This window comes from Nycticebus coucang, chromosome 11 (genome assembly GCF_027406575.1).
Source record: "Nycticebus coucang isolate mNycCou1 chromosome 11, mNycCou1.pri, whole genome shotgun sequence".
Taxonomy (NCBI): domain Eukaryota; kingdom Metazoa; phylum Chordata; class Mammalia; order Primates; family Lorisidae; genus Nycticebus; species Nycticebus coucang.
Window position 1 is genome coordinate 64238046 of NC_069790.1, and position 144179 is coordinate 64382224.

The 144179-nt window shown below is 39.8% G+C and overlaps 2 protein-coding genes across 11 annotated transcripts; one reads left to right on the top strand and one right to left on the bottom strand.

The window, feature by feature from the left end:
- Positions 1-39298: 39298 nt before the first annotated feature.
- Positions 39299-62639, top strand: TMEM243 (transmembrane protein 243). 5 transcript variants are annotated; one of them, XR_008383625.1, is made up of 7 exons: positions 39299-39515; positions 40090-40372; positions 50929-51063; positions 57607-57657; positions 59094-59198; positions 61067-61262; positions 61768-62639. XR_008383625.1 is itself a non-coding variant. In XM_053608781.1 (6 exons), exons 2-6 carry the CDS (start codon positions 40295-40297, stop codon positions 61187-61189), a joined length of 492 nt encoding a protein of 163 aa, XP_053464756.1. In that variant the 5' UTR covers positions 39299-39515; positions 40090-40294; the 3' UTR covers positions 61190-61651. The 5 variants fall into 5 exon arrangements, 4 of the variants coding, with proteins under 4 accessions (XP_053464756.1, XP_053464758.1, XP_053464759.1 ...); XM_053608781.1 differs by lacking the exon at positions 61768-62639 and having other exon boundaries at positions 61067-61651; XM_053608783.1 differs by lacking the exon at positions 61768-62639 and having other exon boundaries at positions 50932-51063; positions 61067-61651.
- DMTF1 (cyclin D binding myb like transcription factor 1) lies at positions 62618-110605 on the bottom strand. Of its 6 annotated transcripts, none has more exons than XM_053608776.1 (19): positions 110417-110574; positions 108434-108572; positions 99637-99759; positions 97512-97628; positions 95122-95244; positions 91398-91492; positions 86563-86677; positions 84812-84888; positions 79245-79402; positions 77508-77540; positions 76507-76616; positions 74217-74445; positions 72809-72960; positions 70909-71118; positions 67525-67610; positions 64526-64681; positions 63736-64110; positions 62969-63113; positions 62618-62754 (listed from the first exon to the last, which is right to left on the bottom strand). In XM_053608776.1, exons 4-19 carry the CDS (start codon positions 97618-97620, stop codon positions 62645-62647), a joined length of 2283 nt encoding a protein of 760 aa, XP_053464751.1. In that variant the 5' UTR covers positions 97621-97628; positions 99637-99759; positions 108434-108572; positions 110417-110574; the 3' UTR covers positions 62618-62644. The 6 variants fall into 6 exon arrangements, with proteins under 6 accessions (XP_053464751.1, XP_053464752.1, XP_053464754.1 ...); XM_053608777.1 differs by lacking the exon at positions 110417-110574 and adding an exon at positions 110029-110412; XM_053608779.1 differs by lacking the exon at positions 108434-108572 and having other exon boundaries at positions 63736-63954; positions 110417-110605.
- Positions 110606-144179: the final 33574 nt, after the last annotated feature.

Below are 144179 nucleotides of genomic sequence, written 5' to 3' on the forward strand. Positions count from 1 at the left end.
AGGGAGGCCCAGGTCCCTTAAGCCTCTGGAAAAAAAGCAAGCCATTTAAAACTCACACTGAGATCACTTTGTGTGCTTGATGTAGGATATGTTTATTTCTAAATATTATCCTACATCTTCTTTCCCCCAACTCAGAAGAACAAATGTTTGTCTTCCTTTCCCCTCTCCCATTCTGTGGTTCCATTGTCTGTGATTTGCTGAACCTTCTCCTCACCTTCCCACATTCTAGGCCTGCATGGCCACTTCCTCTGGGAATTTTCTGTTGGCTGTTCCCTGCACCCATCCCATGTGGCCATATCTTCTTCTTTATGTCCACTGCCAGTACCCAAAGCTAGACATGAGGCCTTGAATACTATGATAATGTCCCAATCAGTTTTCTTCTTCCACTCTCTTCTTTCTTCAGCTTAATTTGTGTTTCACACAGGTGAGTGGCACTAAGACACTGCTTTGTGTTGACCTTGTTTAAAAACCTTCAAGTCATCCTGGGATCTATGGCTGGAATAATAAATACATTTCACAGAAGAGGCGCTTATGTCTGACCTCTTACTCTTGTCCCAGCACTCACGTGACAGACTGTAGCACTCTTTCTCACTCACCACTCCTGCCACTTCCACCAAGTCAGAGGGGCACCCAGGAGACACTCCTGGCTTCAGGACCTGGGAGCTCCAAGGGTAAACTGTGCCGCCCAGTCAAGCCCCTCCCTGTAATCCTTTAATTCGCTCAATAGATTCTTGCATGAACCCTCTGGTTCTAGCCAAACTGCTCTATTCACAGTCTCTGGAGTGTATGTATCTAGCACCTTCCCACCATGGCATTTGCTATTTGTTCATGCTATCTTCCTAACTTCATTTTTCATGCCATTGTCTCTACCTACTACATTCTCCTTCCCACAAAGCCCAGTTCAGATTCCAACCTCTACAAGTCCCACATCAATTGCTTCAACTGGAGCTGCCTTCTCCCCCAATTTAGACTCTTCTCCATTGACTGTTCCATCTCTCACTGCCCAGCAATGACCATGTAGGATCAGTTTATCTCACTCTCTCTCTCACTCCATCTTTTTATCTCTTATATCTTGTAGCTCACATAATGATGCAGTTGAGAGGATGTTATGTGTATAAACATAATCTCATGTTCTTAATTTTGCAAAGACCCAAAAGCTCAGAAAGGTTAAAGGATTTATCCAAGGTGACACAGTAAGTTAGAGCAGTCCAGGATATAGACTGGATATAGGCTAATATCCAATGTCCTTTCTGCAGTATTCTTCCCTCCCTATGCTACAAAAGGGTAACTTTCTACAGGAAGGGAATGCATTTTACATTCTATGTACATTCCCTCCCCTAACCTTCCCATGCCTGGGATGCAGTAGATGCTTTATTTGCTGCTAATGAAAAGACACTCCTGTTAAGAACTACAATGCTTATATAGTCTCAAATATAAAAATGATTCTTGGGCAGTGCCTGTGGCTCAGTGGATAGGGCACTGGACTCATATACTGAGGGTGGCTGGTTTGAACCTGGCCCCAGCCAAACTGCAACAACAAAAAAATAGCCAGGTGTTGTGGCAGGTACCTATAGTCCCAGCTGCTTTGGAGGCTGAGGCAAGAGAACCACCTAAGCCCAAGAGCTGGAGGTTTTTGTGAACTGTGACACCACACCACTCTACTGAGGGTGACAAAGTGAGACTCAGTCTCAAAAAAAATTTTTTTTTTATTTTAAAAATGATTCTTTTCTGTCTTTGAAAAGGAAACATTTCAACATATACCCATCAGAGAATAGCAGTAAAAATTAAGGAATATATTTAAATGTTGTTGAGTAATCATCTAATTCTCAGAAGTGCTAAGGAAGGATACCTCAAGGCCATTTTGAGACAGTAGAAAGTAGATCAATTTGATGTCTTCCTTTTTTCTGACTGCCAGATAATTCTGCTCAAAATTCATTGCAGTACACCAGTCCTAGATCTTGAGCAAAGGGTTGCTTAATCACTACTCCAGGAGCCCCCATCCCAACTTCACTTTTTCTGCTCATCTAGCTAAATGGTGTAAAGTAGTCATGGGGTGGAATCAGTGGAAAAACTTCCATAACATAAATAGCCAGAGTAGATCAACTTCCCCAAGGAACAATATGGTGGACACAACTGAAGAACCCATTCATAAACAAATGGCTGAGATGTCAGAAATTGAATTCAGGAGAGAGGCGGAGCAAGATGGCAGCCGAGTAACAGCTTCCATGCATCTGGGCACCGTGAGTCTGGGGAGATAGGACTCCAGGCATCTCTGGCTGGTGGGATCTGCCTATCATCACCCCTGAGAGGATACAGGGAGTCAGCGAGAGACTTCTGGACCCCAAGAGGAGGACTAAAACAGTGGAAAACCGGCAAGTGGTCGCATGTGTTCAATCCATCTGAACCCGCCTGCAACTTCCACAGGCATGAGAACTTAAAGATCAAGAGGAAGTGAAAGGAAAATTAGGGTAAGGAAACAGATAAAAGAAATCACTCATGAGGAAGAATCAGCAGAAAACTCCAGGCAACATGAAGAACCAGTCCAGAACAACCCCGCCAAGGGACCATGAGGTAGCTACTGCAGAGGATTCCACCTATACAGAAATGTTAGGAATGACAGAAAGGGAATTTAGAATACACATGTTGAAAACAATGAAAGAAATGATGGAAACAATGAAGGAAACTGCTAATAAAGTGGAAAATAACCAAAAGGAAATTCAAAAACAGAATCAAATAAAAGATGAACGATATGAAGAATATAAAAAGGATATAGCAGAGCTGAAGGAACTGAAACAGTCAATTAGGGAACTTAAAGATGCAATGGAAAGTATCAGCAACAGATTAGACCATGCAGAAGAAAGAATTTCAGAGGTAGAAGACAAAGTTTTTGAGATAACTCAGATAGTAAAAGAGGCAGAAAAGAAGAGAGAGAAAGCAGAACGTTCACTGTCAGAATTATGGGACTTTATGAAGCGTTCCAACATACGAGTTATAGGAATTCCAGAAGTGGAAGAAGAATGCCCCAGAGGAATGGAAGCCATACTAGAGAATATTATCAGAGAAAATTTCCCAAATATCACCAAAGATTCTGACACACTGCTTTCAGAGGGCTATCGGACCCCAGGTCACCTCAACTCTAACCGAGCTTCTCCAAGACACATTGTGATGAACCTGTCCAAAGTCAAGACCAAAGAAAAGCTTCTGCAAGCTGCCAGGAGAAAGCACCAGTTGACCTACAGGGGCAAATCCATCAGAGTGACCGCAGACTTCTCTAATGAAACTTTCCAAGCAAGAAGACAATGGTCATCTACCTTTAATCTACTTAAACAGAACAATTTCCAGCCCAGAATTCTGTACCCTGCTAAGCTAAGCTTCAAAATTGATGGAGAAATCAAATCATTTACGGATATGCAAACATTGAGGAAATTCGCCACAACAAGACCAGCTCTACAGGAAATACTTCAACCTGTTCTGCACACTGACTACCACAATGGATCAACAGCAAAGTAAGAACTCAGAAATCAAAGGACAGAACTTAACCTCCACACTGATGCAAAAGATAAAACTAAGCAATGGACTCTGACAAAATAAGACGAATAGAATACTACCACACTTATCAATTATCTCAATAAATGTTAATGGCTTGAATTCCCCACTGAAGAGACATAGATTGGTTGACTGGATTAAAAAACACAAGCCATCCATTTGCTGTCTGCAAGAAACACACCTGGCTTCAAAAGACAAATTCAAGCTCCGAGTCAAGGGTTGGAAGACAATTTTTCAGGCAAATGGAATTCAGAAGAAAAGAGGAGTTGCAATCTTATTTTCAGATACATGTGGATTTAAAGCAACTAAAGTCAAAAAAGACAAAGATGGTCACTTTATATTGGTCAAGGGAAAAATACAACAAGAAGACATTTCAATTCTAAATATCTATGCACCCAATTTAAATGCTCCCAGATTCTTGAAACAGACCTTACTCAGTCTGAGCAATATGATATCTGATAACACCATAATAACAGGGGACCTTAACACTCATCTTACAGAGCTGGACAGATCCTCTAAACAGAAATTAAACAAGGATATAAGAGACTTAAATAAGACCCTAGAACAACTGTGCTTGATAGACGCATATAGAACACTCCATACCAAAGAGAAAGAATATACATTCTTCTCATCACCCCATGGAACATTCTCCAAAATTGATCATATCCTGGGACACAAAACAAATATCAACAGAATCAAAAGAATTGAAATTTTACCTTGTATCTTCTCAGACCATAAGGAACTAAAGGTGGAACTCAACTCGAACAAAAATGCTCGACCCAACACAAAGGCATGGAAATTAAACAATCTTCTGTTAAATAACAGATGGGTGAAGGAAGAAATAAAACAGGAAATCATTAACTTCCTTGAATATAACAACAATGAAGACACAAGCTACCAAAACCTGTGGGATACTGCAAAAGCAGTTTTGAGAGGAAAATTCATCGCTTTAGAAGCCTACATTTGAAAAACAGAAAGAGAGCACATCACCAATCTCACAAGATATCTTATGGAATTGGAAAAAGAAGAACAATCTAAGCCTAAACTCAGTAGAAGAAAAGAAATATCCAAAATCAAATCAGAGATCAATGAAATTGAAAACAAAAGAATCATTCAGAATATTAATGAAATAAGGAGTTGGTTTTTTGAAAAAATAAATAAAATAGATAAACCATTGGCCAAAATAACGAGGAATAGAAAAGTAAAATCTCTAGTAACCTCAATCAGAAATGATAAAGGGGAAACAACAACTGATCCCACAGAGATACAAGAGATCATCTCTGAATACTACCAGAAACTCTATGCCCAGAAATTTGACAATGTGAAGGAAATGGATCAATATTTGGAATCACACCCTCTCCCTAGACTCAGCCAGGAAGAAACAGAGCTCCTGAACAGACCAATTTCAAGCACTGAGATCAAAAAAAAATAAAAAATCTTCCAACCAAAAAATGCCCTGGTCCAGATGGCTTCACTCCAGAATTCTATCAAACCTTCAAGGAAGAGCTTATTCCTGTACTGCAGAAATTATTCCAAAAAATTGAGGAAGAAGGAATCTTCCCCAACACATTCTATGAAGCAAACATCAACCTGATACCAAAACCAGGAAAAGACCCAAACAAAAAGGAGAATTTCAGACCAATCTCATTCATGAATATAGATGGAAAAATTCTCAACAAAATCCTAGCCAGTAGATTACAGCTTATCATCAAAAAAGCCATTCATCATGATCAAGTAGGCTTCATCCCAGGGATGCAAGGCTGGTTTAACATACGCAAGTCTATAAACGTTATCCACCATATTAACAGAGGCAAAAATAAAGATCACATGATCCTCTCAATACATGCAGAAAAAGCATTTGATAAAATCCAGCATCTTTTTCTAATTAGAACACTGAAGAGTATAGGCATAGGTGGCACATTTCTAAAACTGATTGAAGCTATTTATGACAAACCCACAGCCAATATTTTACTTAATTGAGTAAAACTGAAAGCTTTTCCTCTTAGAACTGGAACCAGACAAGGTTGTCCTCTGTCACCTTTACTATTCAACGTAGTGCTGGAAGTTCTAGCCAATACAATTAGGCAAGACAAGGAAAAAAGGGAATCCAAATGGGAGCAGAGGAGGTCAAACTCTCCCTCTTTGCTGACGACATGATCTTATACTTAGAGAACCCCAAAGACTCAACCACAAGACTCCTAGAAGTCATCAAAAAATACAGTAATGTTTCAGGATATAAAATCAATGTCCACAAGTCAGTAGCCTTTGTGTACACCAATAATAGTCAAGATGAGAAGCTAATTAAGGACACAACTCCCTTCACCATAGTTTCAAAGGAAATGAAATACCTAGGAATATACCTAACGTAGGAGGTGAAGGACCTCTATAAAGAAAACTATGAAATCCTCAGAAAGGAAATAGCAGAGGATATTAACAAATGGAAGAACATACCATGCTCATGGATTGGAGGAATCAACATTGTTAAAATGTCTATACTTCCCAAAGCAATCTACCTATTCAATGCCATTCCTATCAAAATACCAACATCGTACTTTCAAGATTTGGAAAAAATGATTCTGCATTTTGTATGGAACCGGAAAAAACCCTGTATAGCTAAGGCAGTTCTCTGTAACAAAAATAAAGCTGGGGGCATCAGCATACCAGATTTTAGTCTGTACTACAAAGCCATATTGGTCAAGACAGCATGGTACTGGCACAAAAACAGAGACATAGACACTTGGAATCGAATTGAAAACCAAGAAATGAAACTAACATTTTACAACCACCTAATCTTTGATAAACCAAACAAGAACATACCTTGGGGGAAAGACTCCCTATTCAATAAATGGTGTTGGGAGAACTGGATGTCTACATGTAAAAGACTGAAACTGGACCCACACCTTTCCCCACTCACAAAAATTGATTCAAGATGGATAAAGGACTTAAATTTAAGGCATGAAACAATAAAAATCCTCAAAGAAAGCATAGGAAAAACACTGGAAGATATTGGCCTGGGGAAAGACTTCATGAAGAAGACTGCCATGGCAATTGCAACAACAACAAAAAGAAACAAATGGGACTTCATTAAACTGAAAAGCTTCTTTACAGCTAAGGAGACAATAACCAAAGCAAAGAGACAACCTACACAATGGGAAAGGATATTTGCATATTTTCAATCAGACAAAAGCTTGATAACTAGGATCTATAGAGAACTCAAATTAATCCACATGAAAAAAGCCAACAATCCCATATATCGATGGGCAAGAGACATGAATAGAACTTTCTCTAAAGACGACAGACGAATGGCTAACAAACACATGAAAAAAATGTTCATCATCTCTTTATATTAGAGAAATGCAAATCAAAACAACCCTGAGATATCATCTAACCCCAGTGAGAATGGCCCATATCACAAAATCTCAAAACTGCAGATGCTGGTGTGGATGTGGAGAGAAGGGAACACTTTTACACTGCTGGTGGGACTGCAAAGTAGTACAACCTTTCTGGAAGGAAGTATGGAGAAACCTCAAAGCACTCAAGCTAGACCTCCCATTTGATCCTGCAATCCCATTACTGGGCTTCTACCCAGAAGGAAAAAAATCCTTTTATCATAGGGACACTTGTACTAGACTGTTTATTGCAGCTCAATTTACAATCGCCAAAATGTGGAAGCAGCCTAAATGCCCACCAACCCAGGAATGGATTAACAAGCTGTGGTATATGTATACCATGGAATACTATTCAGCCATTAAAAAAAATGGAGACTCTACATCCTTCATATTAACCTGGATGGACGTGGAAGACATTATTCTCAGTAAAGCATCACAAGAATGGAGAAGCATGAATCCTATGTACTCATTTTGATATGAGGACAATTAATGACAACTATGGTTATGGGGTGGGAAACGGAAAGAGGGAAGGAGGGAGGGGGGTGGGGCCTCGATATGTGTCACACTTTGTGGGGGCAAGACATGATTGCAAGAGGGACTTTACCTAACAATTGTAATCAGTGTAACCTGGCTTATTGTACCCTCAATGAATCTCCAACAATAAAAAAAAAAAGAAATTGAATTCAGAATTTGCATTGCAAACAATATTAATAGAATGGAGGTAAAGTTCAAATTAGAAATTCAAGGAGCATTTCAACAGTTGTCTCAAGAATTCAATGAATTCAAAGACAAATTCACCAAAGATTTTGACACATTGAGGCAAGAATTTGCAGCCCTCAATGATCTGAAAAATACAGTAGAATCCCTCAGTAACAGAATGGACCAAGCAGAAGAAAGGATTTCTGACTTTGAAGACAAAGTTTTTGAATGCTCCCAAACTCTCAAAGAGGAAGAGAAATGGAGATCAAAAATGGATTATTCTCTTAGAAAGCTCTGGGATAATTCAAAGAAAACTAATATTCACCTTATAGGAATCCCTGAAGGCAACAAAGTTGCTCTGCAGGGCACAGAGGCTCTTCTTCATGAGAGTATAAAGGAGAATTTTCCAGACACGCCAAGAAATTCTGAAATTCAGATGGCAGACAGTTTCAGAACCCCAGCATGACTCAACCCGAATAAGACATCCCCCAGGCACATCATAATTAACTTCACTAAAGTTAATATGAAGGAGAAAATTCTGAAAGCAGAAAACCATAACCTACAAAGATTAGAATGACTGCAGATCTCTCTGCTGAAACCTTTCAATCTAGAACAGGGTAGTCATTGACTTTTAATCTCCTAAAACAAAATAATTTTCAACCCAGGATCCTGTATCCAGCTAAACTGAGTTTCATTTATGATGGAGAAATTAAATACTTTAATTACATTCACATGTTGAAGAAATTTGCCATAACTAAACCAGCTCTCCAGGATATACTTAGACTACCCTCCATAATGACCAGTACAATCCTCCACCACAGAAGTAAACTCACTCAGAAACTTTTGATCAAAAACCAACTTCCACAGTGGCAAAAGGATTAAAAATGTCCACTGGTGGGTGATGCCTGTGGCTCAGTGAGTAGAGCGCTGGCCCCATATCCTGAGAGTGGTGGGTTCAAACCCAGCCCCAGCCAAGCTGCAACTGCCAGGTGTTGTGGCGGGCACCTATAATCCCAGTTACACAGGAGGCTGAGGCAAGAGAATCACCTAAGCCCCAAAGCTGGAGGTTGCTGTGAGCTGTGATGCTATGGCACTCTACCAAGGGCAACAAAGTGAGATTCTGTCACTAAAGAAAAACAAACAAACAAAACAAACAAACAAACAAAAAACCCACTGGACTTTTAAAAAACTTGATACCCAAAATTCTACCAGGATTATTAATATTCACAATTAATGTGAATGGCTTAAATTTTCCTCTAAAGGGGCACAGGTTGGCTGATTGGATACAAAAACTCAGGCCAGATATCTGCTGCATACAAGAATCTCATCTTACCTTAAGAGATAAATATAGACTCAGGGTGAAGGGATGGTTATCTATATTTCAGGCAAATGGAAATCAGAAAAAAGCAGGTGTTGCAATTTTATTCACAAATACAATAGGCTTTAAACCAACCAAAGTAAGGAAAGATAAAGATGATCACTTCATGTTTGTTAAGAGCAACACTCAACATGATGAGATTTCAATTATTAACATTTATGCACCCAACCAGAATGTTCCTCGATTTATAAGAGAGACTTTAACAGACATGAGCAACTTGATTTCCTCCAGCTCCATAGTAGTCAGAGATTTTAATACTCCTTTGGCAGTGTTGGATAGATCCTCCAGTAAGAAACTAAGCAAAGAAATTTTAGACTTAAACTTAAACATTCAACATTTGGATTTAACAGACATCTGCAGAACATTTCATCCTAACAAAACTGAATACACATTCTTCTCATCAGCCCATGATATATACTCCAAAATTGATCACATCTTAGGTCACAAGTCTAACCTCAACAATTTAACAAGGGTAGCAGGGTCAAACCCAGCCTCAGCTAAACTGCAACCAAAAAATAGCTGGGCATTGTGGCGGGCGCCTATAGTCCCAGCTCCTTGGGAGGCTGAGACAAGAGAATCGCATAAGCCCAAAAGCTGGAGGTTGCTGCGAGCCATGAGACATCATGGCACTCTTCCAAGGGTGGTAAAGTGAGACTCTGTCTCTACAAAAAAAAAAAAAAAAGAAATTATCCCTGGCATCTTCTTGGACCACCATGGAATAAAAGTTAAACTCAGTAACAACAGGAATCTGCATACTCAGTATTCAAAAACATAGAAGTTAAATAACCTTATGCTGAATGATAGCTGGATGATAGATGAAATTAAGAAGGAAATTACCAAATTTTTGGAAAAAAAAGATAATGAAGACATGAATTATCAGAACCTCTGGAATACTGCAAAAAGGAGACCTAAGAGGGAAATTTATAGCACTGCAAGCCTTCCTCAAGAGAACAGAAAGAGGGGAAGTTAACAACTTAATAGAACATCTCAAGCAATGGAAAAGGAAGAACATTCCAATCCAAAACCCAGCAGAAGAAAAGAAATAACCAAAATTAGAGCAGAATTAAATGAAATTGAAAACAAAGGATCATACAACAGATCAATAAATCCAAAAGTTGGTTTTTTGAAAAGGTCAATAAAATAGATAAACCTTTGGCTAACTTAACCAGGAAAAAAAGAGTTAAATGTCTAATTTCATCAATCAGAAATAGTAAAGATGAAATTATAATGGACTCCTCAGAAATTTAAAAAATCCTTAATAAATATTACAAGAAACTTTATTCTCAGAAATATGAAAATCTGAAGGAAATTGACCAATACTTGGAAGCAGGCAACCTTCTAAGACTTAGCCAGAATGAGCTGGAAATGTTGAACAGGCATATATCAAGTTCTGAAATAGCATCAACTATACAAAATCTCCCTAAAAAGAAAAGCCCAGGACCAGATGGCTTCACATCAGAATTCTACTAAACCTTCTAGAGGCAATAGTACCTATATTACTCAACCTTTCCAAAATATAGAAAAAGAAGGAATACTACCCAATACATTCTATGAAGCAAACATCACCTTGATCCCCAAATCAGGAAAAGATCCAACAAGAAAAGAAAATTATAGACCATTATCACTAATGAATATTGATGCAAAAATATTCAACAAAATCCTAACAAACAGAATCAGGCAACACATTAAACGAATTATACACCATGACCAAGTTGATTTTATCCCAGGGTCTAAAGGTTGGTTCAATATACATAAATCTATGAATAGAATTCATGACATAAACAAATTGAAAAAAAAAAAAAGACCATATGATTCTCTCAATTGATGCAGAAAAAGCTTTTGATAATATCCAGCATCCTTTCATCATCAGAACACTTAAGAAAATTGGTATAGAAGGGACATTTCTTAAACTGATAGAGACCATCTACATCAAACCCACAGCCAATATTGTATTGAGTGGAGTTAAATTGAAATCATTTCCACTCAGATAAGGAACCAGGCAAGGTTGCCCATTGTCTCCACTGATCTTTAACATTGTAATGGAAGTTTTAGCCATTGCAATTAGGGAAGAAAAGGCAGTCAAGGGTATCCATATAGGGTCAGAGAGGTCAAATTTTCACTCTTCACAGATGATATGATTGTATATCTGGAAAACACCAGGGATTATACTACAAAACTCTTAGACATGTTCAAGGAATACAGCAGCGTCTCAGGTTACAAAATCAACATTCATAAATCAGTAGCCTTTATACATACCAACAATAGTCAAGCTGAAAAAATAGTCAAGGACTCTATTCCATTCACAGTAGTTCCAAAGAAAATGAAATATTTGGGAGTTTACCTAACAAAGGATGTGAAAGATCTCAATAAAGAGAACTATGAACCTCTAAGAAAACAAATAGTTGAAGTTGTGAACAAATGGAAAAACATACCATGCTCATGGCTGGCAAGAACCAATATTGTTAAAATGTCCATACTACCCAAAGCAATATACGATTTTAATGCAATCCCTATTAAAACTCCACTGTCATACTTTAAAGATCTCGAAAAAATAATACTTCATTTTATATGGAATCAGGAAAACCCTTGAATAGCCAAGACATTACTGAGAAATAAAAACAAAGCAGGAGGAATCATGCTACCAGACCTCAGACTATACTATAAATCGATAGTAATCAAAACAGCATGGTACTGGCACACAAACAGAGATGTAGATGACTGGAACAGAATAGAGAACCAAGAGATGAATCCAGCTACTTACCATTATTTGATCTTTGACAAGCCAGTGAAAAACATTCAGGGGGGAAAAGATTCCCTATTTAACAAATGGTGCTGGGTGAACTGGCTGGCAACCTGTAGAAGACTGACACTGGACCCACACCTTTCACCATTAACTAAGATAGACTCTCACTGGATTAAAGATGTAAACTTAAGACATGAAACTATAAAAATACTCGAAGAAAGTGCAGGGAAAATCCTTGAAGAAATTGGCCTGGGGGAATATTTTATGAGGAGGACCCCCGGGCAATTGAAGCAGTATCAAAAATACTGGGACCTGATCAAACTAAAAAGCTTCTGCATAGCCAAGAACACAGTAAGTAAAGCAAGCAGACAGCCCTCAGAATGGAAAAAGATTATGTCTCTGACACAGGTTTAATAACCAGAATCCACAGAGAACTCAAACGTATTAGCAAGAAAAGAACAAGTGATCCCATCTCAGGCTGGGCAAGGGACTTGAAGAGAAACTTCTCTGAAGAAGACAGGCTTACGGCCTACAGACATATGAAAAAATGCTCATCATCCTTATTCATCAGAGAAATACAAATCAAAACTACTTTGAGATATCATCTAACTCCAGTAAGATTAACCCACATCACAAAATCCCAAAGCTACAGATGTTGGTGTGGATGTGGAGAAAAGGGAATACTTCTACACTGCTGGAGGGAAAGCAAACTAATATGTTCCTTTTGGAAAGATGTTTGGAGAACACTTAGAGATCTAAAAATAGACCTGCCATTCAATCTTACAATTCCTCTACTAGGTATATACCCAGAAGTCCAAAAATAAAAGATATTAAAAAAGAAAGATATTTGTACGAGAATGTTTATTGCAGCCCAGTTCATAATTGCTAAGTAATGGAAGAAGCCCAAGTGCTTACTGATCCACAAATGGATTAATACATTGTGGTATATGTACACCATGGAATATTATGGATGGAGCTAGAACATATTCTTCTTAGCAAAGTATCATAAGAATGGAAGAAAATGTATTCTATGTACTCAGCCCTACTATGAAACGAATTTATAGCTTTCTTATGAAAGCTCTAACCCAATTATAGCCCAAGAAGAAGGAGAAAGGGGAGAGGGAGGGAAGGGGAGGAGGGAGAATGGGTGGAGGAAGGATAATTGGTGGGATCACACCTACGGTGCATCTTACAAGGGTACATGTGAAATTTACTAAGTGTATAACATAAGTGTCTTAACACAATAACTAAGAAAATGCTGTGAAGGCTATATTAACCAGTTTGATGAAAATATTTCAAATTTTATATAAAACCAGCACATTGTACACCATGATTGCATTAATGTACACAGCTATGATTTAATAAAAAAAAATTCATTGCAGTTATCAGACATGGCAACTATGGTACTTGATTCAACTAAGTATTTTGGGATCAATTGTTTGTAGAACTGGGTCCTTGGCCAGAGGCGAAGATTAAAAAATGAGCACCTCATAGGTTAACTGTGAAATAGTTACATATAAAAGTAACTCCACATCAAGACATACTTTCAAGTTGCTCTACTGGAGCATCAAAATGAGTGACAAATAAGCACTTGAAAAATTGTTCTACCCCACTAGTAATCAAAGACAAGCAAAAATTATATAAGTATCATTTATTTCCTGATCAAATTAATAAGGTTTTTTTGTTTTAAATCATAACATCTACTGTTGACTAGAGTTTAGAGGAAAGCATTCCCAAACACTGGTGATGGTACATCTTTCCATGTGGATAATTTAGCAAAATTATTATAACCTTAAAAATATACTTATCATTGCACATTGCAATTGTATTTGCACAAGAAAGCTTAAAACAGTCTGGTTTCCAAAGATTTTTCGACAAAGATGTTCTCTGCATTAGTATTTTTACTTTCATTCCAACTTCACAAACAACCCTATGAGAGAGATACTATTATTATTATCACCCCCATTTTTAGAGACAAGAAACTGAGGCACCAAGATGTTAAGTAACCTGGTTGCACACGCAGTAAATAGAAGACTCAGGAGTTAAGCCCAGCAGTGCAGCTCTAGAGCTCGTGTTTTTGTTTTTTTTTTTTGAGACAGAGTCTCACTTTGTCCCCCCCGGTAGAATGCTGTGGCATCATAGCTCACAACAACCTCAAACTCTTGGGTTTCTCAAACTCAAGCTATTCCCTTGGCTCAGCCTCCTGAGCAGCTGGGACTACAGACGTCCACCACAGAGCCCACTATTTTTAGAGATGGGTTTTACTCTAGCTCAGACTGGTCTCCAACTAGTGAGTGCAGGCGGTCTGCTGGCTTTGACTTCCCAGAGTGCTGGCCTTACAGGCATGAGCCACCATGCCCAGCCCAAGAGCCTGTGTTTTCTTTTTCTTTCTTTCTTTTTTTTTAATTAAATCATAGCTGTGTACATTAATGCGATCATGGGGCACCATACACTGGTTTTATAGACTGTTTGACACATTTTCATCACACTGGTTAACATAGCCTTGCTGGCATTGTCTTTGTTATTGTGTTAAGACATTTACATTCTACATTTACTAAGTTTCACATGTACCCTTGTAAGATGCACCGCAAGTGTGATCCCACAAATCACCCTCCCTCTGCTCACCTCCTCCCTCCCTCCCCTCCCTTTTCCCCTTCCCCTTATTCTTGGGTTATAACTGGGTTATAGCTGTCATGTGAAAGCCATAAATTAGTTTCATAGTAGGACTGAGTACATTGGATACTTTTTCTTCCATTTTTGAGATACTTTACTAAGAAGAATATGTTCCAAGTCCATCCATGTAAACATGAAAGAGGTAAAGTCTCCATCTTTCTTTAAGGCTGCATAATATTTCATGGTGTACATATACCACCATTTATTAATCCATTGGTAAATTGATGGGCACTTGGGCTTTTTCCAAGACTTAGCAATTATGAATTGGGCTGCAATAAACATTTTGGTACAAATATCTTTGTTATGATGTGATTTTTGGTCTCCTGGGTATATGCCCAGTAGAGGAATTTATAGGTTTGAATGGCAGATCTATTTTTAGATCTCTAAGTGTTCTCCAAACATCTTTCCAAAAGGAATGTATTAATCTGCATTCCCACCAGCAGTGTAGAAGTGTTCCCTTTTCTCCACATCCACACCAACATCTCTGGTCTTGGGATGTTGTGATATGGGCTAATCTTACTGGAGTTAGATGATATCTCAAAGTAGTTTTGATTTGCATTTCTCTGATGATTAAAGATGATGAGCATCTTTTCATATGTCTGTAGGCCGTGCGCCTGTCTTCTTCATAGAAGTTTCTCTTCAAGTCCCTTGCCCAGCCTGCGATGGGTGAAACTTCAGAGAAGTTTCTCTTCAAGTCCCTTGCCCAGCCTAATTGTGGTGGCTTAAACTTCCATTACAATGTTAAAGAGCAGTAGAGACAATGGGCAGCCTTGTGTGGTTCTTTATCTGAGTGGAAATGATTTCAATTTAACTCCATTCGATACGATATTGGCTATGGGTTTGCTGTAGATGGCCTCTATCAGTTTACGAAATGTCCCTTCTATACCAATTTTCTTAAGTGTTCTGATCACGAAAGGATGCTGGATATTATCAAAAGCTTTTTCTGCATCAGTTGAGAGAATCATATGGTCTTTGTTTTTTAATTTGTTTATGTGATGAATTATACTTACAGATTCACGGATATTGAACCAGCCTTGAGACCCTGGGATAAAACCAACTTGGTCATGATGTATAATTTGTTTGATGTGTTGCTGGATTCTGTTTGTTAGGATCTTGTTGAATACTTTTGCATCTATATTCATTAGTGATATCAGTCTATAATTTTCTTTTCTTGTTGGGTCTTTTCCTGGTTTGGGGATCACGGTGATGTTTGCTTCATAGAACGTGTTGGGTAGTCTTCCTTCTTTTTCTACCTTTTGGAACAGGTTGAGTAATATAGGTACTAATTCCTCTTTAAAGGTTTGGTAGAACTCTGATGTGAAGCCATCTTGTCCCGGGCTTTTCTTTTTAGGGAGGTTTTGTATGGTTGATGCTATTTCAGAACTTGATGTGGGCCTGTTCAACATTTCCACCTGATTCTGGCTAAGTCTTGGAAGGTGACGTGCTTCCAAGTGTTGGTCTATTTCCTTCAGATTTTCATTTGTTTGAGAATAAATTTTCTTATAATATTCATTAAGGATTTTTTGAATTTCTGAGGAGTCTGTTGTTATTTCGTCTTTGTCATTTCTGATTGATGAGATCAGAGATCTACTCTTTTTTTCCTGGTTAGGTTAGCCAAAGGTTTATCTATTTTATTGACCTTTTCAAAAAACCAACTTTTGGATTTATTGATCTGTTGTATAATTCTTTTGTTTTCAATTTCATTTAATTCTGCTCTAATTTTTGTTATTTCTTTTCTTCTACTGGGTTTGGGGTTGGAATGTTCTTCCTTTTCCACTTGCTTGAGATGTCCCATTAAGTTCTTAACTTCCTCTCTTTCTGTTCTCTTGAGGAAGGCTTGCAGTGCTATAAATTTCCCTCTTAGGACTGCCTTTGCAGTATCCCAGAGGTTCTGATAATTTGTGTCTTCAGTGTCAGTTCCAAAAATTTGGCAATTTCCTTCTTAATCTCATCTCTGACCCAGCTATCATTCAGCATAAGCTTAATTATCTTCCATGTTTTTGTATGAGTATGCAGATTCCTGTTGTTACTGAGCTCAACTTTTATCCCATGGTGGTCTGAGAAGATGCAAGGAATAATTTCTATTCCTTTAAATTTACTGAGGTTAGACTTGTGATCTAAGATGTGATCGATTTTGGAGTATGTTCCGTGGGCTAATGAGAAGTATGTGTATTCAGTTTTGTTGGGATGAAATGTTCTGTAGATGTCTGCTAAATCCAAATGTTGGATGGTCAGGTTTAAATCTAAAATTTCTTTGCTCAGCTTCTTATTGGAGGATCTACCCAACATTGCCAAAGGAGTGTTGAAATCTCCAACTATTATGGAGCTGGAGGAAATCAAGTTGCTCATGTCTGTTACAGTTTCTCTTATAAATTGATGCGCATTCTGGTTGGGTATATAGATATTAATAATTGAAATCTCATCATATTGGGTATTACCCTTAACAAATATGAAGTGACCATTCTTATCCTTCCTTACTTTTGTTGGTTTAAAGCCTATTGTATCTGCAAATAAAATTGCAACACCTGCTTTTTTTCCGATTACCATTTGCCTGAAATATGGATGACCATCCTTTCACCCTGAGTCTACATTTGTCTTTTAAGGTAAGGTGTGACTCTTGTATGCAGCAAATATGTGGCCTGAGTTTTTGCATCCAGTCAGCTAACATGTGCCTCTTTAGAGGACAGTTTAAGCCATTGACATTAATGGAGAATATTGATAAGTCTGGTAAAATTTTGTGTATCGAGTTTTTCAAAAGTCCAGTGGGCATTTTTAATCCTTTCGCCACTGTGGAAGTTGGAGTTTGATCAAAAGTTTCTGAGTGAGTTTACTTTTGTGGTAGAGGATTGTGCTGGTTATTATGGGGGATAGGTCTGAGAATATCCCGAAGAGCTGGTTTGGTTATGGCAAATTTCTTCAACATATGAATGTCATTAAAGTATTTAATTTCTCCATCATAAATGAAACTCAGTTTAGCTGGATACAGGATCTGGGGTTGAAAGTTATTTTGCTTTAGGAGATTAAAAGTCGATGACCACCCTCTTCTGGCTTGAAAAGTTTCAGCAGAGAAGAGCCTGTGTTCTTAACCATTTCATTACCACTCCATCTTTAAACTCTCCAATATAAACAACCAATTAAAATTAGTATCCATGAGTCCAGGTCCAGAAAGCTGTGTCCTGCACATGCTCAAAGTGTGTGTGTGTATGTGCATGAGAGAGAATGAAAGTGTGTATCAGATTGGGGAGAGAAGTGTCATGAGAGTGTTTCCAAATTATGTGGAGCCTGTCTCTCTCTTTTTTTTTGCAATGTATGGCCAGGGCTGGATTTGAACCCACCACCTCTGGCATATGGGGCTGGGGCCCTACTCCTTTGAGCCACAGGTGCCGCCCCTGTGGAGCCTCTCTTACTGGTGGGAATGTACTATACTCCACAGGAATAACAGGAAATAAAGAATTACATGATTTATAGGACATTTATACAAATACTATGGAATTTTTTAAAATTATGGTATATAACTATATTAAGTTGTATTCTAGAAAAGTATCTTTCAAATTCTTTCAACATGACTTAACATGAAAAAAGTAAATATTTTTACATCTCAGCCTTGCCCATCCGTAAAAGATCAAGGATCAGCTTGCTCCCACCAATATAGCCAAACTAATTTTTTACAATGGCCTTCTAGTCCTATGTTATGTCAGTTGTTAAATATTTTGAATATCACATACATTGTTTTTTTGTTTGTTTGTTTTTTTGGTTTGGGGGGGTTGCTTTTTGCTTTTCATATTCATTGATTTCTACTTCATCTTCATTGTTTCCTTTCTTCTGGTTGCTCTGGATTTTTTTGCTTTTCTTTTATATAAACTTTTTTTTGAGACAGAGCCTCAGGCTGTCTCCCTGGGTAGAGTGCTCACAGCAACCCCCAACTCCTGGGCTTAAGAGATTCTCTTGCCTCAGCCTCCCAAGTAGCTAGGACTACAGGCACCTGCCACAACGCCTGGCTATTTTTTGGTTGTAGTTGTCATGGTTGTTTGGCAGGCCCAGGCTGGATTCCAACCTGCCAGCTCTGGTGTATATAGCTGGCACCTTAGCCGGTTGAGCTACAGGCGCTGAGCCACACAGCGCACATTGTTTTAAACACACAGACACATCTGAAACAGAAGTTTCATGAAACAATACTTAGTAAATGTGATACACTCATTTATGTCCAATTCTATTCCATTTTACTCCATTCTTAAAATTCCAGCTATCAACCTCTTTTTGATTTCATCATCCTAAATTAAGGAACCCATAGTTTGAAAACAATCCTAGAAGTCATGGTTCTTGTAATACCTATTATTTCCAGTAGAGGGCACAAGAATTCCAGCCAGACACACAGTATATCAAGAGTTCTCTGGCAGGCAGAGGAGGGCACAGCCCAGTGGACCCAGAGTAAGCACCTGCCCCGAGGGTAGCCAGTCTATTTCTTGACCAATCACTTACCAAAAGGCCTGATATAAAAAGACTTGCCGATACAGAGATTATGAAGGTCCATTAGTCTCAGAGTGAAGAATCTGAAATAGAAAGTGCAGAAAGGTAGGTGATTGACAGAGTAGGCAAAAGGTGAAAATCCATGAGATAAGCAGAGGCCAGAATGGTACAATGAGTCACTGCTAAGCCAAAGGTTTCAATGAGTTGGTGTTATGGGGAAGTAGAAACTATGAATAAGCAAAAGAGGTAAGAGGGAGAAAGATAAGGGGCTGGGAAGCCTGTTGACAGAACAGCTGTACACATTAAAAAGCGTTACTATTCTATTCCATAAATCTATATCTCTATTTTTGTGCTAGTTCCATGCTGTTTTGATCACTGTAGACTTGTAGTAGTAAAGTGATGCATCCAGATTTGTTTTTATTTCATAGAATTGGGGTTTTTTTCTAGTTCCATGCAAAATGAAGTACTATTTTTTTTAAGTTCATTGAAGTATGACCTTAGTGGTTTAATGGAGATTGAATCAAATCTATAGATCCCTTTCAGTGGTATGAACATTTTAATAGTGTTGATCCTTCACAGCCATGAGCACAGTATGTTCTTCCGTTTGTTAATGTCTTCTGCTATTTCTTTTCTTTTCTTCTTCTTCTTTTTTTTTTTTTTTTTTAGATAGAGTCTCACTTTGTCACCCTTGGTAGAGTGCCGTGGAGTCACAGCTCACAGCAATCTCAAACTCTTGGGCTCAAGCTATTCTCTTGTCTCAGCTTCCTGAGTACCTGGGACTATAAGCACCCAGCTATTTTTAGAGATGAGGTCTTGCTCTGGCTCAGGCTGGTCTCAAACTCCTGAGATCAAGCGATCCACCCGCCTCAGCCTCCCAGAGTGCTAGACAGGTGTGAGTCACCATGCCTGGTCTTGCTATTTCTTTTCTCAGGGCTTCATAGTTCTCTCTGTAGAGATCCTTCATGTCCTTTGTTAGGTATATTCCAAGGTATTTCATTTTCTTTGAAGCTACCGTGAAGGGTATTGTGTTTTTGATTTGATTCTCAGCTTGACTGTTACTGGTATACAGGAAGCCTACTAATTTGTGGACATTAATTTTATATCCTGAGATGTTACTGTATGTCTTGATCACTGGAGTTTTCTAAGTATAAGATCGTATATTGGCAAAGAGTGAGCATATGACCTCCTCTGTCCCCATTTGAATACCCTTGATCACATTGGCTAGGACTTCCAGCACTATGTTGAGTAGTAGTGGTAATACTGGACATCCTTGTCTGGTTCCAGTTCTAAGTGGAAAGGCTCTGAGTTTTACTTTATTTAATATGCTGTTGGCTATGGGTTTCTTGCAGATGGCTTCTCTATCAGTTTAAGAAATGTCACACCTGTTCCTATTTTCTCAAGTGTTCTTATCAGAAAAGAATGCTGAATTTTGTCAAGTGTGTTTTCTGTGGCTATTGAGAGGATCATATGGTCTTAGTTTCCCCTTCTGTTGATATGGTGAATTACATTTATGGATATATGTGTGTTGAACCAACCTTACATCCCTGGGATAAAGCCCATCTGATCATGAAGCATGTTTTTAATGTGTAGCTGTATTCTATTTGCTAGGATTTTATTGAATATTTTTACATTAGGTTTTTGTTGTTGTTGGCTCCTTTCCTGGTTTTGGTATCAGGGTGATATTTGCTTCGTACAAGGAATTGGGGAGGTGTGTACCTTCCCCCTCTATGTTCTGTAATAGGTTTTGCAAGATAGGTATGAGCTCCTCTTTGAAGGTTTAGTAGAACTCTGATGTGCAAATCCAGACTTTTCTTTCTTGGAAGCTTTTTTATTGTTGTTGTAATTTTGGTGCTTGATATTTTCTCTGTTCAAAATTTCTAACTCTTTCTAGCTGAGTTTGGGGAGCAAACAATGTAACCTAATCATTTGTACCCTCATATTAATCTGGGGGGAAAAAAGCAATCACAGAAGTAGTAGGAGCCTAGACTTAGGCCTTGGACTCCTGCTGTCAGCATCTTTGGAGTTTCCAGGCTCTGTAAGGCCCAGTCAGACTTGTGTTCTCTCTCTAGATTTTGTATGAATCCCCATATTTCTTAGTTCCCCGGTATCATTATGGTAAATTCTTTCTCTTTTTGCGGACCTACCAACAGTGAATATCTTCTCATTATTCCTCCAAAATGGTGTCACTGGAAAAAAAGAAAGAATGATGTTCCCAGTATATTAAGCTTAAAAGGCATATCACTTTAAAGCTTATTTTGCTTTAAAATGTATAACATATATAAAATCTGGGTGCTATACATCATGATACTAATGATGCTTAGAACTGAATGATGGTATTGTGAGTGTGATATGATATACATATTTGTTTTAATCCATGGTTCCTGGCTCATCACTCCCATAAGCCTTGTTACCATCTTTTGATACAATGGTGCAGTACTTTAGGCCTCAGAAGCAGGCCTCAGCAAACAGAATCTCTCTGTCTTTCTCACTTTCTCTTGCCCTCCTTTCACATGTCCAAGTCAGGATTCTAATCTGACTCTAGGTCATAAGACCCTCATTCCAGGGAGGGTCCTGCCCTATACCCTGGAAAAAGGAATGTTGCACAGAGAGGCCGAGAAGAATCTGAACAAACAGGCCTTGCTGGGTTTCCCTACTCAGTCTACTAGTGTTAGATCATACCCATTTTGTCCAATCACATTTTAAGATGGTTGTCTTTAATCCATAAAAGGCCCAAGAGGACAGGGGCGGGAGAGCTTCTGGATATGGAAGCTGACAGGAAGATGAACAAAAACTCACGCATGGACTGGAAGTGTGGTGTACCCCAACTCCAGAGGGCCAGAAGCTTCTGGCTTGGGACTTTTCTAGACCTCATCCTTTGTATCTCTTTGTCTGGCTGTTTATATGTATCCTTTTAAATATCCTTTATAATAAGCTGGTAAACATCTGAGTTCTGTGAGCTCCTGTACAAATTAATGGACCCCAAAGAGGGGGTCATGGGGCCCCCAACTTGAAGCCAATCAGATATCTGAGGCCCTGAGTTGCTTGTGACTGGCGATAAGGAAGGGGTGGTCTCATGGTACTGAGACCTGTGTTTTCTGAGATTATCTCCAGGTAGGTAGCATCAGAATTGAGTTGAACTGGAAGACCCTATGCTGGCATCTACTGCAGAACTAATTTAATTGTTTTGTTGGTGTGAGGGGGGTATTGACCCCCACATTTGATCACATAGAAGGCTTCTTGGTTGATTATTGTTATGGTTTACAATCAGAAGAAAAAAAACATACAGCAAGCATACTTCTTTCCTTTTTCACAATAAGTATTTTTTAAAATGAGCGTATACTAATTAAACTTTAATATTTTAATGTTTTAAAGAGTTTCATTAAAAAGAGAATAATTTAAAAACCTGAGTCTTTTTAAAGAAACAGCACATATTGCTAAATGTTTTTAGAAAGATCATGTGATTTGGGCTGGGCCTCAGAGGACTTCAAGGTGAACGTGTCCTGGAGGGAATTTTCCCCAAAGAGGCCACCCTGAGTGAAATCTGAGAAGCAAGTGCCTCTCTAGTGAGAGTTGGACTATAGCTGAAGCAGACAGCACTCCATTAAAGGACACAAAAAATTGAATACATTTGGTGGAGATTGTTGGGGATTCTTTTTTTTAAACTTCAAAATTATAAAATATTTGTTTTTAAAAGATGCAATTTTTATACAAAGTTATGAAGCATAATAATAAAACAATAAATTCTGGATGTGGTAACTTGCCTCTGTAATCCCAGCACTTTGGAAGACCAAAGCAGGAGGATGTCTTGAGGCCAGGAGTTTGAGACCAGTTTGGGTAATATAACTTGAATCCTCACAACCATATGGTGATAAAAATGCTATTATTATCAACCCTCCCATTCAGTATATGAGGAAACAGAGAGGTTAAATGACTTTCTCAAATCATAAGTGGTAGTCCATGGTTTCATATTCAGGCAGCCCAGTTCAAGCTGTACCCTTAACCAGTAGCTCTCTCTATATCCTCTAAACAATATAGAGGCTTACCTTATTTTATTGTGCTCTGCAGATATTGCTTTTTTTTTTTTTTTAGACAGAGTCTCACTATGTTACTCTTGGTAAAGTGTTGTGGCATCATAGCTGAGAGCAACTTCAAACTCTTGGGCTTAAGCAATTCTCTTGCCTCAGCCTCCCAAGTAGCTGGGAATACAGGTGTCTGCCATACTGCCTGGCTATTTTTTTTTGTTGCAGTTGTCATTGTTGCTTTACTGGCTGGGGCCAGGTTCGAACCCACCAACCTCGGTGTATGTAGCTGGCATCCTACCCACTGAGCTACAGGTGCCATCTTTTTTGTTTGTTTGTTTGTTTGTTTTGAGACAGAGTCTCCTCTGTTGCTCTGGTTAGAATACCGTGGTGTTGTAGCTCACAGCAATCTCAAATTCCTTAGGCTCAAGCTATTCTCTTGGCTCAGCCTTCTGAGTAGCTGGGACAATAGATGTTCACCACAATGCTTGGCTAGATTTTTTTCTATTTTTATATTTTCTATTCACTCTTGTTGCTCCTGAGCTCAAGGGATCCACCTTTCTCAGCCTCCCAGAGTGCTAGGATTACAAGTGTGAGCCACTGTGCCAGGCCCAGATGTTACATTTTTTACAAATTCAACGTTTGTGATGTTCCTGCATAGAGTAAGTCTATTAGCGCTGTTTCCAGAAGCATGTACTCACTTCATGTCTCAGTCACATTTTGGCAGTTCTCACAATATTTCAGAATTTTTCATTTTTATTGTATCTATTGTGGTGATGTGTGATCTTTGGTGTTGTTATTATAATTGTTTTGGGATGCCACAAACCACACCCATATAAGATAGCAACTCAATCTATAAACATACGTGTTCTGACTGCTCCACTGCCCAGTCATTCCCCCAAGGCTCCCCCTCACCTCAGGCCTCCCTACTCCCTAAAACATAACAATGTTAAAATTAGGCTAATTAATAATGCTACAATGGCTTCTAAGTGTTCAAGTGAAAGGAAGAGTCACATGTCTCTTACTTTTTAAATCAAAAGTTAGAAATGATTAAGCTTAGTGAAAGTGACATGTCAAAAACTAAGATAGGCTGAAATCTAGCCTTCCTACACCAATAGTCAGCCAAGTATAAAAGCAAAGGAAAAGTTCTTGAAGGAAATTACAAATGCTACTTCAGTGAACACACAAATGATTAGAAAGCAAAACAGCATTATTGTCGATTTGGTGAAAGTTTCAATTATCTGGATAGCTTGTCAATGCAGCCACCACATTTCCTTAAGGATTTCCTTTGGCTTAAGCTAAACCCCAATCCAGAGCAAGGCCTTAACTCTTCAATTGTGTGAAGGCTGACAGAGGTAAGGAAGCTGCAGAAGAAAAGTCTGAAGCTAGCAGAGGTTGGGTCATGAGGTTGAAGGAAAGAAGCCATCTATATAACATGAAAGTGCAAAGTAAAAATAGCAAGGGCTGATGTAAAAGCTGCCACAAGTGGCTTGGTGCCTGTGGCTCAAGCGGCTAAGGCACCAGCCACATACACCTGAGCTGGTGGGTTAGAATCCAGCCTGGGCCTGCTAAAAGCTGCCACAAGTTATCCAGAAGATCTAGCTAAGATCATTGTTGAAGATGGCTCCCCTAAACAATGTATTTTCAGGGCAGCGCCTGTGGCTCAGTCGGTAAGGCACCGGCCCCATATACCAAGGGTGGGGGGTTCAAACCCGGCCCTGGCCAAACTGCAATCAAAAAATAGCCGGGCGTTGTGGTGGGTGCCTGTAGTCCCAGCTACTCGGGAGGCTGAGGCAAGAGAATCGCTTAAGCCCAGGAGTTGGAGGTTGCTGTGAGCTGTGTGAGGCCACGGCACTCTGAGACCAAGGGCCATAAAGTGAGACTCTGTCTCTACAAAAAACAAACAAACAAACAAAAAAAACAATGCATTTTCAGTATAGATGACACAGCTTTCTATTGAAAGAGGATGTCATCTAGGACTTTTATAACTAGAGAGGAAAAATCAATTCCTAGCTTCAAAGATTCAAAGGACAGGCTAACTCTCTAGTTAGGGGCTAATGCAGCTGGTGACTTTAAGTTGAAAGCCAATGCTCATTTACCATTCTGAAAATTCTAGGACCCTTAAGAATCGTGTTAAATCTACTCTGAGCTCTATAAATGGAACAGCAAAACCTGGATGGCAGAACATCTGTTTACAATATGGTTTACTAAATATTTTCAGCCTTTTGTTGAGACGTACTACTCAAAAGAAGAAATTCCTTTCAAAATATTACTTTCCGTTATCAAGAGCTCTGATGAGATATATGAGGAAATTAGGGTGGCGCCTGTGGCTCAAGGAGTAGGGCGCCAGTCCCATGTGCCGGAGGTGGCAGGTTCAAACCTAGCCCCGGCCAAAAACCAAAAATAAAAAGGAAATTAATATGTTTTCATGCCTCCTAACACAACATCCATTCTGCAGCTCATAGATAAAGGAATAGTTTTGACTTACAAGCCTTATCACTTAATACATTTTGTAAAGCCACAGCTACCATAGCGAATCCTCTGATGTGTCTGGGCAAAGTAAACTGAAAACCTCCTGGAAAGGCTTCACCATTCTAAGTGCTATTAGAATCATGAATCCATCATTCTAATAGCCAATAGAATCCATGAACATGTACCAATATCAACATTGACAGGAGTTTGGAAGAAGTGGATTCCAACCCATATGGATGACTTTGAAGGGTTTGAAACTTTAGTGGCAGAAGCAATTACAGATGAGGTGAAAATAGCAAGAGATTTAGAAGTACATACAGTGGAGCCTGAAGATGTGTCTGAATTGCTGCAATCTCAGGGTAAAACATGAAAGGACAGGGAGCTGCTTCTTATAGACAAGCAAAGAAGGTGGTTCTTGACATGTAATAGACTCCCGGTGAAGGTACTGTGAAAGTTGTTGAAATGACAACAAAGGATTTAGAATATTACACAAATTTAGTTGATGAAGCAGTAGAAAAGTGTGAGAAGATTGACTCCCATTATGAATGAAGTTCTACTGCGGGTAAAATGCTATGAGATAACATTGCATGCCACAGAGAAATCTTCATGAAAGTAAGAGTCATTCAGTGCTGCAAACTTCATTGTTGTTTCATTTTTAGAAATTTGTACAGCCATCCCAGGCTTCCGCAACTCTGGTCAGTTAGCAGCCACCAAAATCCAGGCAAGACCCTCCACCAGCAAAAAGATTACAATTCGCTCAAGACTTAGATGATTATTAGCATTTTTTAACAATAAAGTACTTTTAAATTAAAGTATGCACAGTTTTTCCTTAAACATATGCTATTGCACACTTATTATACTATAGTATAGCATAAACATAACTTTTATATGTGCTGGAAACCAAAAAATTCTGTGACTCACTTTGTTGCAGTATTCAGGGACTGAAACAAGGCACCCCTGTGTTGCTATTCTACTTACTTTCAAATCACAAACAAATAGAATCACACAGCCTTAGTTTTCACCCAGAGGCACATCCTGAGGTTTGGATTCTAATGCAAATGTTTTATTTGGGAAGTGAGCCACAAAAGTCCAGTAGGGGAGCCTGGAGCTGAGATAGGCAGGGAAAACACAGGTTGTCATCAAAGAAGTTACCTCTGTGAGCAACTGTATCTGGGAACCAGAGAGGACTATACAGGTGAGAGTTATTCCACCTAAGGGGTAAAGGAGCTGGGGTGCTTATGCACACTGCCTGCCCTTCCCTGGCACTCTGGCCTGTCATGTGTGCTGGCAGAGTAGGTTTCAGCAAACAGAGAAACTTCCGTGGCAAAGGGTTGTAGTTTCTGGCACTTGGAGATTTGGACCCACCTATGCTGAAATGTAAGGGCACAAAGGGACACAAGCAGGGCATTGCCAGTGTCTATTACAAACTGCACGAGATTCTGCAGTGTTTTTGTTTGCTTTTTATTTTTCACTGTTGTGGTTGTGTGAGTCATCATTGTTGGTATGTTAATACCTGTGGTTCTTTTATTTTCATTGTATAAGTATGGTTCCCTCTATTTGCCGGGTCTTCTGTTGATGAACAGTTGGGCTATTTCTACCTTTTTGTTATCATGAGCAATACGCCTTAATGTTGTTGCACAAGCGTCAGTGCATTTGTGCAGGAGTTTCTCCTACACACTTAGTTTTAGAATTTTTGAGGTAGGAGATATTCATACCTTAAGCTTTACACCTTAAACTATAGTGACTACAGTAGTTTTTCCAGTTACACCCCCAGCAGCAGAGTATGAAATTTTCTAATATTTTATATCTTCTAAAACATGCTATCACTAAGCTTTTAATCTTTCCTAGTCTGGTATAAAATGATAAATCGTGAAAATTCTTCATCTTTTGGGAATATATATATATTTAAAATTTTAAAAATTACCTGGGGTCAGTTCACTATTTGTTTCTACCATTGTAAATCGTATAAGAATAAAGATTGGATAATAATACTTGGAGTTTTGACTATGAATTAAAGAAAGTATTTTCCTTGCATTGCAGGTGCATGTGGGAATGCTTAAGGGAAGCGTCGTACCTTGATGTGCTTGCATTACTAGAAATAATGATTTTATAAGCTTAAAACCAATATTCAATTATTAGTTGTAAGTAGATTAGGAATTAGACTAGGAATATGATTACAGAGGATGGACAAAAGGAAAACAAACAAAAAGAGATAAGTGATGCGAGAAGAATCTTAATTTCAGGGTAAAGCACTGTGTAAGACCTGCCCCTTTTAAAATTCTGAAAGCTGTCTTGCTGGAACTTTTCCCTCTGCCTAAAGTGCTCCACTGCCACTGTAGCTGCAAAATGCAGAGGTTTTCTGCTAGGGCAGGGCTGCTCACTCTGGGAGAGTAATTTTGGGGAGTTGGGAATGTAAAATGTTTAAACTTTGTTGAACACAGCAAGAGTTGCTCTAGACCAGATAAGGAGATGAAATATCTCTGTTCTTCTTTCACCTTGGTTTGGCCAGAGGAGTCTTTCTGTCTGGACATAGGCTTTCAAGGTATTAAAAAATCACTTCTGTGGGCTGGCCATCATTCTGGTTGGAATCTGGCCAGGGCCTGATAAACAACAACAAAAATGTACATATATATATAGCTGGTTTTTGTTGTGGGTGCCTGTAATCCCAGCTACTAGGAAGGCTAAGACAAGGGAATTGGCTTGAGCCCGAGAGTTGGAGGTTGCTATGAGCTATGACACCATCACACTCTACCAATGGGGACATGGTGAGACTCTGTCTCAAAAAACAAAAACAAAAACTTATGTGATTTGTGAGCTTAGTCTAATTACGGTATTTATCTGATGTCCTGCTCCTGGACTGTTTCAATATCCAAACTCTGTATAAAGATCATAAATACCTTAAAACAATAAAAGTAGGCAGCGCCCATGTTCAGTGGGTAGGGCGCCAGCCACATACACCGAAGCTGGCCAGTTCGAACCCAGCCTGGGCCAGCTTAAATAACAATGACAATCGCAACAACAAAAAAATAGCTGGGCGTTGTGGTGGGCACCTATAGTCCCAGCTGCTAGGGAGGCTCAGGCAAGAGAATTGCTTAAGCCTAAGCATTTGAGGTTGCTGTGAGCTGTGATGCTACGGCACTCTACCAAGGGCTACATAGTGAGACTCTGTCTCAAAAAAAGGAAAAGAAAACAATTAAAGTAACAAGCAAATCCGTATAATTAAAGTAGTTAAAGAAATGCAAGCTCAGCAACAACCATGACAGGATTATTTGCCTTGCCTTCATGAGATTTATGATTGAAACACTGGTGTATGAAATAAATACAGAGCTAGCCTGGTATTTGGGGCAGCACACTGGAACCCTCATGAATCCCTCACTGCTCTTAAAAACTATTTCTTTGTCTCTTGCCTGTCTATTATTTCCTATTTTCCAATGGCCTCCTGCCCCTCCAAGCTACTAGAAAGGAACCCATAGAGAGTTGGGCCTGGTACCTGACATTGCATAGCTTGCCAACTGGATCTAATGCAAAAGTTAACTTGAAAGTCTTTTACAAATGAAGACTTTCAAAAGTGTGAATGGAAAATGTGAATGAGGTCAGCTGTGGTGGCTCACATCTATAATCCTAGTGCTTTGGGATGCTGAGGCAGGAGGATCAGTGGAGGCCAGGAGTTAGTTGGACACCCACCTGGAGCAACATGGGAAGATCCTGTTTCTATAAAATAAATAAATAAAATAAAAATAATTATTTAGTTGCTGTGATACATGCCTGTAGTCCAGCTACTCAGAGGCTTTGGTGGGAGGATTGCTTGAACCCAGGAATTCAAGGCTACAGTGAGCTGTGACCTATTAGGACACTGTTCTGTAGCCTGAACAACAGAGTAAGACCCTCACTCAAATAAATAAATAAAATAAAATAATTTTTAAAACTGAGTGAATATAGCAACTTGATTTAGGTGTATAAGGATGACATTGAAGTATGGCATTAAAGTTCTGTGCCTATTAAAATTTGAGTGTCTCTATTATGTTGCGTGACCGGAGACACGAACGAGCAGCTTTGCTGTAGGTGTAAACTCGCTCCTCTAATTATTAAGTCAAGAAACAGACTATACTCCGTGGGATGGCATATAGCAAAGTTATTCCAAGTTTAAGTTTTATACTCTTCCAGTCACGTACACACCTAATCCATTATCTATTAGCTGAATTTTAACTTGAAAGGAAATATTTATCATATCAATGTAACCACTTGTGTAGTAAATCCCTTCCTCTAAACAGTGACTAGTTTTCCAAGCAGGGCACAAAGACGAAAGCAGCCATAGGGGAACAGTGTTGATAGAAGAATATCTTCAAGCATTCACTCAGTTTACTCAGTATGAAGTAACGACTGTGTCCTTCCTTCAGGGCAGAGCACCTATAGACCTCTGACAATATGTTGTTAACATATGTCAACCCTCTGGCCCGTATCTCTGAGGAAGGGCGGCATGCCCTTGGATCTCAGACTTCACGGGGTGTACTGCTTCAGAGAAAAGGCCTAAGGAATTTTACAATTCCAAAAAAGCCTAACTCTGCGAGTAACCCAGGGGGATCCAAGCCTCTTAAGCCTCTGGAAGAAAAGCATGTCATTTTAAACACACACTGAATTTACTTTGTGTGCTTGATGTAGGATAAGTTTATTTCTAAATATTATCCTACACTATTATAGGTAGATTTATTTATTTATTTAAAGACAGAGTCTTACTCTGTCACCCTGGGTACAGTGCTGTGGCATCATAGCTCATAGCAACCTCAAATTCCTGGATTCAAGCGATCCTCTTGTCTCAGCCTCCTGAGTAGGTGGGAGTACAGGTGCCCACCACAATGCCTGGCTAGTTTTGCTATTTTTAGTAGAGACAGGTCTCGCTTTTGTTCATGCCAGTCTTGAACTCCTGAGCTCAAGTGATCCACCTACCTTGTCTTCCCAGAGTGCTAAGATTATAGGCGTGAGCCAGGAAGTCCAGCCTATAGGTAGATTTTATACTCTATGGGTAATAGGTTTCCTGCTCTGTACTCTTACGCAAGGGTCCTCTTTGAACCCTTTTCACTTTGGAACAAGTAGTTCTTCTAGGCGGCTTTTCACAGGAGAAAGCTTTGTAAACATTAATAAATTCTTGCAACATCTTTAAGGAAGGAAGAAGCCGTTCCCAGTTTAAGAAGAAGTGTAAGAGTTGTGGAATTTTCTAGGGCAGCTATCACAGATGACCAAAAACTGTGTGTCTTCACACAGCAGACATGTATTCTCTCTCAGTCCTGCAGGCCAGAGTTGAAGTCAAAGCACAGACTTCAGGAAGTTCTGAGGGAGAGTCCCTTCCACGCTCTGCTGGCTGCAGGCAGTCCTCAGTGTTCCTTGGTTGGGACTACACTACTCTGATCTCTGCCTTATCTTCATACGACCTTCTCACATAAGGGCACTAGTCATTGGATTTAGGGCCTACTCCCCCATCCAGGATGATCTCCTCTCAAGATCCTTAACTTAAGTACAGCTATAAAGACCCTTCTTTCCAAATAAGTTCCTTATCTCAGTGAGGTGGGGCTGTTGTAACAAATAACAACAACTAGGCTTAAACAACAAATACGTATTCCTCACAGTTCTGGAGGCTGGAAGTCCACGGGCAGGGTGCCAGCATTGTTTGGTACTGGTGAGAGACCTATTTCTGGCTTGTGGACTCCTGTTTTCTTGCTGTATCCTCACACAGTAGAGAGAGAGATTGATCATCTCTCTCATGTCTCTTACAGGGCACTAATCCATTCATGAGGGCTCTACCCTCAGAATCTAATTTCCTCCTAAAGGCCTCACCTTCAAATACCATTGGGGGTTAGGGGTTCAGCACATAAATTCTGAGAAGAATAAACATTTAGTTCATAGCAGCTGACAAAGATATTTTTTTTTGATTTTTGGCCGGGGCTGGGTTTGAACCCACCACCTCCGGCATATGGGACCGGCACCCTACCACTTGAGCCACAGGCGCCGCCCCAAAGATATTTTGATGACTTAACTGTAGTCAGTCTCTGAACCTTCTCTTAGGCCTATCTGTGTATGTCCTGGTAAAATCCATTTTAGCGAAGAAGCCTGCTAAGTCAGTTCAGCCAGAAACCCTACCCTTAATATCTGATCACCCTCAATATCTGATCAGCGTCCTCATACTTTACCATCCCCCAGGTGATGCCCGGTCACCCTGGCCTGTCTTCAGCAAGAAGGTTGGTGTAGCCAGATCCCTCTCCTCTTCTCTCCTCCTCTCTTTTCTTCTTTTCCTTCCTTTTTTTTGAGCAGACTCTCAAGCTGTTGCCCTGGATAGAGTGCCATAGTGTCATAGCTCACAGCAACCTCCAACTTGGGCTCAAGTAATCCTCTTGCCTCAGTTTTTCTATTTTTAATAGAGACAGGGTCTTGCTTTTGCTCAGGCTGGTCGCGAACTTGTGAGCTGAAGCAATCCACCTGCCTCGGCCTCCTAGAGTGCTAGGATTACAGGCGTGAGCCACTGCGTTCTGCCCAGATGTTTATTTCTGATGTTTCTTCTTAGTAATTTTCCATCCACTGAATCTCATTCTGCTCCTTGCCTATAGATTTCCACCTGTCCATGCTGTGTTTAGAAGTGAGGCCAATTTCTCTCCCTTACTGCAAGACCTTATTGCAGTAGTCCCAAATAAGGTCTTCCTAACTGTGTTTTAACAAACATCACTGAATAATTTGTTCTTTAACACAGTCCCAGGTTGTGGGTGGACATATCTTTTGGGAGTCCACAATTCAACCTACTATATATAGGAGGCAACTGAAAACATGTTGGTGGGAGATGCTAATTACATTATATATTCAGCAGTTCTGGCTATCTCTCTCCTTAGGGGATAAGGTGGAGAAACACCACATAGGATGGTAAAGATGAGATTTCTTCCTTTGTGTGTTCTGAGAATTAATACCTTTTCCCTAACAATAACAGATGTCTGTTCTCACTGCAGGGATTCTTAAGGAACTCAGCCAAGGGGTAGTGGTTCTAATATTTTCACTGAAGAGAATACAAATTAACTCCCTAAGAAGGAAAAATACAGTATGTGTGCTGTTAGATGGACAGATTACAAGAGAATTTCTTTATCCTGACTAATTTGTTTTTATTTGATTTGATTTGATTTGATTTGATTTTTCCTTCCCTATCTTGATGTCTTAAAAATATGTATTTTTAAAGTTCATTTCTACAGAGACTTAGACTTATTCCATAATGTTACATAATCTTTATCTTATCTAAAAAGAAAGTAATAATGACAAAATGTTAACGTTTTCATTCTTGGGTTTTTTTTTCTTTTTATTTGTTTAATTTTTCTGTATTTTTACACTTGAAAAGTTAGCTTAATACATTGCCCATCATTAGAGATACCATAGATCGTTAAGCAACGCCATTTACTTCTTCAGATACTTATTTTTCACTAAAAGCTGGATTTTTAAGCAATGAAACTGTGTTCCTGTCTAGTCTTCCTTTAAAAAATTGCAATGGTACTATTTTAAGAAAAGAAGTGTGTGGTTTGGCACCTGTACCTCAAGCGGCTAAGGCACCAGCCACATACACCAGAGCTGAGGGGTTTGAATCCAGCCTGGTCCTGCGAAACAACAATGACAACTGCAACCAAAGAATAGCTGGGTGTTGTAGAGCTGGGTATTAGGAGGCTGAGGCAAGAGAATTGCTTAAGCCCAGGAGTTGGAGGTTGCTGTGAGCTGTGACACCACGTCACTCTACCTAGGGTGACAGCTTGAGGCTCTGTCTCAAAAGAAAAAAAGAAGTGTGATTACCCCATTCTTATTATCTTTTTAGAGAACAACTTAAATAGTATAGGAAAGTCAGCTACAGAAAGGCTGGCAGGTTTGGGCTTCAGTGTGTGCTGTGCTTCAAATTATCACAGAGAAAATACTTTTGTGAGAAACACTTAAAATCACCCTCCCCTCAACACAAAAGGCAAATAATATCACTATATAAAAAGCTGCTATACGGGCGGCGCCTGTGGCTCAGTGAGTAGGGCGCCGGCCCCATATGCCGAGGGTGGCGGGTTCAAACCCAGCCCCAGCCAAACTGCAACAGAAAAATAGCCGGGCGTTGTGGCGGGCGCCTGTAGTCCCAGCTGCTCGGGAGGCTGAGGCAGGAGAATCGCGTAAGCCCAAGAGTTAGAGGTTGCTGTGAGCCGTGTGACGCCACGGCACTCTACCCGAGGGCGGTACAGTGAGACTCTGTCTCTACAAAAAAAAAAAAAAAAAAGCTGCTATAAAAAAAAGCCAGGATCTAGTGCACACATCTCCTAAAGCAGTGCTGTGGCTCAGTGGGTAGGGCGCCGGCCCCATATATTGAGGGGCCAGGGTTATACCCGGTCCTGGTCAAATAGCAACAACAAAAAAATAGCCAGGTGTTTTGGTGGGCACCTGTAGTCCCAGCTACTCACGAGGCTGAGGCAAGAGAATTACCTAAGCCCAGGAGTTGGAGGTTGCTGTGAGCTGTGACATCATAGCTCTCTACGGAGGAAGATAAAGTGAGACTGTCTCTAAAAAAAAAAAAAAAAAAAAGCTGCTGTAACTACATTGCCCCTGTGAACCAATTTACATTGACTTTGTTTTTTCTTTCTTTTCCCTCTTTAATATTAGGCCTCTCTCTCTTAAAGCTGAAAGTCATATGATTTCAATTAGAGAGTTTTCAAAAGCAATCTATCCCACTGTGCCCATTTTACAAAGAAGAAATGAAAATGCTTAAGAGTAAACGAACAACTGGAGGAAAAAAAGCCAGGATCTAGTGTACACATCTCCTAAAGCTATACCTGAATTTTAAATAATTTAATCAAAATCATTATCATGATTCTAGATCTTGAATGAAATAATAACAAAAGATAATTGGTGTTATTTCTATTTTTTTCTAAGCTTTCTTAAGAAACAGAATTTTAAAATCCGAAAAATGATTTGTTTACCTGTCCTTGAATATTTTGAGATTTCTAACTCATTAATTAGTTTAAAAAAACACACACACGCACAAATGAAAAATCTAAAAGTTATTGTAGGAACTTCAGTGAAATCTTCATCTGTTCAAGAATCTGTTTGCTCATATTTGAGATGAGTGGCTTAACGAACGTACTTGTTTAATCCAATTTCTCTGTGCAAATTTTGTACTTTCAAATTGAGGAGTGTGTGCAGTGATATCTGACTGGCCAGTGCTGCAGATTACATCCCTTTTAGTAGCAGTGCTAAGTCAATTATTAAAATATCTAAAAATTACCTTTTTGCTTATTATGGCTTATTCCAGTGAACAGCAATTAAGAGTGTATAAATCTATTTCACCTACAATATCTCATTTAATTTCCACAACAACTCTGTGAGAGAGTATTTTCCCCTGATTTATTAATGAATATAAAAGAAAGCCTCTGAGATTTGCTCACCATCTCGGTTCTCCCTGCACATCAGCCTTATTTAAAAATAGAGACTCCAAATAAACTCTGTGGTTTAGAAAATAGTATTATACCAATGTCAATTTCTTAATTTTGTTAACTGCATCATGGTTTTATAAGATGTTAATGTCAGGGGAAGCTGGGCAAAGTATATGCCATACACTCTGCTCTATACTGCTTCTTCAACTTTTCTGTATCTAAAACTATTTTAAAAATAGGCCAGGCACAGTGGCTTATGCCTGGAATCCTTGCATACTGGGAGGCCCAGGTGGGTGGATTGCTTGAGCACAGGAGTTCGAGGCCAGCCTGAACAAAAGTGAGACCTGTCTCTACTAAAAATAGAAAAACTAGCCAGGCGTTGTGAAAGGCATCTGTAGTCCCAGCTACTCAGGAGGCTGAGGCAAGAGGATCAGCTTGAGCCCAGGAATTTGCAGTTGCTGTGAGCTCTGTCTCAAAAAAAAAAAAAAAAAAAAAAAATACTCTTTTAAAAGCATAAAAAAAAAATCCTCTAATTATTTCACAATGTGTTAGCATTTTATATCTTTCAGGGTAGAAATAATCTTTCCTCTTAGAGATGAGGAAATTGTATCTGAGCTGACTTTCCCCAGAGTCCCCAGAGACTTGAGTCTCTCAATTACTGATCTGATTTTTCCACAGCACCTGCCTGATTTGCAAGGGGTGTGTAGAAATCTCATCCTATTAGTCAAAAAGTTTTGTCTTAGGCCCATATATCCTATCTACACTTAGAAGTACATACAGATTGATAAGTATGATTTGTTGAAATGCCTAAATTCCTTTTGTCTGTGAAACAATTTTCCCGTCATGCAACTGACTGTTCAGAAGATGTGCACCTGCAGAGGTCACTTCCCTCTAGCTCCTGTGTTCCTGGAAGATACCGTCTCCTTTATTCTAAATCTATTGCTTTTCTTTGGAACCACAGCCCTTATCCCATCTCAGTTTGTTTTTTCCCCTTGCGTTTTTTCTTGAGGTCAGCTGAGTGAGGCTGTGAAGATAATACTCAAAAAAGTTTGAAGACATGTGCTTGTCTGCTTCCTACCCTTTAAGAGACATCCCAGTTCAGCAAGACTCAAGCACAGCTTACCTCATATATGCCTCATTCTTGAGCATGGGGAACAGAAAAGACACATCTTCAAAATTCTGCTCAGAGGGTGACTCCTTATATCCAGCCACTTGATATAATCCCGTGCATCAGTAAGGGTTGCATGTGGCTAATTACTGCCATAATAACCCACCTCACTGACGGGTATTAGATTCTGATTCTCTGCTTCAACTCAGTTCTCACTTCCTGTTCTGATGCTGAAAATTACCTCTTCTCTCACCCTCTCTTGACTTTAGTTTCTGAATATTCTTGCACTTGGCTATTGAAGGATCCTATGTTGCCACTGAACATATATTAAGGGTGAAGAAAAAGAATAAAGGAGCACAAATACATCACTGCCAGTTTTCCTGTCTTCTTACAAAGGTATAGAACTTCAAAAGAAAGACTAATTAAAATAAACTATTTCCATAATTTTCAGGTTCCCTTTCAGTTTAGGTTCATACATAAAAGAAAAAACACCCTGTGGTTTTTTTTTTTCCTTCTCACTCTAATTTTTTTTTTTTTTGAGTCTTGCTCTGTTGCCTCAGGCTAGCATGATGTGGCATCATCATAGTTCACAGCAACCTCAAACTCTTGGACCCAAAACATCCTTCCGCCTCAGCCTCCCGCGTAGCTGGGACTACCAGTGCGTGTCCCAATGCCCAGCTAGTTTTCTATTTTTAGTATAGATGGGGTTTCACTCTTGATCAAGCTGGTCTTGAACTCCTGAGTTAAAAGGATCCTCCCACCTTGGCCTCCCAAAATGCTAGGATTACAGATGTGAGCCACCACACCTGGCCTTCTAATCTCTAATTCTGACACTAACTAAAGAAGAAAAATTAGCCTATTTTTCTCCAGCAACTACTTCACTCCTGACACTACCTACATAGGGTTAGAGCAGACCCACATAGGTTAATGACTCAGTCCCATCAGATTGCCCCTCACTTGTCCCACCAGATTGCTCCCCACTTTAGATGCCAACTGTAACACTCCCAGTTACACTTCTGGTTAATAAATTAGGGCTTGCTACAGCCCCCCAGGTCTGATAATTTGCTATGCTGACTCACAGAAGTCAGTGAAACACTTACATTTACTGGTTCATCATAATGGATATTTTAAAAGCTATAGAAGAATAGCCAGATGAAGAAGTACATAGGGTAAGTTCTGAAAAGGTTCTGAGTACAGGAGCTCCTGGCCCCCTTGTTAGGGACAGATAGCAGGTGCAGGGTGACAGCCTAACAGCCTAACACCTTCGCCATAGAAGGGGAACAAACTTGAGGAGGCCAATGAACATCTGTAAATATTTAGCACTTAACCCACAACAGCAGGAAACTTGAGGTTAGGGACTTTTCCAGGCTTGAAGCAGATGTAGGACTAGGAGCTCACAACCCAAGGTGAACTTTTGCCCCACTTAGCCTCATTAGCACGATAAAAATCACACACCCCAGCACCATGACAGTTTACAATTGCCATGGCAACCCCTGGATGTGACCCTATAAAGCTGAAGATGAGGAGGGCCCTGAGTTCTAAGAAATACCCACCTCTTTCTGAGGAAAATAAAGAATATTTCTCCTACTGCTTAGCATTTTCATTAGCTACAGACATAAGAGTAGAGATGAGTTAACACCCCAGGGTCTTCTCCACTTGTGGAGATAAACCCATCTCTCTTTTGTGATGTACCTTTGCTTTGTTTTCCTGCTTATGCAATAAGGACTGGGTGTGTGAACTGTTGAGTGCTTCTTCTGTGTTTGATCCGTCACCATCTTGGTATTTGGTTCTAGAAACCAAGGACCAGGGAATTCTAAGCCACACCTGACATCATGGAGTTAGGACATGCCACCACCACCCCACCGCCCCCAATATGGGTGTGTTTACCAAGCCATAAACTCTCTGAACCCCCCATCTTTTTTTTTTTTTTTTTTTGAGACAGAGTCTCACTATATCGCCCTTGGTAGAATGTCGTGGTGTCACAGCTCACAGCAACCTCCATCTCTTGGGCTTAAACGATTCTCTTGCGTCAGCCTCCCAAGTAGCTGGGACTACAGGCGCCTGCCACAACGCCCAGCTATTTTTTGTTTTGTTGTCACTGTTGTTTTAGCTGGCCCGGGCATGGTTTGAACCCACCAGCCTTGCTGTAACCACTGTGCTATGGGTGTGGAGCTTGAACCCCATCTTTTATAGATTTTTACAGAGAGTTCATCACGTAGGCATAATCAATTATTAATTTAATCTCTAACACTTCTCTCTCCCCAGAAGACTGGGTGGGAGGGCCTGAAAGTTTCAAGCTTCTAATCATGGCTTAGAGTGACCATGCTCCCTCCTGAAGCTATTTAAGTGTTCAGCAAGAGTTGCCTCATAAGAACAATAGATGTTCCTATTATCCAGGTAATTTGAAGGGATGTAGGAGCTCTGTACCATAAACTGGCGCAAAGACCAATTATGTATTTCTTGTTAGGTGATAATATGCATAGTTATCTCACATACATATAGATTCTACTTTATAGGATGGGTGCAGTGGCTCATGTCTGTAATCTAGCATTCTGGGAGGCCGAGGCAGGCTGATCACCTGAGCTCAGGAGTTTGAGACTGGCATGAGCAAGGGCAAGACCCCGTCTCTACTAAAAATAGAAAAACTAGCCAGGCATTGTGGTGGGTGCCTGCAGTCCAGCTACTCCGGAGGCTGAGGCAAGAAGAGCTCTTGAGCAGAGTTGCCAAGTGTTGTATGAGCGCAACGTTTCAACCTAGACTCTCCCTGCACACAAGGTTTACAGAGCTCTCTTCAATCCTAGGCGCTCTATAGTGCTCCGAGAATCCAGCATGGCTATTTGTTTCTGAATATTTATAAATGACTCCAAATGCAGAGTTACCGTCAATGGCCTGTCCACTTCCAGTTCTTTATACCCTAAAATCTGGAGAAGAGGTTGACATGAGCAGGGTAGGCTCCGTGGCTGCAAACGTGCTTAGTCAGCGCCATCACTGTCGGAATGAGTGGACAAGTCCAAGAAGTACATAGCATTATTACTTCCCGACTGTTTCTGTAAAACAAGTCAAACTAAGGGAAAACACTAAATCAAGATTATCAGTATTTCCCACTCTGTACTAGTTGCGCAAAGACCGAGGTGGTTAATGCCGGCGTTCGTTTTTAGGATGCTTTCAGCCAAGGGCACAGCTATCTTGGGAAAGGTGCTGTGCCCTGGATCGCGCAGACGCTTATTGCTAAGAGGCTGAGACCCGTATAGCCGCGGAGATTGGCCGCACCGCTGGGTATAAACTGGCTTCTCTAGAAATTAAGCTCGGCAGCCAATGCGGCGCCTCGGCCCGAGGGATTGGCGGCCTCGGCCGTGACGTGATCTGGGCGGGCCGGGCGGGTTTGCGACAGTGGCCACGGGTCCCGGCCCCTGGAGCTTAGGAGGAGCGAACCGGGACCCGCGGCGCAGCGGAGGGCCGAGCGCCCGCTCTCTGCCAGCCCTGACGGTCTCTTTCTCTCCCACGCAGCCTGCCCGCGTCCCCGAGCCTAGGCACCGGATCCCGGCGAGCGCGTGGACCCGGGGCCGGCGCTCCCAGGGCTCCCGAGCCAGCGAGAAGCCGAGGTTTGGCCTGCGGGCGCGGGGCGGCCCATCTGTGCATGCCGTGGCGGGATAGTCTCGCTCGCTGTGCCCCAGGCTGTGCCCCGGGCGCGGCGCCTGCAGAGAGCGCGGGGAGAGCGGCGGCGAGCACGCCCGCCCTTGCGTGGGTGCAGCACGCGAGAGGGGATCCAAGTTGTTCGGCGCGGCCGCGCCAGTCGCCCGAACCCGCGCCTCGCGGAGGGGTGTGCGGAGCTCTCGGCTGTGCTCGGGCAACTTCACTTCTCCCGTCGCTTGGGAGAGGAGGGGCTGGGGAGGCGCCGAGGGCCGGGAGAGGGGCTCCTAGTGTGTTCTTCACTGCAACTTTCCCGACCTCACGCCGGAAGGCTTATGTGCTCAGTGGAGAGTTTGTGGAAAGCCTGGGGGATGATTGTGTGGAGCAGAGGGCTAGGCGTGGGGATCTCCCCCATTTACCTCGCTAACCGCAGCCGGGGGCCGAGCGGCCTGAGGCCGAGATTTGGGGAAGTGGGAGCTGCTGGGCGGGGGCGTCCCGCGCCGAGCCGGCCGCGCAGTGTTTGTTTCCTTTCACTTCCTGCGGCAGCTGCTCCAGAAGATGAGGAGAGCGGGGCGAGGGCGGAGCGGCCGCGCGCTCCGGGTGTGAGCGCCCACCCGCCGCCGCCTCCCGGCGCCCGGGGTCCGGCCATGCGTGCGCCGTGAGTGCGGGCGGTCGGAGTTGTGGGCCTGCGGCTTAGGAGGTAATGCTGGCTTGCTTTTGAGTGGCCTGGGGAGAGTGAAGAAACCCCAAAATGGAGGACTTTTCTACCAGGACCTACGGCACCAGTGGCCTGGACAACAGACCCCTGTTTGGGGAGACGTCGGCCAAGGTGAGTGCGGCCTGTGGCTGCCCAGGCCGGGGTGGGGCGGGGGTGGGGCGAGTGTCTGCCCCAGCGCCCGAAGTCCTGGCTGGGTCTTTCTGCGGCCCCTGGAAGCGCTTTCGGGAAGAAAGGTGGATCTGCAATCCCGCCTTCCTCTCAAGATTGTTTGCTCTGCTACTCTTCGCCTGCTTTGGGACAAGGTTGGCCAAGAGCCTTGAGGGCTGGGACTATAGAAAAGTTCAGAAAGTTCTGCGCTGTTGGAAGCCCCTCTTTGAGGGGGAGGTTTTGATGTGGTGGCACAACCGCGCCTGCAGCCGGAGTACTGACCTAGAGGCTTCGGACGTGCTGCCCTTTCCCTGGCAAGTTGCCCGAAGAAAGCCAAAGATTCCTGTTTACATAGAATCCTTAGGGTTTATTCCTGGAAGGTGAAGCAGCCGAGGAGGAGAAAGGGAAAAAGCGAGGAAAACCCTCGTCAAAGAAATGAGGGTTTCATTGATGATGGCCCCAATTCAGGAAGTGGTCAAAGGGTACCTGGACCCAAACAAGCTATAGTGCATTATTCTATGGCTTTAAAAATACAACGCCTTTTGTGGTGGGTCAACAGTTGAGGAGAGCCCTTTTCCTGGGATCAGCATTAACTTCTGAGTAGTTCAGGCGTGATTAGCCTGGGCTTTTTTCCCCTCTAGAAAGTGGCGTTGTTCATCTTTGATCGCAAATCAAGTGCTTTAATCTTCTCAAAAGGTAAGGTACATACAGAGTCCAGGGCTTCTTGGATTTCTTAGCCTTGACAGGAGACCTGTAGCAGAAGGGATAGGAAACTTGGCTGTCTCTTCTCAAAATGTTTTAATAAGAAAATGTATTAGGCTTGATCTCTAGGAAGATGTACCTTGTTCTTCTTGTGGCTTTGCATAATCCAAGTCCATAGTGCTCCTGGTTTGAGAAGCATGGCTAGTCTAGTAGATGTTCTGTTTTTGTAAATTTTGAGCATTATATACTTGACCCTAGGGATCCAAGGGACCTGGTCAGGTGGGGGAAATACTTAGACAAATGTCTTATGGTTGAATCTGTGCTATAACAGGGACATTGGGGTACAAAGGAAAACTGATTGCTTTTATATGGGAAGTTTGGCCATCTGTCACAAGAGTTTAAAGGTTCAGTGTCACCCTAACATGTTGGCATACAGTTGGGGTTCTGGGTGCTCCACACCTCTGACCTTTGTAATATAAAGGTGATGCCTTGGTAATGGACATACTGGTTTATGTAGACACTTAGAAATGTCTCTGTTTTTTGAACAGCTTGGACCAAAACTTAAAATGACTTTGTTTCCTATTGCCTATGGCCCATATCCATTTGAAATCCATCTAAGAACTTTATTCTGAATGTATTGTTTACTCTGAATGTATGTTTATTGCATACTTTTTTAACACAAGAGTATATTGCCCTGGGATTATTTAGGCAACTTTAGGGCATTATAATACGGTGGCTTCTTTTACTCAGAGAAAAAGTCAATCATATAGTAATTCCTGATTTCTCAAAATTTCTCCCTTTAGCTCCCTCTGAGAGGCTAACAGGGTGTTTGGACATAGAGAAATTCCACAGAATGAAGAAAAGAGAGAGACCCATGGTCAGAGGGTAGGAGAAAAAACACCGTGTTTCTTTTTTTTTTTTTTTTTTGTAGAGACAGAGTCTCACTGTACCGCCCTCGGGTAGAGTGCTGTGGCGTCACACAGCTCACAGCAACCTCTAACTCTTGGGCTTACGCGATTCTCTTGTCTCAGCCTCCCGAGCACCTGGGACTACAGGCATCCCCCACAACGCCCGGCTATTTTTTTGTTAGTTTGGCCGGGGCTGGGTTTGAACCCGCCACCCTCAGCATATGGGGCCGGCGCCCTACTAACTGAGCCACAGGCGCCGCCCAACACCATGTTTCTTATAAATCGAGATACTGCATCTATGGGAGGAGAGGCATCCATCTTAGTTCACAGCGAATTAAGATTTTGAGGGCCTGAAGTAGACAGGACACAGGAATGGGGCCTCAGGAATGAAAGGATAGGACACATTACAGTGGGGCCATTTCCACAGGGGACAGTGATTGCAAGAGTGGGTGGATTCCTAGGGATCCTGGGAAGCCCATCCATCACTGGCCCTTCTGTTTGGGTGTGTCCAGCTTGCTGTCTTTTAGATGCCAGGAAACTGGACACAATAGCCACTTCACAGTAAAAGAGATGAACAAAGTATATGGACGTTCAGACTAGAATTTGTAAGACAGTCCACCTAACAACATATAATGCCGTAAGTATCCAGGAATAAGGTCTTTTTCCTTGGAAGTGCTGGTTCACTGACAAAAAGTTTCCACTGTGAAGTGGCTATTGTTGGAAACTTTTTGTCAGTGAACCAGCACTTCCAAGGAAAAAGACCTTATTCCTGGATACTTACGGCATTATATGTTGTTAGGTGGACTGTCTTACAAATTCTAGTCTGAACGTCCATATACTTTGTTCATCTCTTTTAAGCTGTTCCCAGGTTCTGAACTATAGTATTTCTCCCTCAGTTGAAAAACATGGCATAATAGGCTGGATGCCGTGGCTGGCACCTGTAATCCTAGCACTCTGGGAGGCCGCGTCCATTGGATTACCTGAGTTCAGGAGTTCAGAGACCAGCCTGAGCAAGAGCGAGACCCTGTTTCTACTAAAAATGAAAAACTGAGACAAGAGGATCTATTGAGCCCAAGAGTTTGAGGTTGCTGTGAGCTGTGAGCTGTGATGCTGTGGCATTCTACCAAGCATGACAAAGTGAAACTGTCTCAAAAAAATAAAAAATAAAGAAAAATATGGCACAGATACTGAGATAATGACAAATATTTGAAGTTTTAAGCCTGTGTTGTGGCTTAGCATTGTCTAAAGGAGTGCTGTCCAGTGGAAATACTATATAGCGTGAGCCATAATATTTTAAATTTCCTAGTAGTCATATTAAAAAAGTATTAAACAGGTGAAATTTTAATAATTTTATTTAATGCTGTATATCCAAAATAACATCATCTCAACATATAATCAATATAAAAAATTGAGGTTTTTTTTTGCAGCTTTTGGCCAGGGCTGGGTTTGAACCTGCCACCTGGGGCATATGGGGCTGGCACCCTACTCCTTTGAGCCACAGGTGCCACCCAAAAATTTGAGATTTTTTATGATCTTTTCTTTTTTTGTTGGGGATTCATTGAGGGTACAAGAAACCAGGTTACACTGATTGCATTTGTTAGGTAAAGTCCCTCTTACAATCCTGTCTTGCCTAAAGAGGTATGGCACACACCAAGGCCTCACCCCCCTCCCTTCTTCCTTCTCTGGAGACTTTTTTTTTTTTTTTTTTTTTGGTAGAGACAGAGTCTCACTTTATGGCCCTCGGTAGAGTGCCGTGGCCTCACACAGCTCACAGCAACCTCCAACTCCTGGGCTTAAGCAATTCTCTTGCCTCAGCCTCCTAAGTAGCTGGGACTACAGGCGCCCGCCACAACGCCTGGCTATTTTTTTGGTTGCAGTTTGGCCTGGGCCGGGTTTGAACCCACCACCCTCGGTATATGGGGCTGGCGCCTTACCGACTGAGCCACAGGCGCCGCCCTCTCTGGAGATTTTTTTATAATCTTTTCTTGTCCTAATTCTTTGAAATCTAATGTGTATTTTGCATTTACACTCATCTCACTTTGGATTAGCACTAGTTACAAGAGCTCAGTAACTGTGCATGGCTAGTACAGGTGGAGAGCCCCTAATCTGAAATCTGAGGTGCTTCAAAATCCAACTTGAATACCAACTTGATGTGCTACAAGTGGAAAATTCCACATGTAAGTGCATAACCCAAACTTTGTTTTATGCACATAATTATTAAAAATATTGTATAAACTTACTTCCAGGCTATGTATATAATATGTATCTGAAACAAATGAATTTCATGTTTAGACTTGGGTCCCACTCCCAAGATATCTCATTTATATGCAAATTCAAAAATTCAAAAAAATCTGAAATCGGAAACACTTCTGGTCCCAAGCATTTTGGATAAGGGATATTCAGCCTGTATTACCATATTGTATAGCACAGTTCTAAAGCAACTGAAGTCATAAAAGTTCCACAGTCATGGTCGTGAAACATTTTTCTTTATTATGGGACTTTTGGAAGCTTTAATGTACCAATTTTTATTGTAGTTGGTGAGGGTGGGTGATAGTGCTTCCTAAACTATTCTGGTGTGTGGCCTTTTTATCCTTAGCTTAATGCCTTACACAGTGCTTACTGCCCCGCCCCCACTATTCACTAGACAGGTCTCTACAGGATGTACTTTAGGAAACATAGCTCTAGGAAATTTCCTTCCTCTGCTCCTTCCTCCTTTTCCCTCCCCTAGTGTGAACTAAAACATGGAGATATACCCCTCTTTTCTGTCTACAGCTGCCTTTAAAAGTTTGCTTTAGGACAACACACAGTTTGGGCAGTCTTTCCCACTGTCCATGTAATAGGAGGGCATTAACTTACTCTCAGGGCTTGGGAGTCAATCTTGACATCTTGATTTGCTAGCTGGCTGCCCAATCTTCTGAAGTCAGTTTCAGCCAGTTTAGACTGGTGAACCGAGGAGGGGAGAGGAGGTGGTTTTCTCAGTGGGAGAAAGCTAAGCAGTATTTCATAATTGTGGTAAGTGGGAAAAGGATGAACTTTCCACTTGGGATTTAGTCTGAGCTGGTTTCTAGATCAGCCTATTCTATTGATGTTCAGTGATCACAAAATAAATGATTCATTCTTTAAGAAGGTTAAAGACAGTTCTTGCCATTTCATACCTTTTTGGATATGACATGAAAAGCGAATGAATTTGGGAGAAAGTGCATAAGCTGAACTCCCCAACAGTTGCTAAAGGAGAGGAAGGACCACTGGGGATGGGGGGACCAAAATAATGGGCTCAGAGGTTTAGATCTTTGCTTCCAAAGGCAAAAGCAACTAACTGCAGCCATATATCCCTAGTTAAAAAATGGTGGTCCTAGTCAAGCAGTTTGGACTTACAGCATTTGGTCTCTGCAAAAAATAGTGTGTGGTGAGGGTGCTGCTTCATGCCTTTTTTTTTGGCTGTTAAGAACAAACCTGTGGTTAAATTTGCTGTATCTGTGCCCACATTCCCGCTCTTTGCCTTGTCTAGAGCCCACAAGGCTGTCCTCTGAGGAGTGCAGGCTTCTAGCTTCTCTCTTCACAGAGCTTCTAGGTGATTCTCTGAGTTTGTTTCTGTCTCTCAGAGCAGGGCTAGTTGCCCCAGGGACTGGAAACACTTGTCTCTTCTACTCTCATCCAACCTGCCAAACTACTGTGTTGTTTCTTGCGCTACAGAAGTCATTATGGACAGACTTGACTTTTTCTCACCTACTCTGTTTGCTTTCTCTCTCCCACCCCCCAGACCATGGGACTGAAATCTCTGGGGCCAGAGTCCAGGCATTGATATGTTTGGAACAACCTTAAGGGATGCTGGTGCACACGGAGGGTCACTCACGGGCCTTCCCCTGACCCTATGTCAGTACAATGCAGGTTAGCGCCTGTCTGCTGGCTCCTTTCCTTAGCTGTCTCCCTGCTCTTTGCAGATGCTCTTCTTCTTTCTGTGGTGTCCTCTCTTCTCTAAATATCTGAGTCTGCTCCATCTCATTCCCTGTGTTAGAACCTTCTAGCCACCGCTTCCCTCTGGTGAGCCTGCTGTCAGAGATGCCCCTGGTGTTGCGAGGGGCTTGTATAGGTCTGGCCTTCCCAGTCAGCTTTCTGAGGACAGGTGTCAGTTTCCTCACTTCTGTAGTCTGCTTGGCACTGGGCACAGCCTTCCCCAGTTCTTGACTTCTTGTACATTAATTTTTAAAGGATATGAGAATTTACCATCACCAAAAAGTAACCTGTATTCTTGGGGACATTCTGAAGTCACAGTAGAAAGGCAAAGGCGGGGGCTGGTGTTTAGAAATCTGGATATGCTGGATATCAAAACAGGAGGGGTTACTTAAGGCTGTCATTCAACTAAGTCATCTGCCTTTCTGGGAGAGTAGCCAGGAGTAAATGGGTAAGACATAATTGTACAAAAGCAACTTCAGCTGAGGCCTGGCCTTTTGAACAAAGTGGTTGGTCTACAGGGAAGAAACTCCCTGAATATATGATTTTTGCAGATCTTTGGTAATAGACTGGGTCTGCTGAAGTGAGTAATTTTTAATTTTTTTATGGTCAGCCCATTGGATATGTATAAGTATAGTGAACATATTTTCTGAACCACTAAAAGGACATGTGGATTGCTAAACCTGAGTGTCTTGGCAGGGCGCAGTCGCTCAGGCCTGTACTCCTAGGATTCTGGGAGTCTGAGATGGGTGGCTTGCTTGTGCTTAGAAGTTTGAGACCAACCCGAGCCCAGAGTGGGACCCTGTCTCTAGTCTATTAAAAATAGAAAAACAACTTGCCGGGCCTTGTGGATGCCTGTAGTCCCAGCTACTCAGGCAGCTGAGGCAAGAGGATCTCTTAAGCATAGGAGTTGGGGGTTGCCGTGAGCTGTGATGCCAGGACACTACTGGGGGCAGCAGAGACAGACTCTGTCTATCCTCCCCAAACCTGAGTGTCCTGATGGGAGTGATGCAATGCATTTGAAATTGAGACTGCTTTAAATTTTGGGTCCAGGGAATGGGATCAGCCTAGTTCCCTTAGCTCTGAGGAGCCTCTCCATGGTCAGGTTCCCCCTCAGACATGGCATTAAACAGTACCAATACCATATTAGCTACCAGTTACCAGCCTTCTATTAGATGTCAGGGACTGTGCTGTAGGGGCTTTATGTGTGTTGTCTCCTAATCCTTACTGCAAGCCCATGTTAGACCACTGCAGAAATATGTATAAAGGCTTAAAAATCAAGTGACTTACCCAGGGCCCCAAGCAGGTGTATGATAGGAGAATAAGTCTAAATCAGGTCGGTCAGGCTCCTACCTCAGAGTCTGCACTGTGCCTCCCACTCTGAAACTTGGAGCACATCAAATTCAGGTGCCTCTTGTGGGTACCAACTTGAAGGGTCATTTTCTCCTTTAAATGTATGGAATACGTGTTTTCTTTTTTACTGTGTTCTGATTTCCATAAATGGTGCTTCAGTGAAAATAATGTATTTCAGGTGCATGCATCTGAAATGCTTGAGAAGGAAAATCTTTCACTGTGGGTATGTAGAAATATTCACAATGGAAAGATGCTTCAAATGGGAATCTGTGAAATAAGGGAAAAGTGAGTAAATGTCTTTACATTTCTTTTCTTTTTTTGAGACAGAGTCTCACTTGGTCACCCTTGGTAGAGTGCTGTGGCATCACAGCTCACAGCAAGCTCTAACTCTCGGGCTCAAGTAATTCTCTTGCCTCAGTCTCCTGAGTAGCTGAGACTATAGGCTTCCCGCCACAGGGCCTGGCTATTTTTATAGACGAGGTCTCGCTCTGGCTCAGGCTGGTCTGGTTTCAAACCTGTGAGCTCAGGCAATCCACCCACCTTAGCCTCCCAAGCGCTGAGATTACAGGCATGAGCCACCATGCCTGGCCCTACATTTATTTTCTCTACCTAGAAATGAGGAAGAAGTTGGTGTTCAGATCCACAAGCAGCGGTGGAATTTATGTGTTTGAGAGAGAGAGTTCAGAGAGTGAGAGTTGTAAGGGCGGTTGTACCTGTGTTCTCATAAATGCTTTCTCGTAAATCTCTGCTGTCAGAACCATTCAGTCTGGTGATCCTTAGGAAAATCTCAGAACAGTAGTACCTGTGGTCAGAGTTCACCATGCCCTAAAGTTAGCCAGTGACCCAAGATGTCTCCTTGCTTTCCACCTGTGGCGATGCTGTCCCTCTGGTTGTCTTTGGTGACAGTGTGAGAGGAATCTTCTGTTTAGGCAGAGCTGTGCAGCCTGTGAACCAAATTAAACCATGGACAGAGTCTGCTCAAAAAACACATCCTCAGTTCCTCAACCTCTCTTTTAAAAGTAGCCCCCAATCTCTACCCTGGCCACTCTTCATCTTCTTTTATTTTCTTCCTATCACTAAGCATGTAGAAAGAGTAGAGAATGAATGTTTAACATCAAAGTGGTAACCAGGATGGGAGGAAGGCTCTTATGTTGGAGGGACCTGAGATTTTGAGGCCTTAGATGGACTCCTTGAGGGAGGGATTCAATATAGAGGTAAGGGTGGAGATAATGAGATGAGCCGGGACATGGGTGCAGGACTGGCAGAGAAATAGATTGCTTTTCCATCCTTTTCAGGCTGGAAGGAATGGGGGTCGGGGAGAGGAGCATTCCTCTCTGTTGGCATCTTGTTTTATAAGGATGCCTACTGAAGTAAAGGCTGCAAGAGTGGAACTGGGAACCTAAGGGAAAGTGGAGCTTCAAACCACTTTCTGGAGAGAGCCAGGGACCCAATGCAAAATAAAAGGCCCTGGAAGGCCAGGTACGGTGCCTCAGGACTATAATTCTAGCACTCTGGGAGGCTGAGGCAGGAGGATCACTTGAGGTCAAGAGTTTGAGACCAGACTGAGGGAGAGCGAGACCCCATTACTACTAAAAATGGAAAAATTAAGGCCAGGCGTTGTGACTCACACCTGTAATCCTAGCACTTTTGGAGGCCGAGTCAAGTGGATTGCCTGAGCTCAGGGAGTTTGGGACTAGTCTGAGCCAGAGTGAGAGCCTTTCTCTAAAAAGAGCTGGGCGTTGTGCAGGCATCTGTAGTCCAAGCTACTCAAGAGGCTGAGGCAAAAAGATTGCTTGAGCCCAAGAGTTTGAGCTTGCTGTGAGCCCTGCCACCACAGCACTCTAGTGAAGGTGACAAAATAAGACTCTGTCTCAAAAAAAAAAAATTAGTGTGGTGACACGTGCCTGGCAGGAGGATCACTTGAGTCCAGGAGTTTGAGGTTGGAGTGTGCTATGATGATGCCACTGCACTCTAGCTAGGGTGACAGAGGGAGACCCTGTCTGGGGGGAAAAAAAAGCCAGGGAAATAACAGGGAAGGGGGCGGTACCTGTGGCTCAGTGAGTAGGGCGCTGGCCCCATATACTGACGGTGGTGGGTTTGAACTTGGCTCCAGCCAAACTGCAACATAAAAATAGCTGGGCGCCTGTAGTCCCAGCTACTTGGGAGGCCGAGGCAAGAGAATCAATCAAATAAGCCCAAGAGCTAGAGGTTGCTGTGAGCATGACTCTATGGCACTCTACTGAGGGTGACAAAGTGAGACTCTGTCTCTAAAAAAAAGAAATACACTGAAGGCCTGGCTGAGAATAGAAAATGTGAATTTATAGTGAATCCAGTTAGTTCTTTCAAGTAACATTGATCAGTGGATACTATGGTTGGCAGAGGGATATGGCCAGTGCCATCAGCCACCCAACAGGTGGCACCTATGTACAATAAGAAGGTTATTTCTATTCAGGGTAGTGGCATCTCCCATAGGCATGTGGCTTGGATTTGTCTGATTTAGAAAAAGGTGTTCCTGCTTCTGGGTGGAAGCAGGCTGGCACCAGGGTACACAACTTGGAGTACAGCACTGGGCTGAACTTTAGCCATCTGGTCATGTGTGGTGGCCCAGTGCAACTGTGAGCAAGTGAGGCATGCTCCTTGCTCCCCCAGACCTTACAAGGTAAAGGAGTAAACTGGCACTGACAGATTAAAGGCTTCAGAGCGTGTCTATGAGTGATTGGGAGTTTGGGGGTTACTCGGGACTAGATTTTCAAAGAAAGCATCAAAGCAGACACATTCACCAGGGAGTTTTCTGTGCATTGCTGAACCTGCCGAGTCCATGCTAGGAAAACCTGGACCCCAGAGCTTCCTATGGTTTACTATTGCTGTTTTCTTGCATTCAACAGAAATTGGTAAGGAGCCCTCAAGTCAGCTTTGGTGTAACAGACTGGGAAATTTCTAGTCAATGGATGTGAAGGCCGGAGTTAGGGACAGTAGAGGAGGGAGGGTAGAGGGTTGCAGGAAGAGGGATTTGGCATGGTGGTTGTTAAATAATTGTGGTAACTGAAAAGAGGAAGTGAAGAGGTTGACCAGAGGCTGCTCAGGGACCTACATTTTAAAAATACAGGATGTTACTGAAATTGCCATCCTAAGGCAGCCTGTGGAGCTGGCACACCCTAGCCTCCCAGCCCTTCCCCGTGCAGTGAGCCAGGGTGAATACATGGAAGTGTGGGCTCTACTGGGGACAGCATTCAGAGAAGGGCACAGGGGAACACCAGGGCTCAGGGGAGCTCTGGGTAGTCCAGGATACAGTTTGCTCACACGGGACAGCTTTCAGAGGTAGGATGGCTGATAGGAAAAACTAGCAGGTGTGGAAAGACTAACCTGGATAGGACCGGGAGCCCCTCGGGGGAGGCATGTGGCTCTGTAGGGCTTTCTGTGGTGCTGTCTGAGGACGACTTGTAGAAGAGTCACACAAAGTTTAAAGTTAACACCAAAAATGGAGTTTCGATAGTTAACACCAAAAATGGAGTTTCAGTCTCCCTCCCCTGTCCACCTTCTCCCTCAGGGATGTGGGAGTGAGTGTTTTTATGGCATTGTGCATCCAGGGTTTGTCTTTTCTGCAAGGAGCTTTCTGTGTTGCTTTGCCTGCCCCTTCTTGGGAATATCGAGAGAAGCATTGCTGGAGAGAAGAAACACATCAGCTGGATTTTTGAGCTGTGGTGCATTGGAAATCAGTGCTTGATCCTGCTGTGGCAGAAAGTGAGTAACTGGGCTTGTACTAAGCTAGGAAAACCTGGACCCCAGAGCTTCCTATGGTTTACTATTGCTATTTTCTTGCATTCAACAGAGACTTGCCAGGGAAGCTGTTACGGTGTTATAGGCTTTTGTGGCTGTGAGCCACGACCCTCCTGGGCTGCTGTGCTGTTGAGTTCCCACCCTGCAACAGCCAGGCCACATTTCTCTTCTGGTGGGTAAGGCTCCAGATTAGTGGGGAGAGTAACCTTTCTTGGTGAGAGGGACCAGTGTTAATGGCCACTTTTACTTTTATAATTCTGTCATTTAACCAACATTCATAAAGTGCCAGCAGTGTACCACACTGTAGGGGAGGGAAACAAGAATAGTCTTCCCTTATGCAAGGTTTTGCTTTCCTATGTATCAATTACCTGCGGTCAACCATGGACTGAAAATATTACATGGAAAATCACAGAAGTAAACATTTTTTTTTTTTTTTTGAGACAAGAGTCCTACTTTGTCACCCTCGGTAGAGTGCTGTGGCATCATAGCTCACAGCAACCTCAAACTCCTGGGTTTAAGCGATTCTCTTGCCTCAGCCTCCCTAGTAGCTGGGACTATGGGTGCCCGCCACAACACCCAGGTTTTTTTGTTTGTTTGTTTAGCAGGCCTGGGTGAGGTTTGAACCCACCAGCCTCAGAGCATGAGCTATGGGTGCCCCCAGAAGTAAACAGTTTTTAAGTTTTTTAAGTTTTAAATTGCACACACTGTTCTGTGTAGTGTGCTGAAATCTTGCTCCATCCTGCCTGGGATATGAATCATCCCTTTATCCAGCTATCCATGCTGTGTATACTACCCACCTGTTAGTCACTAGTAGCTGTCTCTGTTACCAGATTGAAAAGACACGGTAATATACATAGGGTTAGGAACTATCTGCAGTTCCAGGAGTCCACTGGGGGTCTTGGAACACAGGCAATATATTTTATTTCAGTGTGGTAAGTGTAATGCCTGAGGCAGAGTGAGCTGGGAGCTCTGTGAGAGGAACACCTCATATCCTGAGGGGAGGTGTCCAGAAAGGATTTACAGTGGAAGATGTTTGAGTTGAGCAGAAGGATAAATATCCAAATGGAAGTGGCATTTTAACCATCCCACCTCCCAAACCACAGCTCCTTGTTTTAGGAACTGTGACCTGACATCATGCCTTCAGCTTTCCTCTTGGACCAGTGTAAGAAATGCTGGGTATGAAATAGTTGCATTTTTTTGTGTTCCTGTATTTGTAACAACTCATGGGACTAACTCTGCTTAGAGTGAGAAGTTTTTCTCTCCTAATGATCCAATATGCTTAATTTTATTAGTGAGAAGTTAAAACCCTGTTGTACTTCAATTCACTTGGTTGCCAGGAATCTCCATACTAACATTTGAGTTTAAATCAGAAATGTATTCTTTAGCCAAATCTTTTCTTTTACTACTTCTTTCCATTCCCCAAATGACTTTAGGAATTTTGCCTTGGACTTTTCATTGTTGCTTAAATGGGTTAGGAAGGTTGAACACAACATCACTTGTTAGCATTCCAGACTCTCCAGAACCAGGATATTTCCAGGGATCTGGGGACGGATGCTAGCTTTTGAATATTTGGGGATGTTATTGCCAGTTTCCTCCTACAGTCATCATTACCACCTGACCATTTGAAATGAGTTTGGGGTTCTCTCTGTTGTATGAAGATGCTAGCTAATGACACTCCAGGCAAGTATGGGGCTCCCTTGCTGTTGAATCACTAGGGAATAGGCCATTTACCCTGTCCACATGGAGTCTGGAACTGATGATTCAAAACCATAAATTGTTAAAACTGGAAGGGACTGGGTATCACTTGGCCCAATCTCATTTGACAGACCAAAATTGGTTAAGGGATCCTTTTGAGGTCTCATTTAGCCAGTGGCTCTAATTTTAGTCTGTATATGTATTATTCTAAAGATTCTTAGAGCTTTTGAATTCATTAGGCTTAGATTTTGCAAAGAACATTTGATAGGTGTGTGATCTTGGGCAAATCAGTCAGACTTAGTGAACCTAGTTACCCATTGGTAAACTGTGATAATGTATTTCCTACTTGTTTCCCAGGATTACTTAATACCACCCCAGACACAAGCCATTTGCATATATGTCCATCTTTTTCCTCCTTATTTCAAAGGAAGACAAAGTCGTGACTTTTTTGTGCAGGGGCTGATCTCCATACATACATTTCATCCCAGCTCCTTTCTTCTCAACTCTTATGAAATTTGCTGAACTATCAACTCTGTCCATTGGCCCATTCTTTTTTTTTTGCAGTGCTTTTGTTCTCCCCTGGATCTTTGTGGAGTTCCCTCTTCATGAACCACCTTCCTCCTTACTCATCTGCTAGCTCTCTTTCAGGTTTTGACTTTGTCTTGTAGTCTTTTCCTGATTGCCCAAGATACCTCTCTCCTTTTCTTCTTAGTGTTCTCCAGAGCTGTGGATGGGGTAAACATATGGAGGGTAGAGATGGTTTTATTTATGGTTGTATTTGCAACTGAAATGTAATAAGATGCTTAAATGCATAAATAAATGACTTGCTCAAAATCATATGTACATATATGTACATACAGTCTTTCTTGGGAGGGATATCCTAAATCTTTTATCCCAGGGGTTCTCAACTTGTGGGTTGTGACCCCTTTGGGGGTCAAACGACCCTTTCACAGGGGCCACCTAAATATATCCTGCATATCAGATATTTAAATTATGATTCATAACAGTAGCAGAATTACAGTTATGAAGTAGCAATGAAAATAATTTTATGTTTGGAGGTCACCACAACACGAGGAACTGTATTAAAGGGTTGTGGCATTAGGAAGGTTGAGAACCACTGTTTTATCCTATCTTCAGCTGGTAGAGATCCAGGCTGATTCTCATCTGTTCAGACTTTCTTGGGGAGTAAAAATAAGTTATGAAGTTTAAAACTCTCAAAAAATAAAAAACTCAGGCTGGTTTTTAAACTCCTAAATTCAGGCAGTTTCCTGCCTCGGCCTCTCAGAATGCTAAAAGATTATAGGTGTGAGCCACTGTGCCCAGCCTCCACTCTGATTTGAATTTAATACTCTAAGACTCTAAACTTTAGAGCAGTGCTTCTCAGTTTTAAATGTGCACACAAATTACCAGGTGATCTTGTTAAAATGCAGATTATGGTTCAGTTGATCTGGGGTGAGGCCTGAGATTCATTTCAGCCAGGTTCTCAGGAGAGGCTGATGCTCCTGGGCCAAAGCCCATACTTTTGCGTAGCAAGAGTTCAGAAGGGAGAGTATTAGGATTGGGAGGGCTTCCAAAGTTAATTCTGCTGTTTCTTTGATCTGGATTTAATGGTTACATTGATAATGGGTCAGAAGCCAGGGCTTTGGTTTGGATAAAGAAAATATTGTGAGAAACACTTCTGCCATATCCTCAATATTCCATCCCTCCTTGGGAGACCCAGAGGGAACCACTGCATCATAATAATAACTTATGCTTATGAAGATGATTTGAATTCTGTTCAGTGACTGAATATTTCCTTGGCAGGCAGGAAAAATGCTTGGAAAATAGTGAAGTTCAGGTATATTTTAATTAGAATGATGAAAACTACTTATGCTTATGTGGATAAATTCAACAATCTGGAAAAAAATCACTGAGACAATCTTCATTCTTGAAAGATAATCACTAACTGTAGTACTCTGCCAACAGGCTTTTTGCAGTGTTGACTGCCACCTGACAGCTTTGTTTAGAACTGCAGTGTAGCATTCTAGGTTCTTCTGGTAAGGAGTACAAATGAAATCTTCTCTTTTGGGAAAGCTGGGTAGGCCTGGCATTGAATCCTGTTTTTATCACTTAGTTATTGAGACCTTGGGGCAAGTTCTGAATTTTCGTGAGCCAGTTTTAACACCTGTAAAATAGTCATATTATTTCATCTGAGGATTTTTTAAAGATGGTTAAGATACATGAAAACCCTTGGCATAGTTGGTATTCTTTCACCATTAGTTCTTTTTTCCCCCTACTTTGATCTTGGTGGGCAAGTTGCTGTGTGCCATTTGCAAATGAGTGATTCATTTTCTTGGCTACCTCTCGCCTGAAGTCCTTACTGGCTTGCAGGGAGAGCTGTTGTGAGGGATGTAGATCTTCCTCAATGTTCGCAAATCCATGAGGTTGTAGAGAACCAGGTGTTCTTGCTTGATAGAACATAAAGGAGTATAGTTGAAACTTTTTCTCAAAGCAACAGTAGGGTTCCCCTAAGCAGATTTTTGTCCTTATACACATTTTGTTAAACACACACACACGCTAGTGTGGGAGTAAGTTCAGGTTGATAGGTGCCTTGTCCCTGGGTCTCTTTCCTAACAAATGGTCCTAATTTCAGGCTCCTGTGTGCCCTGTGGGTTTCTCTAGCAGAGGAGGTGGTTATTTTCGGAGTCCTCTAAGTTTAGTAGGTTGTGGTTGGAGTTTATAGTTTCTTTTGTCCTGTGACATTTGAAATGGAGTGGCACTGGTCTGGAGAGTTGTGGTTTGTTCTTGGTTAGATCAGGCACACCCAATTTAATACTTTTTTGTTTTCCTACTCTTTCCCTATAAGCTTTGCCTGCTTCTTTGGATTCTCATCTTTAAAAGCCGTTTGGAAATGGGAATTCATTTGCTGCTCTGATTGTTCCTATGTTTTTCCCCTCTCTGAGGTGTTATTTATTGGCTGCCGAGTTCCACATCCTGCTGTGCTCAGACTTCATCAGAACAGTCTTTAAGACTACTGATTCATTGAAGGCTCAGCTTTGACTTTTCAACTAGTTGGCACTCATAGTGTTTCCTGAGCAACCTGTTGTATTTAACTTCTTAGTTCCTACACTGGGAACTACTTCTGACCAGTGATCTGGATTTAGGAATTCCTAGTTTCAAACTGTTTCTAACTTGTTGTATGGCTTTTAGCAAATAATTTAATCACATTGGACCTACATTTTTACTTTGACTTGTAAAATTAGGATTGGCCAGCCTGAGCAAAAAGCAAGACCCCATTTCTACTAAAAATAGAAAAACTGAGGCAAGAGGATCACTTGAGCCCAGGAGTTGAAGGTTGCTGTGAGCTATGATGCCATGACACTCGACCCACAGCAAAAGCTTGAGACTATCTCAAAATAAATAAAAAAAATAAAACATTCCGTGGTATTGGCTGGGATGGCAATAAGAATGACAGGAAAACTCAGTGGATGGTAGGACTCCAGGTTCCTCATTTAATCATTCTTTTTTCTTAATACATATATTGAGGTGTTTCACTATTAATAGGAAAACCCATTGATAGTCTTTGAGATTACTTCTAGTCTTGGCATTCTATGAGCCTTCTAATAGTATCTCTCTCTTCAGATTAGACAAGGGCACCTAATACTGGTCCAAACTCATAAGCATATTCTATCATCAGGGTTGTGGAACCTGCAGCCCGTGGGCTGCATGCAAATTGAGGACTGTTTTGCTTATCTGTGGTGTCAGGCATTAAGAAAAGTATGCACAGAAACTAACAAAAAAGAAAAAATGTATTTTTCTTTTTTGTTAATCAGCTTTCATTAGTGTTTCTCTTGTAATGTGTGGCCAAAGACAACTCACACTTTTTGAATGTGTGGCAGAAAAGAAAAAAGGTTATACAGTCGCATTCCTGATCATTTTTACCAAAGTTCTGGCCTGGCCATCCAGTGCTGTCCTTCCCCTTCTGCTCATATTATTCTTAGCAGCACATCAATTATTTGTAAGCTTCCCTTCCCCATTCAGACCAAGACTTTAGTGTAAATGTCCTGTGCCTTCAAGAAACCTTCCCCAGTGGGCCATTCCCCCCGCCCCCCGTACGTTTTCTTTCTTTTTTTGTAGAGACAGAGTTTCACTTTATGGCCCTCGGTAGAGTGCTGTGGCCTCACACAGCTCACAGCAACCTCCAACTCCTGGGCTTAGGTGATCTCCTGCCTCAGCCTCCCCAGTAGCTGGGACTACAGGCGCCCGCCACAACACCCGGCTATTTTATTATTATTTTTTTTTGTTGCAGTTTGGCCGGGGCTGGGTTTGAACCCGCCACCCTCGGCATATGGGGCCGGCGCCCTGCTCACTGAGCCACAGGCGCCGCCCACGTTTTCTGTTCTTAAGGCTCAGCACACTTTGGCAGTTGTATGTGTAAAGCTCCAAGAGCAGGATCTTGGTGTCTTTGTTCAAAACCGCCCCAATAGGGCGGCGCCTGTGGCTCAGGGAGTAGGGCGCCGGCCCCATATGCCGAGGGTGGCGGGTTCAAACCCAGCCCCGGCCAAACTGCAACAGAAAAATAGCCGGGCGTTGTGGCGGGTGCCTGTAGTCCCAGCTACGCGGGAGGCTGAGGCAAGAGAATCACGTAAGCCCAAGAGTTAGAGGTTGCTGTGAGCCGTGTGACGCCACGGCACTCTACCTGAGAGCGGTACAGTGAGACTCTGTCTCTCAAAAAGAAAAAAAACCGCCCCAATAACTAGAATTGGTAGTACTGTTATGAAAAAGTGACATGGGTCCACATCACATAGTTTAGAAATTCTTTTTCTCTTTCAGGATCGAATCGTCAATTTAGTTGTTGGCAGCTTAACATCTTTATTGATTCTAGTAAGTATTTTTATTTTGTGCCTCAGGCTCTGAGCCAAAGTTTGAAAAGTTTGGTACTACTGTTAACTCTCAAAAGAAAATACTTTTTTAAAAGGGGCAAGGACATGAGTATGTGATGTGTTAAATCATTCAGTTTTATTACCACAAAACTGCATTTGGCAACTTGAGTAGCTAATTTGATTTTCATCCCCAAACCCTACTTGAATATGTGAAATAATACAAGTCAGATTACCTGGTTTTTAGATAATGGAGTTTGCCATGTTTTCTTGCCTGTAAGTGTGAAAAATAATGGTAGGTGCCAGTAACTTCTTTCAGTTAATAACCCACCCTAACTTCCCATTTCTGGTACTATCTTAAATTCTTTTTTTTTTTTTTTAAAGACAGTTTCATTGTGTCATTCTTGGTGGAGTGCTGAGGCATTATAGGTCCACAGCAACCTCAAACTCCTGGGCTCAAGTGATTCTCCTGCCTCAGCCTCCCAAGCAATTGGGACTAAGGTGCAAACCATAATGCCTGGCTATAGTACTAGAAACCCATCTTTTAGTATTTTTTGTACTTTTTTTTTTTTTTTGACTGGGGCCGGTTTGAACCCACCACCTCCAGTATATGGGGTCGGCGCCCTACTCATTGAACCACAGGTGACGCCCTATTTTTCATAGTATTTAAAGCAAAACCAGCTTTGCTTATATCCATTTTTGGTAGAAGTATTAAAATGGCTAAAAATTCTTCTAGTACAGGGCTGGTTATGGTGGCTCGTGCCTGTCATTCCAACAGTTTGGGAGGTGGAAGCAGCCAAGGATCACTTCAGCCCAGATTGCAGTGGGCTGTGATGATGCATTGCACTCTGGCTTGAGTGACAGAGCAAGAGCCTGTCCCCAACACCAAAACTCTTTTCCATTATAATCTTTTCTTTATTCTGGGAATGAGGTTTTACATGATTTTTAACCTTTGTTAATGAGGTTTTTTGGGGGAGATTTACTAGTTTTACTGATACTTTTGTCTTTTTTCACCTTTCCTTGAGGGAAAGGTTAGAAGAGGAAGTACTAAAAATAACTCAATACAAAACTTAATAAAATAGCTGTAAATGTTTAACATTCCAGAAAACAGACCTGGTGATAGATATAATTATGTAGTGTGAAGCATTTTGTAGTATTACAATTGCCTAGATCAGGCGTCCTCAAACTTTTTAAACAGGGGGCCGATTCACTGTCCCTCAGACCGTTGGAGGGCTGGACTATAGTTTAAAAAAAAAAAACTATGAACAAATTCCTATGCACACTGCAGATACCTTATTTTGAAGTAAAAACAGGAACAAATACAATTCACACCACTTCATGTGGCCCGTGGGCCGCAGCTTGAGGACACCTGGCCTAGATTGTAACCTAACCAAGTCTTGGAATTACTCTTAAGTCCTTACCCAACTTCTCTCTATACAGGTAACGCTGATCAGCGCTTTTGTTTTCCCTCATGTACCTCCAAAACCGTTGAATATATTTTTTGCCGTCTGCATCTCTTTGAGTAGTATTACTGCCTGCATACTTGTGAGTACTGTTTAGAATTTAAGTGTGGTGTTCTTGAAGGCTTAATGTTACAGTGCTTAGGACGTTCTGCTTGGTCTGTATTAATTATACCCCCATCCCACCCAAAGGATGTCAGAATTTTCAGTATTAATTGCACTTTTTAAAAATGTTTTTTCTCCTCAAAACTAAAATTGTAACCCTAAGGGGCAAGCAACACTGTCTTCATGCAAGTTACTGGTCTTAGGGGAAGAGATAGAGCACTCTGGATTTCTAACAATCACAAAAATTAGTGTAATCTATGTGCTTCTTTCCCCAAATGGAATTAACACTAAAATCTCCTGGAAGACCTAAAGCTGCAGCTGTGTCCTTGTTGTAAGAATGTTTGATTTTGGGCAGCACCTGTGGCTCAAGGAGTAGGGTGCCAGCCCAATATACCGGAGGTGGTGGGTTCAAACCCAGCCCTGGCCAAAAACTGCAAAAAAAAAAAAAAAAAAGTTTGATTTTTATTACAAATAGGTCATTCTTTTTTTTTTTTTTTTTGTAGAGACAGAGTCTCACTGTACCGCTCTCAGGTAGAGTGCCGTGGCATCACATGGCTCACAGCAACCTCTAACTCTTGGGATTACCCGATTCTCTTGCCTCAGCCTCCCAAGCAGCTGGGACTACAGGCACCCGCCACAACGCCCAGCTATTTTTTGGTTGCAGTTTGGCCGGGGGTGGGTTTGAACCCACCACCCTCGGCATATGGGACCGGACCGGCGCCTTACCGACTGAGCCACAGGCGCCACCCACAAATAGGTCATTCTTTTATAGTAAAGAAACAAAGATGGTGGTGGCTCCTCTTCAGTCATTTATTCATTAAGTTGGCTGGCTGTTTTCATATCCCTTGAGAAGCAGAAGCAGAATAAACTCACTGGTGAAAACAATTGTTTTGATTTACACAAGGCTTAAATCATGATAGATTAAACCAGGAGTTATCTCCCACATGGTCTAATTCATTGATCCTCTAATTCATTAGTCCTGTCATATTCCTGTGACCTGAAAGGAAGAACTGGCTCAACCCACATTGGGGAACCTTCCTGTCCCCACACCTGAAAGTTTGAAGTGACTAACATGCTAAAATGAGCTAGTTTAATTCAAATACACTAGAACCTGCATAGTTGACCACTTCCTGAAGTTGACCTAATTTTTATTGACTAGACATGCAGCACGTGTATGGTATGAATACAATAGGCCTAGTTCCCTATGTTGACCAATTTTTTACAGTCCCTTGGGTGGTAAACTTACAGAAGTTCTCTGTATGCACATTATGGAAACCATATTTTGTATTGGCAATGTGACTCAATTTCACAAATTTAAAAGTTGTTCTCCCGTCCACTACTTAGAAGAGTTATGTCTTTTACTCTAATAGCCAGGGATATGTTTATAGATACCCAGCCAAATGACTAGTGAACTATATAGGTTTTGAACAGAAGTAAACTGAGGGCTGGGTGAAGTGGCTCATGCCTGTAATTCCAGCACTTGGGAGGTCGAGGCAGGTGGATTGCCTGAACTCACAGGTTCGAGACCTGCCTGAGCAAGACCTTGTCTCTAAAAAAAACAACAACAACCGGGAATTGTGGGGAGCACCTGTAGTCCCAGCTCTTAGGGGGCTGAGGCAAGAGAATCGCTTGAACCTAAGAGTTGGAGGTTGCTGTGAGCTATGACTCTACGGCACTCTTATCGAGGGTGAATGGAAACTCATCAAAAATAAGAATTAAATTCTGGGTATACTGGTCTCAGAAATCATTATGGCGACTGTGTCATTAAATGTTTTAAAATGAATTAGTTGTATATTAAATTTTAAGTTAGCCCAGGGGCTATTAAACTTTTTATCTTTTCTTTTGTAGATCTACTGGTATCGACAAGGAGACTTAGAACCAAAATTTAGAAAACTCATTTATTATATCATATTTTCTATCATCATGTTATGTATATGTGCAAACCTATACTTCCATGATGTGGGAAGGTGAGGCTACCCAGGAGAAATACTTACCAGGACTCTTCAATTTGACAAAATAGGACAGCGAATAATTGTTGGATAAGGTATGCTGAAGAATCTCCTGCAGAAGTCTGATACATGATTTTCATGTTAATTGTAAATCTAAATTCCCTTTTGCAAGGGAGACATATAGATCATTTTGCTTTTCCTTTAAGAGCTGATACTGCACTTAAAATATTCCAACTTTCACTTTTGAAATTAAAATTAAAATTTTTTATAATGTAACTGCATGGCAAAAGGCTATGTAACAAACAATCTTGCATTTTAAGACAAATATTCTTTTATTTCTGTTAAACTGAATATACAATTGTTCCCTAGGCAACCAACTTTTGCTTATAACTACAATTAAATTTCACATTAACAAAACACAGATGGTGAAAAGACTTTGATTATGAAGATCTAATTACAATAATAAATAAAATAATTTATACAATTTTTTTTTGGTGGCTTTTCTATAGGGGTTTTGTTCATCAAAAGCTCTAGTGGCTGGTTTTGGCTTAACCCTTTCTAGAATAGGAATGACTCTTGATTTGTTTCCCTTTGTTACAGAAGGAAGTTTTGTTTTTTGAAATTGCCTGGAGAGGAAGTATATTGTACCTGCCAGTTAATGCACTAAATGAAAGGCAAATTCTTAATACCCCCAACTTTTTCGGGTAATTATATATTGCAAAACATGTAATAAATGCTCATGGTATCAAGGATAGGCAACTTTATCTCCTTATCCGTTTAGTTTTACTTCAAAGTGCTAACTTGTAAACTATTGACAGTGGTTTCTGATGGGGTAAAAATTGCTTAGCTTCTGGTGGGTTTTGTTACTATGCTTATCCATATTCCCTTTAAAGTAGTAAAAAACCTGTAGTGAATGTTAACTCTTTTAATGCTTTCCTCTTTACCTTGCCTAAATCAGCTCCCACTGCCAACAGTGTAACCACAATGTCCTATGTCTCTGTATTTGTATGCTGGTCAAATCTCAAAGTAATGGTATTTAATTTTAAAGTTCATTTGATAGACCTATTGATATGACTTCTTTAAATTACTACCCGGCCTATTTGAGTCTGACATTTAGAGATGAATAGTACTGTTTTGAAACCACAGCAGTTAAAAACTTCAGTGACCTCAAACTTTTCTCAGTAGCTGAAGTGAATGAAATTGCCTACTAACAAATAACACTTAGCATAGGGATCTACACAGTTCAATTCAAACTCCCATAGTCCACTCAACTACACACTGTTGTAGAACTGGACCTCGGATGACGTATTTAAAGGAGATAAAAAGTCATAGCAGCAATAATATGTGTGGGTTAAGCACTGTAACTATTTCAAATGGTAAATTAAACTTCCTGAGGGTGAGTTGTTCCTACTTCCTTAAAGATGCTGTGATTAACCGTGTGGCTTCTTTGCTTGAACTGCCTGTTTCTAAGAATTACCTAATGACAGTTTACCAAATCCTCAACATCCTTTGAGTCTTCTGAAACAGGACTGCCCAAAGATGATCCAATGATATTTGATTCTTCCTGATGATGTTGGAGTATGGGATCTGAAATAGTTTCAAGTTAGTCTTACATGTACATAAGTAGAACTTTAAATTCTTGACATAATTTAAAGAATAAATAAGTGTAAGAACACTAGTATCTTTATTGTTGGATCAAGCAAGACTAAAACAACCAAATTAAATATCTGACTGCCTGAATTCTTCCCCTTTAAGAAAAACTCTTATCATCAAGCACATGGTAAGAGCTGTATTACAGTACCTGTTAGTGTTGTCAAAGGCAAGACAGATTCAGTATCAATAACATCAGATGCCTGAATAAAGCCATGTGGTGAAGGAACAATAAGTATTGTTTCATCATCAATTGTTTCATCAACTTGTTCTTCTATAGTAGGAGATTCTAAATCCTAAACAATATTAAAGAAAAAAAGATTCTGACTCATTCTTTATTAGATTTCCTTAAGATCCCACACACATATAAGATTGGACAGGACTTAATGCTCAAACATACCCATTTTAAATTTAGAACATAAAGAAATGAAACGTTAAGGTCTTCAATGACCTCAGAATCTAATGTACTAGTTATTAAAAAATAACTTAAGACAACTCATTCAGTTATAGATCACCGGAATATACAAGAATATGTGTTACACTGTGGCATAGTAAGGTCCCTAAAGTTGAATCACTAACTACTCAGGAAAATGCTTTTTAATGGGTTCCAAGAAACATTTCTCTCAATCTGTTGCAGATAGGGACAAGTTTTAGTGAGAACTGTTGTTAAGACAGAACATAGTTTTCTCATTTCTTTTAACTGCCTCAAGATCTGTGCTTGCACTTCTGTCAGCAACATGGTTGGTTCATGGATATTTGTGTGGTCAGAGATAGGGATATGTAGTTTATTATGTAAGCCTAAAGAAAAAAGGAAGGTACCAAAGAATATCCTTCTAAATTATCGCAAAGCTCCTTCCAAACTATAGGTTTGAAGCTCAAGGCAAGAACTCATTCAGCTGTTCCCTTACTGCAACTTACCTCAGTAACATAAGCACTGGCTAAATCAGAGGGTGATTCCTCCTCTTGTTTAAGGTCCGTGTCAGAGATTTCTTCTTCTGTTCTGACATTATTTATCAGTTCTGTGCTATTTTGGTCACTGAATTTGGATACATGAGCATCATTAAATGATGGTTCCACAGTCATCTTAGGGTGATGAATTTCATCTGGGAAAGTATCTGCTTCTAGAGCATCTGGAGGCTGAGGAAAATCAGATGATTGAATATCACCATCTACTGTCAGTTCTGCTTGGGATATGGAAGAAGTGATGTCCTCTGTGGCAACAGTCTGAATGATGACTCTTGGTGTGTGACACTGCACTGTTAAATTGTCACTTGTGTTCAATAAGTGTTCTGGCTATAAAACATTAAAAGAAAAACTATCAATGGGAAAATGACAAAGTACCTATTAGATTTATGTTATAGGACAAATGACATTTGTAGGTGATACCCCACTATCACCCCTCCCATACCTCATCTCTGGAACTACAATGGTTCCACTTTTCCTAGAACCCCTGTTCTTTGCCTGCTAGGGCCCTTGTTCTCCTAATGACCTATTCCATTGTGCATCCATCTCATATTAGAGGATACAGAGATTGAGGGAAAGATACCAATTAAGGCAGAGAGACGGTATAAAACATTGTGCTTGGACAATAGCAGTAGGAAGAATTGTTTAGATAACTGGTCTACCTCATAGTTTGATGCTTATATTTCGTACCAACTAATCCTGGTGTATAACAGGTACTCAAAAATAAGTAATTTATGTAACATACGGATAAAGCATGAACAATGATCTGTTCAGGAGAAGCAGGAGCAGCGGCTGTCAGGGTTACTGTGGGACTAGCAGTCAGAGTTAGGGGAAGGCCTTGGCTTGAGCTTGTTTGAAGTAGATAGGTGCCTGGAGTACCAGTGGGCTGTAAATGGAAAGACTAAAGGAAAAAGAAAAAGAGTTCAACAGACTATGATTAAATTTACTTTTATAAACAAAACAGGCCCTGACTTTACTAGTCACAAATGTACTTACCAATTGTGAAGGCATGAACAGGTAATAAAATGAAGAGTATAATTATCTTTACTATTTATTCGTCTCAAGTCATTACTCATCCTGGAGGTTTAAGGGCAAGAAACTTACCATGATCTTTGCTCCCATGTATTTCTGTGATCTGGTCTTAGCTAATTTGTTTTAGGGTACCAAAACACAGTTGCAAGAACACTTTCCAGTGTGGTAACCCAGCACAACCGTTCATCCCTCTTTATCCTTTCTCTATAGCACATAAAAACTGACAATCTCTCTAGTTAAAAAAAAAGAAAAGAAAAGAAATTCCTATCTTGTATGAAAAGGCACAACACCAGTGTTTACTTGAATGTACTTTTTCTTCGTAAAAATTTTAGGAAATATTTTTTATATTGAAGAAAAATGTAGAGAAATAGCAATTAGCAATGTTGTACTTAAGGAACGTTTTCTTATTTGAAAAGCTGCGCATCTTAGAATGGGTACAGGTGAAACTTACTAAAGGCAGAATACAAATGTCTACATACAATAACTAAGAAAATGCCATGAAGGCTACGTTGAACAGTCTGATGAGAATATTTCAGATTGTATTCATGAAACCAGCACATTGTACCCCTTGATTTAACAATAAAAAAGAAAAGAAAAGCTGGTTAACTAATAATACACCTATCTTCTATAAGCTTCTGTATAAAAATCTGAGTTAGGTTTATCCTGATATCCTAAAGGGAAAAGTATTTGTACTTAAAATAGATCTTGGATGTTAAAATCACATAGCCTGTTTTTTAGTCTAATGTAAAATCACATAGCCTGTTTTTTAGTCTAATGTAGACTTAGCCATAACAACTCCCCTGTGTACTGAACCTCTGAATATAGGATTCACTATTGCTTAAGTGAAGATAATAACTACCTTTCATGGGAAGAATTGTTATAGTTAGAAACGATTAGAAAGTGCCCAGCATTCCATGGAGGCTCGGTGTTTTTCCTTCCTTTCCATAAAAGTGAAAGCTAATCATTATCCTAAATGGTTGGCAGTAATTGCCTATGGTTAGGAATTACTGTAAATACTTTATGTACTTTTTATTTAATGTTTAAATACATTTAATTCTCACAAATCTGAGGTATTATTATCCCCTATTAGTAAATTAAGAAGAGTTTCTCAGTATTTTATTGTGATCCCGTAAGTAAAAACATGAGCACACACTCCAAAATATCTGTGTGTATTTTGTTTACTAGGCGAGAAGCTTAAAAAATAGTTCTGTTTTCCCCTCTGTCAAATGGTTTATCTTATACATTCCCATTTTGGAGACCACTGCGTTAGGAAACTGAGGCTAAGGTTAAGTAAACTGCCAGGAAAAGTTCTAAAGATGGAAAGAAAACCTTTTGCTACCTTGGTCATCCCTCCTGAGAGGATGAATAAACTTGGGCACTAATATCCCTGTGTCCTTCATAATAAATAAATCGATGTAATTTAAATTTCTATTTTCTGAACTAATTCTAGGTTTACTTGTTTGAGAAAGCAGGGTATCAACAGTCATGTCCATTTTTCTATAGCCATAAGTAACTATTAATCTACTTTGTGTATGTACAGATTTGCCTGTTTTGCATAATTCAAATGGGTACCATATACTATGGATAAGTTGTGCTGTCTGGGTTTTTTAAGTAAAAGAAACCAGACAGCACAACTTTGTTGTAGCAAGTATTTCATTCCTAATAATATTTGTATAGCAACAGCTTATTTACCCATTTTCAGCAGATCAAGACATTTGGATTGTTTCTAGTTTTTGTTATGAATAAAGCTATAAACATTGATGTATGTTTTTATTGGACAGGTATTTTCATTTCTCTTAGATATATCTGGGATTGCACTAGGTAGATCATTTGGTCTGTGTCTAACTTTTTTTTTTTTTTTTTGCAGTCTTTGGTTGGGGCCCGGATTGAACCTGCCACCTCCGGTATATGGGGCCAGTGCCCTAGTCCTTTGAGCCACAGGTGCCGCCCTAGCACTAAGCCTTTTAAATTTTGTATGCCAGCTGGGCGCAGTGGCTCATGCCTGTAATCCTAGCACCCCGGGAGGCCGAGGCAGGTAGACTGCCTGAGCTCAGGAGTTCAAGACCAGCCAATCAAGAGTGAGACCTCATGTCTACTTAAAAAAAAAAAAAAAAAAAGCCAGGTATTGATTGTTACAGGTGCCCGTACTTCAGTTACTTGGGAGGCTGAGGCAAGACTGCTTGAACCCAAGAGTTCAAGGTTGCTGTGAGCTAGGGTGTGACAGAACTCTACTTAAGGCAACAGAGTGAGACTCTGTCTAAAAATAAATAATACATAAATAAATAAACTATCCCCAATGGCTGTTACAGTATTTACTGAATGAATGCTGTTAAGCAGCCCACAATTAGTTTGTTCACAAACTTTTCCTCAAATAACCAATATGAAGTTTTGGTTATAAATTTATGACTCAGCACAAATTTATAGTATGCACTCTTTATGCTACATCTAAACACCATTTTGGCCTATACACAGATAAAAAAGCAGATTAAAGTTAAATATAAAAATAGAAGCCTAGGGCTCAAAGGAGTAGGGTCTTGGTCCGGTTCAAACCCAGCCCTGGCCAAAACTGCAAAAAAAAAAAAAAAGCCTGATTTATGTGCTCTAACTGGCCTCAGATTTTTTATTTCATTTGCTTATATGATAACATTTCTAAAACAATACCAAATACTCTTTCTTATGCACAAAAATGGTACTTTATTAAGTATTACTCACTGGAAGAATCTCAAATGTCTGTAGTGTTCCACTGTTTAGTGTTATTGTTTCTGAGTCAACAGCAGCAGCAGGGGAGTCTGTTGAAGCTGTGATAAGAAGGACAACAATAAATAAAAGGCTTTGGAAATGTAAATTTTTCCAATAAACTCAATTGTTAGGAAGGCAACTTCATAATGAATACATTTGCATGGAGATCTGAAGCAATTTAAATTTCTTACTGAGAGATAAGAAATCTAATGGATTTGTCTAAGATGGAATATAGAACGGGGCTGGCTAACTAAGGCCCCTAGCCAAATCCAGCCTGCTGTCAGTTTTTGTAAATAAAGTATATCACTGGAACATAGCCCTGCCCATTTGTCCATGCATTTTCTATGGTTGCTTTCACCTTGTAAAAAAAGAGAAGCTGTGACAAATACCATAAGGCCCATAAAGCCTAAAATATTTACTATCTGTCTGTTAATAGAAAAAGTTTGCTGGCTGACACAGTGGCTCATGCCTGTAACCCAGGAAGGCTGAAGCAGGAAGATTACTTGAACTCAGGAATTTGAGACCAGTTGAAGAGGAAGACCCAATATCTACTGAAAAATAGAAAAATTAGCTAGGTGTTGTGGCGGGCACCTGTAGTCCTACCCGGTTTCCCCGAAAATAAGACCTACTTACAGGAAAGATAAGACATCCCCTGAAAATAAGACCTAGCGCATCTTTGGGAGCACACCTTAAAATAAGACACTATCTTACTTTCGGGGAAACAGGGTAGCTACTTGGGAGGAAGAGGGAGGAGGATTGCTTGAACCCAGGAATTTGAGGTTGTTGTGAACTAGGCTGACACCACAACACTCTAGCCTGGGCAACACAGTGATGACTCTGTCTCAAAAAAAAAAAAAAAAAGGTTTGCTAACTACCTCTGGCATATATGTTATAGAATGTTTCTGATGTTAGGAAGTAAGAGGAACATACTAAGGCCAACCTGCAGAGATAGAAATTTGGTAAAAACTAATTTTCTTCAACATTCTCGTAAAGCAGTATAGATACGTTGGATTGGTAGTCCTAAAACTTAGTTACAGCAACATCACTTCTCAGCAATGTAAACTTGGGCAAACAATTTAATGTTCGGAGATTTTTATCTGGTCCTGACCACCTAATATAGTTGTGAGGATCAAAACATATTTTGTGGACTGAATAGCACTTTAGAGATCAGAAAGTATAATCACTTTATAGATGGGTTAACTGAGGCTTACGTTTGATCAATGTCTGTTCAAGGTTCTACAGAACTAAGACTAACTAGAAGAAATGTGATTGGAGCCCGTAGCACAGTGGTTATGGTGCCAGCCACATACACCAATGCTGGCGGGTTCAAACCCAGCCCCAGGTAGCTAAGCAACAATGACAACTGCAACAGAAAAATAGCCGGGTGTTGGGGCAGTCACCTGTAGTCCCAGCTACTTGGGAGGCTGAGGCAAGAGAATCACTTAAGCCCAAGAGTTTGAGGTTGCTGTGAGCTGTGACACCATGACACTCTACCTAAGACAACCCAGGGAGACTCTGTCTCAAAAAAAAAAAAAAAAAAAAGAAATGTGATTTCTTTTGGTGCTTTTAGTCATATCTACAGGTAAATCCACATGGAAAATGTTTTAGAATTCACATTATGTTTGGTGTTTATCGTTATTTAGTTTATTATATTCTAACTACAATTCTCAGCATGTGAAAGGAATGTAATACCCTTTAGAGTAGAAATGCATTTGGGTTCATATTTCTCTTACTATTTGATGGATCCTTAAGATCATAGCCATCGTAATTTGAAGTGATTCCAGATAAATAGCCTAAGTCAAGGTGAGTAATCATGTTTGGAGACAAATGTGGCTCAAGGCTATAGATGGTTTTTACATTTATAAAGGGTGACTGAAAAACGAAGAATATCCCACATATTCCATATGGATCCCCATAGCCAAAAATATTCATATTTACTATCTGGCCCATTACATAATTTCCTATACCCTAACCTAAAATATGAAATGAAATTTTAGTCAGAATGCTACAAATAATGGGTGGATTATAGAACTCTTACTATAGTCACATTTCTTGCTAAAAGTTTAAATGTCTCTAAGGTAGATTTGACAGTTACTGCACATACAGATGGTGTTTCAGTGATTCTCAACCAGGGGATCTGAGGATACATTTGGAAATGTGTATTTCTGTTTGGCATAATGGTTGGAGGGCATTACTGACATATTTTGGGGGAGAGAGCAAGAGACACAGTATCCTACAAAAAACTATCCCATTCAAAATTCTAGTAATCACCTGGTTGACAATAACACAGTAATTGTAACAAATAGCATTATGTAGACCAAAACAAAAAGTAAGATGAAAGTGAATAATGTGGTTGTGATTCTGAAAATTTCATTCTTGTTCCTTTTTTTTTTCTTGAGACTGCATTTTGCCTTATTGCTGGGGCTACAGTGCAGTGGTGTGAGCATGCTCACTGCAACCTCAAACTCCTGGGCTCAAGTGATCCTCCTGCCTCAGCTTCCTAAAAAGCTGGGACTACAGGTGTGCGCTACCACAAACCCAGCTAATTTTTTTTCTTCTTCTTTTTTTTTTTTTGTAGAGATGGTGGTCTTGCTATGTTGCTTAGGCTGGTCTCGAACTCCTGGCCTCAGGTGATCTTTCCTCCTCTGCCTCCCAAAGTGCTATGATTACAGTCCTAAGCCACTGCACCTGGCTCCCTTTTTCTTTTTTTATCACTAAAATCCTAAGACTGACAGAAAGGGAGAGGATTAACTTGATATAGATCCGAAGAAAGAAATTTCCCCAATAACTGCTAGAGTCACACAATCTCATTAAACACAAAACTGTCAGAGGCTAATGACAACAGAAGAGTAAAACAGTAGTTAGTACCCCAAAGGAAACTGGCCTTTTACTCTTTCTAGAGATAGAATCTTTCTCAACTTTGCCTAAATTCGTTCCTTCTAGATACTATAGCAAATCCATCCCAATTTGTGTGTCTTCTAGTGGGTGAAATTACTATAAATGAAATGCCACTTTTTCAACTCTATTTCTTTGCTTGACTGACAGCCTGTAGGTAGTTTTCCTTTAATCATGAATTCTAATTTCTATTTTTAATGATTATGCCTACTAAATCACTGCTTATAAAATATTAGGAATTACATGGCTTCAAATGGTTTACAATGGTTGGGAGCAGATCATTTTAAGTCCTTCCTGACATTTCTTTGTGCAAATAAATGAGCTAAACATAAAATGCATTAAATAAACAATTCATCACCATGGGCAAACTTCTATCAACATTCTCAAAGACTAAAAGGTGTCAGAGCCATTAACTAAATTATGTATGTCAGACAGCAAAGTCGTGCAGGTCAAAACACTTACAGACATGGGTGATCTGGACTGGAATCTGCAATGCTGTCATGGGGCTAGGAGAGATGGCTGTATTATCTTCCAAGCGGGCAACTCTTATCTGAACATGTTGTACACCGGAATTGGAATTACTGTTTGGAACTCCAGATCCTGATTTATTCTCCAAAAACGTTGGGTTATTTTTTTGGTTTTCATGTAACTGTTTAAGACCTTTTATTAAGACTGAAGGGAGATGGGTAGACAAAAAGAACATTGATTCTCTGATAGATCACATGTAAGCAGCATAGGAGGTTGGGGAAGGAGGTAAGGAGGGAAATTTGGAATAAATAATTGCATATTGGATGTGAAAATAAAATACTTTACAACAACCACCTATCCTGAAATTTTTGGAAATACTATCCAACATAACAAATTTAAAAATTTTTTATATTATTGTTCTTGTTACCTTAAGATTTATAATGCAAAAAAAAAAAAAAAAGCCATTGCCAAGAACATGGAAATAAGACATTTTCTGATAGAATACAGCTTATTTTCATTTTCTAAATAAATACTGTACATTTTTCCACCCACCAAAGACTCTCGGGGACTTGATTGGGTCTCCTTACTCTAAAGGTAGCAGCTGATTGGAAAAGGAGACCAATTCTAGACTTTGCTGTAGTCATAAACTACACTAATCCTCTGTAACCGAGTGTTTCAATTTTTAGAAATCACATTCTCATCGAGCCAAAATTCTTCAGCATTTTGTTTTCTTTTGGAAAAATGGAATTTGGAATGCTATAAGGGGAATAAATTTGAAAACCTTAATTAAGGCTTGGTGCCTGTAGTTCAGCAGCAAGAGCAATAGCCACACACACCATGGGTCACGAGTTCAAACCCAGACCAGGCCTGCCAAACTAACAATGACAACTACAATAATAAAAAATAGCCAGGCATTGTGGTTGGCGCCTGTAGTCCCAGCTGCTTGGGAGGCTGAGGCAAGACAATCACTTAAGCCCAAGAGTTTGAAGTTACTGTGAGCTGTGACACCACGGCACTCTACCCAGGGGTACATAGTGAGGTTCTGTTTCAAAAAAAAAAAAAAAAGGAAAACCTTAATTAAACAAGACTGTACAACTTAATTTAATACATAGGCGATGCAACGAAAAATATGCTATGCCTTAAATACACCCAATGTAAGATCTCTGGATTTACATAACAAATGAAATAAGAAATTTGCAGAGCCTTAGTTCAACAAATCACCATAAATTTCTCTAAATAATAAAACAAATTATTTAACTCATAAAAGCTGATTTAAACTTGTTTTCAGATCTTTGTACAAAACAAAAATATAGTCATGAGTCACTTAACGGGGATAGGTTCTGAGAAATATGTCATATGAATGAACATCAGAGTGTACTTACACAAAACTAGATGGTATGTATACACTACTCCACCCCTATGATACATGATACAGCTCATTGCTCCCAGCCACAAACCTGTAGAGACTGTTACTCTACTGAATACTGCAGGCAATTGTAACACAATGGTTAAGTATTTGTGTTATTTAAACATATCTAAACATAGAGAAGGTCTAGTAAAATAAATGAAACCACTGTTGTATATGCAGTCCGTTGTTAGCTGAAAGATCATTATATGATGTATGACTGTATATATATAATATTAATTTCCTCTTGGGAGGAAATTCGTTGGGAGTGGAAATGTGTATTTTTTTGTCTTCAGACTTTGGGGATTACAGATCACATAAACTCTACTCTAGGGAAGAAAAACAATTACTCAAAAAAATAGGGCAGAAATTTAGCTGAAAAATCTATCTCTTTAGCTGAGGCAAAGAATGTTTAACCTCTGACTCCTCTAAGGAGTATAAATAGGGTAAGAAAAAGGAAGAACTTAAAAAAAGCAAATAATACATTACCAGAGAATGAAACATCCTTATGGTTTGCAATTTGCCTTTTGATAGTCCACCATTTACTGCGAAGCCATTGTGGTGAACGGACACTGCTCCATCCCTCAGCTAACAGATCCCAGTTTATGTCATTTTCATCAGCTACATCAAGCTCTGCTATCCTACAGGTTACAAAATAAACATCTGTTAGATGTTAAATTTATTTCTCTGTAAAAACCCTCCTCTGACTATAAGTGATGGCACTGGCAATAAAGGGAATGGCAGGTTATACTGATGAGAGGCTACTGTTGCATGGGAAAGGATTCCAGGAGTGCAGGCCTGCCTCCAGAGTCAAGAGCTAAGAAATCACCAGCAACAGCCTTTTGGAAAACATACAACCAACCAGTGGGCCAAACCATAAATGGTTAGCACCAGATGAAGCACTGTGAAGGAAAGGGAGTAGGCTAAAGGTTAGAATAGGGTAATAACATGTTTAGTTGCACAGCGTTTTATAATACAATGTGTCATGGTGTGGCCTTCCCTAAGTCATTATTTCCTAGATCTGAGCTTTTCCATTGGAAAGATAAAAATGTTTCAAATGAGCTATTTAAAAATGTGACTAGTTGAAAAAAACTGAACAAAATCCAAAACAAATGATAGACAAAAATAATAGAATAGCAAAAAATAACATACAACACCCCCAAACAACAAACGTAATAGTACAACTAAGTTTGGGATTAAAAAAAAAAATCTATTCATTTTTTAGCTTCCACTATCATGGTGATTTTGATTTTTAATAGGGAGCAGCCACAATGCTAGTTTCTATTACTCTGGTGTCTTAAATAATTTTTTGCTGGTACTTTTGTCCATTTTAGTCTGAGTCTTAATGGTTAAGACAACTAATTTAATACTTAAAGAAGGTGGGATTACTACCTAAATCTATTAATATTTTTGGATTTTTATGACATGGATATGTTTGATTGATTTGGTCCAATTGGAAGGTGTGGGAGTTAACTGTACACTGGGGCCCCCTCTTTGGCAATCTTAGCACAGTAGCCAAGGATTGAAGGGCATGGAGACTGATAGCCCTCTTACCCTAAACATGTTCCCCATAAGCTAGGACTGAGGCACATTGGTGGGACAGTGGAAAAGCTGCACTGCCGCTGCCTGTGCCGTACCTGTTCTGTGGATATAGAGAGGACTTCAGTCTCCACGCCTTCAATCTGGTACTCTGCACGAGCACTAAATCCACTAAAAAGGAACAAACACAAAAAAAAAAGAGCTCAATATGAAATACTTAGGATCTTAAACAGTGGCTCTCTATGGAAAGGATATTTTTCAGATATTAGGCATCTAGGGAAACCAAAAAAAGATAGTCAATCAGGCCATCTACAGCAATTAAACAGCTTTTGTCATTAAAAAGATTTAGGACACAAACCTGAGGATGAGATTGATTTCATCTTCCTTGGTCCACTCAGTCCCCCCACTCTGTTTCCAGTTCAGGTAGTTGAGCCACTTAGAACGACACTGCTTTTCTGAGCGGGTACCCACTCGTTCTGCCACTGCTGCCCAAGACACACCCTGTGTGACTATGTCACCTGGCTCAGTGCTTGTCAATTCATGAACCACTTCTGCAAGTCTCTTTTCTTCTTCTTCTGTCCATTTCCCTGAAAGAAGGAAATCATCCAGACTACCACCGCTACCTTCTTTTACAAATCTGATTCAGCCCTATATTTATAAGGACTGATGGTAGTATGCAGAAGTACTAAGAGTTTATTTCTGAATGACTTTGGTGGGAAACCACCTAATATATCTACTAGACAGTCGTACTTTACTAACAAACAGTCTCAGTATAAAAGAAAATACAGAATCCTAATGGAAAGCACTGACTCTATAAGAAAAGCTACCCCCAAACCTAACTATAACACTAAGAATTATGTACTCAAGTTATACCATCTTTTTTCCTTCTATCTCAACTCCAAGCTACTATGATGAAATATCACTAAAGTCTGACATTGGTATTTATATGAGGCTGGACAATTAAGTTTGTGAACTCATCCTAGAAAAAGTGTACTGACGCCAGCACCTAGCCCACCCTTTAAGAGCAATTTTGGACGTCTTTTTTTGAAATGGCCATCAGAGCTATCAATGTTTGATGTCTGACAATTAAGTTTGAATATCCCTATGGTCACTTTCAAAGTACTTTCCTTGGCCGTCTGGTGACTGTAGTGATATTTAGCAATCAGGTATATAGCACTTTCTAGGATGAGTTCATGAACTTTATTGTCCAAACTTACACATTTTTATTCATTATCAATAATAATATCAAATGTTCTTGATCTTTTTCTTATGGAGCTACAACAGAAAAATGGGGGGAAACCCCACTTTACAAAAACCTTTACTGCTGTTTCCATTCTGTTATTAGTAGCTAAAAACTTGTAGAAAATATAAAAAAGACTATGTGCCTGCCTCAGGGATCTACTCATTCAACAAACTATTTACTGAATGTTTATTATTACATTAAGCACAGTTCTGGATACTGTGGATAGAATTCAGGACAACATCCTATTTCCCTATACCAACATGATACAAAGGGAAGGGAATACTCTGAGATTGTGCTGTTTCATGGTATGGAACACAGGAGAAAACTCATCAGAAATTATATGCTGCAACATGAGAAGGAACCAGGCAGGTCAATCCCTCAGGGTGGCAATGAGAGAATAGTAGTGTCCTCTCAAATCATGTTAACAAAAGGGGTTTTATATTCACAGTATCTTATGTGAACTTCTAAGGTCCTATTCTAAACCTGAAACTTTCAACTCTGCCTTCATTCATTAAGTTAGCCATGTCACAGAATGATAGTTGGTGGAATGTATGTTTTTTACTGCCTTGCAGGTAGTAGAGATGGTGCAACAGCTAAGGAGGAAACACTGTGATTTCATTTTAATAAGGTGGGGTGGGGTGAAGATAAATAAATGCATGCCCTAGAACCTAACACTAAACTTGAAAAGTATTTTTGTTTTATAAAATTGAAAGGGAACAGATCGTAGACCTTTTAGAGAATATTAGGGCGAAAAGAGAACTATGAAATTATAGTTCTAACATCTTTATTTCACAGAAGTTTAAGGAGGCTCAGAAAGGTTAAATGACAATGGCAGAACCTAAATACTGTTGGTCACCAAAGTTTAAAAGTATTATCGGTACGTCTGTATAGATTAAGAGGCATTTATGGTCTTGCCTGGGGCCTGAAAAAAAGTAAATTTTTTTCTATGGAAAAATATATTTCAAGTTTGAAATAAGTGAAATACATATAAACCTTTGGAACACAGCTTTTTCTTGGGACTTGCTTATGAGTAAAGTTTTTCACAGACATATGTTGAAAAGCTATCATGAATGTAAACTGAATGATTAGATGGGCCTAAATTGAAATTACTATGCCTTAAAAGTAAATACTTTTTCAATTGGGGTAGTTTTAAATCAGTATAAAATCGAAACATGCTAGAGCTAGATCATCTAGAAACTGAGGTGATATATCTCTGTGAACAATATCACCTTATACAAAAACAAAGTAAAAGATTAGTTGGGTAAACTGAAGAAAGAGAAAGACTAGAAAAGTCTGAACTGAGGTGACTGACAATTTTTTCAGTCACCGAACAAGAGAGGACAGTATCTGAAGGGGCTAGAAGGCAAATGGTGACAAGAAATAACACCAGTAGCACTCGCAGTACCTGTGTTGCAAGTATCCTTCATCAGTCGGCACCGATCTTTGACGGAAGATGCACTTCTTCCTAGCGCCGCCCCTATTGTTGCCCAGTCATTGCCATGCTTTATCCGGAGCCTAAAACAAGAGTCTGCCAATCAGCATTTGGTTCAACTGTTTTCTCCCTTTTAATTTCATCATTTATTCTTCATTCTTCTTCTTCCCATTTGACTGGTTTGGAAGTTGTGGGCAGCAATACTTTGAGAGCCAAAGTTTGAAAGTGTGGCCTTTTTTTGGGGTCCACAGTTGTCTGTGGGTGAAAAAAAAACAGGCAGCAATTGCCTTTTTCCTGGGTCAGAGAAGAAATAAGTAACTTGGATATGTGTTCAAAAAAGACCTAATTTCCCCTCAGGTTATTGACATAATCTCCCAGGCAAGCCCCAGATTCTTCCCTTTTGAGCATTCACCTAACAAACTCTTCTTCAAATAACTAAAAAAGTTCCATAGGTCTTTACCATCATAAACAGAATCTACCTTCAATTTTTTCATAATCTACATAATGCATTAAAGTATACCTTATGATCCTAACTAAATGAAGCAAAATCATGTTTCCTGAGATTAGATGACTTTATCAGGTAGAGTTAGCTCAGATTTCAGTGACATATTTGCCAAGTCTCCATTCTAAACTAAGCCATGCAGTACAACCTGATTTTGATACTGGTATATAAATTACCCAAATTTAATGTTCAAGCCACCAAAAAAATGGCCATCTAATTTAATCTCATCTGGAACCCCTATTAGAGGTCTGAAGAAACATTTAGTGACTGACAATAGGAGACTAAATTTATACTTTACGGGCACTGCTATTCTCTGTAGGCATAAATCTAGTATGATCTTTTTATGCGTAACAGCAGAATTAAGTTACACCAGTCTGGCAAAAACCTTTTGAAAGTTTCAAAGTAAACTTTTAAAAACATAAGACATGAAAAACAAACAGAATTAATGAAGAAATAAAAACTTAAAACTTACTCCTTGAGCTTCTCAATTTCTTCAGGGGTATATCTAGAAATTAAGAGAAATTAAAAAAAATCAATTAAAACAAAAAATCCTAACAATCTTTTTTTTTTTGTGGTTTTTGGCCGGGGCTGGGTTTGAACCCGCCACCTCCAGCATATGGGACTGGCGCCCTACTCCTTGAGCCACAGGCGCCGCCCAATCCTAACAATCTTAATTAAAAACCAGAATTTCACTTAGGGAGCTGAATGTTAAATTACTAGCATACTGATAGTATTTTAAAGAAGTCTAATTTAAAGTGGATTAATTAAAGGTAAAAATAAAGGCTTCTAATTTCCATTTTAATAAGCACCAATAGTAAACACTTTCAGTCACAATAAAAGATAAGCACTGTACAGCTTTCTCTAGAAAAATTCAATACGGAAAACATATATTTGCCCCACCGCTGCTTAATATTGCCTTTATTTTGAAGTAATATATAATTGATAATCTAACTATTCTGAAAGACTTACGGATGACATTTTAAACTAGAGTAAAAGAAATCTATGGAAAATTCTTTTAAGGCACTAAAAAAAATTAATATTCTCTAGATTACCTCTATCCAGGCATGGACATCTGATATACTCTTATTCTTTATCTCAATAGTCAAGTCTTCAATAGAGCCAATGCAATGTTCTTTTTAAAAGTGTTGTTCACTTGGTAACTATGAAAGGCCGACACTTTGTAACCATTGGCAGTACATGGGAAGTTTATGAATAGTTGGAAGTTACTCATGCTCCATTTAAAAAAAATTTCTTATTCTACTGTCATACAAACATCATTTAATTTTCTTAGCTCTCAAATGTGCTTTCATTAGCAGGCTGCTAAGAGATAGAGGAAAAGCTGCACCAGTGGCTCAGCAGTAACTAGACAGCCACACTACTGCTACCAAAAATTTCCAAAGACGGCAGTGCCGGTAGCTCAGTAGGTAGGGTGCCGGCCATATACACCCAAGGCTGGCAGGTTCAAACCCGGCCCAGGCTAGCTAAACAGCAATGAGAACTGCAACAAAAAAATAGCTGGGCATTGTGGTGGACACCTGCAGTCCCAGCTACTTGGGAGGCTGAAGCAAGAGAATTGCTTAAGCCTAAGAATTGGAGGTTGCGGTGAGTTGTGACACCACAGTACTCTTCAGAGGGCGACACAGTGAGACTCTGTTTCAAAAAAAAAAATTTCCAAAAAGATTAAAAGTATGACAGTAGCAACATAAAATCAGTGTGCACTGAGGAATCTTAATAATGCCTTCCTATAAATACTACCTTTACCAGAAACTCGTGCACTGTTTCCAGAAATATAGTTATTTTCCAGTCTGGTTTGGTTAAAAAAAAAAAAAAGTCACTGACCTAGGAATGCTATATTCTAAAAAACCAATAGGAAAAATGTTACCAAGGAATTTAGTTTTTCATATACTTCTTAAATGTTTAAATAGCATGCATACTTTCTATGTTACCACACTACAAAGCAGACCTTGATATATTAAGTAAATCTAACCTAATACAAAGTGATTTAGATTCAAATTTCTAATAATATTACAGTGAGGTGAAATTTCACATTCACAACATGGACTTAAAGGATAAACATATTCACTCAAAAATCATCCGCAGCTTTCTTTAATTAAGACCCTAATTATGATTCTATTTTTTAAAAAAATGACAGTTCCTTAATTATTTTCCCTAATTACATGAAAACATGCAGCATTACAATTTTTCATACTTTCCCACATGGTTTCTGTCATCATACATGCGAAGCACTCTTCTATAAACTGCAAACAAAGGCCGGTTCAGACCCCATGCTATAGTCCTGTAGAAATCTTTTCTTTCGTCTTTTGACATCTCAAAGATGATTTCTGTAGCATCTTTTATTCCGCGTGCCTAAATGGGTTACATTTCTTTGATTTAGGGATTTCTGATAAAATGCATAAGGATATACTATCCTTTCAAAACTTGTTTTAATGTTAAAGGTCATCAATGGCATTTAGAAAATATATTGCTAATTCATTAACAAGTCAAATATGAACTTTAAAATGTTAAGAAAGATAATGAAGTGATACTTAAATTTTCAAAAATGAACTATCAAATTCAATAAATTCAATTTGTCAACTCCTCTTAAAAATTATAAAAAATTAAAAATGAATTGAAAGAAAGCAGAAGAAAACCACAAGGGCAAAATTAATGAAATCAGAATCAAATAAAGCATAAAAAGAATAAATAAACCTAGAAATTGGTTCTTTGAAAAGATCCCTTAAGAGTAATAAAATTTTAAATGATAAACTTCTTGCAAAATTGAAAAAGACACAAATAATATTAGAAATTAAAAAATGAACCCTCAGTAGAGATTAGACAGTTAAAGAACATTATAAACAACTTAATGGCAATCAATTTGACTTTAGATAAAATGAATACATTCCTAGAAAAAGCCAATTTGCTAAGACTGACTCTGAAAGAGACAGAAAAATTGAATATGCACTGACCATCAAGAAAATTTAATCAGTTATTAATAACCTTCCCACAATGAACATAACCAGGTCCAGATGGCAGTACAAGTAAATCCTACTGAACAGTCAGGAGACACATAATTCTGATCTTAAGCTATTCTAGAGTAAAGAAAAAAGGTGGGGGCTGGCAGCAGTGGCTCACACCTGCAATCCTAGGGCCTCAGGATTGACTGCCTGAGGCTAGGGGTTTAACACCAACCTGAGCAACGTATTAAGATACCAACATATCTCTACTAACTAAATAATGAACAAAATAAAAGAAAAAAAGTGGGTACACTACACTTCCTTGCTTATTTAATCAGGCCAGCATAACCTCAATAGCAAAATTAGTCATAGGCAGTGCCAGAAAAAAATTTTTAGGCTAAGCCCATTCACTAACACAGACCCCAAATCCTAATATTTTAGCACACTGAACCCAGCAATGTATAAGAAAGTTAATCCACAAATGTACAAAGTACGTTTATCCCAGAAATAGAAGTCTGTGTTAATAATTTAAGAGACATCATTAATATAATTAACCACATCAGTAGATTCATGTAAAAAAAGTAAAATCTCAATAGATGTGGAAAAGCATTCATAACATTCAGTATACATATGATAAAATTCTTAGCAAATTAGGATTTGTTCCTAATCTGATAAAAAAATACAAAACACTATGTTAACCAGTGTAATGAAAATGTGTCAAGCGGTCTATAAAACCAGTGTATGGTGCCCCATGATCGTTAATGTACACAGCTACGATTTAATAATAAAAAAAATACAAAACATATAACAATTGGAAGTGAAGAATCAGTTGTAGCTAACATTATGTATGAACTAAAAAAAACTATGAAAAAGTTATTTTATATGAAAAACAGCATCTTGGCAAGGTTTCTGGATACAAAAGTGATGTAAAATCATTTGCATTCCTATACAAAGTTTATAAGAGATTTTTAAAGGTTCTCCCTTACAAAAGCATCAAAATTAAAAGCAGTAGGACTAAGTCTGAGGCAAGATATGAAAACTTTATTGAAAGACATTAAAGAGTAACTAAAATGAAGAGTTACACACCATGTTGTTCAACTGGAAGATGAAATACTATGAAGATATTAATCCCACCTCCAACTAATGTACAATTCAATCCCATCACAATAAAATTCTATCAGTTTTTCATGCTTTGGAAGCAGATTCTAAGAGCAAATGGCCAAGAACAGCCAGACACTGATGCAGAGATTTCTCCATCAGATATTGTTCTGAAGATAATGTTGTGCTTGTGCATTATCAATAAAGAGAACTTGGAAATAAATTAGAAAACCAAGAAACAAATCCGTGAATTTCTGGTTTAGGACAGAATGAATGCTGTTGTAGACTGGAAAAAAGACTGAGGTTCCATAAATGATGCTGAGACAATAGTCTTCTATACAGAAAAAGATAAAATTTAAAACCTCTTGGGAAATAAATAAAACTTCCACTAGATAAAACTTGAGAATGTCTTCATGCATTTGAGCCAGGGAAGGATTTCTTAAGCATGTAAAACAAAAACAGATACAAATGATTTTGAAATTAAGAATCTTTGTTCATCAAGTGACACCTACAAGAAAAAGAAGGGAAAGATAGGCCACTAAATTGGAATAAGATATTTGTAACACAAATGAACAATAAACCTTTAGCATCCAGCATACATTAAGAACATCTAAGTAAGTTCGGGGACTGTAGCTAAGTGGTTAGGGCACTGGCCATATACACCGGGGCTGGCAGGTTCGAACCTGGCCCAGGACTGCTAAACAACAATGACAATTGCAACAAAAAAAACAGTTGGGCGCCCTAGTGGGAGCCTGTAGTCCCAGTTACTCAGGAGGCTGAGACAAGAGAACTGCGTAAGCCCAGGAGTTTGAGGTTGCTATGAGCTGTGACGTCATGGTACTCTACCATGAGGGTGACATAGTGAGACTGTCTTAAAAAAAAAAAAGAACATCTAAGAAAAAGGAAATGATGGGGCTGTGGCCTGTGGCTCAGTCGGTAAGACGCCGGCCCCACATACCGAGGGTGGTGGGTTCAAACCTGGCCCCAGCTGGACTACAACCAAAAAATAGCTGGGCGTTGTGGCGGGCGCCTGTAGTCCCAGCTACTCGGGAGGCTGAGGCAAGAGAATAGCTTAAGCCCAGGAGTTGGAGGTTGCTGTGAGCTGTGTGATGCCATGGCACTCTACTGAGGGCCATAAAGTGAGACTCTGTCTCTACAAAAAAAAAAAAAAAGAAAAAGGAAATGATGAACAACTACATAGAATTGGTAAAAGACAAAAACAGGAACTTCAAAGAAACACAAATAGCCAGTAAGCATTTAAAAAGTTATCACAGAAATACATATTAAAACCATAATAAAATACTTTCCTACACACCAGATTTGTACAAATTAAGAGCAAAAAACCTCATATGACCATTAACTGTGAAATGGGTAACTGCACAATGAAATACAACTGAACCAATTAATAGGGGATGGATCTCAAAATCATAATGTTGAGCAAAGAAGCAAGTTATGGAATACCCAGATAGATAAAAATCACACTGGGTATGCATTTTATACACCTTTTAACATATGAAACACCATAGTAAAAAGTTGCTAAGTATTAGAATCTTTTCTAAAATTCTTTCATTTATGCAGTTCCAATTTTGAAACTGACTAAATATTTACTGAGCCCCTACATGCAAGGCAGTGTGTTGCAGGATGCTCATATGGTGAAAAATTCTTTTGCCCTCATGGCCTCCTTGCCCTTTGTCTTGCTGTGGCAGTTACTTTCATTTATCCTTTTACCTGAAATATGAAATATATAACATCTAATAACTAAGTGGAATTTTCTGATGTTTAAAACTGGCTCTACAGTGTTTTAGAAAAGCACAACATAATAAAAAGCATAGTCAAAAGTAAAAATTGAAGAAATGTATCTTTTTCCAACTCAGTGCACTTTTGGGACATTTCCTATTTCTGTCAATCCTATCGTTGTTCTTTTTTTTTGAGACAGAGTCTCAAGCTGTCGCCCTGGTTAGAGAGCCATAACGTTATAGCTCACAGCAACCTCAAACTCCTGGCTCAAGTGATTCTCTTGCCTCAGCCTCCCAAGCAGCTGGGACCACAGGCACCCACCACAATGCCTGGCTATTTTTCTTTTTCTTTTTATTGTTAAATCATAGCTGTGTACATTAGTGCAATCAAGGGGTACAATGTGCTGGTTTTTCTTTTTGTTGCAGTTGTCATTGTTGTTTTAGCTGGCCCGGGGTGGGAGGGGCTCCAACCCACCAGCCTGGGTATGTGTGGCCAGCGCCCTACCCAATGAGCTAAGGGCGCTGCCCCTATCATTGTTCTTCTAATTACCCAAAATAAAAACTCCCGCAGTTACCCCTACTGCTCTTTCTTCTTTCCTAGCATCCAGTCACCAGTCTTCCTTATAGACTACTTGCTCGTCAGCCTTTTCCCTACCAATTCTATTTCTACCACTACAGTTTAAATCCTCACCATTTTCACCTGGTCTACTGAAATGGTTCTATATAAAGGTCTCAAATCCCATTCACCCCACTGTCCTTTAATCATTGGGAGAGTTCTTGGAAATCATCTATTTTAATCTCCTACACATAAAACCAGCTTTTTAATCCCCAAAGTTTACTACCATTACTGCCTTACCTAAACCCATGGCATTTTCCAGTTTTCACTAATGTGTATGTGACCAGTAGACGACTTCAGTCTAGTCCAGTATGGGAATGGTCAGCAAGTGTCTAGTAATTTCCTTGAGAAAAATATACTCCACTAATCTCTCTTTTAACCAAGTTACCAACTTTCCTTAAACCATTTAATGTCTCTCATTTCCTACAGGATAAAATTCTTAAGTCTGCGGCTTGGACTTCAAAGCCCAGTTTTCCATAGGCTATAGATCTTGACTCAAAGGAAAGGGGTTAATTTATCATGTTCTGGTATTAACCACTGATTTCTTGCTGCTCAGCAATTATTCATGCTGTTGCCTCTGGTCCTGCTCCAGCCCAAATTCTATCCCTTTTACTCAAGCTCAGCTCAAATCTTAGCTCTTCCAGAAATTTTCTGTAATAGTCCTAATTCTGAGAATAAACTCTTCCTTCTCTGAACTTGTGCAAAACTCACAACATGTATCACTTACATTGTACAAATCCTATATCACACTTCGCCTATTTTTCAGCTTTCCCAAATCAACTGCTGGCTTTTCAAAACCAAAGACTATATGTAAAGGAAATTAATACTTCAGTGCAGTGGTTCTCAACTTCCTAATGCCACGGTCCTTTAATACAGTTCCCGTGGGTCACGACCCACAGGTTGAGAACCACTGCTCTAGTGCCTCAAAAATTCTGGGTTTAAAGAACATGTAATGAAGAGGACTAAGCTGACAAAAGGTAAGCCTGAATAGGAAAATAAATTAAAATTATAATTGTTTTAAAAAGGGAGGACTAACATGTGTCATAAATTCACTCAAAGAAGATGCATACCTTAAGCTTTAGAAAATACAAACTGTATTTACAGGCTGCTTAAAAAGGCTTTTAAGATGTTGAAAGGCTATTAACATTCTGTCTAAACTAAAGCAATAAAACTATTTTAAACTAAGAATTAAAAATTTGATTACAAATGTTATTAAATTATAATCATATACCTTAGAATTATTAAGCTACAACATATTAGCTAATCATTTGTTCCGGAAAATAGTGAAAAGCTTCTAATACATACACAAACAGTATGCTTGGCATTTTGGCAAATGACAGTAAATGAAACACAAAAGTATGCCATAAGATACCTTCAGATAGCGTTCAATATTGTTCATCAAAATATCGATTTCCTCTTTGGACCACATCCCCTGCTTCCATTTATGTCCTTTAAAAAATAATAAATAATGTTACAGAAACCGTTACTCCTTGAGAGGAATAAAATACTAAAGACATCATTTGTGATTAAGTTAACCAAAGATTTCCTTTGTGATGAAATTATCTGTGGGAATAAAATACAGCTAATTTGATTTCTCATTCAATCAGGGGTCCTCAAAACTACGGTCTGCGGGCCACATGAGGTGGTGTGATTATATTTGTTCCTGTTTTGTTTTTTTACTTCAAAATTAGATATGTGCAGTGTGCATAGGAATTTGTTCATAGTTTTTTTTTAAAACTATAGTCCAGCCCTCCAATGGTCTGAGAGACAGTGAACTAGCCCACTGTTTAAAAAGTTTGAGGACCCCTGAAAAGATCCCCAGGTAAAGCTGGTTTTATAATCTCTGGTTTGTAAGTAAGAATATATTTGGACCCTACTAAAAAAAGCGAATGGTAATCAGAAAACTTGACAAATATTACTTCTATTATCCTTTCGGGTACAGAACTGCTAAAAAGAGTGCCATAAAAATAAGCAAAGCCGGCTTGGCACTTGTAGCTCAAGTAGCTAGGGCGCCAGTCACTTATACCGAAGCTGGAGGGTTCGAATACAACCCAGGTCTGCCTAACAACAATGACAACGGAAACCAAAAAAGTAGCTGGGTGTTGTGGCGGGTGTCTGTAGTCCCAGCTACTTGGAAGGCTGAGGCAAGAGAATCACTATGCCCAAGAGTTGGAGGTTGCTGTGAGCTGTGATGTCACAGCACTCTACTGAGGGCAACAGCTTGAGACTGTCTCAAAAAAAAAAAAAAAAGAAAGAAAAAAAAAAGCCGAATCACATTTACAACTTTTTTGAAAATGTCTCCAGTAAAAAACTTTTGAGGCAAAAGAACATATACAAAAGACTTGAGGGCAAGGTAAAAACAATACATTGTATGCTAAGTAAATAATGTATTATCTTAAGGTGTATGTTTATTGTACAGTGGTTGAAAACCATCAATTTATTTATTTCTACTTCCTTTTCATAGTTTAGTGTGACATATATACAACCTCCACTTTATTGTAGTAGCTCCCCCAGCCTCTAAGCTGCTTAGTTACCAAATCAAGGTTAGCAGACCCTTGAAAAGGCTTGGTTCCCTATTCTTCATAAGCAATAACTGCATTATCTTTTTTTTTTTTTTGAGACAGAATCTCACTTTGTCACCCTGGGTAGAGGGCCATGGTGTCATAGTTCACAGTAACCTCAAACTTTTGGGTTCAAATGATCCCCTTGTCTCAGCCTCCTGAGTAGCTGGGGCAACAGCTGGTTAGTTTTTAGAGATCAGGTCTCACTCTTGCTCAGGCTGGTCTCGAACTCCTGAGCTCCGTAATCCACCTGCCTTGGCCTTCCAGAGTGCTAGAATTACAGGTGTGAGCCATGGTGTCTGGCTGTATTATCTTTTTAACACTGCCAAAAATTAGCAATAAAACCTATTTAGTATCAGAAAAGTAATAATTACTGAAAAACAAATGTTTGTTTCATGACCTTATTCAGTCATTCAAGGCCACATTTAATTCAATTAGAAAAGCTAAATTATTATAACTACTCAATACTGGTGATGAAGGTCCAACCCAGAATCTCAATGTCCACAAGTCCTTTCTGGCTCCATTTTATCTAATAGACATAAAAATTCACAGTGTATCTTACCTTTGTTGGTCAGAGAATCCTTATCTTCTTTAGTTGTAAACCATGCTTGGCTAACTGCTGAAACTTCCTCATTACCCAAGGGAGACATTTCACCTAGCTGTTCATTCTGCAAAATCTTGAGGTTAAAGTAAAAGAAAAAAAAGTAGTTTGATTTAATACCCAACCCAATTCATCTCTGCAATGCTAAGAACTATAAAACTTTAAGATAGTAATATCAAATTTACTTGTTTTAGATAGTCAATTTACAGAAAGACAAGTATTTCTTGCTGTTTTTATTATGGCAAGAAAACAAAATTATCCACATTACCATAATATTTAAGCAAGTGATGTACTCATGATTCCCAATTGTTTTTTTTTAAAACAGAGTTTTACTATGTTGCCCTCGGTAGAGTGCCATGGTGTCAGAGTTCACAGCAACCTCAAACTCTTGGACTTAAGTGATTCTCTTGCCTCAGCCTCCCAAGTAGCTGGGACTACAGGTGCCTGGCACAAAACTCGGCTATTTTTGGTTGCAATTGTCATTGTTGTTTAGCTGGCCTGGGCCGGGTTTGAACCCGCCAGCCTTGGTACATGTGGCCGGCGCCATAACCACTGTGCTATGGGTGCCAAGCCCTCAATTTTATATAAAAATGGGCTAATAGTCTATATGAAGTATTTAAATCAACATATATAAATGAGCTTATACATATACAGTTGTAGTCAGTTCCAGATAAGAAAATGGAAATGCTACGGTTGGGTGTTCTGACTGGTTAACATCCTTAAAGATAGTTTGCTGCCTAAAAATTTATATAGGAGAACCCCTGTAAGCTGACCACATAAAGGACCATAACAAATTAGACAACATAAGAACTATAGCTACTGTACTGATATGTAGATGTGGTGCATGTCTGATCTATGAAAATGAGGTCAACTTAGGAAGGTGGTCAGCTATGGAGGTTCTACTGTATTTATCTGCAATGTAATAATCTCTTGCTTAACTTAAAGGATTAACAGACAAAAATCAAAAGAAATATTGCAAAATCATGGTCTGCTGATCGTCTACTGACAGCTTTGTCTTAGCCAACCTCTAGAGTTGATACATATATAGCCTTATTAACATACCTTCCTCTCAAAGAACTGTGTAGTACTAGTACAGCTAAAGCAGTACTTTGTGCAACTACCACCGGCATATTTTCAATTATAGACACACCTAACAAATCTGCAGGAAAAAAGCTGCTTTTGATGGTGTTGACCTTGTCCTAAATAGAGCTATAATATAAATGACGAAGACCTGGTAAAAGTGTTACCATATCAAGTATGATCCAATTGCAGGCAGACCAGGATAAGGGGGAAATCACATACTTAGTGACCACTCAACCCAATTCACTCTGGGCTGGAATAATAACTAAGCAATGTCACTGGCTGGAGTCCTAAGCAGTGCTAAGAATGACGGGCCTGCTATGTCTCAGACAACTAGAATTTGGAGAGGAATTAAAAACTCAGATCACTTAGAGATAAGCTGTCAGTGAACAACCAAGGTACAATGAGAAGAAATCACCTACTTTATTTATTTGTTTATTTATCTGGAGATAGAATCTCCTCTGTTGTCCCTAGGTAGAGTGCTGTGGTGTCACAGCTCATAGCAACCTCAAACTCCTGCGCTTAAGTGATTCTCTAGTGTTTTAGCCTCCTGAGTAGCTGGGACTACAGGTACCCACCACAATGCCTGGCTAATGCTAGGATTACAAGGTCTGAGTCACCATGCCTGGCTGCCTACTTTATTTTTATATCTGCTGTTAATACCTATACTGTGTTTACAATCACTGGGCCAAAAGCTAAAAGTCACCGGGACAAGTCTGAAAACTTTTATAACCCTGTATTTATGTGTCAATTTTGTAGATTTGAAAAAAAAAGATGAAGAGGAACCTTTCCAAACCTGAGAATTTAGACAAATTAGATCAGTAGTCCCCAACTGTGGCAGCACCAGGGACCAGTTTCATGAAAGACAATTCTTCCACGGTGTGGCAGTGGGTGGGGGATAGTTTTGATTTGGATCTATAAATAATTAATTTATATGGTCTCTGTGCAGTCCAACCTCTCTGCTAACGAGACTCTTTATTTGCAGCTGCTCCCCAGTACTAGCATCACTGCCTCAGCTCCACCTCGGAACATCTGACATTAAATTATACAAAACATGCATTAGATTTTAAGAAGTATGCAACCTAGATCTCTTGCTTACACTGTTTATAGTAGGGTTCAAGCTCCTATGAGAATCTAATGCTTCCAACAATGTGAAGGAGATAGAGCTCAGGCAGTGCTGAAAGCTACAGGGAGCAGCTGTAAATATAGACAAAGCTTTGCTCACTTGTCTGCAACTCTCATCTCCTGCTGTACAGCCTCGTTCCTAACAGGCTGCTGGTATCAGTCCCTGGCCAGGAGGCTGGGGACTGCAGTGTTAGATGATGTCTTGAAGTCCCACAATTTTCAGAATTTTTTAAGATCTGACACGAGTTATACATTAATAAAGGGGGACACAGAGCTATCAAAAGACCCTTATACAATACACACTTTAAGAACTATAATGTAGGAAACATTCTTAAATGATCTTCTCTTAATCAATTAGATAAAAGACTCCAGTTCTCAAGGTATGTTTATATAGCAGAACCCATTACATAAATCTTATAAGCTGGTCATATTAATTAACTGCAATTTTTGGGACAAACTTAATGTCTTATGACCCAAATTGTCCTAATGTAGAGTCACAATTATCACTAAGTCTTATAGTGTCTATCATGTAAATAGCCATCAAGTGAGCAAATAATTAAATGGTAACAGTAACATTCAACGCTGTCAATAACAAATGAATTCAATGAATACAGTAGAATGTAGTAGACCATATAGCTTTAAGGAAAGAAGTGAGAGCTAAGCTTGAAACATTCAGTAATCATACGAAACACCTTGGTGGTAAGGGCATGGGGAAGGGTTTCAGCTCTCAACACGAGAACACGAGAGCTCAAGAGACAAGAGCATTAGTGACTGGCAGTCTACACTGTGGTGCAAATAGCCACAAGATTACATCTTTAAGAAGCTGCAGGAGAAGGTAGTCAAAAGAGAGCTCATTCTTTCATGGACCCACTTACTCTCTTTCACTCCTCCTGCCTGAAGAACGCCTGGACAGCGTCTCTCTACAAAAGACTGCTGAGATATATTCTTCTAAGACTGCTTCTCTCCCTCAAATACTGTCTCTCTCTCTCCCTTCTGCTAAGGCAAACAGCCCTAAGGCATCTAAGGGTAATTGTTCATGAACAAGATAATAGCACAGCAGTCCGCATCTGGACACTAGATACGCCGGGCCAGAGACCTGGCCAGTCCCGGGCCCCAATGGTAGGAGACTTCGGTACTTTGAAGAGTATCTATCTATACTTGGTATATAGTTATTAATAAGCTTTATAGTATTTTGTCCCCATTTTCACTACTTTATGCATAAATCTTTTAAATTTACTCAGATTTTTATTTAATATGCTGTTGCTTTTTAAATGAAGTCTTGGTGAGCTGGTTGTAGGATGGATTTCATGTCTATAATATGGATAAGGCTTGGAAATCTAAAAACAAACATTCAGTACACTGAAGACCTGTTGTAACAATATATTGAGACACTTTGTAGTTTCTGATTATTTTTCAAGCTAGTTTCATCACTGGAATGAGACAGAACATTAACCACCAAACTTTATCTGCTCAATCTTACACTAATCAGGTTGTAAACCAAATCAGATAGAGGGTGCCAAAAAAAAGTATACATATTTGAAGCTAGGAAAAACCAAAACTGTAATACTCAAGGCATGTCTGACTTTTGCAATTACAAGATACAATGAATTTAACAATCTGAATACAGTTTTTTTCCTTTCTTAAATGTGTATGTACGTTTTTGGCACCCTCTGTTTGCATACAATACACATATGTGTACTTTAATGTGCTGAAAACTATATAAAAGTGAGACTACACAGTCTTTGAATCTGGGATGACTTTGATAATAAGCCCTATTTTGAAGGAAAGGTCAGTTCAATTGCTCAAGGGGTTTGGGGGGAAAAAAAATTGCTATGCAAATCACCCACTAAAATCCAACAGCAGATTATGAGGATCTCTGGCCTGGCTCAAAGCTGTTTGAACCAGACTCATTCTCTTGGAAATTGTGAGATACTGGAAGTACTCTGAAGCTCATTATTGCAAAAGGTTCACACTGCACATACCAGAGATGTCCTTTGTCCTTGATATTTGCAACTATTATGCTTTTAAATGAAGAGGCATTGTGATGTTTCATTAATGTAAAATGATACACCTCTACTTTAAAAATATTTTTTATTAAATAAAGAGATAAAGCAATAGGGCAAGATACTAAAAAAGAAAGGTACAATCAGTCAAAGATAAATATATAAATGAACAAAGAATTCTGATTACTTCTGGCAGAAGTAATTTAGCTAAGGCTCATATGAGACAAAGAATGTCACGTAAGAAGGAATTGTTAGGTCTGTTACTACCCAACCTCAATACACGAAACATTACTACCACAACTACAAATGTTATTTAACAGCTCAAGTGAGATCATTACATGTAGATAATAAACGCATATGCATCATCTCCTTGTTCAACAAAAGGAAACCACTCTACAGGGAATACATTTTAAAACTCTTTGGTTACAACTGAGATTCTAGGTGGGGACTAGAAATCTGAATGAAGTAATAAATCAACTCAATTTTGTGGCTGCTACTTCCTCAGATGAAATATATTCTCATCATTTAATCTACTAATCTATGTGTAAAGGATCATTCTCCTGAGGCCAGTTAAAAGATTTACTATACCTGGATCTGTGTCACAGTCCCCTCAGTAATCTCATCATCTGCCACCTCTGTGGTTGCGGTCATGGTCACCTCAAAGCTCGGATCATTTTCTGAAACTTCAAGAAAAGATAGAGTAGTTCATCTCTAGAATAATAATGCCAAGTACTAATTATTCTAAAAATATCCATGGTAAAACATGACCATCTAATTTCCTAACATACTTCATAGAGTATTTCATATGTTTAATAAATATTATATACCTAATTCCTACAAGATATCGATCTAGGTGCTGGGGATACAGCAATGAGCAAAATAAACAAAAATCCTGCCTTTATAGACTTTATATTCTAGTGGGGAAAGACATAAGATGAACAAGATACCATGTTGCACCATAATTAATATAAAGGAGGAAAATACTAAAGCAGGAAAGGGAATGTATTGGGGTGGGGAAGTTTCAAGTTTTAGACAGGGGGCTAGAAAAACTGATCATGACTTTGAACAAGGTGAGGAAGGAAGCTACACTTGCAGGCATCCTAAAGAACATTTCAAGGACAGCCAAGTGCAAAGGCTCGCAGATGGGGCATATGCTTGAAATGCTCATGGCAACAGCAAGGTGGCCAGTGTGGCTACAGAGAACTGATTAATAACAGCAGAAGATTGTGAAGCCTTATAAGTCATTGTAAACACTTTAGTAGAAAACCATTCAAAGATTTAATAGAGTGATATAACCTGATTTTTATTTTAACAGGATCACTCTGGCTGCTATGGAGGAAATAGTCTAAAGGGCAGCAAAGGCTGGAGTGAGATCAGTTAAGAGGCTAATGCAATAATCTAAATAAGACAGGTCAGTGCTTTGGACTAGGGCAAAGGAAAGTGAAGAGTGGTGAGTGGTTCAAATTGTGAATATATTTTATTGTGAATGTATCCAATATGATTTGCAGAAAAAACAGATATGAAAGAAAGAGCCAAGAGTAACATTAAATAAGTTTTGTATGAAATCTGAACTACTAGAATAATAGATTTGCTATTAATGAGATGAAGGAGGCTATTAAAGAAGCAGATTTAAGGATTTAGGAATTTTCAGGAGGTCAGTTTTAAACACATTAGTTTTGAGATACCTACTAAACATCTAAAGTTTAAGAGAAGTCTGACCTGGAGTAAATCTGGTAGTTATCATTACACAGCATTTAAAACCATTAATTGAGATCACCTGTAAAGTGAGTGAAAACAATAGAAAGTAATCTAAGGACTGAGTCTTGGAGTGCTCTGTACTTAGAGGTTCAGGTGACATGAACAAGTCAACCTAAAAAAATGAGAAGGAATGGACAGAAAAATAGGTTTACCAGAAGACAAAAGATAAATGTTTCAAAGAGGAGGGGTTAATAAATATTGTCAAAACTTCCTAACAGATTAAGTAAAATTAAGACTTAAGAAGATCTCTGGAGATGTGGGAAAAACAGTTTTGGCTAAAAGATGAAAGCCTGATTAGAGAGGGTTTAAGAAAAATAGAAGAAATGAAGGCACGTCCAGGCAATTTTCATGGTATTTTGCTTTAAATACCAAGAAGAGAAACCGAGGAAGATCCAAAAGTGAGCTGAAGGGACTTTTTAAAGAAAACAAACAAACAAACAAAAACCCCCATAACAGTATATTTGTAATGCTGATGGGAATGGCCCAGTAGAGAATGAAAAACTGAAGATTCAGAAGAAAGGAAATAACTACTGGAATAATGTCCTTGAGTAGGCAAAGGGGATGAAATCTAAACAGTGGGCCAGTAAACAGAGGGCCTTAGTGAGGCCAAAGAATAGAATATATGGACATAGATGCAGATGAGGGAGGGTGTATTTGTGGTAGTGGAAATTTATAGAGATTATTTTCCAGTTACTTTAATTTTCTCAGTGAAGAGGGAAGCAAGGTTACCAGTTCAGAGTAAAAAAGATGGTGGTATCAGGAAGTTTCAGGGCATAAGCAGCAGTCCTCTCAGTGAGAAAAAACACTACAGAACTGGTGAGCAGCATTATGAGCCCACGATCAGGAATTTAAAGTGAGACCAGTCAGCTTGCTTGTGCCTTTTTTCTCTAATCCTTTTCAATTAGCTGCATTGGTATACAAATAGGCAAAGATAGATTTAGACAGGTTTATGGTTTCACCAAAGAACAATGAAGTGAGAGAAGGAAAAAGGACTCGAAGAAAAAGTGAGTATAATGATTAACCATGAAAGTGCAACAGGGTAAAGAGGAAAGAAAGGATACAAGTGAAGAAGGAACAATCAAACAGTGAAAAGATCAATGGGTCTCAGTAAGGCAAAAGACGACAGGAATTAAACAGTACTAGAGAAAATGAGCTGGAGAGACAGAAGTAGTGGTAATAAAAATAGCAAGTCTGAAAAAGATCACAAATGGACAGTAATAGGTAACGAGAGAGGTAAAGGGAGCAAATAAACACAGAATAAAAGAAAGAGGCTAAGGTCCTCAAAGAATCATCTAAATGATTATTATAATCACCATATAGTTATAACTATGAATGGGGATGAAGTAAATGTAGTGGTAAGACAACTGCAAAAAGAAGTGTTAAATGAGCTAGACTGAACAACATGAGAGTCAAGGCCCAGACAGATAATTTCATCAGTCTTATCACTAAATACTAGGCTCCAGAATGTCTTCATAATATGGTGATTATTATGACCCAACATTAACACTAATCAGCTCATGTGCTTTCTTGTCAGAATATCTGTATTATCTTGGGCTAAGTGAACGAGGCTATAAAAGATTCAGTTTAACACTATAAAACAGAACTAAATACCTAGTTTGAACTTACAAACATGAATGAGGCATTCTACTTTAAGCAAATGAATCAACTAGTTGATGTCTATCAAAATAATCACTTAAAAATTCTAGTTTAGAAAACATTCATATAGAATTACATCTGTACAGATACAGATAAGCCAATCAAGTTTTAAAATTAAATCACAACATGACAGCCAAATTACTTAAGATTTAAAAAACTTAAGAATCGTCATTAAGGAAAGAATTTTTTTCTTTTTTTTTTTTGGAGACAGAGTCTCACCATGTCACCCTTGGAAGAGTACTGTGACGTCACAGCATACAGCAACTCCAACTCCTGGGCTTAGGCAATTCTCTTGCCTCAGCCTCCCAAATAGCTGGGACTATAGGTGCCTGCCATAACAGTGGGCTAGTTTTTCTATTTTTAGTAGAGATGGAGTCTCACTCTTGCTCAGGCTGGTCTCAAACTTCTAAGACTTCTGAGCTCAAGCAATCGGACCTGCCTCCCGCTTCAGCTTCCTAAAGTGCCAGGATTACAAGCGTGAGCCATTGTGCCCAGCAGAGCATACTTTGCCAAGGAGGGCAAATACTGTTCTTGGGAAGGCAGTACGTATGAAAAACATTTTAACATCTTTATGAACAAAGCGTATGTACAGTGCATTTAAAAAATACAGTATCTACCTTTGGGGCTATACTATATGTTTCATGTAGGAAGAATGTGATTAGAAAATAATGCCTAAAAAGGCTCCTTTGGGGGTACTAAAAAAACAAGTTTGAAAAGATTAAATTAGGCAATATATGTAAAAGTATTTAGAGATATGCCCTGCACATAATACTGTTAGTTAAAAAGAAGTTTTTTCACTAAATGAGGAGAAAAGCAATGTCCTAGAAATGCCAACTTATTTCTTGTAAGCTAAAATTATTTCAAAAGGGAACTCTATATTCTTAACACAGTGACTTACGTGGAAGTGCAACAACTGATATGCAAGGAGTAGAATCATCAATACTCTGATCATCCTCAGAGGACAGACAAAGCCTTTTATGTGGAGGTTCAGTACTATCTTCTGAGTCTATTTCATCTACTTCTAATGGAAGAAACAAACAAACATACATCTCAAAAATTTCAAACCAATGAGGAAAAACCAAAATCTCTAATTAGTAATGACTCTACAACAATTTTCTTATTCATAAAACAATTTTCTTACCTATTTGTTCATTTAACTAAGCCTAGTTGTGCAAACGAGTCAAAAGGACATTGCTTTCTCTATGCCTAGGTATTCAACTTCTGAAGGTTTCTTGAAGGAACTGTCTTAAAACTTAAAAGAGCAAAGGAAGTCAGGGGAAAATTACTATTCCTTCCAGCAGCAGAAGCAACATGTGCAATGGCATGGAGACATGAAAAGCTTAAGATATGTCAAGAAAATAAAAATAGTGTGTACTGCTAGAATACAGGCATATGAAATGTAGCAGGAAGTGAAGCTAAGAGGGAAATGATGGGAGGCCTATGTGCCAAATGAAAAAACTTGTATTGTGCTCTGGAAACCATGGAAAACTTTTATGCTATTCTGTCTCATCAAGGGTTTCATCAGTAGTTTGAAAAATGAAATTATAGGTGGGAGACCAGTTAAAAAGCTGTTAGAGCTATCCTGATGAGAAATGAGAATCTCAACTAAGGTGGACTTGAAACAGAAAGGAAGAAATGGATTCAAGAAGCACACTACTATCAACAAGTCTTCGTATGGAATAATGTGGGAGATGAGAGAAAGAATTTCTTCTCAATCACTGAGTAATGAAATTAACTAGGAAAGGAAAAAATAGAGGTTTAGGAAATGCATGAAGAACTATTTGGGACATGGAACTTAAGGTGCCTATGAGAAGCACAGAGAATTCAGAATAAAGATGAAGTTTGAGTCATTCTAATAGGTAAGTGCAAGTTAAAATCATGAATTTGAATTAAATAACCCAGGGATTATGTACAGAGAACAAAGACAGAACTTGCTTGGTGTGGTAGCTCACACCTGTAATCCCAGCACTCAGGGAAGTTGGGGTGGGTGGATCACTTGGCTCAAGAGTTAGAGACCAGCCTAAGCAAGAGTGAGCCCTCATCTCTACTAAAAATGAAAAACTGAGGCAAGAGGATCGCTTGAGCCCAAGAGTTTCAGGTTGCTGTGAGCTATGATAGAGATGGAAGGGTTACAAAGTGAGACTGTCTAAAAAAAAAAAAAAAAGTTGAGTAAAGATAAACTTAAAAACAAAATAAATATAAATAAAAAAAGTAGAGACAGAATCACCAGCCTCAAGGCTGTTTAATCTTAATCATTATAGATAATCATATTAAATCTTACTCAAATAGTTATGTGACATTCTCTAACACAGGTTCTAACAAAAATGTCCTATTGGCAATGACAGGACTACATTTTCTTACGTACGAAACATACTGCTTTTATAAATATACTCTATACCAAAATATATAAAGGAGAAAGTGTATTGTAATAGTATCTTTGGAGGCCAACAGATACTATTTACAAAATAGCAATGAAATTGATAAAGGCTAAAATTTACAGTAAATTAAAAAATAAAGGGCGGCGCTTGTGGCTCCGTGAGTAGGGCGCCGGCCCCATATGCCGAGGGTGGTGGGTTCAAACCCAGCCCCGGCCAAACTGCAACAACAACAACAAAAAAAATAGCCGGGTGTTGTGGCGGGTGCCTGTAGTCCCAGCTGCTCGGGAGGCTGAGGCAAGAGAATCGCGTAAGCCCAAGAGTTAGAGGTTGCTGTGAGCCGTGTGACACCGCAGCACTCTACCCAAGGGCGGTACAGTGAGACTCTATCTCTACAAAAAAAAAAAATAAATAAATAAAAAGTATATTTAAAAAAGTAAAAGCATGAATTAATTCATACTCCAAAGAGATAACCTTTTCTTTTTCTTTTTTTTTTTTTTGAGACAGAGTCTTATTTTGTTGCCCTCGGTAGAGTACAGTGGCGGCATAGCTCACAGCAACCTCAAACTCTTGGGCTCAAGCCATTCTCTTGTCTCAGCCTCCCAAGTAGCTGGGACTACAGGCAACTGGCACAATGTTGGGCTATTTTAGAGATAGGGTCTTGTCCTTGCTCAGGCTGGTCCTGTGAGCTCTGGTAATCCATCCATGTCTACCCACCGGAGTGCTGGCATTACAGGTGAGAGCAACTGCGCCTGGCTGAGGTAACCTTTTTTTAATGTACTTGCCTACACTCATAGACACCTATTTTCTTATCTGGGCAATAGAGATCAAAAGTGACATGGAATTCAAAAATCCAGAAGAGTCACAAGTATCATCAGTTTTTTGTTGATGATGAGCCGTCAAGTTCTCTTACCATTCTGAGGGCAATGAAGAATAAGGTTCCCTTCTGTGTCCTGAGTCAAAGTCACAGAGTTCACAGTTTCTACTGTTACTGTGTCAGAATCCTCTTCAACTGTGCTCATACTCAAATCTATACAAAAATAGATTCCAGATTAGGATCTTAAAAATTATTTCCAGATAACATTAAGTGCCCCCTGACTCCCCCCACTAAAATACCCCATCAATTTATTTGGGTTATCTATCTACCTGTAGTATCAGTTCAGATTTCAAAAACTGCCTTTCACAAACTTTTACTCATTTATAATTAGATGTAATAATCTGCAAGAATCTCACTGCTCTGCTACACTTTAAAAACAGCATTTATAATACTTTTAAAGTATTTTTACCACATTTAACAAAAGAGAAGCTGTTTATTTGAATTCCTTTGTTGTACCAACAAAACTCTTAACACTTTTTGACTATGTTTTTCTTTTTTTTCCTTCAGAGACATGGTCTTGCTTTGTTATCCAAGCTGGAATGCAGTGGCATAATCATAGCTCACCACAGCCCTGAATTCCATTCTCCCACCTTAGACTCCTCCCAAGTAACTAGAACCACAGGTATGTACCACCATATCAGACTAATTTTTTAATATTTTTGTAGAGATGGGGTCTTGCTATTTTGCCTAGGCTGGTGTCAAACTCCTGGCCTCAGTGATTCTTTTACCTTGGCTTCCAAGAGCACTGGGATTACACACGAAAGTGACTGCACCCATGTAATTATGTTTTTACTGGCAGCTTTGTAGGTATTTAATTTCTGATTCTTTAGCAGAATATTGGCTAAAACTGTTATCTTTATCTAAGAATTTTTCCAAAATACAGGTATTTAAGCTCTAGAGTCTGAAAAACAGGAACACAAAGTAATTCTTCTGTTTCCCCCCATAATATTAAAACAAGCACATACATTCATTGACCAAATTACTTTTCTAATAGATATGGCATGAGGCCTTCTTTTAAAACAGTAAACTCTTCATTGTTCAAAGTGCCTTCACCTTCTACTCTACATAAATATTTTCTCTTATATAGACAAACTGAATGATCAGAGTCTTAGAACACAATGATTGGCATGGGGAAATATATTTGGATTTTAATCAACAGCCTAGCTGAAGTCTCCAAAATCACTTTATTATGTTCAATGGCATTTACCTCACTTTTGATCTAGTTCACATACTTTTCCAACTCATCACTCAATATTTATTTGGCTTTTTTTAAAAATAGAGACAGGGTATCACTATGTTGCCCAGGCTAGAGCACAGTAGTTATTTAGTATACTATAGTCTCAAACTCCTGAGCTCAAGTGAGCTCCTTCTCAAGTAGCTAGGCCTACAGACACATCACCATGCTTGGCTCTAACTGACTTTCATACCCAAGATATTAGTCCATTTGTATATTTATCATTGAAGTGAATATATTTTCCTTTGGCAGGAAAATGGACATATATTAACATTCACGTGGTGAAGATTTAATTATTTAAAATTTTACTATAAAAATTACTGATTGAAATAGCCAGGCGTTGTGGCGGGCGCCTGTAGTCCCAGCTACTCGGGAGGCTGAGGCAAGAGAATCGCTTAAGCCCAGGAGTTAGAGGTTGCTGTGAGCTGTGTGATGCCACAGCACTCTACCAAGGGATATAAAGTGAGACTCTTGTCTCTACAAAAAAAAAAAAAAAAAAAAATTACTGATTGAAAAGGACATCGTTCATTTTATAATGGTAATGATCCTATCCCCAAAACAAAGATAAATGGTAATCATGATCCAGTTTTTTTTTTTTTTAAATTCAGACAGTGTTTTACTTTGTTTCCCTAGTAGAGTATGTTGGTGTCATAACTCACAGCAATCTAAAACACCTGAGCTCAAGCAATTCTCTTGTTTCAGCCTTCCTAGTAGCTGGGACTATAGACGCCTGCCACAATGCCTGGCTATTTTTTTTGTTTGTTTGTTTGTTTGTTTAACAGGCCCAGGCTGAGTTTGAACCCACCAGCCCGACTGCATGAGGGTGGCGTCCTAACCACTAAGCTACAGGCACCCAGCCTCATGATTCAGTTTTGACTGATATTTGCAAATCATGAGATGAAGTCCTTGCAACAAAGGCAGACTTACCTAGACAACAGATGGATAAGCTACAGCCCTTCCCACAGAATCACGTCGCCTTCCCTTGGCCACCAGCATTACTTTCATGTTATCCAGATTGTTTCTCCCCCATGTTCCTATCTCTGCAACAGTCTGAAAAAGTAACAGCATCATACAATGAGGCTTGGTAAGAACAAACAATTGCATAGTAGCAGTATGCTGATGACACTGCAGCCACAAGCCTCTGTGATATCTCAAACAGAAGAGTAAAACAAAACCATAATTCTTTTTTGGTAGACTTCTGTATTACTCCATGAAGAAAGAACAGAAATGATGAGATCTTGTATCTACTAAGTACAAACATTTTCTGGGGGGAAAAAAGGTTCAGTTATGCTAGCAGGTCTACGAACTATAGACTTTTGTACCAGTGTATGACGTGACCTAATGCATTTATCAATCAATATAGTACCATAAACGTGACCAGTAACTATGGTTTTCTTTATAATGATTTATTAACTTCTGTATGATCAAATTTCATTTTAAACCATCAAAATTATATATTATCTATTAATTCAGAAACCATTTTTAAGATGACAGGTGAACAAAAAAAAAAGGAAAGAAAGAAACCATAACCAGGCCAGAAAAGATAAATTACAAGTTTTTGAATGCAGTATGAAACCTTAAGAAAACTGAAATGTTTTTTTTTTTTTTTTTTTTGTAGAGACAGAGTCTCACTGTACCATCCTTGGGTAGAGTGCCATGACTTCACATGGCTCACGGCAACCTCTAACTCTTGGGCTTACATGATTCTCTTGCCTCAGCCTCCCAACCAGCTGGGACTACAGGTGCCCGCCACAACACCCGGCTATTTTTTTGTTGCAGTTTGGCCGGGGCTGGGTTTGAACCTGCCACCCTTGGCATATGGGGCCGGTGCCCTACTCACTGAGCCTCAGGCTTTTAAAGGTTTCTTGTAACAGGCTTTTATCTCTATTCCCAAAGATCAATCAAGAATAAGCACAGGATTTGAGGTCCAAGAGTATATTTTAACCAAAATTATGGAGAAAAAGTTCCATTCTAATTAGAATGCCTCTCTAGGATGGTTGTATTTTAGAATTACTTTACCTAAATGAATTAGCAGAGGAAATGTATACATTTTGTTAGAGAAAGCTCCAATTAGCTATTAGATTTCATGTTGTTCTCATTTCTGAACCTATCACTTTTTTTAGTAGCTAGTTTGTTTGCAGTACTTACTGCAAAAGAGAGAATTTCTTTTCTTTTTGAAAACAGACTCTTTACTCTATCACTGTGGGGTTGAGAGTTGTGGCATCACATAGTTCATGGCAACCTCAAAACTCTTGGGCTCAAGTAATCCTCTTGCCTCAGCTTCCCAAGTAGCTGGGACTTACAGTGGCAACCACAATGCCTGGCTAGTTTTTCTATTTTTGGTAGAGACAGGGGTCACACTCTTGCTCAGGCTGGTCTGTTACTTCTGAGCTCAAGCAATCCCACCCGTCTCAGCCTACCAGAGTGCTAGGATTACAGGCATGAGCCATGATGCCCAGCTGCGAAAGAGAGACAAATGTTTTTAAAAGGTTAAAACCATCTATAAACTTTCCAAACTAAGAATTTTCTTACTCTTTGATGTAGCTATTTCTAACCTTATTCCTTGCACGCACAAGGTCTGACAATTAAGTTCACAAACTCACCCTAGAAAAAGTACTGCATTTACAAGTACTATATCTGTTGCTATCACTATAATCACCTTTGAAGTACTACCCCTGCACTGACATGAGTGCCTAGTTCACCCTTCAAAGCAATTTTGTAACTCTTTAACTGGAATGGCCATCAGAGCTGTCATCGTATTACTGATGCCTAAAATGTCATCAAAATGTCTTCCTTTCCACATTTCCTTTATCTCAGGGGAAGAAAAAAAAAGTCACGGGGGGTCCAGATCAGGTGAGTAAGGAGGGATTCCCATGTAGTTATTTGTTTACTGGCTAAAATCCCCTTCATAGACAACACGATTTTTGATAGAGACGGGGTCTGCTGTATTGTCATGATGCCAGAGCCATGAGTTAGTGGTAAAAAGTTTTGGTGTTTTGTCTAATTTTTCATGTCACTTCCAAACAAATTCATAAGGAACACTCCCTCTGATATAAAAAATGATTAGCAACATTGTTTCAACTCTTGATCTGGACTGACAGAACTACTCTGGTGGTGGCTGACTTTCACTGTACACTTTGACACAGGGTCATATTGGTACAACCAATTTTCATTACCAGTGATATAACACAGCCTAAAATATACTCTTGCCTCTCCAAAAGGTCTAGGCAAACTTCTACTTTCCTTTGCGTTTATTAATCAGTGAGCTTGCTTTGGGACATTTTTGCACACACCTTTCTCATGCCAAAATTTTCAGTAAAGATTTTCCTGTTTATCTATGTTTAGATGATCTATGTGTCAATGATTTTGACACATAATTTGACAAATTTTTGCAAGGTCTTCATCAGTTCTGCTTGTTATTGGCAGCCGCGACCTCTCCTAATCAGTGACACGTTCTACTCAGAAAAATGTTTAATCCATTTCTACACTGCTTTTTTATTCAAGGCATTATCCCCATAAACTTGATTAACCTGTCTCTGATTCACTTCCAATCTTGCCAAGTTTAAAAAGAAATTTAATGTTTGTTAGTTGCTCTAATTCAAGCTCCAACATTCTTGCCACAGCACACAAAAATATGCAAAAATGACCACCACTCTGCAAGATACCATCACACATCCACACAACCACAACTGTGAGACAATATAACAAGATTCCAATGTATGAAACCCTATGGAATTGTTTGTACAGTGTTGCCAACATAACCACACAGTGGCAAGTTCATGAAATTAACTGTCAGAACTTGTATTAAGTGATACATGACTGCAAAATACTTGGTTGTTTTTAATTTTTCCCTTCTCCCTTTGTAATGGGATACCCTATACATGCTATTTTTACACTAACTAGATGTAAGATAAACAACGACGAAGGAAAGAAAAGCATAGCAAAATACCCTAATAAGAAAAAAATACCTGAGGGTAGGAGCAAATCTGAATGCAGTGAGGGAGACCATGGAAGGACTTTCTGCTAGAGACTTCAAGAATTTTTAATACTGCCTTAGAAACTTAGTGAATTTGTGTAAAGCTTTGTGAAGTACGAATTAGCCCCAAAGCCTTACCATCAGTTATTAGGGAGCTTCACAAGCCTACTGAAATACTAAAAGCGGCTGAAAACCTGACAAGCTTTCTGGAGAAATCCTAATGAGATATGTCAAACTGTCCAAGAGATTTGAAAATTTCAATGTAGTCAAGAACATTCAAGGAAATTAGTACAAGCAACAATGTAGAAAATTTTCCTTTTTGAAGGAATTATAGGCCGGGCATGGTGGCTCACGCCTGTAATCCTAGCACTCTAGGAGACCCAAGCCAGTAGATCGCTGAGCTCACAGGTTTGAGACCAGCCTGAGCCAGAGCAAGATCTTGTCTCTAAATATAGCCAGGTGCCTGTAGTCCTAGGTACTTGGAAGGCTGAGGCAAGAGGATCGCTTGAGCCCAAGAGTTTGAGGTTGTTGTCAGATATGCTGCCATAGCAGTCTACTGAGGGCAACAAAGTGAGACTGTCTTAAAAAAAAAAAAAAATTATAGCATTATATATCAGTAGAGTGGCTTACAAAAAGACCTATTAGATACGTTTATATTGCATTTTATTTCTTAACAGTTCAATGCTTTGACATTACTATGTTTATATTTATGTATTCCTTATAGCTCAGACAGCTTTAGTTTCTTAAGCAGTCTATCTGATGCCCACATCTGCTATACCTGGATGAAGTATAGCGGAAAACATCAGTAATGATATGTATAACTTGTTGACATTTCCATTATAAACTTTAATTTTGAATAGTTTATGTATAATATATGTAACTAGATTTTTTTGTATTGGGCTGGAAGCAGGATTTTAGCCACCATTATGAATTGACTTAATTATGTATATCAGAACTATTTTTTTGAGAGAGTTTTATTATGTCACCCTTAGTAGAGTGCTGTGGTGTCACAGCTCACAGTAACCTCAAACTCTTGGGTTTAAGCGATTCTCTTGCTTCAGCCTCCTAAGTAGCTGAGGCTACAACCACCACAATGCCCAGCTATTTTGTAGCAGCTGTCATTGTTGTTTAGCTGGCCCCTGCTGATTTCGAACCCATTAGCCTTGGTGTATGTGGCTGGTCCTGTAACCACTGTGCTACGCGTGCCCAGCCAGAACTATTGTTTTTTCAAAAAGCTTGAAAAAAATTTCTTATAATTGGCTCTCCGATGAATCGTTTTTTAAAAGCTTGCCAGGCAGTTAACAGTGTGAACTAGATCACTTTTGTATTGATTGAAAAATAAAATTTTTAGAAACTTAAGATTTTAACTAAGTGCTTGGCTATTATTTGTAGTTTGAATCATTTAACTGTGAAGAGAGTATTAGCTGGGAATGTTTTTCATTAGTTCAGAATGTTTTTCAAAGTTTTATAGCCTGTAAATGAAGGCCTAAAAAATAATGTATAAAATTAAACACAGGCAATGTGCAAAACTCCTGTGTACTTTCATTACATAAAAGTAACTTCAGTTTACCTAAAAAAAACCTAGTTTCAACAGCAATTAAACACTTTCTCAAGAAATCAGTTCCATGGGCGGCACCTGTGGCTCAAGAAGTAGGGCGCCGGTCCCATATGCCGGAGGTGGCAGGTTCAAACCCAGCCCCGGCCAAAAAAAAAAAAAAAGAAATCAGTTCCAGTTATTAAAAACCACCCAGATGTTCTGTATTAAGAATTATTAAGATGGGGCAGTGCCTATGGCTCAAGGAGTAGGGCGCCGGCCCCATATACTGGAGGTGGCGGGTTCAAACCCAGCCTTGGCCAAAAACTGCAACAAAAAACAAAAAACAAAGAATTATTAAATTTGGCTTTATAAAATCATTGTCTCTCACTCCTTGCTCTCTGCTTTCTCATCTCTTCCCCCACTCTTCCCTCTAATATAAAATAAACTTGTACTTTTATATCCTAAAAAAAAAATCATTGTCATTATTTTAACCTTTGAAGTTTTTCAGACAAGTGGAAGTGGCTTTAATAAGACTTAGTAATATTTAAATAGCTACCTTTTCTTTTTAAAAATCTAAGCTTGCAGACTATTTTTTAAAAATAGTACATTGTTATTTATAAAATCACAAAAACAATTCTACCAAACTCCAAAATTTGTATATGCTTCTAGGTCATAAAAGTTGACAGATTTATCACTTGGTGGATTATTTATGTGTGAAACAAAGCAGGAAAATAAACTAAGAAGAAATTATGTTTACAGAGGACTCCTTTAATCCATCACATTTCTTAAATGCAAATGTATTTATAATGCAAACATATTTGTAGTGCAGCTTAATACTTAAGAAACCAAATGATACAACTGCATTTGTGCACGTTGTCAATGACAAAAATATAACCACTTTATAAGTAAAAAACCCCAAAAACCCCTGAAATGTGGCTACAAAATGTTTATTTATTTTTTTTTGTAGAAACAGAGTTTCACTTTATGGCTCTGGATAGAATGCCATGGCATTACACAGCTCACAGCAACCTCCAACTCCTGGACTTAAGCAATTCTCTTGCCTCAGCCTCCCAAGTAGCTGGGACTACAGGCGCCCGCCACAACACCCGGCTATTTTTTTGTTGCAGTTTGGCCGGGGCCAGGTTTGAACCCGCCACCCTCGGTATATGGGGCCAGCACCTTACCGACTGAGCCACAGGTGCCGCCCGGCTACAAAATATTTATAATGGAGTTCTTATATATCTTTACATTTGAGAAGTATATTTGTTTTCATTTATAACTCCCAATGAATAAGACCTTATTTAATATACACTAACCTGGTAGAACAAAAAGAAAGAGATAAAGAAATATAAAGTACAAAGAACTCTTCTGGGTCTGTTATTTAACACAACTTAAAGATAAGAATTTAAGATTGAAAGATAAGGGGCGGCGCCTGTGGCTCAGTGAGTAGGGCGCCAGCCCCATATGCCGAGGGTGGCGGGTTCAAGCCCGGCCCCGGCCAAACTGCAACCAAAAAATAGCCGGGCGTTGCGGCGGGCGCCTGTGGTCCCAGCTGCTCGGGAGGCTGAGGCAGGAGAATTGCGTAAGCCCAAGAGTTGGAGGTTGCTGTGAGCCGTGTGACGCCACGGCACTCTACCCGAGGGCGGTACAGTGAGACTCTGTCTCTACAAAAAAAAAAAAAAAAAAAAGATTGAAAGATAAGAATTAAGATTTAATTCTTAATTGAATTAAAGATCAATGCCGGAATGAAGAGTAGTGTGAATGACTCATGTTAAGTTGTAAAAGCAAAAACTTAGAAGGGGATTTGCTTAGTAATGTATAATAAAGGACATGAAAGATGTTTTAAGATATTTTTATTTAGAAAGAATGAAACTCTTTGCTAACTAGAAAATTTTTGTAGGTGATGGCTAACAAATCCTGAAGATGAGTACACAGAGGGATTTACAGACATGGCCTCAGAATAAATACACTATCTTCATAAGCACCAATTTTATTTAAGATAGGAACACTTCACACTTGAGGCAGAATGTTTTAGACTACAATCCCAAGCCTCTTGGGATATTCTTCTCTGTATTTACACCAGCCCCGGTGTATGTGGCCGATGCCCTTACCACTGAGCTATGGGCACTGAGCCTGAGCACTAAACTTTTAAGCAAGGCATCTTCAAAAACTCTTGGAAAGGAAACAAATGATCTTCACATATCTGATTTATACTGAAGTTGATTTTTAAAACACATTTCCTCAGCAGTTACTAAAAAAGGCAGTAAATAAACCTAATGAGCATTTCTTCTGCTACGTAACACCTGATGGTAAGTGAATGACTGACCACCGGTGCTTAGAAGAATGACCTGACAGCATAACTAATCAAATTGACATTTTAAAAAATGGAATGACATAAAAAAGAAATTAAGTTGTTCATAAAGAGCTCTCCAGTGTGCTTTTTCTTGACAACTTCTGGTATTCAGTCTTGGAACAGGCTGTTTTCACAAACTTGAAAAAGCAGATATGATCAACATGTTCCTTCTTTATTTAAACTTACATTTACTTTTACAGAATCAAAAGCATACACAAAATCTATTTCGCAATTTCTATCACAGGAATTCTCAGAAAACAAAAATACCACCAAGAAAAAGAAGAAACCACACAGAAGCAAACAAATGCCACATACATTTGATTATTATCTGTATTCTACATTTAACACTTGGCAATCACAGTTTAAATAAAAATCATTTAGTTTTTCACTTGTTCTGATTGTCTTCTATCACTTAGAAATTAAAAATATCTTTTGGAGGTGAAATTGCAAAGCCCTTAAAAGTCTTGTCAGTTTCTAGGAAATCCTTTTAAATGGAAAAAAAAGTACTGAAAATGGTGATGAGAAAATGGGGTATGAGAAATGAAAACTCAGTTCGGCACAACAGTTCATGACTGTAATCCCAGCACTTTTAAAGGCTAAGGCAGTAGGATAACTTGAAGCCAGGAGTTTGAGACATCCAGATCCTATCTCTAGAAGTTGTAAGAAATACTAGCCAGACATGGTGGGGTGCACCTGTAGTCCCAGCTAATGAGGCGGCTAAGGCAGGATGAATGCTAGTACCCACGTGTTTTGAGGATGCAGTGAACTATGATCCTACCACTGTACTGTAGCCTGGGTAACAGAGCAAGACCCTATCTCTGAAAATAAGGAAAACTCCATTCCAGAAGGCAGGATACATCTGCGTTAAACAGGCACTTTCTATATATGACATAAAGAAAATAGAGCATAACCTTTCCTAAATTTTGCTGCTGTTTTAAAGTTTTGATGTCTTTCCAACAGATAGGTATTTAATAAAAGTGATACAGGACATCAATACTTTCAAAACACCCGTAAGCTCCCTCAATATCTTAACCCCTATGTGCCAGGCTGTAAATCCTGAGGGACATTCATTTTATTTTATTCATCTTTACTGGTGTTAATTTAAGCCAATGCCTTTAAGTGAAGCACGACAAAAGTAAGCGCTTAAAAACAATGAGACATGGCTCCTGCTAGTAGCTCAGTGGGTGCCAGCCACATACACCCAAGGTGGCAGGTTCAAGCCTGTCCCAGACCTGTTAAACAAAAATGACAATTGCAACCAAAAAAAATAGCCGGGTGTAGTGGCGGGCGCTTGTAGTCCCAGCTACTAGGGAAGCTGAGGCAAGAGAATCACTTAAGCCCAAGAGCTGGAGGTTGCTGTGAGCTGTGACACCACAGCACTCTACTGAGGGTGACATAATGAGACTCTCACAAAAAAAAAAAAAAGGGGTCTGTAGATGTTGGAAAGATAAATGAAATTAACAGAAAGATCATCACTATGTGGGTATAGTTGTTTGTTACTTAAATTCTAAGTTAGTAATATCTAACCATATAAATACGCCCCTTCAAAGTACACTTGAGGTTGAATGAGAGAACCACCTTTCCTCATCTAAGGAAAAAAAAGCACCTGGAAAAAGAGGACTCAAAAGGCTTAAGAGGACACATACCTATTTTTGATGATTCTCTACCAATAACCATTTACCAGCCATGCTCTGCTTGCAAAACTCAAGTCCTAACCCCAAAACTTTGATTTCTCCTCCTTATTAATACTGGTACTAAAATCAGAATATTAAGAAAAAAATATTTATATAGTACAGTCACATAACTGCTAAAAGAATGAACTTTAAGTTCTTTGAAGTATGCAATGCCCAGTACTTACTGATTAAATGTTGATGAAGACAGGGCAATAGCATTTTGGCTCCAACATCTAGCTCAACTGCAATCAAATAGAGATTTCACGCAGAATATGCAGGATCTATATCAGTTCCAAAAAGCATATTTTGGGGTGAGTCTATCAACTAAAATAGTGGAAAAAAAATATTAGCTTGTTTGGTGGCACATAGAAGCCCCTAGTATACAGGGAGTTAAAATGATAAAAATCACCACGAAATCATGACACATATTTTTCTTCATAAATGTACAAACATTGTTATATTTAGATAGGATCAAGGTTTTCGTGTTTTGTAAATGAAAACAAAAAACCCAATTCTCACACATAATTGTATTCTCGCCCTATGACAATCTTTGTAACGAATGGAATGCAATTTTAACCTTTATTTTTTCCTAAACTATACCTAAATTTCTGAATCGTAACCAAATACATTAACTCTTACTTCTACGACACCATCTCAGTTAAAAGGCTAAGATTTTTGGCGTTATCACCATGGTCAGGGTCTTTAAATGTTAAAGCACTAATAAATTACTCAAATTGCTAACAATTAAAATATAGTAATCCTCATAAAGTAACCAGCTTAAAGAAATCTGAAGTAATGGGAAAACATGGAAATCCTTAACTGAAAATGAAAGATGGATTTTATATATGTAAAACTTCTCAAATAATGGAAAATATTTTACTGGGACTGGGGCTTAAAAGCTACAAATGGTTGTCTACCACGAATAAAAAATATAGGTATGACAACAAAAAAATCCAGCGACATTATTTTAAGCTTAAAAACACGGCATTATTATTGATTGCACAGAATATATGGCGTAAGATGTTCCCAAAAGCAGCCTCGCCTGTCAGAAAGTACGTACACAAAAGAAATCAAGATTTTTGTACGTTTTCTTTAAAAAGAAAAACATAAAGATGAATCAAATTGCGAGAAAAGAAAATTCAATCAGGGAAAGGAAGGGATTCTGACTCAGATTTCACAGGATTACCATCCTTTCTTTATCCACACCGAAAATTTTTATGAAAACCTGTATCATTCAATTGGGTAGAACGGCACTTGGCCACTTCAGCTCTCAGATCTACTCCAGAGACCGGGGTAAAACGGTACCGCCCTGAACAGATTCCCCAAAGTACATTTTAAAGAACAAAGTGGATTTAACAATTTTACGAAACTTGCTTGGAACTCGGCATAGTAACGACAATTACTACTTTGCAGACGCAGTGTTCCTCCGCTCCCCTGGGATTCTCCCCGCACCCCATCCCACGTCCCCCTTCCTTTAAAGGGGACTCAGGCTGACAGAGACGGGTTCGGCCAGAAATTCCCAGACTCTCTGCCCAGACTGGGAACTGCTGAGCAAGGCTGAACCCAAAAGACCCGAAGGAAAGTCTAAGACGCCAACATAAAAAGGAAAAAAAAAAAAGGGGGGTGTGTGGGAGAGTAGAGATTATGGCGAGGCCCGCCCCCACTCTCTCAACCCCACCCAAGCCCACCGCTCCCTCGCTGGACCACATAACAAAACCAGAGAGGTAACAAAAAGACAAAATAAAAAAAGCAACACTACGAGAAAATAAGTAAGGCTTACTTGTCCCCACTCCCCAGGCCAATTCTCTACTTAGGCTCCGGCTCACCCCACCCCCCCAGGGGTCCCGGCGCCATTTAGCTCCTCCGAAGCCGCCGCCATTTTCCGCCCCCGCCGGATCGCGGCTGTGCCTCGGCGGCCGTTCGGTCCCCTGCTCTGCAGCCTGAGCCACCGCCGCCGCCCGGCCCCGAGAGGGAGGCCCTGGACTGAACGTGCGGGGACTGCAGCTTCAGCGTCAGGGAAGCCCGGCTCCGACCCCGCCCGCGGTGCCCAAGCGCTGGCAGCTTGCGCCAGCCGGCGGGATCTAGCGGGCAGCTAGGGGGCCGGACAGGCTCCACTGGGCGGAGCGGCCCTGGCGGCGGTTGGGACCTGAAGGTTCCATCGCACTTACTTCCTGTTTTGGGTCCGGGCACTTTGGAAGAACCAGGATGGAGGCTCCAAAAAATACCAGGATGGAGGAAGCAGCCACGGGCGAGAGTGGCTGCAGCTGGAGTGAGCGAGCGCCACGAGCCACCGGAAACGGAGCTGCGCCCGCGTCCCGCCCCCAGGCCCCCGCACGCTCCCCCGCCCCCCGACTTTCTGGCTGGGCGGCCCTGCGTTCCGGCTGTTGCGTCACTTCCGGCATGTCAGCACGTGAAAAAAAGTCCCGGGTTGCTGCACTTTGTGTGTTGTTCTGTGTGGCGGTGGTTGTACGTTCTTCTCGGTTTTTCTGGGGCGTCTGGATGGGATCTCACTGTTCTTGCTATAAAGGATTTTTTTTTTTCCTTTTGCGCAAGTATGGTTCCTCTGCCTCTGGAGATACTTAGGCCCTGCGGGCTAATTTTCATAATTCCTCGTGGTTTCTGAGCGGAGGGAGCCGCGGTGTGGAATGAAAATAAACCGAATTCTTGAGTACAGAAAAAAACAGCGAGTGTTTTATTCTTGATCCAAGGCACTTAAAATATGGTTTATCAGGGTTGGTCATTTGAAACAATTCTTGATGAAAAGTGTCCTCTGTGTTACTTCGTTGTTACACTAGGAAGGTGCTCTTCTGTTGTGCGCAGTTCTCAGCCGCTCCTCGACTTACGCTAGGGTTTGGAGCTCCACCAAAGCAATTGTAGATCGAAAATGCATTTAGTACCCCGATAAACGAAAGGGTAAATAAGCCTTTGGATTTGAACGTGTAAGCCAACATTCTTTTAGTGCTTATGCGTCAGTTAAGTGCTTTACATATATTAAACTCTAATGTCACAAGTGCCAGATGCATCACTGCGGTTATTTTGAAGGTGTCCAAGTGCACAGAATAAGTAGTAGAGTCGGAATCCAAGCTTCAGCTTCGGCGCTGTGTTCTGAACTTAGCTGCTACTGCACAAGGTGCACCTTGGCAATAGTCTACCCACAAAGAAAACAAATTATCCCAGTTTGCAGTTACACACACACACACACACACACACATACATTTTCTTTTTTTTTTTTTTGCAGTTTTTGGCCGGGTCTGGGTTTGCACCCGCCACCTCCAGCATATGGTGCAGGCGCCGCCCCAGATATTTTTATTTCATTGGAGATTGGACATGTTTGACCAATTTTCCGAAGTGTCAAGAGCAGCTTTTTGTTGTGTCTTGGTAACTATTACCAATTTGCGGTACTCTGTGCATTCTGGTGGAGTTACGGCGTGTATCATTTCATTTTCTAATGAGTACATGTTTATGTAGGCATTAGAGTCATTCACGTGAATGTGAATCTTGGCTTCATTGCTTAAGAGTGGATTTGGCACTTCACCTTCCTAAGCTTAATTTATTTTAGAAAAATGAGGGTAATAAGATCTCCCTTCCAGAATAAGGTAGACCACATACTTTGCACAGAGCCTGACATATGTAGTAAGCATTAAAAAGAGAAACTGTTAAACGCCTGAATCAGAACCTCTCACTGTGCAGTTCCAATGAAATAATTACATATGCAAAATTGTTGGCTTTAATATTTATGAAATGGTTCTTAATTTGCAACTTTTAAAATAAAGCATAAACAAATAGGATTGTTTTCAATAAGACATAAAATGGTGGTTTTTAATTATAGTCTGTCCATTGTTTTCTGCAAAATCTTAGGTCAGCCTGCACCCTGCTGTTCATTGTGTTAAAAGTCCAGTGCATCCTCCTAATTAAATTCTCTCTTTCTACGTGAGTTCCTTTTCCTAAGGTCAGTTGAAGAAGACAAGTGTATTTTTTTTTTTTTTTTGAGACAGAGTCTCATGCTGTCGCCCTGGGTGTAGTGCCAGTGGCGTCACAGCTCACAGCAACCTCCAACTTTTGGGTTTAAGGGATTCTCTTGCCTCAGCCTCCCAAGTAGTTGGGATACAGGTGCCTGCTACAACGCATGGCTATTTTTTTTTTTTTTTCCAGTTGTCGTTGTTTTAGCTGGCTTGGTCTAGGAACTCCACCAGTCTCCGTGTATGTGGCCGGCGTCCTACCCACTAAACTATGGGCGCTGCCAACACAAGTGTATTTTAATATTAACTTAATACTATGTATTAAAAAGTAAATCTGGGGCGGCGCCTGTGGCTCAAGGAGTAGGGCGCCGGTCTCATATGCTGGAGGTGGCAGGTTCAAACCTAGCCCCGGCCAAAAAAAAAAAAAAAAAAAGTAAATCTGGTGGCACCTGTAGCTCAAGCGGCTAAGGCGCCAGCCATATACATCAGAGCTGGCGGGTTCGAATCCAGTCCGGGCCTGCCAAACGATGACAACTACAACCAAAAAATAGCCGGGCGTTGTGGCGGACGCTTGTTGTCCTAGCTACTTAGGAGGCTGAGGCAAGAGCATCGCTTAAGCCCAGGAGTTGGAGAGGTTGCTCTGAGCCATGGCACTCTACCCAGGGCTATGGCTTGAGGCTCTGTCTCAAAAAAAAAAAAAAAAAGGTGTTATCATAATAACATCTCTGTTATATTAAACCCCATCTCTATTATAAAAAAACCCCAATTTTTTTGGTAACACTTTTGTGAGTCTCATCAATGATTGGATATTGATGAAATTGCCTTTCTGTTATGAAAGTTTGATATATTAATATGAAAGTGTCTGAAATACTGAGAAGTGGGTTCTTTTGCATGATCATTTCACGTGCTGATATAATTCAGAAAAAACATGTTTGTAAAGACTTGTTTAGAGTGAAAGAAAAATACAATTACTGAATAATTTTCCTTCTATAATCTCTGAGTTCTATTACTACAACTGATAGGTCTACACCCAAAGGCCTCCCATAATTCTTGAGAGCTAATGGGGATTCCTGTGTAGAAGGATGAACAAACTGTCCTAGTTAGGCTCAAACACGAGACTTTTCTGGGAGGTCTTCTGTCTCAGATTCTTGTAGGCTTTCTTCTGGGCCTTATGGCACTCCATATTTTAACACTTTTCCTGCCCTCCACGTTGTGTCTCATCACACTTGTTTTAATACCTCACCCTGGTCACCCCTGTATACCTTCTTCATTTTTTTCTTTTGTACTAGATCTTTATTGAAACCTATAAATGAAATAGTAACAAATATTGTTTCCTTTTCCAATTAGGGGAATGGGAAGCTAACCTTATAATTCTCCCTGCCAGTGAGGATAAATGTTTTTCTTCTGTCCTTGTAATTTTGGTGTGCAAAACAAAACAGTTCTGTTACATTACTAAATTGAGAGAACTTCTGGATCTTACTCAAAGACCAGTTCCTTTATAGTCTAGAGTGGAAGGAAGAAGGGCTATATATTAGTAAACTGATTAATAATTGACACTTTGTTTTTTGAGACAGAATGTCACTTTGTCACCCCCGGTAGAGTGCCCCGGTGTCATATCACAGCAAGACTCTTGGGCTCAAGCGATTCTCTTGCCTCAGCCTCCCAAGTAGTTAGGACTATTAGTGGCTGTTTTTAGATATGGAGTCTCTCTAGCTCAGAGCTGGTCTTGAACTGGTGAGCTCAGGTGATCCACCCTCTTCAGCCTCACAGAGTGCTGGGATTACAGGGATGAGCCACATCGCCCAGCCAGTAATTGCATATATAAGTTCAAAGAAAGATATAAATTGGGTGTTCTGAAAGTCCGAAAGTTTAGAGTATGCCTTAGTTTAGACTCACAGGGGTCCTCAAACTGCGGCCCACGGGCCACATGAGGCAGTATGATTGTATTTGTTCCCGTTTTGTTGTTTCACTTCAACATAAGATATGTGCAGTGTGCATAGGAATTTGTTTATAGTTTTTTTTTTAAACTATAGTCCAGCCCTCCAAAGGTCTGAGGGAGAGTGAATTGGCCGCCTGTTTAAAAAGTTTGAGGACGCCTGGTTTAGAGTATACCTTTCTGAGAAGATGTATTTAGGTAGAGGCTATGAAGGTGAGAGAAATAAGCATAGTAATGGGTGGGAGGTGAGAAGGCATTTGTTCAGCTGGTGTGGGAAAAGAGTATATTTGCAGCAAGGACCTGGTCTATATAATATTCCTAAAATGATGAAAGCACAGCATTGGCAAGTGACAAGACAAATCCCTTGTAAATTTAACTGAAATTTAAAAAAAATTTACTGTGTTAAGAACACTTAACATAAGGCCAGGTGCAGTGGCTCATGCCCATAATTCTAGTAGTCTGGGAGTCCAAGGCAGACAGATTGCTTGAGCTCAGAAGTTTGAGACCAGCCTGAGCAAGAGTGAGACCATGTCTCTAAAAATAGCCAGGCGTGGCTTGTGCCCTGCAGTCTCAGCTGCTTGGGAGACTTTGTCAAGACAGAATCACTTGAGCCCAAAGAGTTTAAGGTTGCTGTGATCTATGATGCCATGGTGCTCTACCGAAGGCAACAAAGTGAGACTCTGTCTAAAAAAAAAAAAGAACACTTAATACGAGATCTACCCTTGTAATAAATTTTGAATTATGCCATACATAATTGCTGAGTATAGGTGCAATGTTATGCACCAGGTCTCTAGAGCTTATTCATCTTTCTTGAAACATTCTGCCTGTAGGTTAGTACACATAACTACCCATCACTCCTCCTCCTATCCCCAGATAACCACCATTCTACTCTTTTGATTCTATAAGTTTGACTGTTTTTAGTACTTCATATAAGTGGAATCATGTATATGCTTCCACAGCCTCTGTGACTGGCTTATTTTACTTAGCATAATGTCCTCAAGGTTCACCCATATTGTCTCAAATTGCCTTCTTTTTTAAGGCTAGATAATATTTCCTTCTTTTTTAAGGCTAGATAATATTTCTACTTCTCTAAGATTGGAGCTCAGCACACGCCCAGACAAAGCAGAGATGAGTCGTCTGTTACCTCCACCATGCTATAGCTTTGGCTTGCTAGCAGATGACACGGTACCTTAATTGAGTAGACAAATGTTTGTTCAGAAGATCTGGAGGCTAGCCATTTGTATTCTTTTGCAAAAGCTACTGATGAAGGAGAGTGCAGTCTTTTTCCAGATGGTGTCACTGTTTAGAGAATCCTGAAATAAAATGTTACCATTTATTATTATTTAAATGGAGGGAGGTTATTTTAACACAATGTCACATATTTGGTGTTACTCCAACTTTATTGCCCGATCTTGTCCATCTAAATGCAATGCAATCTTTTAAGTATAGAAACATGTCGTTTTAACCAGCAGATGTCCCTATTGTTCAGCAAGATTTTTTTTTCTTTGAAAAGTAGTAGTTTCAACATTCGATGAAAATTTGGGGGCTTACATTACTAATGATAGGCTACCAAGGACAAGCCTCAACAATAAAACACCAAAAGAGATAGGGATTATGTTTTGAAATCCAAATATGGAAAAGCTTTCTAGTTTAAAGACTATTGTAGATTAATTCCCTTCACGTCTATTCATTATACATTGGTATATTTAATTCTCTTACACAGAAAATGCAGTGGCAGAGAAAGAAGGAACCCCTGTAAGCTTTGTAACTTTCAGGAGTTTGCACATTTGTGATACACTGATTAATCATTTTATTCTGCAGATCTTCTTGAGCACCTGCTTTGGACTGAGGATTATTTTAGACACGGGAAATATGGAGTTTTCATTATAGTAGTATCTTCAGTGCATCTTTATGCCAAACACTTTTGGTTGAAGTCTAATCAAACTAAACCCCTATAACTCTTGTTCAGAATTAACATCTTAGTGAGGGATGAAGACAAAATATGAATCAGATCACTTGGTATCATCAGATTAAATTTCAAATACTAGGAACGGTGGACCAATGTCCATTGCTCTTAGTCAAAGTACTATAAAGAGTTAGATATTGTTTGTTTTTACCTATAAGAAGAAAGAATGAATAACAGGAAAAGAGACTTTTTTTTTTTTTTTTTTTACTGTTTTGTGGTATTTGTTAGGGAAACAATTCTAAAAGGATTGGGGTATCAACTATTTCTTTATTATATTAAAACACATTAAAATCATGTTAGGCAGTCTATCTTTAAATACTTTTTAACTTATTTGAAGCTGCATTTCAAAATGGCAGTTTATTGATGTTGGATGTGGAAGTGGATTATTGTAAATTCCATTTTCAAATTTTTTTTTTAGTTCTTAGAAATTTCCCTGTTTTCATGTTTCTAAATAAATTGTTTTATATATTAAAGAAAAATATTTACTTCTTACATGAGGAACCTCTTTCTACTGAGGTTCACTGGATACCCCTACTATACATACTACAAATGCATATAAACAATGCAAAGTAAAGGTCTTTCTTGACCTGAAGTTGTTAGTTAAAATCTAAACCCAACAGAAGACACTGCTTGCCATGCATGTTATGCCTTTCCACACAAATTGCCTGAAAGATCAACCTAGTCTTTTAATACCTATCTAATTTAAGAATATCTACATTGTAGTAAATATAACTATGTCAAATTGAATTCCAGAGCATAAGTTTGTTATAATGACTGCCTCTTAAGTGGGAAGACCTGGTGAAGACAGGTAATACATAATTTTTAATTTAATGAAATTAGGAATAATAGGATTAGGAAAGCAGAGTTGCTATGGGCCATCTGTTTGGACTTGAGAATAACATTATGTATAATCATATTTTGTAATTATACCCATTGCAGCAGTATTATGAATGTATCAATTTTAGGTAACCTAGGGTAAGGAAGACATGTGACTTTAGTCACAGGATCAGTGATATCTTTTTCTGTGTCTGTTTACTTTTCTTAGTAGAAGTTGACATTGATACCCAACTTTGGTCTATATTGGTCCAACCTGGTATAGCCACAAGGCTGTCATAGTCATTGTCTGAGATATGATGAAATTCTGTTCTCTATTTTTATTATAATTGGATAAGCTCCATTTTTGTTGAACAGGAGTCCATTTTCACTTGATTGCGATATTTACTTTTCCCTTGCCAAAGAGCCATCTACCATGGAATCTCTGTCTACTGAGAATACCGTTGATCTTTGATCCTATAATAAATTTTCACAAGAATCTTCTATCTTGAGAAGAAACCCAGGCTGCTTTACCATTGTAGACCAATTGTAGGAGAAAAGGTCATAGTAAACATAGTAACTGTAAGGTATCTGTCTCCTGCAATGTGTAAAACTGAAAAGAAATCTGCAGTCTTTTCCTTTTAGGCCTTTCCTATCTCTTAATCACAACCACATTATGATAAAGTAATAATTTTTAAAAATTTATTATTATTATTATTATTTTTTGAGACAGTTCTCACTTTTTTGCCCTGGGTAGAGTGCTGTGGCGCTACAGCTCACAACAACCTCAAACTCTTTGGCTTAAGGGATTCTGTTGCCTCAGCCTTCCTTGTAGCTGAGACTACAGGCGCCCACCACAACACCTGGTCATTTTTAGAGACGAGGTCTCGCTCTGACTAAGGCTGGTCTCGAACCTGTGAGCTCAGGCAATCCACCTGCTTCGGCCTCTCAGAGTGCTAGGATTGCAGGTGTGAGCCACTGCGCCCGGTCTTGTTTTTCATTTTTATATTTTGAGGTAATGTCTCACTCTGTCACCCTGGGTTTGAGTGTTGTGGCATCATCATAGCTCACAGCAACCTCAAACTCTTGGGCTGAAGTTAGCCTCCTGCCTCAGCTTCCCAAGTAGCTGGGACTACAGGTGCCCACCACAACACCCAGCTAATTTTTCTATTTTTATTTTATTTTATTTTTTTATTAAATCATATATACATAGATCATGAATTTATTTATGCCTTTGTGGGATTCAATATGTTGATTATTTGTACAACTTGGAGTGCTTACATCCTACTAATTAACATAGCTTTCACCTCATTTACTTAATCACAGTGTTAAGACATTTGTATACAATACTTGATAGGTTTGACTTGTACCCTTGCAATATGCTCTATAGGTGTGGTCCCACATTAACCCTCCCTCTACTGAACCAACCCCCTCTCTTCCCACCCCTCTCCCCTTCCCTCCTTCATCCTGGGCTATAGTTGTGATTCGTCTCTCATATGAAAGTGTGGTGATTATAAATTGGTTTTATAGTAGTACTGGGTACATTGGATATATATTTTTTCCATTCCTGAGATACTTTACTAAGAACAGTATGTTCCAGCTCCATCCATGTAAACATAAAAGAGGTAAAGTTTCCATCCTTTTTTTTTTCTTATTTGGATGAGAACTACTGAATTTATTCTCCAGAAAGTTTCCATCCTTTTTTAATGCTGCATACTATTCCATGGTATACATATACCATAATTTATTAATCCATTCATGGGTCAATGGGCACTTAGGCTTCTTCCAAGACTTGGCAATTATGAATTGAGCTGCAACAAACAATCTGGTGCAAATATCTTTGTTGCCAAGTGATTTTTGGTCTTTTGGATATACACCTAGTAGAGCAATTGCAGGATCAAATGGCAGGTCTACATTTAGATCCCTGAGTGTTCTCCAAACTTCTCTCCAAAAGGAATGTTCTAGCTTGCATTCCAACCAGCAGTGCAAAAGTTTTCCCCTTTCTCCACATCCACACCAATGTCTGTAGTTTTGGTTTGCATTTCTCTGATGATTAAAGATGATGAACATTTTTTCATGTGTCTATAGGCCGTGTGCCTGTCATCTTCAGATAAGCTTCTGTTCATGTCTCTTGGCCACAATGAAATGGGATCACTTGTTCTTTTCTTATTACTAAGTTTGAGTTCTCTGTGGATTCTGGTTTTTAGACCTTTGCAGGAAATATAACCTGCAAAAATCCTCTCCCATTCTGAGAGCTGTCTACTTGCTTTACTTACTGTGTTCTTGGCAGTGCAGAAGCTTTTTAGTTTGATCAGATCCCAGTAATGTATTTTTGATGTTGCTTCAATTGCCCGGGGGTGGAGGTGGGGTCCTCCTCATAAAGTATTCTCCCAGGCCAATTTTTTAAAGTGTTTCCCCTGCACTCTCTCCAAGAATTTTTATAGTTTCATGTCTTAAGTTTAAGTCCTTTAACCAGTGAGAATCAATTTTTGTTAGAGGAGAAAGATGTGGGTCCAGTTTCAGTCTTCTACAAGTTGCCAGCCAATTCACCCAGCACCATTTGTTAAATAGGGAATCTTTCCCCCAATTTATCTTTTGATAGGTTTATGAAAGATCAAATGACTATAAGTGTCTAGGTTCATCTCTTGGTTTTCAATTCTATTCCATACATCTTCCTCTCTATTTTTGTACCATCGCCATGCTATTTTGATCACTATAGATTTATAGTATAGTCTGAAGTTTGGTAGTGATACTTCCTGATTTGTTTTTATTTCTGAGTAATGTCTTGGCTTTTGGAGGTTTTTTCTGTTTCCATATAAAATGAAGTACTAATTTTACCAGATCATTAAAGTATGACAGAGGTACTTTAATAGGGATTGCATTAAATCTGTAGATTGCTTTGGGAAGTATAGACATTTTTTTTTTTTTTTTTTGGCCGGGGCTGGGTTTGAACCAGCCACCTCCGGCATATGGGACCAGCACCCTTGAGCCACAGGCGCTGCCCAGGGAAGTATAGACATTTTAACAATGTTGATTCTTCCCAGCAAGGAGCCTGGTATATTTTTCCATTCGTTAACATCTTCAGCTATTTCTTTTTTCAGAGTTTCATAGTTCTTTTTATAGAGATCTCTCACGTCCTTTGTTAGGTACACTCCCAGATATTTCATGTTCTTTGCACCATTGTAAAGGGAATAGAGTCCTGGACTATTTTTTCAGCTTGACTGTCATTGGTATATATAAAGGCTACAGATTTGTGAGTATTGATTTTGTATCCTGAGATACTACTGTATTCCTTGATCACTTCTAGGAATTTTGTAGTTGAGTCCCTGAGGTTTTCCAGTTAGACAATCATATCATCCGTGAAGAGTGACAGTTTGATATCCTCTAATGCTATTTGAATACCCTTGATCTCCTTCTCTTGCCTGATTCAATGGCTGAAACTTCCATTACAATGTTAAAAAGCAGTGGAGACAAAGGGCAACCTTACCTGGTTCCTGATATGAGTGGAAATGATTTCAATTTTACTCTATTCAATACAATATTGGCTGTGGGTTTGCTGTAGATGGCCTCCATCAGTTTAAGAAATATCCCTTGTAGAGAGGGGCTTGTGGTGGCCACGTGAGAGGAGGAGGCTGCAGGGGGAAGTGGAGGAGGAGAAGGCTGAGAGACAGAGGGAGGAAGCTGCCACAGCTCGCTGCACGAGCAGGAAAGGGGAGGCACTTCGAGGGGCAGAGCAAAATGGCGGCCGAGTAACAGCTTCCTTGCATCTGGGCACCGTGAGTCTGGGGAGATAGGAATCCAGGCATCTCTGGCTTGTGGGGTCTGCCTATCATCACACTTCTGAGGATACAGGGAGTCAGCGAGAGACTTCTGGGCCCCCAAAGGAGGACTAAAACAGTGGAAAACCGGCAAGTGGTCACGTGTGTTCAATCCGTCTAAACCCGCCCACAACTGTAAGTTCAGTAGCAGTGAGACTGCAAACCAGAAAGGCCTTACCTGTGAACTGTTTTGGTGTCTTTGGACTTGGCACTCAGTTGAACTGCCTTTGGAGAGAGCCTGAGTGGGCGTGCGGAGAACTTTGGCCATTGTCCAGGGCCCCAGTCTGAGCCGCTGAGCCAGACAGAGCTAATAGTGTTTGGCTGTGGGTCATAGGGAGCCATTGTGAGTGATCTGCCCCAGCAAGCTCCGCCCTCAGGGTCCCAGAGCTAGAATGTGGTGGGAGCTGGTAACCCAGCAACCAAGTAGCCTAAGGGCAGGGTCTGAGTCGCCTTGCAGCCCTAACCCTCATGGGCAGAGTGAGACCAGTTTTGGCACACTGGGTAAGTGGATAGCCACTTCAGCAGTGATTCCAGCGACAAGCATGTTCCTGGGAAAGCTTCTGCTCAGCAAATGACCAAGTTCAAAGTGCCTTTTAAGTGGGCTGAAGAGAGATTTAGGGTGTCTACCTGCTGGGGTTTGAGAAATCAGCAGCCTCCAGTCCTATCAGAACTGTGATTAACATCTCATACCCTAGAAGACCACGTGTTGCCCAGACAATATTCAATAACACATACATACTGCTTTGTTTTGGTTGTGTTTTTTTTTTGGTTTGGTTTTGTTTTAGTTTATTTTGATGTTGTTGATGTTGTTTTGTTTTTTAAGTTCAACCTTTTCCATACAGATCGTTTTTCTTTCTCAATTTTTCTAGTTTAATTATAATTTCCCATTGCTGCCTTTTTCAATAATTAGAACTTCATTTTTGCTAGTGTTTCTACTGCTATTATTTGGTTTTCCACCCAATTTTATCCCATAAAGTTTTCTGTTTGCTTGTTTTGGTTTGATTTGTAGCATTTTTGTCTTTCCTCTCTACTTGGTGGAGGTGGGGTACTGTGTCTGATCATGTTAGCAAAGAGCCGCTGACCTCAAGGGAACCACCCAACTGGGCACACCCAGAAGGTGGTCTTTTTTTTAATGTTATGTCAAAGTACCCTACTGTACACCTATATTGCTCTGTCTCCCTCTTTCTGTGCCTCTCTTCTTTTTGTCAATATTCATTTACCCACCCCCTCTCCCTTCTCTATTTTTCTTTGTTTTTCTTATCACTCGGTCCTCCTTTCTTTCATTCCTTTTTTGCTCTTCAACCTTCTCACTCTTCTGGTCCTGTAACCCTTAGTCCACAGGCAGGAGAACGTAAAGAGCAAGAGGAGGTGAAAGGAAAATTAGGGCAAGGAAACATATAAAAGAAATCACTCATGAGGAAGAATCAGCTGAAAACTCCAGGCAACATGAAGAACCAGTCCAGAACAACCCCGCCAAGGGACCATGAGGTAGCTACTGCAGAGGATTCCACCTATAAAGAAATGTTAGGAATGACAGAAAGGGAATTTAGAATACACATGTTGAAAACAATGAAAGAAATGATGGAAACAATGAAGGAAACTACTAATAAAGTGGAAAATAACCAAAAGGAAATCCAAAAAGAGAATCAAATAAGAGATGAACGATATGAAGAATATAAAAAGGATATAGCAGAGCTGAAGGAAATGAAACAGTCAATCAGGGAACTTAAAGACGCAATGGAAAGTATCAGCAACAGGTTAGACCATGCAGAAGAAAGAATTTCAGAGGTAGAAGACAAAGTTCTTGAGATAACTCAGATAGTAAAAGAGGCAGAAAAGAAGAGAGAGAAAGCAGAACGTTCACTGTCAGAATTATGGGACTTTATGAAGCGTTCCAACATACGAGTTATAGGAATTCCAGAAGGGGAAGAATGCCCCAGAGGAATGGAAGCCATACTAGAGAATAATATAAAAGAAAATTTCCCAAATATCACCAAAGATTCTGACACACTGCTTTCAGAGGGATATCGGACCCCAGGTCGCCTCAACTCTAACCGAGCTTCTCCAAGACACATTGTGATGAACCTGTCCAAAGTCAAGACAAAAGAAAAGATTCTGCAAGCTGCCAGGAGTAAGCGCCAGTTGACCTACAGGGGCAAATCCATCAGAGTGACCGCAGACTTCACTAATGAAACTTTCCAAGCAAGAAGACAATGGTCATTTACATTTAATCTACTTAAACAGAACAATCTCCAGCCCAGAACTCTGTACCCTGCTAAGCTAAGCTTCAAAATTGACAGAGAAATCAAATCATTTACGGATATACAAACATTGAGGAAATTCGCCACAACAAGACCAGCTCTACGGGAAATACTTCAACCTGTTCTGCACACTGACTACCACAATGGATCAGCAGCAAAGTAAGAACTCAGAAATTAAAGGACAGAACCTAACCTCCACACTGATGCAAAAGATAAAACTAAGAAATGAACTCTCACCAAACAATACGAATAGAATACTACCACACTTATCAATTATCTCAATAAATGTTAATGGCTGGAATTCCCCACTGAAGAGACATAGATTGGTTGACTGGATTAAAAAACACAAGCCATCCATTTGCTGTCTGCAAGAAACACACCTGGCTTCAAAAGACAAATTCAAGCTCCGAGTCAAGGGTTGGAAGACAATTTTTCAGGCAAATGGAATTCAGAAGAAAAGAGGAGTTGCAATCTTATTTTCAGATACATGTGGATTTAAAGCAACTAAAGTCAAAAAAGACAAAGATGGTCACTTTATATTGGTCAAGGGAAAAATACAACAAGAAGACATTTCAATTCTAAAACTCCATGCACCCAATTTAAATGCTCCCAGATTCTTGAAACAGACCTTATTCAGTCTGAGCAATATGATATCTGATAATACCATAATAACAGGGGATTTTAACACTCCTCTTACAGAGCTGGACAGATCCTCGAAACAGAAATTAAACAAAGATATAAGAGATTTAAATGAGACCCTACAACAACTGTGCTTGATAGACACATATAGAACACTCCACCACAAAGACAAAGAATATACATTCTTCTCATCACCCCATGGAACATTCTCCAAAATTGATCATATCCTGGGACACAAAACAAATATCAACAGAATCAAAAGAATTGAAATTTTAAAAAATTGATCATATCCTGGGACACAAAACAAATATCAACAGAATCAAAAGAATTGAAATTTTACCTTCTATGTTCTCAGACCATAAGGCACTAAAGGTGGAACTCAACTATAATAAAAATGCTCGACCCCACCCAAAGGCATGGAAACTAAACAATCTTCTGTTGAATAACAGATGGGTGAAGGAAGAAACAAAACAGGAAATCATTAACTTCCTTGAGCATAACAACAATGAAGACACAAGCTACCAAAACCTGTGGGATACTGCAAAAGCAGTTTTGAGAGGAAAATTCATCGCTTCTGATGCCTACATTCGAAAAACAGACAGACAGTGCATCAAAAAACTCAAAAGCCACCTTATGGCACTGGAAACAGAAGAACAATCTAAGCCTAAACTCAGTAGAACAAAAGAAATATCCAAAATCAAATCAGAGATGAATGAAATTGAAAACAAAAGAATCATTCAGAAAATTAATGAAACAAGGAGTTGGTTTTTTGAAAAAATAAATAAAATAGATAAACCATTGGCCAGACTAATGAGGAATAGAAAAGTAAAATCTCTAGTAACTTCAATCAGAAATGATAAAGGGGAAACAACAGCTGATCCCAAAGAGATACAAGAGATCATCTCTGAATACTACCAGAAACTCTACGCCCAGAAATTTGACAATGTGAAGGAAATGGATCAATATTCGGAATCACACCCTCTCTCTAGACTCAGCCAGGAAGAAATAGAGCTCCTGAACAGACCAATTTCAAGCACTGAGATCAAAGAAACAATAAAAAATCTACCAAACAAAAAATGCCGTGGTCTAGATGGCTTCACTCCAGAATTCTATCAAACCTTCAAGGAAGAGCTTATTCCTGTACTGCAGAAATTATTCCAAAAAATTGAGGAAGAAGGAATCTTCCCCAACACATTCTATGAAGCAAACATCACCCTGATACCAAAACCAGGAAAAGACCCAAACAAAAAGGAGAATTTCAGACCAGTCTCACTCATGAATACAGATGCAAAAATTCTCAACAAAATCCTATCCCACAGATTACAGCTTATCATCAAAAAAGTGATTAATCATGATCAAGTAGGCTTCATCCCAGGGATGCAAGGCTGGTTTAACATACGCAAGTCCATAAACGTTATCCATCTTATTAAAAGAGGCAAAAATAATGATCACATGATCCTCTCAATAGATGCAGAAAAAGCATTTGACAAAATCCAGCATCCTTTTCTAATTAGAACACTGAAGAGTATAGGCATAGGTGGCACATTTCTAAAACTGATTGAAGATATCTATGACAAACCCACAGCCAATATTTTTCTGAATGGAGTAAAACTGAAAGCTTTTCCTCTTAGAACTGGAACCAGACAAGGTTGTCCTCTGTCACCTTTACTATTCAACGTAGTGCTGGAAGTTCTAGCCAATACAATTAGGCAAGACAAGGAAATAAAGGGAATCCAAATGGGAGCAGAGGAGGTCAAACTCTCCCTCTTTGCTGACGACATGATCTTATACTTAGAGAACCCCAAAGACTCAACCACAAGACTCCTAGAAGTCATCAAAAAATACAGTAATGTTTCAGGATATAAAATCAATGTCCACAAGTCAGTAGCCTTTGTATACACCAATAACAGTCAAGATGAGAAGCTAATTAAGGACACAACTCCCTTCACCATAGTTTCAAAGAAAATGAAACACCAAGGAATATACTAACGAAGGAGGTGAAGGACCTCTATAAAGAAAACTATGAAATCCTCAGAAAGGAAATGGCAGAGGATATTAACAAATGGAAGAACATACCATGCTCATGGACGGGAAGAATCAACATTGTTAAAATGTCTATACTTCCCAAAGGAATCTACCTATTCAATGCCATTCCTATCAAAATACCAACATCGTACTTTCAAGATTTGGAAAAAATGATTCTGCATTTTGTATGGAACCGGAAAAAACAACGTATAGCTAAGGCAGTTCTCTGTAACAAAAATAAAGCTGGGAGCTTCAGCATACCAGATTTTAGTCTGTACTACAAAGCCATAGTACTCAAGACAGCATGGTACTGGCACAAAAACAGAGACATAGACACTTGGAATCGAATTGAAAACCAAGAAATGAAACTAACATCTTACAACCACCTAATCTTCGATAAACCAAACAAGAACATACCTTGGGGGAAAGACTCCCTATTCAATAAATGGTGTTGGGAGAACTGGATGTCTACATGTAAAAGACTGAAACTAGACCCACACCTTTCCCCACTCACAAAAATTGATTCAAAATGGATAAAGGACTTAAATTTAAGGCATGAAACAATAAAAATCCTCCAAGAAAGCATAGGAAAAACACTGGAAGATATTGGGCTGGGGAAAGACTTCATGAAGAAGACTGCCATGGCAATTGCAACAACAACAAAAAGAAACAAATGGGACTTCATTAAACTGAAAAGCTTCTGTACAGCTAAGGAGACAATAACCAAAGCAAAGAGACAACCTACAGAATGGGAAAGAATATTTGCATATTTTCAATCAGACAAAAGCTTGATAACCAGGATCTATAGAGAACTCAAATTAATCCACATGAAAAAAGCAAACAATCCCATATATCAATGGGCAAGAGACATGAATAGAACTTTCTCTAAAGATGACAGACGAATGGCTAACAAACAGATGAAAAAATGTTCATCATCTGAATATATTAGAGAAATGCAAATCAAAACAACCCTGAGATATCATCTAACCCCAGTGAGAATGGCCCACATCACAAAATCTCAAAACTGCAGATGCTGGCGTGGATGTGGAGAGAAGGGAACACTTTTACACTGCTGGTGGGACTGCAAACTAGTACAACCTTTCTGGAAGGAAGTATGGAGAAACCTCAAAGCACTCAAGCTAGACCTCCCATTTGATCCTGCAATCCCATTACTGGGCATCTACCCAGAAGGAAAAAAATCCTTTTATCATAAGGACACTTGTACTAGACTGTTTATTGCAGCTCAGTTTACAATCGCTAAAATGTGGAAACAGCCTAAATGCCCACCAACCCAGGAATGGATTAACAAGCTGTGGTATATGTATACCATGGAATACTATTCAGCCATTAAAAAAAATGGAGACTTTACATCCTTCGTATTAACCTGGATGGAAGTGGAAGACATTATTCTTAGTAAAGCATCACAAGAATGGAGAAGCATGAATCCTATGTACTCAATTTTGATATGAGGACAATTAATGACAATTAAGGTTATGGTGGGGGAAGCAGAAAGAGGGACGGAGGGAGGGGGTGTGGGGCCATGGTGTGTGTCACACTTTATGGGGGCAAGACATGATCGCAAGAGGGACTTTACCTAACAATTGCTATCAGTGTAACCTGGCTTATTGTACCCTCAATGAATCCCCAACAATAAAAAAAAAAAAAAAGAAATATCCCTTGCATACCTATTTTCTTTCTTTTTTTTTTTTTTTTAATTGTTGGGGATTCATTGAGGGTACAATAAGCCAGGTTACACTGATTGCAATTGTTAGGTAAAGTCCCTCTTGCGATCATGTCTTGCCCCCATAAAGTGTGACACACACCAAGGCCCCACCCACCTCCCTCATTCCCTCTTTCTGTTTCCCTCCCCATAACCATAATTGTCATTAATTGTCCTCATATCAAAATTGAGTACATAGGATTCATGCTTCTCCATTCTTGTGATGCTTTACTAAGAATAATGTCTTCCACTTCCATCCAGGTTAATATGAAGGATGTAAAGTCTCCATTTTTTTAATGGCTGAATAGTATTCCATGGTATACATATACCATAGCTTGTTAATCCATTCCTGCGTTGGTGGGCATTTAGGCTATTTCCACATTTTGGCGATTGTAAATTGAGCTGCAATAAACAGTCTAGTACAAGTGTCCTTAAGATAAAAGGATTTTTTCCTTCTGGGTAGATGCCCAGTAATGGGATTGCAGGATCAAATGGGAGGTCTAGCTTGAGTGCTTTGAGGTTTCTCCATACTTCCTTCCAGAAAGGTTGTACTAGTTTGCAGTCCCACCAGCAGTGTAAAAGTGTTCCCTTCTCTCCACATCCACGCCAGCATCTGCAGTTTTGAGATTTTGTCATGTGGGCCATTCTCACTGGGGTTAGATGATATCTCAGGGTTGTTTTGATTTGCATTTCTCTAATATATAGAGATGATGAACATTTTTTCATGTGTTTGTTAGCCATTCGTCTGTCATCTTTAGAGAAAGTTCTATTCATGTACCTTGCCCATTGATATAAGGGATTGTTGGCTTTTTTCATGTGGATTAATTTGAGTTCTCTATAGATCGCACTTATCAAGCTTTTGACTGATTGAAAATATGCAAATATCCTTTCCCATTGTGTAGGTTGTCTCTTTGCTTTGGTTATTGTCTCCTTAGCTGTACAGAAGCTTTTCAGTTTAATGAAGTCCCATTTGTTTATTTTTGTTGTTGTTGCAATTGCCATGGCAGTCTTCTTCATGAAGTCTTTCCCCAGGCCAATATCATCCAGTGTTTTTCCTATGCTTTCTTGGAGGCTTTTTACTGTTTCATGCCTTAAATTTAAGTCCTTTATCCATCTTGAATCAATTTTTGTGAGTGGGGAAAGGTGTGGGTCCAGTTTCAGTCTTTTACATGTAGACATCCAGTTCTCCCAACACCATTTATTGAATAGGGAGTCTTTTCCCCCAAGGTATGTTCTTGTTTGGTTTATCGAAGATTAGGTGGTTGTAAGATGTTAGTTTCATTTCTTGGTTTTCAATTCGATTCCAAGTGTCTATGTCTCTGTTTTTGTGCCAGTACCATGCTGTCTTGAGCACTATGTCTTTGTAGTACAGACTAAAATCTGGTATGCTGAAGCTCCCAGCTTTATTTTTGTTACAGAGAACTGCCTTAGCTATACGGGGTTTTTTCCGGTTACATACAAAACGCAGAATCATTTTTTCCAAATCTTGAAAGTACGATGTTGGTATTTTGATAGGAATGGCATTGAATAGGTAGATTGCTTTGGGAAGTATAGACATTTTAACAGTGTTGATTCTTCCCATCCATGAGCATGGTATGTTCTTCCATTTGTTAATATCCTCTGCTATTTCCTTTCTGAGGATTTCATAGTTTTCTTTATAGAGGTCCTTCACCTCCTGCGTTAGGTATATTCCTAGGTATTTCATTTTCTTTGAGACTATGGTGAAGGGAGTTGTGTCCTTAATTAGCTTCTCATCTTGACTGTTATTGGTGTACACAAAGGCTACTGACTTGTGGACATTGATTTTATATCCTGAAACATTACTGTATTTTTTGATGACTTCTAGGAGTCTTGTGGTTGAGTCTTTGGGGTTCTCTAAGTATAAGATCATGTTGTCAGCAAAGAGGGAGAGTTTGACCTCCTCTGCTCCCATTTGGATTCCCTTTATTTCCTTGTCTTGCCTAATTGTATTGGCTAGAACTTCCAGCACTACGTTGAATAGTAAAGGTGACAGAGGACAACCTTGTCTGGTTCCAGTTCTAAGAGGAAAAGCTTTGAGTTTTACTCCATTCAGTAAAATATTGGCTGTGGGTTTGTCATAGATATCTTCAATCAGTTTTAGAAATCTGCCACCTATGCCTATACTCTTCAGTGTTCTAATTAGAAAAGGATGCTGGATTTTTATCATATGCTTTTTCTGCATCTTTTGAGAGGATCATGTGATCTTTATTTTTTCCTCTGTTAATATGGTGGATAACGTTTATAGACTTGCATATGTTAAACTAGCCTTGCATCCCTGGGATGAAGCCTACTTGATCATGATGAATGACTTTTTTGATGATAAGCTGTAATCTATGGGATAGGATTTTGTTGAGAATTTTTGCGTCTGTGTTCATGAGTGAGATTGGTCTGAAATTCTCCTTTTTGTTTGGGTCTTTTCCTGGTTTTGGTATCAGGGTGATGTTTGCTTCATAGAATGTGTTGGGGAAGATTCCTTCTTCCTCAATTTTTTGGAATAATTTCTGCAGTACAGGAATAAGCTCTTCCTTGAAGGTTTGATAGAATTCTGGAGTGAAGCCATCTAGACCAGGGCATTTTTTGGTTGGAAGATTTTTTATTGTTTCTTTGATCTCGGTGCTTGAAATTGGTCTGTTCAGGAGCTCTATTTCTTCCTGGCTGAGTCTAGGGAGAGGGTGTGATTCCAAATATTGATCCATTTCTTTCACATTGTCAAATTTCTGGGCATAGAGTTTCTGGTAGTATTCAGAGATGATCTCTTGTATCTCTGTGGGATCAGTTGTTATTTCCCCTTTATCATTTCTGATTGAGGTTACTAGAGATTTTCCTTTTCTATTCCTCGTTAGTCTGGCCAATGGTTTATCTATTTTATTTATTTTTTCAAAAAACCAACTCCTTGTTTCATTAATTTTCTGAATGATTCTTTTGTTTTCAATTTCATTGATCTCTGATTTGATTTTGGATATTTCTTTTCTTCTACTGAGTTTAGGCTTAGATTGTTCTTGTTTTTCCAATTCCATAAGATCTCTTGTGAGATTTTTGATGTGCTCTCTTTCTGTTTTTCGAATGTAGGCATCTAAAGTGATGAATTTTCCTCTCAAAACTTCTTTTGCAGTATCCCACAGGTTTTGGTAGCTTGTGTCTTCATTGTTGTTATGCTCAAGGAAGTTAATGATTTCCTGTTTTATTTCTTCCTTCACCCATCTGTTATTCAACAGAAGATTGTTTAGTTTCCATGCCTTTGGGTGGGGTCAAGCATTTTTTTAGAGTCGAGTTCCACCTTTAGTGCCTTATGGTCTGAGACGATACAAGGTAAAATTTCAATTCTTTTGATTCTGTTGATATTTGTTTTGTGTCCCAGGATATGATCAATTTTGGAGAATGTTCCATGGGGTGATGAGAAGAATGCATATTCTTTCTCTTTGGAATGGAGTGTTCTATATGCGTCTATGAAGCACAGCTGTTCTAGGGTCTCATTTAAGTCTCTTATATCCTTGTTTAATTTCTGTTTAGAGGATCTGTCCAGCTCTGTAAGAGGATTTTTAAAATCCCGTGTTATTATGGTATTATCAGATATCATATTGCTCAGACTGAGTCAGGTCTTTTTCAAGAATCTGGGAGCATTTAAATTGGGTGCATAGATATTTAGAATTGTAATGTCTTCTTGTTGTATTTTTCCCTTGACCAATATAAAGTGACCATCTTTGTCTTTTTTGACTTGAGTTGCTTTAAATCCACATGTATCTGAAAATAAGATTGCAACTCCTCTTTTCTTCTGAATTCCATTTGCCTGAAAAATTGTCTTCCAACCCTTGACTCGGAGCTTGAATTTGTCTTTTGAAGCCAGGTGTGTTTCTTGCAGACAGCAAATGGATGGCTTGTGTTTTTTAATCCAGTCAACCAATCTATGTCTCTTCAGTGGGGAATTCCAGCCATTAACTTTTATTGAGATAATTGATAAGTGTGGTAGTATTCTATTCGTCTTATTTGGTGAGAGTCCATTGCTTAGTTTTATCTTTTGCATCAGTGTGGAGGTTAGGTTCTGTCCTTTAATTTCTGAGTTCTTACTTTGCTGCTTATCCATTGTGGTGGTCAGTGTGCAGAACAGGTTGAAGTATTTCCTGTAGAGCTGGTCTTGTTGTGGTGAATTTCCTCAATGTTTGTATATCCGTAAATGATTTGATTTCTCTGTCAATTTTGAAGCTTAGCTTAGCAGGGTACAGGGTTCTGGGCTGGAAATTGTTCTGTTTAAGTAGATTAAAGGTAGATGACCATTGTCTTCTTGCTTGGAAAGTTTCATTAGAGAAGTCTGCGGTCAATCTGATGGATTTGCCCCTGTAGGTCAACTGGCGCTTACTCCTGGCAGCTTGCAGAATCTTTTTTTTTGTCTTGACTTTGGACAGGTTCAGCACAATGTGTCTTGGAGAAGCTCGGTTAGAGTTGAGGCGACCTGGGGTCCGATAGCCCTCTGAAAGCAGTGTGTCAGAATCTTTGGTGATATTTGGGAAATTTTCTTTGATAATATTCTCTAGTATGGCTTCCATTCCTCCGGGGCATTCTTCTTCCCCTTCTGGAATTCCTATAACTCGTATGTTGGAACGCTTCGTAAAGTCCCATAATTCTGACAGTGAACGTTCTGCTTTCTCTCTCTTCTTTTCTGCCTCTTTTTCTATCTGAGTTATCTCAAGAACTTTGTCTTCTACCTCTGAAATTCTTTCTTCTGCATGGTCTAACCTGTTGCTGATACTTTCCATTGCATCTTAAATTCCCTGATTGACTGTTTCATTTCTTTCAGCTCTGCTATATCCTTTTTATATTCTTCATATCATTCATCTCTTATTTGATTCTGTTTTTGGATTTCCTTTTGGTTATTTTCCACTTATTAGCAGTTTCCTTCATTGTTTCCTTCATTTCTTTCATTGTTTTCAACATGTGTATTCTAAATTCCCTTTCTGTCATTCCTAACATTTCTGTATAGGTGGAATCCTCTGCAGTAGCTATCTCATGGTCCCTTGGCGGGGTTGTTCTGGACTGGTTCTTCATGTTGCCTGGAGTTTTCTGCTGATTCTTCCTCATGGGTGATTTCTTTTATCTGTTTCCTTGCCCTAATTTTCCTTTCACTTCCTCTTGCTCTTTATGTTCTCGTGCCTGTGGACTAAGGGTTACAGGACCAGAAGCGTGAGAAGGTTTAAGAGCAAAAAAGGGATGAAAGAAAGGAGGACTGAGTAATAAGAAAAAAAAAGAAAAATAGAGAAAGGAGAGGGGGTGGGTAAAAGGTATATTGGCAAAAAGAAGAGAGGCACAGAAAGAGGGAGACAGAGCAATATAGGTGTACAGTAGGGTACTTTGATACAACCTTAAAAAAAACCACCTTCTGGGGGTGCCCATTTGGGTGGTTCCCTTGAGGTCAGCAGCTCTTTGCTAACCTGATCAGACACAGTACCCCACCTCCACCAAGTAGAGAGGAAAGACAAAAATGCTATAAATCAAACCAAAACAAACAGACAGAAAACTTTACGGGATAAAATTGGCTGGAAAAACCAAATAATAGCGGTAGAAACACTAACAAAAATGAAGTTCTAATTATTGAAATAGGCAGCAGTGGGCAATTATAATTAAACTAGAATAATTGAGAAAGAAAAAGGATCTGTATGGAAAAGGTTGAACTTAAAAAACAAAACAACAATCAACAGCATCAAAATAAACAAAGAAAACCAACCAAACCAAAAAAAAAAAAAAAAAAAAAAAAAAAAAACACAACCAAAAAGAAAGCAGTATGTATATGTTATTGAATATTGTCTGGGCACACGTGGTCTTTTAGGGTATGAGATGTTAATCACAGTTCTGATACGACTGGAGGCTGCTAGTTTCTCAAACCCCAGCAGGGAGACACCCTAAATCTCTCTTCAGCCCACTTAAAAGGCACTTTGAACTTGTTCACTTACTGAGCAGAAGTTTTCTCAGGAAAGTGCTTGTCGCTGGAATCACTGCTGAAGTGGCTATCCACTTACCCTGTGTGTCAAAACTGGTCTCCCTGTGCCCCCAGGGTTAGGGCTTCAAGGCTGGTCAGACCCCGCCCTTAGGCTACTTGGTCACTTGGTTACCATCTCCCACCCAATTCCAGCTCTGCGACCCTGAGGGCGGAGCTTGCCAGGGCAGATCGCTCACAATGTCTGCCTGTGACCCAGAGCCAAACACTATTAGCTCCGTCTGGCTCAGCGGCTCAGACTGGGGCCCTAGACAAAGGCCAAAGTTCTCTGCACTCCCGCTCAGGCTCTCCCCAAGGCAGTTCAGCTGAGTGCCAAGTCCAAAGACACCAAAACAGTTCACAGGTAAGGCCTTTCTGGTTTGCAGTCTCGCTGCTACTGAACTTACAGTTGTGGGCGGGTTTAGACGGATTGAACACACGTGACCACTTGCCGGTTTTCCACTGTTTTAGTCCTCCTCTCGCTGACTCCCTGTATCCTCTCAGGGGTGATGATAGGCAGATCCCACCAGCCAGAGATGCCTGGAGTCCTATATCCCCAGACTCATGGTGCCCAGATGCAGGGAAGCTGTTACTCGGCTGCCATCTTGCTTCCGCCTTTTGCATACCTATTTTCTTAAGCGTTCTGATCAAGAAAGGATGCTGGATATTATTAAAAGCTTTTTACGCATCAATTGAGAGAATAATATGGTCTTTGTTTTTTATTTTGTTTATGTGATGTGTTATATATATAGATTTATGTATATTGAACCATCTTTGGGACCCTGGGATGAAACCCACCTGGTCATGATGTATAATTTGTTTGATGTGTTGCTGGATTCTGTTTGCTAGGATCTTATTGAATATTTTTGCATCAATATTCATTAAAGATATTGGTCTATAATTTTCTTTTCTTGTTGGGTCTTTTCCTGGTTTGGGTATTACGGTGATATTTGCTTCATAGAATGTGTTGGGGAGTATTCCTTCTTTTTCTATGTTTTGGAAAAGGTTAAGTAATATAGGTACTAGTTCCCCTTTAAAGGTTTGGTAGAATTCTGATGTGACTCCATCTGGTCCTGGGCTTTTCTTTTTCTGGTCCTTGGGGAGATTTCTGATACTTGATGTTATTTCAGAACTTGATATAGGCTTGTTCAATATTTCCACTTCTTTCTGTCTAAGTCTAGGAAGGTGACATGCTTCCAAGTACTGGTCAATTTCTTTCAGATTTTCATACTTCTGAGAATAGAGTTTTTTTTGCAATATTCATTAAGGATTTTTTTGAATTTCTGAGGAGTCTGTTGTTATTTTGTCTTTGTCATTTCTGATTGATGAAATCAAAGATTTTGTTATTTTATTTCTGGTTAGATTGGACAAAGGTTTGTCTATTTTATTAACCTTTTCAAAAAACCAACTTTTTGATTTACTGATTTGTTGTATAATCCTTTTGTTTTCAATTTCATTTAATTCTGCTCCAATTTTAGTTATTTCTTTTCTTCTGCTGGGTTTGGGATTGGAATGTTCTTCCTTTTTTAGTTGCTTGAGATGTCCCATTAAGTTGTTGACATCCTCTCTTTCCATTCTTTTGAGGAAGTTTTGCAATGCTGTAAATTTCCCTCTTAGGACTGTCTTTGCAGTACCCCAGAGGTGTCTTCATTATCATTTTGTTCCAAAAATTTGGTAATTTCATTCTTAGTCTCATCTATGACCCAGCTATCATTCAGCATGAGCTATTTAGTTTCCATGATTTTGTATGAGTATGCAGATTCCTGTTGTTACTGAGTTCAACTTTTATTCCATGATGGTCTAAAAAATACAAGAAATGACTTCTATTCTTTTAAATTGCTGATGTTAGATTTGTGACTTCAGTTGTGATCAATTTTGGAGGAAGTTCCATGGGCTGATGAGAAGAAAGTGTGTTCAGTTTTGTTAGGATGAAGTGTTCTGTAGATGTCTCTTAAATCCAATTGTTGAATGGTTAAGTTTATAATTTATTTGCTTAGTTTCTTATTGGAGGATCTATCCAACACTGCCAAAGGAGCGTTAAAATCTCTGACTATTATGGTGCTGGAGGAAATCAAGTTGCACATGTCTGTTAGAGTCTCTCTTATAAATTGAGGCATATACTGGTTGGGCACATAAATGTTAATCATTGAAATTTCATCATGTTGAGTGTTGCTCTTAACATATATGAAGTGACCATCCTTATTTTTCCTTACTTCTGTTGGTTTAAAGCCTATTGTATCTGTGAATAAAATTGTAACACCTGCTTTTTTCTGATTTCCATTTGCCTGAACTATAGATGACCATCCTTACCCTGAGTCTATATTTATCTTTTAAGGTAAGATGAGATTCTTGTATGCAGCAGATATCTGGCCTGAGTTTCTGTATCCAGTCAGCCAACCTGTGCCTCTTTAGAGGACAATTTAAGCCATTCTCCTTAATTGAGAGTATTGATAAGCCTGGTAGAATTTGGGTATTGAATTTTTCAAAAGTCCAGTGGACATTTGTAATCCTTTTGCCACTGTGGAAGTTGAAGTTTGATCAAAAGTTTCTGAGTGAGTTTACTTTTGTGGTAGAGGATTGTGCTGGTTATTATGGAGGATAGGTCTGAGAATATCCTGGAGAGCTGGTTTAGTTATGGCAAATTTCTTCAACATGTGATGTCATTAAAGTATTTAATTTCTCCATCATAAATGAAACTCAGTTTAGCTGGATACAAAAGTATTTAATTTCTCCATCAAAATGAAACTCAGTTTAGCTGGGTTGGAAGTTTTTTTGTTTTAGAAGATTACAGGTTGATGACCACCCTCTTCTAGCTTGAAAGTTTTTAGCAGAGAATTCTGCAGTCATTCTAATATTCTTCCCCTGGTATGTTATTATTATTATTATTTTTTTACATCTGGCTGCTTGCAGAATTTTCCCTTCAAATTAACTTTTGTAAAGTTAATTATAATGTGTCTTGGAGATGATTTATTCGGACTGAGTCATGCTGGGGTTCTGAAACTATCTGCTATCTGAATTTCAGTATCTCTTGCCATGTTTGGGAAGTTCTCCTCAATTATCTCTTGCAGTAGAGCATCTGCCCCTTTCGAAGCAAGCTTGTTGACTTCAGGAATTTCTATAAGGTGAATATTAGTTTTCTTCAAATTATCCCAGAGCTCTCTGGGAGAATGATCAATTTTTGCTCTCCAGTTCCCTTCTTCTTTGAGCATTTGGGAGTGTTCAAAAGCTTTGTCTTCAATGTCAGAGATCCTTTCTTCTGCCTGCTCCATTCTGTTACTGAGGGATTCAACTGTATTTTTCAGATCTTTGATGGCTACAAGTTCTTGTCCCAATGTGTCAAAATCTTTGGTGATTTTGTCTTTGAATTCATTGAATTCTTGAGATAACTTTTGAACTAGTCCTTGAAATTCAAATACCATCTTTACCTCCATTCTGTTGATTTTATTTGCCAGGCAAATTCTGAACTCAATTTCTGACATCTTAGCCATTTGTTTATGAATGGGGTCATCTGGTGTGTCTGTTTTGTCATTTCTTGGGGGAGTTGATCTACTCTGATTATTCATGTTACCAAAGTTTTTACACTGATTCCACCCCATGATTATTTTTTACTGATTGGCTAGATGGGCAGGTAAGGTGAAATTGGATTAGGGGCTCCTGTAGTTGTGGTTAACCAGCCCTTTGCCAAGGATCTGGGACTGTAGCTTTTCCCTCTACACCTTTGCAAAAGACCCATACAGTATTACAGTCTGGGGCTCTAGGAACCTACTTGGTGTGGTGGGTTAGGTGGCTCTGTCTTGTGGTCTTTTTCTGATCCTAGTGGATCAGTGACTCTGGGTTGCAGTCTCAGCGTGGAGAAATACAAGCAACTAAGACATTTTGCCCCCACAGGCAACAACTGTGGGGGAGAAAGGGGGGGGAGAAGTCAACCTTTCTCATTGCCACACAACCAGAGTACCACCAAGATGGTCCTTGAGTGATTGACCCAGGTTAGGAGTTCCAAACCAATTGACCCAGTCAGTACCAACTCTCAAGGGTGAGAGTTCAAAAGGTCTCCAGCAACTAGATAGCAGAGGGCTACTGGCTGCTCAAATGTGGCTCACTCTGGTGCTCTGTGGAGTCAGAATAGCCCACTCAGTAGTGGAGTTGGACTAGGGGCTGGTATCTCTTTCCCCACCTTGCACCTCTTTGATGCCTAGTCACTGGTAACTCCAGAGGGTTGTGGTCCTGCTCCCTCCAATAAGCATATGTTCCAGGGCTTTGTGCCTGCCAGAGTCAAAGGAAAGTCAATGCCCCCTTGGCTCAGCCACCACCCTCTGCCTCCTGCTGGATAGAGGAGATGATGCCTGCCTGTCTTGTGTACTCAATGGCAACTGGAGGGTGTTCCACCTGAACTCAGTCCAAACCTGAGGAAAACATGTCAGCAAATGATTTTCTCCCTCAGCCACTGTGCCTTTGCCCCAGGCGCTCTGCAGCCCTGTTATCCCTATAGGACGAGGTCTGGCTTTCTCTGGCAATCATCAGAATTGGGGAAGTGTCTCTCTAAGATTAGACCCCAGCATGATCACTATGTTATTGCTGAATCTTTGTGGGAGGTGTCCCGGCACAGCTCCCAGGTGGCTCCCACAGCCAGGGAGGTGGTTGTAGCAGCTGCTCGGGGAATGTGGAGTACATGGCTCCACCAGCCAGGTGGGATGCACGTGCGCAGTTCTGGCAGGGTGGGACATAGGTACACAGTGGCTCCAGAAAGGTGGGGCTTGGCAAGCAGCTCTGGTTGGATGGGGGCAGGGCTAGCAGCTCTGGGAGGGTGGCTCTGGCTGGGGGAGACAACATTGTGCTTGGTTTTGGCAGGGCAGGGTGCATGGATAGCAAGCCTCCTCCCGCAGCTGTTTTGCACTTTCACAGAGCCAAGCCGGACAGCCTCTCCCCTTTTTATGCACTGCTGCTGGGCTCACTGTTACACGTTAGCTTTTCTACCACAGCCCTTGCAGTGCTTGGACCTGGCAATGAACCGCAGACATTCTGGTCTCTGCAGGGGTTAGGCTTCTGGACCCTCAGGCGAGGGTGGGGAGGGTGGACTGGAAGTTCAAAATGGCAGGGAAAACATTGGTTCAACTTTCATGCCTGGCAAGAGAGTGTTCAGGAGAGGCGGAGCATGATGGCAGACAGGACTGACATGTAGCCCACCTCTCCCAAGTTTATCAGGTGAGAGGAAGGGGGGTCTGGACCTTTTCCCTGCATGGATTATTGGTGTGGACAGACAGCTGGAGATGAGCAGCGAATTGGTGTATTGCTGTATATGAAGTGTAATTTAAAACCATGGACTTCATTATAGGCATTTTCCCTGCTTGGCCATGCTGGCAGGCCCCCTCCCTCATGGAGGACAGCAGCTTGCAATTTCTGGCAAAACCCGACTGATGAAAATTTATTCCTGAGGAGAGTTTGGCACCCGAACGGGGAGCAACTCAGAATCACAAGGAACTAAGCAACCTTATGGAAAATTGAAGGGAAGGGATCCCGCCCGGGAAACAGACATTTTGAATCGTCCGAAATGGTGGGCACCTTCCCCCAGAACAACAGGAGTGACTAAATAGACTGGACCATTCCTGGTGGGGAATATTGGTGTGGGCTGGCAGGACAGGCTGTGCGGCGAACTGGCGGGTGACTGGACTCAAAAGTCCAGATTCAAAAGTGAGACTCTGAGCCACAAAAACTGAGTAAAAGGTTTCCATGTGCTGCAGCTGCAGTGGCAATAAGACCCAGCGGCAGTCAGCACCTCCCGCACAGCCGATAGCAGTTGCCAGTTTGCAAGAGAATGTAGGAGCAGAGTGGAAACATTTGTGAAGCATAGACTCCTGCACTGATTTGGGAGGTTGGATAGGAGTGCTGTCTGGAACAGAGGAGCTGAGGTTGCACAACAATTAGGAAAAAAAACTTTTACAGAAACTCCAAAATGGTGATCAGCCAGGTAGGGTGGTTACTGGGGTAACAGTATAAACTGTGAATCAGGTAAAAGCCTGGGAACCACCCACAGCGCCATCTGGTGTCCAGAAAGTATATTGCATTATAAATATATTCCTACAAAACTTGATCCCTATGTCATACATATAGATGTATATTTCTACATATATACACGAATAACAATTTTTGTGGTTGGTGCCTTTTCTTTCTCATCATTTTCTTGAAGGAACTATTGTTAATTTTTTTTTATATTTTATTACTTTTTTTATTGTTAGGGATTCATTGAGGGTACAATAAGCCAGGTTACACTGATTGCAATTGTTAGGCAAAGTTCCTCTTGCAATCATGTATTGCCCCCATAAAGTGTGACACACACCAAGGCCCCACCCCTCTCCCTCGGTCCCTCCTTTTGCTTTTCATCCCCCCAAAATTTTTATTATTTTTTATATACATTTTTATTTTTATTTTTTCTATTTTAAACATTTTTCTTATTTTTTTTTTTTTTTTTTTTTTTTGGCCGGGGCTGGGTTTGAACCCGCCACCTCCGGCATATGGGACTGGCACCCTACTCACTGAGCCACAGGCGCCACCCAGACATTTTTCTTATTTTTTAACTTTTTTTATGATCACCACTTTTTTTTTCCCTTCTCTCTTCTTCTTCTTCTTCCCTTCTTATGGTTTCTGAGAGTGCTAACATCAGATTTCTAGAGGGTGTTTTGCTGTTTGTTTTGTTTGTATGTTTTTTTACCTTTTTTCTCAATTATTTTATGATTATGATTATTTTTATTGTAGTTTTTGTTTTTGTTGTTGTTGTTGTCTGTATGTCTATGTGTTTCTGATTGTTTGTGCATCTGTGGGCTTGTGTGCCTGGTAGCCTTTTTATTTGTTTATTTGCTCATTTGGTCTCAATGAGTTTGGTGTTTCGACCTGCAATTCTGAGCTCCCAGCACTCCCCTCCACTCTCACTGGAGGCCTGTCCACCAGGATTCCAGATTCTTGGGTGATTTCTCAAGGGGTGTGCACAGGGCCTGGACTGCAGCTGATCAGTGCTGATTCTGCAACATGGGAGTGAGGAGACAACAGTCGGCTGAGAGTGAACCACACCAGAGCAGCAGTGCCCTGAGGTGCAGAGCAGCAGCCGTTTTTGGCAACAATAGGGACCACCCCTGCATGTTCCAAAGCCACAGATCCTGTCTCCCTGGGCAACCAGAGGAGGCCGGGCATCTTCTCAGATGGCAACCACCATGGAACAGATCTGGGACTGAAACACAGGCCCCGTGAGTAAAGGGTTTGCCTGTGGTGGTACCGGTTTTGGTGGAGTGTGGGGACCAGAAAACGCATGCGCAGAGCCAGGAAATTCCCAGGGCAGGGCTGAACCAGAGGACCACTTTACTGAGCCAAAGATGCGTCTGGCCCTCAGGGGATCATCGGCCTATATACAAAGGAAAGCAGGAGGCTAGAGCTGACCATGCTACGAATACAAACCTGCAGGAGTAAAGACAGGGCCTGATGCACAGGTTCTGGGAACTCAAAACAGTTTCTCTTCTGCAGAGGAATTTAGCAGGGACAGAAACAAATTCCCACAAAGTTATTCCGTTCTGTCAGTAACATGAATCAGGGGTGGGGCTGGAACTGAGTGAGCACACCCCAGCCTCCATCAAGTGCCTGAGGTTGTCAGCCTCACAACCCCCTGCTGGATAGAGGCAGAGAGCAGTGTCCTGGCAGAGCAGATACAGATTTCCTTGTGATTCAGGCAGGTGCAAACCCCTGGCGGATGTGCTTATGGGAGGCAACTGAGTCACAGCCCTGCAGGGCTATCAGTGACTGGGTGCAACAGAGGTGCAAGGTGGGGAAGAAGGCATCAAGCTTCCCAGACTAATCTGTTTGCTGGGTGGGTCCTCCTGACTTCACAGAGCACCGGAACAAGTCATATTTGAGTTGTCACCAGACCCCTGCAATCCAGTTCCCAGAGACATTTGAAACTCTCACAACTGAGACAGGTGCTGACTGAGACAATTGATTTAGATCTTTTGAACTGAGCCAATCACCTAACTACTATTCAAGTGGTGCCCTGGGTGTGTGGGTGTAGGAAGGTTTGATTTTCCTTTTCCAATTGTTGCCTGTGGTGGTTGGGGTGACTTAATTGCTGGTATTTCTCCACAGCTGAGACTTCAACCCAGAGTAACTGTTTCACTAGGGTCGAAGAGAGACCAGCTGAAAACAAGACAGAACCACTAAGCCCCACCACACCAAATAGGTCCCAAGTTTCTCAGGCCATAGCACTGTACAGGTCCTCAACAAAGCTCCAGGGGAAAAGTCAAATGGTGTAAAATAATCATGGGGTGGAATCAGGGGAAAAACTCTGGTAACATGAATAACCAGAATAGATGAACCCCCCCAAGGAAAGATATGGCAGATGTAACTGAAGATCCCATTCATAAACAGCTGGCTAAGTAGTCAGAAATCAAGTTCAGGATTTGGCTTGCAAACAAGATTAATAGAATGGAGGAAAATTTGGAATTAGAAATTTGAAGAGCAATTCAAAAGTCAGAATTAAATATTCGAGGAGAAATTCAAAAGTTCTCTCAAGAATTTAATGAATTTAAAGACAAAACCACCAAAGACTTTGATGCACTGAAGCAAGAATTTGCAGTCCTCAAAGATCTGAAAAATACAGTAGAATCCCTCAGTAACAGAGTGTATCAAGCAGAAGAAAGGATTTCTGACATTGAAGACAAAGCTTTTGAACATCCCCAAACCCTCAAAGAGGAAGAGAACTGGAGAGCAAAAATGGATCATTCTCTCAGAGAGCTCTTGGATAATTTGAAGAAGGCTAATATCTGCCTCATTGGAATCCCTGAAAGTGATGAAGAGGCCTCAGAAGGCACAGAGGCTCTTCTCCATGAAATTATGAAAGAGAATTTTCCAGACATGCCACGAGATTCTGAAATTCAGATAACAGAGAGTTTCAGAACATTTCCAGAACATCTCTATCTGAATAAGACATCCCCCAGGCATATCATAATTAACTTCACTAGTGTTAATGTGAAAGAGAAAATTTTGAAAGCAGCCAGACATAAGAAATTCATTACCTACAAAAGAAAGAATATTAGAATGACTGCAGATGTGCTGAAACTTTTCAAGCCAGAAGAGGATGGTCATCGACTTTTAATCTCCTAAAACAAAATAACTTTCAACCCTGGATCCTGTATCCAGCTAAACTGAGTTTCATTTATGGTGGACAAATTAAATACTTTAATGACATTCAGATGTTGAAGAAATTTTCCATAACCAAACCAGCTCTTCAGGATATTCTCAGACCTATCCTCCATAAATGACGAGCCCAATCCTGTACCACAAAAATAAACTCACTCAGAAACTTTTGATCAAACTCCAACTTCCACAGTGGCAAAAGGATTAAAAATGTCCACTGGACTTTCGAAAAACTCAATACCCAAAATTTTACCAGACTTATCAATATTTTACATTAAAGCGAATGGTTTAAACTGTCCTCTTAAGAGACACAGGTTGGCTGACTGGATACAAAAACATAGGCCACATATTTGCTGCATACAAGAGTCACATCTTACCTTAAATGGTAAATATAGACTCAGGGTGAAAAAAATGGTCATCCATATTTCAGGCAAATGGTAGCCAGAAAGAAGCAGGCATTGGAATTCTACTTGCAGACACAATAGGCTTTAAACCAACAAAAGTAAGGAAGTCACTTCATATTTATTAAGGGTAACACTCAATATGATGAGATTTCAATTATGAATATTTATGCCCTCAACCAGAATGCACTTCAATTTATAAGAGAAACTCTAACAGACATGAGCAACTTGATTTCCTCCAGCTCCATAATAGTTATAGATTTCAACACTCCTTTGGCAGTGTTGGATAGATCCTCCAGTAAGAAGCTGAGCAAAGAAATTTTAAATTTAAACCTAACCATCCAACATTTGGATTTAGCAGACATCTACAGAACATTTCATCCCAACAAAACTGAATACACATACTTCTCATCAGGCCACGGAACATACTCCAAAATCGATCACATCTTAGGTCACAAGTCTAACCTCAGTAAATTTAAAGGAATAGAAATTTATCCTTGCATCTTCTCAGACCACTGTGGAATAAAAATTGAAGTCAGTAACAACAGGAACCTGGATACTCATACAACATGGAAGTTAAATAACCTCAGGCTGAATGATAGCTGGGTCAGAGATGAGAGTAAGAAGGAAATTGCCAATTTTTTGGAACAAAACAACAATGAAGAAATGAATTATCAGAACCTATGGGATACCTCAAAGGCAGTCCTAAGAGGGAAATTTATAGCACTGCAAGCCTTCCTCATGAGAATGGAAAGAGAGGAAGTTAAAAACTGAATGGGACATCTCAAGCAACTGGAAAAGGAAGAACATTCCAACTCCAAACCCAATAGAAGAAAAGAAATAACCAAAATTAGAGCAGACTTAAATGAAATTGAAAACAAAGAATTATACAACAGATCAATAAATCAAAAAGTTGGTTTTTCAAAAAGGTCAACAAAATAGATAAACCTTTGGCTAACCTAAACAGGAAAAAAAGAGTAAAATCGCTAATTTCATCAATCAGAAATGACAAGGATGAAATAACAACAGATCCCTCAGAAATTAAAAAAATCCTTAATGAATATTACAAGAAACTTTATTCTCAGAAATATGAAAATCTGAAGGAAATTGACCAATACCTGGAAGCACGTCACCTTCCAAGACTTAGCCAGAATCAAGTGGAAATGTTGAACAGGCCCATATCAAGTTCTGAAATAGCATCAACCATACGAAATCTCCCTAAAAAGTAAAGCCCGG

Coding starts and splice junctions, on each gene's coding strand:
- TMEM243 (XM_053608781.1), top strand. CDS start 40,295: ATGGAGGACTTTTCTACCAGGACCTACGGCACCAGTGGCCTGGACAAC. Junction 40,373..50,928: donor TTGGGGAGACGTCGGCCAAG/GTGAGTGCGGCC, acceptor CTTTTCTGCAAG/GAGCTTTCTGTGTTGCTTTG. Junction 59,199..61,066: donor GTATTACTGCCTGCATACTT/GTGAGTACTGTT, acceptor TTTCTTTTGTAG/ATCTACTGGTATCGACAAGG.
- DMTF1 (XM_053608775.1), bottom strand. CDS start 97,620: ATGAGCACAGTTGAAGAGGATTCTGACACAGTAACAGTAGAAACTGTG. Junction 91,493..95,121: donor ATCAGTTGTTGCACTTCCAC/GTAAGTCACTGT, acceptor CTTTTCTTGAAG/TTTCAGAAAATGATCCGAGC. Junction 72,961..74,216: donor GAAATCAATCTCATCCTCAG/GTTTGTGTCCTA, acceptor TGTAACCTGTAG/GATAGCAGAGCTTGATGTAG.